This window comes from Balaenoptera acutorostrata, chromosome 10, assembly GCF_949987535.1.
Source record: "Balaenoptera acutorostrata chromosome 10, mBalAcu1.1, whole genome shotgun sequence".
Lineage (NCBI taxonomy): Eukaryota > Metazoa > Chordata > Mammalia > Artiodactyla > Balaenopteridae > Balaenoptera > Balaenoptera acutorostrata.
In genome coordinates this window covers 69,477,025-69,619,214 of record NC_080073.1, presented here as the reverse complement: position 1 = coordinate 69,619,214, position 142,190 = coordinate 69,477,025, and the positions used below count along the sequence as shown (strand labels likewise).

At 48.9% G+C, this 142,190-nt stretch overlaps 3 protein-coding genes across 7 annotated transcripts; 1 reads left to right on the top strand and 2 right to left on the bottom strand.

Moving 5' to 3' along the window:
• Positions 1-51,734: 51,734 nt before the first annotated feature.
• Positions 51,735-102,981, bottom strand: FGD2 (FYVE, RhoGEF and PH domain containing 2). 2 transcript variants are annotated; one of them, XM_057554833.1, is made up of 17 exons: positions 102,914-102,981; positions 98,869-99,113; positions 84,706-84,937; positions 83,056-83,136; positions 82,213-82,361; positions 80,806-80,962; positions 80,479-80,617; positions 79,914-79,972; positions 79,524-79,670; positions 78,707-78,799; positions 72,818-72,897; positions 72,702-72,732; positions 72,163-72,255; positions 56,963-57,094; positions 53,975-54,121; positions 52,637-52,783; positions 51,735-52,289 (listed from the first exon to the last, which is right to left on the bottom strand). In XM_057554833.1, the coding sequence occupies exons 2-17, from the start codon at positions 98,991-98,993 to the stop codon at positions 52,074-52,076; spliced, it is 2,028 nt and encodes a 675-aa protein (XP_057410816.1). In that variant the 5' UTR covers positions 98,994-99,113; positions 102,914-102,981; the 3' UTR covers positions 51,735-52,073. The 2 variants fall into 2 exon arrangements, with proteins under 2 accessions (XP_057410816.1, XP_007198003.1); XM_007197941.3 differs by lacking the exons at positions 98,869-99,113; positions 102,914-102,981 and adding an exon at positions 87,926-88,152.
• A 40-nt stretch (positions 102,982-103,021) lies between these two features.
• Positions 103,022-121,121, top strand: MTCH1 (mitochondrial carrier 1). Of its 2 annotated transcripts, none has more exons than XM_007197939.2 (12): positions 103,022-103,368; positions 107,504-107,588; positions 110,743-110,849; positions 111,258-111,335; positions 111,703-111,760; positions 112,087-112,138; positions 113,651-113,710; positions 116,238-116,331; positions 118,244-118,291; positions 118,462-118,529; positions 118,808-118,883; positions 120,297-121,121. In XM_007197939.2, exons 1-12 carry the CDS (start codon positions 103,048-103,050, stop codon positions 120,366-120,368), a joined length of 1,119 nt encoding a protein of 372 aa, XP_007198001.1. In that variant the 5' UTR covers positions 103,022-103,047; the 3' UTR covers positions 120,369-121,121. The 2 variants fall into 2 exon arrangements, with proteins under 2 accessions (XP_007198001.1, XP_007198000.1); XM_007197938.2 differs by having other exon boundaries at positions 116,238-116,382.
• A 3,751-nt stretch (positions 121,122-124,872) lies between these two features.
• Positions 124,873-135,416, bottom strand: PI16 (peptidase inhibitor 16). Of its 3 annotated transcripts, none has more exons than XM_007197943.3 (7): positions 135,233-135,416; positions 131,046-131,267; positions 129,123-129,232; positions 128,750-128,838; positions 127,441-128,118; positions 127,086-127,225; positions 124,873-124,960 (listed from the first exon to the last, which is right to left on the bottom strand). In XM_007197943.3, exons 1-6 carry the CDS (start codon positions 135,401-135,403, stop codon positions 127,104-127,106), a joined length of 1,392 nt encoding a protein of 463 aa, XP_007198005.2. In that variant the 5' UTR covers positions 135,404-135,416; the 3' UTR covers positions 124,873-124,960; positions 127,086-127,103. The 3 variants fall into 3 exon arrangements, with proteins under 3 accessions (XP_007198005.2, XP_007198007.2, XP_007198006.2); XM_007197945.2 differs by having other exon boundaries at positions 127,570-128,118; XM_007197944.2 differs by lacking the exon at positions 124,873-124,960 and adding an exon at positions 124,969-126,664.
• Positions 135,417-142,190: the final 6,774 nt, after the last annotated feature.

Below are 142,190 nucleotides of genomic sequence, written 5' to 3'. Positions count from 1 at the left end.
ATGGATAATATGCTGGCTAATGTAGAAGCTGTCAGAGGAGTATGGCATGAGAGTAAAAGTAGAGCAGTAGCTGTGGAAAATAGAATGGCAGCTCCTCAAAAATTAGATGTAGAATTATCATAAGGTCTAATAATCCCACTTTTGCACATATACCTAAAAGAATTCAAAGCAGGGAATCAAATAGATATGTGTACATCCAAGTTCGTAGCAATATTATTCACAGTAGCCAAAAGGTGGGAGCAATCCAAGTGTCTATTGACAGATGAATGGATAAGGAAAATATTATATATATACACACACACACACACACACATATATATATATACACATATATATATACTGGAATATTATTCAGTCATGAAAAGAATGAAGTTCTGACACATGCTGCAACATGGATGAACCTTGAAGACATGCTAAGCCAGACACAAAAGGACAGATATTGTATGATTCTACTTATATGGAATATGTAGAGCAGTCAAATTCACAGAGATAGAAAGTAAAATGGTTGGTTTTTAGGGGCTGAGGAGAGAGAAATAAGGAGTTAATTGTTTAATGGGTACAGTTTCAGTTGAGAAGATGAGAGAGTTCTGGAGATGGACGGTGGTAATAGTTGCACAACAATGTGAATGTACTGAATGCCGCAGAACTGTACACCTGGAAGTGGTTAAAATGGTAAATTTTATATTATGTATATTTTACCACAATTTTTAAAAAGTGGAGCATCAGACTGTTCAGCAGTGGGGAAGGCCTGGCCCGTGGGCTGGTTGGACAGCGGAGTCATGATGAGCTGGAGTGCAGGTTGGCCTTGTCAGAACCAGGATGAGACTGGAGAGGAGGTCAGCATGCCCTAGCCAGCCCTGAAGTCCAGCTGAGAAACTGGGACTTGAGATCCTCACTGAGTCACTCCTTGGAGTCAAGCCTGTGTCTCCTGGTTAAAATGAGCAATTTCCTGGGGGTGGGATAACCTAGGGACTCTACAGCTAGCATATTAAGTTAATGCAGATGGGTTTGCTAGTCAGCCACTAGTGGTGGGTTTATGGTCAGCGTAGGGACAGATGGTGCAGCCCTCTGGATGTGTAAGTCTTGAGCAGAAAGACCCCCTCATCGTCTAGGACTCTCACAAGTCTGGGCTGCTATTGCAATTCCTCCATTCAGGGTCAGTGTGCCCTTAACTGTTCTGTGCCTCACTTTCCACATCTGTAAACTCTGTAAACTGAGGACAATGTAACCTTGTATATCAGGGATAAAAGAAAAAATGTCCATGGAATTCCCTGGCAGTCCAGTGGTTAGGACTCTGTGCTTCCACTGCAGGGGGCACGGGTTTGATCCCTGGTCAGGGAACTAAGATCCTGCATGCCACACATACACACACACAAAAAGTCCATGCAAAGTGTTTGCCACTTTTGTCTTCTCCTGCCAAGGAAGAAGGCTGGCCTGTTGGGATGCTGTTTCAGAGGAGTGAGACAGGGCAAAGCCCAGAGTGGGTCAAATTTCTTTAAATAAGTAAGAATGAAGGTGGAGGGAGGAAGAAGAGACCCGCAGAACCATTCCTTGTTTGGGGTTGTGGAGGAGACAGGCAGAGCTGCTGGGCTAAGGAGTGGGACTTGGGGAGATAAGAAGTCCCTGTGTTTTGTTGACATACATTCCCCCTGGTGCTTCCTCAGGAGGTTTTCAGAAAAGACCTATTGTGTTACTTTTCAAGCTGTCTTAGAATTCTCAGCTTCTTTTGAATGTTGTCCTAGGACTTGAGGTGACCCAGTATATCTGGTTTACATTTCTGAAACGTCCAGCACAGGGTAGGGGTTCAACAAATGCTCCCAGTGATTCTGGAAGAAGACAGATCTGGGAGCTGGGGAGACAAGGGCTGGGTATCTTCAAAGAGCAGGCAGAGATTCCAGGCCAGATTCCAGGCCACTGGGCGAGGTTAAAGGAATGTTAGGCCCCCAACCCTCCCTCTCTCTAGAGATGCACTGACCAATATGGTAGCTACCAGCCACATAGAGTATTTAAATTTAAATTTTAAAAAAGTTAAAAACTTAGTTCCTAAGTCAAACTTACCACTCATGAGGCATTCAATAGCCACATGCAGCTAGTGGCTACCACACTGGACAACACAGCAGAGAATACTTCCGTCAGCATGGACTCTTCTATTGGACAGTGTGCTCTAGAAAGATGAGGAAAAAGCCCAAGTAGGTCGGTTTGTTTGTTTATACCCTGACTGGTTCCTAAAAGGATCTGAAGCAGCTGAGGACAGCCCGAGGCCATGAGTTCAGTGCCCTCTGGCTGAAGATGGGAAGGCTGGCATGTGGGCTGAACTGGGTCACAGAGTGGAGTAGCAGAGAAGAAGCAGCCCCAGTGGGCTGAGCTCCGGAGCCCAGATAGGAAGTGGGAGGGAAGGCGGAGGTGGGGATGCTGTGGGAGTGAGTGTCAAAGGACAAGGCCGTGAGCAGTCACATGCTGAGCAGTGAGAGAGCTATGGGAAAGAAGATCTCTGTTCCCCTTAGCAATATATGGTTATCTGACTTGCTTAATCAAGTAGTCCCCTATGCCCTTCTGTTCACAGATACAAGTTCCAAATTCCAGCTAATCAGATGCAATTAAAGGATACTGTTGGCTGTGTGCAAGTTCTGACTTGCAGCCCCATGGGCAGGGACGCCTGGATCTGCGCTCACCGCCCAGGCTGGTGTGTTTTGAGCAGCAGTCCCAGGGGCAGCATCCTTCTCAGAGGTTGATGTGAGTGGAAGGCTTTTGCTGAAGGGAGCCAGGCCCCGACTGCTTTCCTGCAGTACTTTCAAAGCAAAGATACCCTTTAAGGGGATGGATTTTTTTTTTTTAATTTATTTTTGGCTGCATGGGGTCTTCGTTGCTGCGAGCGGGCTTTCTCTAGTTGCGGCGAGCAGTGCATGGGCTTCTCATTGTGCAGGCTTCTCTTGTTGTGGAGCACAGGCTCTAGGCATGTGAGCTTCAGTTGTTGTAGCATGCAGGCTCAGTAGTTGTGGCTCGCGGGCTCTAGAGCGCAGGCTCAGTAGTTGTGGCACACGGGCTTAGTTGCTCCGCGGCATGTGGGATCTTCCCGGACCAGGGCTCGAACCCACGTCCCCTGCATTGGCAGGCGGATTCTTAACCACTGCATCACCAGGGAAGCCTGGGGATGGATTTTTTTTGAGGGCAAATCAGAGTTTTAAAAAAATGTTCACTCAATTTGACTTTTGTGTTAAACTCATTTCTTGGGATTAAGACAAGCCAAACATATATTAAGATGATTTTAATTTAAGCTTTGTTGGAAAGTTCAAAGACATCACAGGGTGGGATGGGGTGCCAAGGCAAGCAGCTTCTTATGGCTTAATTTGAGAGAATATATTCTGTACATTTTATTTTTACTTTTATTTTGAGGTTTAACAGGCTTACAGCAAACTGCACTAATCTTCAATGTATAGCTTGGTGAATTTCTTTCTTTCTTTTTTTTTTTTTTGGCCACGCCGTGCAGCAGGATCTTAGTTCCCCGACCAGGGATCGAACCCACGCTCCCTGCAGTGGAAATGCGGAGTCTTAACCACTGGACCACCAGGGAAGTCCCAGCTTGGTGAATTTCTATGTATGTATATACCCGTGTAACCTCCACCCAGATCAGGATTCAGAACATTTCCAGTGCCCTAGAAGGTTCCCTCATGCTCCCTCCTGGTCAATTCCCCTCCCCAGAGGTAACTGCTATTCTGATTTCTACAGCTGTCAGTTAGTTTAGCCTGTTCTTGAACTTCATATAAATGGGATCACACAGTACATGTGCTCCGTGTCTGGCTCCTTTCACTCATAAGTCCATGAACTTCTTTAGGAAAATTTTATAAATACAGGTCCACAATCCTTTGCCTAAGACCACTGGGGCCAGAGAGGTTTCAGAATCCAGGATTTTTCCTAGTTTAGAAAGGTGACATGATGAGTTCACTTACACTGTATATACTATAAAATACCCCCAGCAGGGTCTGGGACAGCACCTGGTAAACATATAAACATATAAACATTTCTGAGCAAAGTCTATGAATATTCACACACTAAGTGGTGTAAATAAAGGCTGTAAATAGCCCCACTTAGTTGAGGTTGGTTTTGCAGCCAAATAGTTCACATCAGGTCAGGCTTTGCAGTCAAATGCCTAATGACAAAAAGTTTTCAGAAGTTTGGGGTTTTTGAAACAGAAAAAGGGATAGTGGACCTGTTAGTTGCCGACAAGCCATCGGCTCTGCGGGAGGCAAGCATACTGGGTAGCATCTGGTCCCAGGGCTGATAGAAGGTTACAGAAAGCAGCCCCCCCACCCACCCCACGGAAGTGTGCACCAAGCTGGGTTCACCAGGAACAGGCTTTCTTGGCTAGGGCTGTCCGAGGGTCCATGCATGAGCTCCTGACACTGAAGGTGTATGTGCATTGGGCATTTTTCTGGGATCCCTGTCTTTGCTTAGATTTTCAAAAGAAGTCTAAACAAATAAGGCTAAGAGCTCAGTTAGAAGGTGCCCTTGAGGATCAAAGCAGTGCTTAGTTAGAGCTCCTCAGCTGTGGACCTGGGTGTCTAAGGGACTGAGTCTCTGATGACAAACTCAGTGACTATCAGGGGAGGGGGCGAGAGGGGGCAAACACACAGAGAGATTAAGGCGCGGAGAAGGAGGGGGAAGGAGAAGTTAAGGCTGGAATTAGGGTAAGTGTGAGGGGAACCAAGAAGACAATACACACAGGACCCCCTGACCCCCATGTGTACTGTGTGGGGCTGAGCCCCGGAGAGTTTCTCCCCAGGGCTGGGGTTGTCTTGAGTTTAGGAGCCTGTGTGGAACACTCACTTTGTTTCCAGCACTGAGGATGCAAAGATGAGTAAGACCTTCTCCCTCCTTGTGGGGCTTGTGGGAGCCATACTGCACCTCTCTGACCGGTTCCCTCCTCCCTCCCCACCATCAAAGGAAACACACATGCACACACACACACTGGCCCCCAGGAGTGGCCTCGTAGTGCAGTCCTTAGGCTCTAGAAATTTTGGGCTTTTTCCCCCACCCTCCCATTAGAACGCCCAGGTCCTAGGCCCCATGCTGATAAAGCCCAGTGTAAAGGAAAGAAGGCTTCCTTTGCTGACAGTGGCATGCAACTACTAAGGTGATGCGTTGCTCAGAGGCGTGGAGTGGTATCGCTGGGGTTTAGTTCCTCTCCACCACTTAGTTGTGCAACCTTGGGCCAGTGCCCTGCCCCAAGTCTCAGTTTCCTCATTTGTAGAATGACTTAGTAAGTCCACTACTCCCTATCTCACAGGGTGTTGTGAGGATCAAAGGAAATAATATGGAGGAAGACGTCAGTGGCAAGGTTTACACAGGTCTGGACTATGCTTACGACGTGCCTATTGTGTTCCCAATCTCACAGGCAGCCATCACTCGGCACCTTAAGTAGCAGCATGTTAGGGGTTATACAGTGTCATTCTACCTGGTAGGCACCCAGGGGTGCTACGGGGCTGTGACCCTTCATAGTAAAGGGTTCTCTGCACCCCAGGTGTGGTTTTACTCTCTGGTTGCAACAGTTCTTTGGAAAATAGTTGTCAACAAATGTTTGTTACAGTGCTGCTGATAATAGCTCAAGAAAAGTTATTTTTCACTACAGTCCCCAAGGCTCAATGCCTATGAGTGCTCGAGAAATGCTTAAGCTGAAGACTTGCAGACCCCACCCGCATCCTCAGGTGCCCGCTGTTGTGGGAGTGGGGTAAACCCCTTCCCCGCCGTATAAGGGTTGGATGAGGAGTTGGGGCAAGAGTCACCAGGGCCCCGAACCTGAGAGTTAAAAGTGGTCTTTCACATGGACAATAGTCCTACTTCTTGGAACGTTTCTGTACAACAAAGGGGGAAGTACAAGGATGGTCATCGTAGAGTTATTTGTAATAGCAATAAGTTGACAGCAACCATAACGTCCACTCAGTGATGGATACTGGGATAAATGATGGTGTCCACATGCAGTTAGTTTCTATGCAGCCATGACGAAGAATGTCACAGAACAGCATTTCCTACCTGATGCTCCACAGACCCAAGCCCCAAGAGGATCCCTCAAGGGATTTCATAGGGAAATATGTTTAGGAAATGCCAGTCTCTTCCTGATGATTCAGAACACACACTAGTAAATTAAAGACTCTGAGACGTTCTCCAGGACAGAAACCCATTTAAGCTGGCGTGAGCCAGTACTCACAGTGCTCAGTCCCAAACAGCTGGGGAAAGACACCCCTATGAACAGCAAGCAAAATGGCCCTGGTGCTCTGTGGGATCAGTTTGGGAAACACTGGTTATAGCAGTCTCATGTGGGAAGAGGTGAGTGAAAAATGCAGGTTCTGGACTTCCCTGGTGGCACAGTGGTTAAGAATCCGCCTGCCAATGCAGGGGACATGGGTTCAAGCCCTGGTCTGGGAAGATCCCACATGCCACGGAGCAACTAAGCCCGTGCGCCACAACTACTGAGCCTGCACTCTAGAGCCTGCGAGCCACAACTACTGATCCCACGAGCCACAACTACTGAGCCCGCGTGCCTAGAGCCCATGCTCCACAACAAGAGAAGCCACCTCAATGAGAAGCCCGCGCACCGCAATGAAGAGTAGCCCCTGCTTGTCGCAACTAGAGAAAGCCCGCGTGTAGCAACGAAGACCCAACGCAGACAAAAAAATAAATTAATTTTTTTAAAAATGCAGGTTCTGAGAGTCTCTGTGGGAAGATTCAAACTCACAAACCAACCTATGCGTATATTTGTATCTGGAAAAAGTCTAGCAAGACGCATCCCAGAATTTTAGCGGTGGCTGGGTGGTGAAATTATAGGTGATTTTTATTTTCATTTCTTTGTTTTCGTCTGTTAGCTTATTTGGGTTTTCTAAACTGCCTTTCATTGCTGTGTATAGTTTTTATAATTATAAAAAAGAAAAAATTGTAAAAAAGAAAAAAATTATTAAGACGACGGAGGGTCGGTTGAAGGCACAGGCAGGCGCTGCCGCACCTGGAGGAGCTGGGTCTCCGGCTCAGCTAGCAGAGAGGCCAGGCCCTTATTTAGGCAGAGTCACCCCAGCTCGCATTCCAGCGGGAATCCTTCCTAGCGCATTCCTCCTCCAGCACCGGGCGTCCAGCTGCAGCCCGACTCCTCCCTCCCAGGGCCTCCCTCTCCTTTGGTAGCTGCCGCCACCGGCCCAGGCCAGGCTGCACATCTGGACCTCATTAGGGCCCGACAGCACCAAAGCCGGCACATCTGGCCGCCGCGCGGCAGAGTGCGCGGCAGGGCAGCGGAGGGGAAGGGGCACGTCAGGACAGGGGCGCCCGGCGCGCAGCTGGACGTGGGAAGGTGGCGGGCGGCTGGCCGCAGACAGTGCACTGCCGGCTGGGCTGGCCCTGTCCGCCCCGGAGTGCAGCAGAGTAGAACCCTCGCTGGTAGGAGAGCCAGGGCCCCCTGTGGCCTCCCAGACTGAGGGGGGCAGGCCCGAAGGAGAAGCAGGAGCTCTGGACTCTAGGCATGGTGCTCTTTCCCTCGAGAGGCCTGAGGCTGGGTCTGGGGGGCCTGCCAGGACGTGGAGCAGAGGGCAGCTTCAGACCCCCTTGCAAAGCAGAAAGGAACAGGAAAGGGGATTGCCTAGGCTCGCAGTGGCTGAGCCTTGGGCCTGCAGGTCAGGAGGCAGGGTCTTCTACATCAGAACAAGCATACTTAAACAGTCTGAGATGAGAAAGGAGGGAGGTGCAAAGAGACAAGATGGAAACAGCATCCCCACTGCATTTTCCTTACACCAGGACACGCCCAGGTACCCGGCTCTACCCCTGTGTGCCATTATTTGTCCCCTTTGGGGCCTGTTCATCCAAGTCATTAGCAGCCTTGCCAGTTCTTTCCTTGAGACAGCAGCAGATGCTCCTGACATCCTTTCCAAAGCAAGGCAGAGATCAAAGAAAATAGCCAGTCAATAAAACGTAAAGCCTATCAGCTCAGCCGTCACTCCTCCCCTTTGTCCTAGGGTTTCAAGACCTTGCCTGGCTCTTACCTGGACAGTCCTCTCATCCTAGGAACCCCCAGGTTCCCCTGCTTCTGCTCTCCATCTCCCCACCTCCTCCCACCCACCAGCCCCTGCCCACCACAGCGAGTGGCTTACCCATGGGTCCACATGCCTACACTAGTACCCTCAGAGGAATTCTCACAAAGCTCTAGTGGGTGCCAGTTGTTGGAGGAGAAGCCAAGGAGTACAGCAGAAAGTTCAAGGGCTTCGAACCCAACAGACAGCGTCCCAAATCCTGCTGACTAACCTCTCTGAGCACTGGTTTTTTTCACCCATGAGATGACGATTATACCTCTTAGAGAACTGTTTTAAGCTCTGTGCTAGAAATTTAATTCTATTATATGTTTCTCCAATAGAAATATAGTGTAATCACACATGTAACAGGAGGGGGTATTTTTACACTTTTCATTTTGGAAACATTTTAGATTTTTTTTAAAAAGAAATTTATTTATATTTATTTTTGGCTCCATTGGGTCTTCATTGCTGTACACGGGCTTTCTCTAGTTGTGGCTCGCGGGGGCTACTCTTCCTTGTGGTGCGCAGGCTTCTCATTGCAGTGGCTTCTCTTGCTGCGGAGCACAGGCTCTAGGCGCGCAGGCTTCAGTAGTTGCAGCACGCAGGCTCAACAGTTGTGGCTCGGGGGCTCTAGAGCGCAGGCTCAGTAGTTGTGGCGCACAGGCTTAGCTGCTCCGCGGCATGTGGGATCTTCCCAGACCAGGGCTCAAACCCGTGTCCCCTGCATTGGCAGGCAGATTCTTAACCACTGCACCACCAGCGAAGTCCGGAAACATTTTAGCTTTATAGGAGAGTTGCAAAGATTGTACAGAGAGTTCCAGTAAACTCCTCACCCAACTTCTCCTAAGGTTAACATCTTGCATAACTATGGTATATTTGCCCCCAAAATAAGAAACTAACAATGGCACAACACTATCAACTTTATTCAGATTTCAGCAGTTTTCCCAAAACAAATGTAACTTTAAATTTCCTACTAGCTACATTAAAAAAGAACAGGTAAGGGACTTCCCTGGCGGTCCAGTGGTTAGGGCTCGGCACCTCCACTGCAGGGGCAGGGCACATTTGGCCTACCCTTACTTCTCAAAATTCACCCAATGCTAATTTGTAAATACGTAAATAGATAAGAGAGAGAAAGAGGACTTATTTTTTGATTCACAGTGGGGGCGGAGGACCGGCCATGTAGTTCGTAATATTTGTGTCCACAAGTTGGGACACCCTCTCCCAGTCTTAAGGTGCTTAGGAAACCTAATTAATTATGGAATTATGGAGCACCACTTGTGCTAATATAGAATCAGGGCCGAGGGAGTTAAGTGTCTCGGGATATTTATAACAAGCCGTGGTAGTCTGGTGAGTCACTGCTCTCCTCTACAAGAGGACACACCTGCCTCCCAGGAGGAGAAGCTGCTGCTTACCGGTCAGCCCTCCTTCTCTGCCCAGATTAGAGACACACACACACTGTTGGGGAGCCCTCCTCCCTTCCCTGGGCTCCCCTGGGACACTGATCAATGCTACCCATCTCCCTCCCCCATTTTAGCAGAATTTCCCAACAGCCTCCCACTTCCCAGACTAAGGCTGTGCTGTCCACTGATGATGCTGCAGACTGGCTGCACCCTGGGAACATCTTATTCCAAAGGGATTCCTCCTGGGAAGGTTTTCTACGGTAAAGCCCAGCTGTGCAACCAGGCTCTTGAGCAGCCTTCATCTGGGGCCAATTCTTCCAGGATGCAGAGAGGCAAAGGCCAGAGAGGAGAGAGGAACATTGAGCCCTTTCTCTGTGCCAAGCCCTGGGCAGGGCACTTGGCACCCCTCAGCTCACTAAAGTAACACAATAAGCTGGGTGATGAGTTCCATCAACCTGTCTTCTACAAACTGAGACTTAGAGGAAAGCAGCTGGAAAGGAGCACACAGCTAAAAAGTTCTAAAGCCAGGGTTCCAACCCAGGCCTGTCAAACTCCAAAGCTCTTTTTTTTTTTTTTTTAAAGATTGATTGATTGATTGATTGATTGATTGATTGCTATGTTGGGTCTTCGTTTCTGTGCTAGGGCTTTCTCTAGCTGCGGCAAGTGGAGGCCACTCTTCATCGCGGTGCACGGGCCTCTCACTATCGCGGCCTCTCTTGTTGCGGAGCACAGGCTCCAGACGCGCAGGCTCAGCAGTTGTGGTTCACGGGCCCAGTTGCTCCACGGCATGTGGGATCCTCCCAGACCAGGGCTCGAACCCGTGTCCCCTGCATTAGCAGGCAGATTCTCAACCACTGCGCCACCAGGGAAGCCCCCCAAAGCTCTTGTTTTTACAAGATCATCTCAAGCTATTGGACTAGTGGTACAAAACATACATATATCACATAACCCTTGAAATATTGAGAGCAGGGCCAAACAGAGAAAGAGGAATAACCTCCAAATTAATAGAGGGAAGCATTCAATGGCAAAAAAAAAAAAAAAAAATTAAATCCAAAAGAGGGGAAAAAAGAGGAAAGAAAAAAGAATACAGGACAGATGGAACCAATAGAAAGCAGAGAGTAGATTTAATCCTAAATATATTCAAAATTACATTAAATATAAATGGATGAAATGTTCCTGTTAAAAGATAAAGGTTGTCAGAGTGGATAGAGGACAAATCCCGACTCTCTGGGGTTTATAAGAGATACATCCAAGACATAAATAACGATTCAGAAAGGTGGAGGGCAGAACCCAAGTCTGAATCAAAAGTCTCTGAGGCTGCAGGTCTTGCTCTCTCTCCCAGATCTCAGCCCCCCAGCTTGTCCCTTTCTTGCCTTGGCCTCAGTCATCCCCTGAGCATGTGGTTTATTGGAAGGCACTCAGGCACTGGCATTAGACGAACCAGTGTGACCCTGGACTTTCTTAGGCTACCTGGGCCTCAGTGTCCTCCTCTGTAAAAGGAACAATAATTAATACCTTAGACCGGTGCTGTAAGAGCTGGAGACAACAGGTTCATGGCAAGCGGCACACGGTGGAACTCATATTATGTTTATTTTTTGTTCATATTGTGATCATTTTACTTGTGCCTATGTAATCGATAAGACCCCGTGGGCTGCCCTGACAGTGTGACAGAATATGAAAACCTCTCCTCTGCGTGTTTTTGGGTAGTTGGGGGAGCGGGGTCGGTGGGGAGTAGGGGTGAGCCCACTCTTGATTCTGTGCTGGGAAATTCGAGTGGGGCCAGGATGCCCTGTTCCTGTTTGTTTGCAAGCCTGACCAACCTGTCGTTCTGTCTTTGATTAGGTCACACTCCTGCTCAGGCCCTAACCGTGGCAACTTCCTACCATCCATGTGTCAGGGTCCCTCCTGTCTTCAAGGCCTCTGAGTCTTGCTTTCTGCCCTCTCCTTCTGCCTGTGGGCTCACCCCTGCAGGCAAGCAATCAGCCCTTCCCCTGCACACCCCTCCAAGCCTGGTCGGCTCTCCCCCCAGCGCTGCCCCTTCTCCTCTGTCATTCAGGCTCACACTCCCTTGTCTACAATTCTGAAAGCCAAAAGCTCTAAAAATCAGACTTTTAAAAAAAATAGGTTTGATATAAACTGATTCGGCCACAAATCTGGTCTGCCGTGATGTGAGACTATTTAAAGTCTTTAATGTGTCTCTTACTGCTCATACATTTCACCACAAAAGCTTTGCTGTGTTTAATTAAGGGTGCTGCCCAGACCCTGCTGGGTGTTCTGTAGTGTCAGCACCCGCATCATGTGACCTTTCTGAAATCTGAAAGCTCTGAAAACCCACAGGCATCTGACCCCAGGGCTTCGGGTGAGGGGTTGTGAGCCTGCAGTAATGACAGCCTGAGGGCCCGCCCCCTGCAGGCACTTTATGTATTTATCTCTCATCCTGGTTACAGCCCTGTAAGGTGGGCATTCCTCCATCTCACACATGAGGGTACTGAGGCCCAAGGTCATACAGCTGGGAAAGTGGCTGAACCAAGTCCCTCTGAGCTCCCAGCTGCCCACACTTTCTCCTTTGCACCCACTTCCTTAGTTTCCTCAGGAGCTAGCCCCCCTGCTCCCTGTTTCTGTCTTTCTGATGCTCCTGGGACTTCCATATACAATAATGCCTAATTTCATTCATCTGACAGTATTCATTGAGGGCTCCTACACTCTGATGTGCACACAAAATCTTAAGATGCTGAATCTGATTTAATAGGTCTAGATGTGTTATTCTGCATTCTTAACCAGCTCTCAGTTGCTGGTGGATCCCACTTTGAGGAGTAAGGGGCTAAGGGAGAGGTGGGGACAGAGCTGAATAAGATTCAATCCCTGCTGTCATCACTCTCATGTATAAGAGCTCTCTATGTACCTGATCTGGAGGTGGGTGCTATTATTATACTCACTTGACAGATGAGGAAACAAGCACAGAGAGATTAGGTAACTTGCCTAAGGTCACACAGCTCAGAAGTGGCAGAGCCAGGATTTGAACCCGGTGAGCCTGTCTCCAGAGTTCAAGCAGTTAGCTACTACACAACACACAAGTTAGAGAGCTGGACCCTGTCATTTCAGTGTGATGAGACAATCATTGCAGGCAGGACTGGCAATACCAGAGAGGAGGCCTGGGCTCCTTTTTAGCACATGGTCAGTTTTCAGGGTAACTGAAACCCTGCCCTTTAAACACCTAAACCAATTTTCTTTAGAAGATCTTTCTAAAATGGATTGTACATCTTCCTGCTGTATTTGACCTTTTCTTGATAACTCAAGACCACTGTTACAATTACCAATGTTTGTAACAGCTTTCAGTTTCTCATAGCTATTTCTACGCATGCTTCCAATAAACCGCGGGCGAGAAACCAAGTGACCAACCTCATTAGAATAATGTGTAAAGTAAGGGTATGGAGGTGCAGAGTGAGGTTAGAGCAGTTTGTTTTTGTTTTTTTAAAAAATTTATTATTTATTTATTTATTTTTGGCTGCGTTGGGTCTTTGTTGCTGTGCGTGCGCTTTCTCTAGTTGCGGTGAGCTGGGGGCTACTCTTTTTTTTTTTTTGGGGCTACTCTTTGTTGTGGTGCGCGGGCTTCTCGTCGCAGTGGTTTCACTTGTTGCAGAGCATGGGCTCTAGGCGCACGGGCTTCAGTAGTTGTGGCACGCGGGCTCATTAGTTGTGGCTCGCGGGCTCTAGAGCGCAGGCTCAGTAGTTGTGGCGCACGGGCTTAGCTGCTCCGCCGCATGTGGGATCTTCCCGGACCAGGGCTCGAACCTGTGTCCCCTGCATTGGCAGGCGGATTCTTAACCACTGCGCCACCAGGGAAGTCGGAGCAGTTTGTTTTAAGACAAGCATGTTTCATCTTTTGTGCATAACATTTATGAGATTCAGTTTGGTTGCTCATTTACATATTTTTGCTTATTTCCTGGGTCATGGCTGTTTGTTTTGAGAGTTGAGGGGGCTGATTAAGCATCCTCTATATCTGATTTTCAACCTGGAATGTGATCAGATTCCTAGGGGAATTTTCAGAACTGCCTAGAGTCCTGTTTTGTACTCCGAGGTGGGATGTGGGCCTCTGCATTTTGAAAAACTGCATTTGGAACCATCAGAACTTATTGAACACCTACTGCATCCTCACAAGTACTGAGCACTATGAACAAGAAAACCTGCAAACCCAGTCCTCAGGCATTACTACAAGTTGAGTAGACAAGTTGAAACACACAAAATCAACTAAGGCTAGTTCATCTTCAGAGAGGGCTAGTGACAGCGGTACTGCAGCACAGTGATGACATCTGTGGGGACGGGACAGGAGGCCACTTGGTGTGGTGAGACCAGCTTGGATGTGGGGTCAGCAAACCTGGCTCTGAGTTTCTGCTCCCTGACCTGCCAGCAGACTCAGATCCTCTCTGAACATCAGTTTCCTCACCTGTAAAATGGGGATAAACTACTCTCCCTCCCACAGTTGTTGTGATGAGAGAAGTCCTAGGAATGCATCACATAAGCTGTAGAGTACTGTCCACATGTGTGGGGTAAGACTCCTACAGGCCACAGGGGACACAGATCAACTCTGGTTACTTCCAAGGCTGAGACTTTATTGTAAGGTTGTTTAGGAAGCCCAGGAGGGGTCTCACCAGACAAAGAGCAGCCCTCTGGAACAACTGGGTCCTCATTCTGGAGTCACTGGATGCTTGCAACAAACCCAATTATGGACTCTCTTCACCTAATGTCTTCTGCTGCCTCCCGGTTTCTACGTCCTGACTCCTGCCGACTACCTCCTCCCCATATAAACCTTTCTTTTTTTTTTTTTTAATAAATTACTTCAGTGACGGTAAAGAGAACAATTAGAAAGTGGTTGTAGTGGCACCTGTGGTTGTATCGATATATATTTTTTAAATTAATTAATTAATTAATTTGGTTGCACTGGGTCTTAGTTGCGGCAGGCAGGCTCCTTAGTTGTGGCATGCAAACTCTTAGTTGCGGCATGCATATGGGATCTAGTTCCCTGACCAGGGATCGAACCCGGGCCCCCTGCATTGGGAACTCAGAGTCTTGTCCACTGTGTCACCAGGGAAGTCCCCAACCCTCACTTTCTGACCACTTAATGGTCCTCTGGTTTTCAAGCATCCTGGTGAGAGACAGCTGGCTTGGTGAGCCACCGTCCAATAGAGAAGGTCCCCACTGGGTAGAGTTTTAATGCTGGGCTGCGCCTCCTGCACAACCAGCCTATAAATGGCTGCCTTTGTGTCAGGCTGAACCTTGGCCCGGGCAGTTGTGGCCAGGGTGTGGGCTCCTATGCCCCAGCAGTGCCAGGTTGTGCCTGTGGGGGCTGTGGGTGCGGCTTGCCCTAAGAGAGAGTAGCGCGGACTGTCCATTGTAGAATGTGAGCTATTTTTATAGAGGGAGGACAGCACTAAGGCTGCTAATCTGGCCAGCAAGCAGCACCTTCCTGCCATGTCTCACGGGCCACTTAGGGTGGGCTAGCCGCAGGCCACGCCATGAGTCCGTGAAGGCTGTGGTGCCCTCAGTCTCCACGTTCCACAGGTTTTCGGTAGACAACACTCTTCTCAATGGCCTCCTGCCCCCAGACACTGGCATGTAAGTGTGTGTTCCCTAATGCCGTGATGAAAACTTGCTCGCAGCATTTCTACACAAGAATGTTCACTGCTGCATTGGATATCGTAGAGAAAAATTAGCACCAGCTTATTGTCCAGCAGTGGGGGGACTAGTTCCCTATTTGGGTATATTTATATGACAGTGTACGTGTATGCGTTAAGAGTTATGATATCAAAGAATATTTAGTGACATGGTATAATAATAAAAGAAAGTGCCAATTTGGCATTATTTATATGTGTGTATGCGAATGTGTTTGTGTACGTTTATCTACACATATATAATTCACATAGAAAAAAGACCAGAAGGGAATTCCCTGGCGGTCCAGTGGTCGGGGCTCCACGCTTCCACTGCGGAGGGAACAGGCTCAATCCTTGGTTGGGGAACTAAGATCCCACAAGCCGTGTGGTGCGGCCAAAAATAAAATAAAATTTAAAAGACCAGAAGATTTTTACATAAAAATGTTAGTTTTGTTATCTCTGGGTAATATTCTGTGAGCAAATTTTGTTTTATTTTCTCATTTATGCTTTTCTCTTTTTCTACATTTTTCACAACAAATGTGTTACTTTTATAATGAGGGGGAAAAAAAGAAACATTAATATCTTTAAAAATAGAAAAACCAAACCTTGTCCTCAGGAAAGAAATTTAAAACTCATTTTGTAGTCCATACTCTTAAAGCATTCACAGTTCCCCTGAGGGAGTTGTATTTTCGGGGAAAATGAAGTTTTCTGTTAAAGGTATGACATCTTAACAGTGGAATTTCAGGCATCAGTGACCTAATAGAGAAGTGTTTGGACTTCCCTGGTGGCACAGTGGTTAAGAATCCGCCTGCCAATGCAGGGACACGATCCCTGGTCCAGGAAGATCCCACACGCCGCAGAGCAACTAAGCCCGTGTGCCACAACTACCGAAGCCCGTGCACTCTAGGGCCTGCGTGCCGCAACTACTGAGACCGCATGCTGCGACTACTGCAGCCTGTGGGCCTAGAGCCCGTGCTCCACAACAAGAGAAGCCACTGCAATGAGAAGCCTGCGTGTTGCAATGAAGAGTAGCCTCCACTCGCCACAACTAGAGAAAGCCTGTGCACAGCAACAAAGACCCAACGCAGCCAAAAATAAATAAATAAATAAAGTGTGTCTTAAAAAAAAGAGAAGTGTTTGGAGGCAGAAAGCCTCCTAATTGCCTTGAAATCAACCCCCAGAGGCCTCCTTCCCTGGTCTTCCTCACAGGGAGGTGATAAGGGCAGCCAGAGGTGGGGGAGGTACAAGTGTCCAAAGTAGATGGAGCCGGGACACTTCTCAGACAGAGCACTTTGTCACCAACGTATTTAAAAGGAATTAGAATCAAATGTTTATATTGTCAGTCAAAACAGTGACTGCGTTTTTGTTTCACTTCTTGAGAAATCACTGCCCCCTTCCCTCCAGCAGGAAGAGAAGAAGAGAGGAGCCTGTAACAAACATTATCAAACTGCCATCAGTGATGAGCCCTGGGTGTGTGGGGGAGGGGAGAGTGAGGAGGGGGGAGATGAGGGTGTTTACTTTTTACCTTTGTCCTTCATACAGTTAAAAAAGAGAGAGCATTATGGGTGCTTTTTATTTTGTGCTTTTGTGGGTTTTTTTGGTAGCCCTCAATTTTTTTTTATTGTGAACACAAGATACTTTTGTAATCAGAGGAAAAAATGTCATAATGAAAGGACCAAACAGATGTGGTTGGCCACTGGGTGGCCATCCTGCTGCCCCCACCTGCAGGCCACGACCACCCTCACTCTAGGGCCAGCATCCTCGGGCTTGCAGCTGTCCGCACTTGGCAGGGGGTGGTGGGATGGGGGGGCGGGAGATAGGGCATAGAGCAAGAAACCCTGGTTCTCTCCTCTGCCCCCTCTGGCCCCTCTGGGCAAAGCTCCAACCCCTGGGCAGCAGACCAGGTTGGCTCATATCGACACCACGGCCTTAGCTATGTCCCCAAGCTTGACCCCATCTGTGCCTCCCTGCCCTGTGCCAGCTGCCAGGCCTCCCTGCTTAGCTGGACTCCAGCCCGACCCCTTTTGACCAACCCTTTCCTGGGCCTGGGAATGCCCCAGCATTTCACCCACTGGCACATGGTAGTTGGCTGGGTATTCAATGCTAAAACTGCAATCTCAAGAAAAGTGTCTCCAGCCTTCATGCGGACTGTCCGGAACTTATTTGGCCTTGGAGATCAAGGCTCACCCTCTTGGTCAGCAAGTGAGCATAGCACAAGATCAACAGAGAAGGCTGAGTGAGAGACAGAGCCTGGCCATAATTTATGAGGCCACCTGTGAAAGCATCACAGACTTCGGGGGCCTGAGACACCTGTCCAGTCATGCCTCCAGTGATTGTAATCCCAGCTGGGGGACCTTGAACACATCCCTCTGAGCTGTGCTTCCCTCATCTGTAAAATGCAGATGATGATGATGATCTCTTTTATCCAGGGATACCATCAGGAGCAAATAGGTTAATGTATGTGAAAATGCTTTGTGAGCCGAAAGTACTTAAATGGTACTTTCCATGAAGATGTTACCTCACCACACTCCCTGCTTCAAGGACCACTGTGAGGTTGGCTGTTGACGGAGTGGGACTTCTAACCACCCTGCTGATGGTCGAGAACTATGGGTCTTGCACTAACGGTCCAATGCTAACAGCTGCACACCCACCCTGCCCCTATTACAATTCCCCCCTTTCCTTTGATATTCTTCAATCTTGAGGAGAACACATGAGTATAATGTTTTGGATAGAGAGGTTAATCATTAACTCAGCAGAGGAACTCAGTTTTAGGGGGACTCAGTTTCAACCTCCAATCCTGTCATCCTTCCCCAAGTCTTTCAAGGAATGGGGCAATGACCACTCTGGTTACTTCCTGCTAAAATGGGCTGTAGTCCTACCTTGATTTGGGGAATGGATACTGAGTTGGAAATAGTCTTGAGTTCCAAGTCCTGGATCCGAGTCTTGTATAATAGTTTTATCTAAGTAGGTTTTAACCTCTAATGTGGTATTAACACATACATAGCAGGAGTTACTGGTCACCACATGTCTCCTTTTTCTGCTGATAGTTACCAGAGGAGACCTTGAGGTTATAAGGTTGAAGCTGCCATCTGCCAGCAGACACCGCTTTGAGAATGGCTGGGGGAATCCCAAGTATGACACAGCTCAGAAAATTCAAGTCCTCAACAATACAGGAATGTGTCTGAAATCACATCCACAATGGCCACCTAGTTTTACCTTGAATGTCCGAAGCACAGCTATTCCATTTTTGACTTTCAAATGTATCCCCCTCCTGAATGGCCAAGACAGATGTACAATGCATGTTCAAAAGGTCACAAAACAGACTGCTCTGGTCAGTAAAGTTTAAGTTAAATCATGTATCAGCCAGAATGACTTCCCCATACCTCAAAATATGTGCATCATCTCCTTTTTTATTTATTTATTTTTTCTTTCTTTGGAGGCACCACACGGCTTGTGGGATCTTAGTTTCCGACCAGGGACTGAACCTGGGTCCCGGCAGTGAAAGCACCAAGTCCTAACCACTGGACCACCAGGGAATTCCCTGTCATCTCCCTTTTCAATTGCAAATCCTTCAACGGACCAAAACACGTCCCTTGATGCTGGAGTTATTTAGCTGCTTGCCCTGTGTCTCGATCATGCCTCTCCGTGCTAGGCCTTCTTTATATTTGCCTAGATATTCGTATTGGGGAAAACTGATCAGATATTGTGAACAGGCTCTGAAGTATGTTAATGGGGAAACACTTTATAGGCCATACATTTTGTCACTTATACCCAGTTGTCACACAAGCATTGTACATGTGCTTTTAGCAATAGACTTAAAGCAAGCAGTGTTTTTCACAAACGTGCCAAATCAAGACTAATTTGTTTGTAAAATAAATCTGGTCAATTGACTACTAGGCTCCTCCAAACTGGCTTTGGTGGAACTCCTCAGGAGTCCCAGACTGAATTCCCAAAAGGCCTCTCAAGGCCAGGAAATGCTAAAAGCCTGCCTTCAGATTCTGCCTTAGTGGAATTCTCGGTCCCCAAAATATCAAGATTCCTGTACATGCTAGGACATAGTCTTTCCCTTTCACCTGATAAGGCTGCCCAGAACCCAAGAATCTCCAGTTTCTGGAGGGAAAAGCCAGAGAGAAAAGAAAAATATTTCAATTTTACTCAAAGAGGTAAAATTTACCAAATTGCTGTTAAGTCAGGAGTAACTTGAGGGGAAGGGCTTCCCTATATCTGGAGAACACAGATCAAAATCAGTAATACTCCAGACAAAACCCATAAACATTGTAACCATATTCACCAGTTTACATGGTACCCAATCCTTTTGTTAACTTTTTATGAAGCCATCACGTTTTCCATTAGGATTTTAAATTTCTTACCCAGTTCAGCAGTATAATCTGAGATTTATTAGAGACCTGTACTTGTCAGAAAGTCCTTCCTATGAATCTTCTTGAAGATGAAGCACTTTTGCAAAGCATCAGATTAACTGTCTATTAAAGACTTAAAAAGGCAAGCCCAGGGTTAAAGATCTGATCACAATGTGTTGACAAAAAAGCTTAATCAAGCTGCTTTGATATAACCAGAATTATGGCTGATAGATTATACCAGGACATATCTATATTTCAGAAACTTTATATAATTTCTAGAATATCTATAGTAGTAACATTTATCCATACCATATAATCTGAGAAGATTTATCACTCATTTGACAATGCTTCCCATGTAATTCAATATACCAAATAATACTAGTTAAATATTCCTCTCTGAGATGCCTCAGGGGCCCTCTAAAGCATCCCAAAGTTAGCTGGAGGTCAAAAGAACTTTAATTAAAATTTGATATTTGGGAACTTTGTCAAAAAGTTTCACAACATATCATTAAATAAGATCATAGGTCACTATAAGACATTACTTATTTCTTATCCAAAGTGAGAAGAGATCTCAAAAGCAAATACAGATCACTTAAAAGCAAGGAAGTTCATATAATCTGTTATCAAAATCAGCATTCTAAGTAAACTTGTTCTCTTAGCAGAGAGGAACCAAATCTAGTCTTGCACTACCCTACTTTTAATAACAAATTCTATTTACCTAACTAAATTTAATCTAATCTCAGCCTGACCATGCATAAAACTCCTTTTTTGCTCAAAACATATAATAACTGTTTGTCATACCAGCATTTTTTTTTTAACATCTTTATTGGAGTATAATTGCTTTACAATGGTGTGTTAGTTTCTGCTTTATAACAAAGTGAATCAGCTATCCATATACATATATCCCCATATCTCCTCCCTCTTGCATCTCCCTCCCACCCTCCCTATCCCACACCTCTAGGTGGACACAAAGCACAGAGCTGATCTCCCTGTGCTATGCGGCTGCTTCCCACTAGCTATCTATTTCACATTTGGTAGTATATATAAGTCCATGCCACTCTCTCACTTTGTCCCAGCTTACCCTTCCCCCTCTCTGTGTCCTCAAGTCCATTCTCTACGTCTGTGTCTTTATTCCTGTCCTGCCCCTAGGTTCCTCATAACCTGTTTTTTTTTTTTTAGCTTCCATATATATGTGTTAGCATACGGTATTTGTTTTTCTCTTTCTGACTTACTTCACTCTGTATGACAGATTCTAGGTCCATCCACCTCACTACAAATAACTCGATTTCGTTTCTTTTTATGGCTGAGCAATATTCCATTGTATATATGCACCACATCTTCCGTATCCATTCATCTGTCAATGGACACCCAGGTTGCTTCCATGTCCTGGCTATTGCAAATAGAGCTGCAATGAGCACTGTGGTACATGCCTCTTTTTGAATTATGGTTTTCTCAGCGTATATGCCCAGTAGTGGGATTGCTGGGTCATATGGTAGTTCTATTTTTAGTTTTTTAAGGAACTTCCATACTGTTCTCCACAGTGGCTGTATCAGTTTACATTTCCACCAACAGTGCAAGAGGATTCCCCTTTCTCCACACCCTCTCCAGCATTCATTGTTTGTAGATTTTTTGATGATGGCCATTCTGACTGGTGTGAGGTGATACCTCATTGTAGTTTTGATCTGCATTTCTCTAATGATTAGTGATGTTGAGCATTCTTTCATGTGTTTGTTGGCAATCTCATACTAGCATTTTCTGATTGGAAACTTACGTTTTAGTTTTCCTCTCCTCAGAATGCAAAGATAGGTAAACTTAGATTTGCCCAGCAACCAATGTTCCAATATTTTATCCTATTTGATTTTTGTTTTTTGGGTTATTTTTTTTGGCCGCACCGCGCACCATGCGGGATCTTAGTTCCCCGACCAAGGATTGACCCCGTGCTCCCTGCAGTGGAAGTTTGGAGTCCTAACCACTGGACTGCCAGGGAATTCCCTTATCCTACTTGAAATGACCCAGACAGTCAATAAATTCTTGCCATTTAACTTAGTTCAGTTTCAAGTTACCAAAATCTGGAAAGGCTATTTTAGATAGACTTAAAGTTTCATCATATCAAGTTATTTTCCTTGCTGACAAATTTGCAACAGATATAAGGTCTTATTTGATCTCTAGTATACCTAGGTACGACAGAAGTATTACACTTAACAAACCAGTAAGCTTAAGCTCGCTTCAGTACCAGATATCAATTCAGTACTGCATATTTCCAAAATCATGAGGACCTGAAATTCATTTTGGCCAATTTTTTCTTTCTTTCTTTCTTTCTTTTTAAATTAATTTTTAATGGAGTATAGTTGCTTTACAATGTTGTGTTAGTTTCTGCTGTATAGCAAAGTAAATCAGCTATATGTATACATATATCCCCTCTTTTTTGGATTTCCTTCCCATTTAGGTCACCACAGAGCATTGAGTAGAGTTCCCTGTGCTATACAGTACGTTCTCATTAGTTACCTATTTTATACATAGATATAATCTGTCAATCCCAATCTCCCAATTCACCCCACCCTCGGACAATTTTCTAAATATTAGGAAGTATTTAATTTGTAAGTGCTTACTTTTAAGTCTATGAAATATAGCTCATTTACAAGTTAATTCAGCAATATTATAACTGAAAGCGGTCCAATTCTGGAGAATGCACCTCAAGGGGCTGCATTTGGGAAACAAATTTGAGTTTCCCATAGCTGGCACATTTACACAAAAGACAAATGCAAACATACACACAAAGAACAAAATCTAATTCCTGCAGGACAGAAACAAAATGGTGAAGTCCAACAATTTACTCAACTTTTTCAAACATGGATCCCTCTTTTTAACAACAAACAACACGCAAATGGAAAGACAGGGAATCATGATTGTGTGTGTCACGGCAATTCACCTGGATAATGCAAAACCAAAAATAACAGTTGAAATAAGTTAAATTTACTTAGTTAACTTCAAGATTTCTCCTAGAAATATTTTTATTTTCTCAGGGTCAGGATTCTGAAAAAAGTATTCCATCAAGCCAGCTTTCTCTAAATGCATATGCAAAAAGAACCAATTTTGGAATTTCAAAGGAGTTTCATCATAACCAATTTTCCTCTTAAGTCTAAAGAATATAGTGGCCACGCAGTGTTCAAACAAACAAACAAACTACTTTCTCTCTCTTTCTAGGAGCATACTAAAAATCTCCCAGTTTTGCAAAATACACTCTAGGGGGCCTATAAGATGGAAAGAGCTCTGATTATCACAGCAGGCATTATCAAATATCAACCAAACAAATGCAATGCAAAACGGTCTTGCAGGATCACAGTTCCCTAGCACCGAAAAGGGAGCTTCCCAATCATTGCAAAGGGAAAATCCCAAACAACGCTTCACCACAGGCGAATCCCAACACAATAGAGAAGGATACCTGGTGTCATCACACTCAGCTCCATTATTCACCAAAGACATCTCAACAAGCCAGTGCAAGTACTGATTCACACACATACAACATACAAATAACAAACATGGTCCCACAAACAAAAGTCCCACCAAAAAAAAAGCAAACCAGAGTGGCTCACCCCAAAATGATACACACAAAAACACAACAGATAAATTACCGTCACACAGAAAATCAGAGGAGTTGTAGTCTAAATTCCACTTCCATAAGTCAGAAAGAGAAAGACAAATACTGTATGATATCACTTATATGTGGGATTTAAAATATGGCACAAATGAATCTATCTACAAAACAGAAACTGACTCATAGACATGGAGAACAGACTTGTGGTTGCCAAGGGGGAGGAGGGAGGGAGAGGGATGGACTGGGAGTTTGGGGTTGGTAGATGCAAACTATTACATTTAGAACGGATAGGGACTTCCCTGGTGGCGCAGTGGCTAAGAATCTGCCTGCCAATGCAGGGGACACGCATTCGATCCTTGGTCCAACTAGAGAAAGCCCATGCACAGCAATGAAGACCCAACGCAGCCAAAAATAAATAAATAGAATAAATAAATAAATAAATAAATAATTATTTTAAAAAAAGAACGGATAAACAACAAGGTCCTAATGTATAGCACAGGGAACTATACTCAATACCTTGTGACAAACCATAATGGATGGAACAGAATATTGAAAAAGAATGTCTATATGTGTGTAACTGAGTCACTTTTCTGTACAACAGAGATTGGCACAACATTGTAAATCAACTCTACTTCAATTAAAAAAAAAAAAAATTCTACTTCCACTCCCAGACAGAGGCATCTAAACAGAGTTGACCAAGGGACTTCCCTCGTGGTCCAGTGGTTAAGAGTCCGCCTTCCAATGCAGGGGATGCGGGTTCAACCCCTGGTCCGGGAACTAAGATCCCACATGCCGCAGGGCAATTAAGCCCACACGCCCTGGAGCCTGCGCACCACAACTAGAGAGAAGCCTATGCAACAAAGAGCCCGCGGGCCGCAGCTAAGACCCGACGCAACCAAATAAATACCTAAATATTAAAAACAAAACAAAAAAACAAACAGAGTGGCCCAGCTCTCAAAAGCGAATGGGCCCAAAGTGGCTCACTTCCCACAAGGGAAGCAGCGCAAATGGGGTGGAGAGAATTCCCAGCCCCTGCAAGCTGGAGCGACTTACCCCCAAGTGACACGGCATGTGGACCACAGCTCTCTGGACTGCTCCAAACAGCCTCGAGCGGGGAATGGGGGAAAGGTTCACTGCTGCCTCAAGGCCTGGGCCCCGGCCAGTGGGCGGCTGTGGAGAGGGCCCTGGAGCTATGGAGGACACATCCCCCAGCCTGTCCCCGGCCCCCCAGCTCACCCGCCAGCCAGAGGGCCTAGAAGGCCCCGGGGAGAAGGCCGCCATCCGCCTCTCACCGCGCTCTCCGCCTCGAGGACCACCTTGAGGCTGACAGTCGGCGAAGCCGGACCTCTATCTGCCGCGGTTACGGTCATGTGATAAGGGTCTTGCGCTAATGGGTCGCATGCGCGCGCGCCCCAAGGGCTGCGCATGCACCCTGCCCCTGGTACAAAAACCCTTCCTGGAGTTTTTGAGAACTTTAACAATATCAACTTGGAGAAATTTAACAATGTCAACTACTTCTCAAGTGTTTTTTACCCAGTAACTACGTGTGCCCAGTACGCGGCTTAATTCCCCTGGCAAGTCGAGGAATAGAAGATGCATTGGGCTCCTCACCAAGGACCTTGGGCTCCATTTGGGGAAATGGAGCACTCATGTTAAAAGTTTGTTTTCTTTCCGTCAGTGATTGGGAGCTTGAATCAGGAGACACTCAGCCAGCAGGGGGACGAGGGCAGGGACAAGACTCCTAATTTGGAGGAAGACAAATCTTGAGTACAAATTGGGGCTCTTCCCCTCACTGAGTTCCATGAGACTGTGGGTGAGTCAGTTTCTCTCACTGGGGCTCAATTTCCCAGGCTGTAAACAAGGAATAGCAACGCCTACCACAGTAAGTCATGGTGGGAATGAAAGAAGATAACATGTATAAAGTGCCTAGCTTGGTCAGTATTATAAATCCCTCCAAAGTGAGGAAATCAACAGGTTCCCCCTCCCTTTTATTCATTTATTTATTTGACTGCACCACGCAGCTTGCAGGATCTCAGTTTCCCAACCAGGGAATGAATCCAGCCCCAAAGCGCTAAGTCCTAACCCCTGGACTGCCAGGGAATCCCTCCCTCCCTTTTAAAATGTTATTTTAATTCTGGTAAAAAAAACATAAAATTTACCACCTTAATCATTTTTAATCATATAGTTCAGTAGCGATAAGTATATCCACATGTTGTGCAATCTCTAGAACATTTTAATCTTGCAAAACTGAAACTATACCCATTAAACAGAAATTCCCCATTTTCTCCTCCCCCTTGTGCCTGGTAACCACCATTCTACTTTCTGTTTCTATGAACTTGACCACTTTAAATACCTCCCGTAAGTGGAATTATGCACTTTTTGTCCTTTTGTGTCTGGCTTATTTTACTTTGCGAAATGTCCTCAAGGGTCATCCATGTTGTAGCATGTGACAGGAGTTCCTTCTTTTTTAAAGTTGAGTAATACTCCATGGTATGAATATACCACATTTTGTTTGTCTATTTATCCTCAACGGACATTGGATTGCTTCCACCTCTTGGTGGAATTGTGGATAACACTGCAATAAACAAAGGTGCACAAATATCTCTTTGAGACCCTGCATTCAATTCTTTTGGATGTGTATACATCCAGAAGTAGGACTGCTGGATCACATGGCTAGTTCTATTGTATTTTCTGAGGAAGCTCCATACTGTTTTCCATAGCAGATGCATCATTTCAAAATCCCACCGATGGTGCACAATACTTCCAATTTCTCCACATCCTTGTCAACACCTGTTATCTTCTTTTTTTTTTTTTTTAAGTAGCCATCTTAATGTGTGAAGTAAACAGGATCTCTTTTGGCAGAACTATTATCATTTCTTCTCACCACTCCAGAAATGCTGCAAATGAGTCCGATTGCAGGATTGACCCAGCATTTGGTCAAAGGAGTGTGTTTCGTCTGTGATGCTTGGAGAATCAAGCCAAGTTGGACAGGGATGCCAGGGCTTTCAACCTGCCGAGAGCTGTCCACTGTGGCCTGCAACTGGGGAGGCGCACACACGAGCTGCTAAGGCTGGCCAAGTCTGCTACTATATTTGCTTTGGCTCCAAAGATCCCACAAAGGAAACAAGGGACCCGCTGCGGGGGGGGGGGGGGATGGCAGATTCCACCCCCCCCACCCACCGTGCAGCCCTTCTCATCCTTCTCAGTGACCTCTCCCCACTGTTATCTTGCTCGTGACATGTCTCCCGAGATTACCTTTGGTGAAGAAATTCTTGCAGAGAAGTTCAAAGCCAGGGCTTTGGGGCTCTGTTGAAGGACTCTGGGGGCGGGGCCTCAAGGCACTACGGAGACCAAGTAAAGAGGTGGCTTGCATGGGGTGCTGCATAGCTGGAAGAGGTCCCTGCAGTTGGGAAGCTCAAAAGCTCAGGTGCTGCCCAGGAGAGAGAGATGAGCAAGAGAAAATTCCAGATATGGGGCCCTGCAGAGAGAGAATCTCAATCTATGAGGGGTGCAGCTGAGCAGGGCCAGTGGTGCTTCCCCAAAGAGACAGTGAGTGCAGTGGTTAGACCATGGCTTGTGAAGTCAGAAGAGACTGGGGTTCAAATCTGACCCGGCTCCACCACTTACTAACTGTGTGGTCTTGGGCAAGTTATAAAGCCTCTCTGAGCCTCAGCTGCATCTTTAAAATGCGAACAAAAATGCAACCTCTGTGAGTTATTATGAGATCAGTATCAGTACTGCTTATCACAGTAACTACTGTTTTTTGTTTGTTTGTTTTCTGTTTTTCTGGCTGCACCATGAGGCATGCGGGATCTTAGTTCCCCGATCAGGGATCGAACCCGTGCCCCCTGCATTGGGAGCACACAGTCTTAACCACTGGACCTTCAGGGAAGTCCTAGCTACTGTTTATTAAGCACTCCTACCCCCACCGCCCGGTGTGCCAGGGACTTTGTCAAGCACCTGCTAAGCACACAGTGTGATAACAGAGGTCAAGTGTGAAGGCTCTTGGTGACTGACAGACCTTGGTAAAAAGCCCAAACCTGCTACTTGTTATCTGTAGGACCCCAGACAAGGCTGTTAACCTCCCAGCGCCTCAGCCTGCTCGTCTTTAAAATGGGGATGATAAATGGGAATGATAATACCTGTCTCCCCAGGTATCACGCAGTGCTTTCCTTCAAGGGTTCATAACATGCCTTTGTCACTTCCATCTTCCCCGTGCAAATGGGAGGGGTGGGATGGGGTGTCCCGAGGCTTTGAAACCGTCCTGGTGTTTACCGCAGCCCAGAGAAGAGACTCAGTGGAACTCGTGATTGGAAAGATCTGCAGGAGATTGCACGTTCTGGAATGAAGATGCCATCAGACTGGGGCACTGGAAGAATGCTGGCCTGACATCTGGGGGCCAGGAGAGAGGACAGTTGTCCTGTTCAAAGGGTGGGTCTCCCAAGAGACCCAGTGCTAACTGCTCAGTCCCTCATTCTCCCCGGGAGAGTGTCCGGGGCACACTTGTCCTGCCTCCGTCCTTGCTAAGAGCCGGCCCCGGCTGCCGGCTACAGAGCTACCTCCATCCCCCCCCCCGCCATCCAACATGTGCATGCTGCCTGTGCGTGGTCGGATTCCTGAGTTTTCAGCCTCACTGCCCTCCAATCCCAGGCGCAAACCTGTCCCTGTCACCAGAGACTTTTCTGTGAGGCTGACACAGTGAAGGGAGCCGAGATGGTCTCTCGTCAACACAGACAGAGCAGGAGAGAATAAGAGCTGGGGTGGGTGGGGGCCCTGGCTGAGCCCGAAGGGACTCAGGACCAGCCCCTGGGAGCGTCGCTGACCTGAGCAGCTGGGCCTAAGAGCGCCTGCCTGGGCCAACTCTTCTCCCCCTCATCCAGGGTAAGGCTCCGAGAACCAGCCAACTAGTTCCTCCTCCTCCTCCAGGCCTGTCACCATTTCCACACACAGCAGGGTCTGGGGGTGGAGGCTTTTTCCAGACATGTATTTAAGTGAGGAGAGAAAACAAGGCGAGTCGCCCAGGATTTGCCAAGTCAGTAGGCAGGAACACAACCCGAGAGGCCAAAAATAAGACAGAGACGAGGGTCACCCTGCTCTCCTGAGCTGGAGACAGTTTACAACCCGTGCTGAACACTCCATAATCACACTTTTGTTTGAGGATGCCCCTTGATCCCAGGGCATCGGTCTCCTGGTTAGAAGGTAGCTGAGCCCTGATTGTGGGCAGTGAGTAATGGTGACTCAGGGAAATTCGAAAGGACACAGGGAACACCAGCGAAGTCATCTGGGGACATGCCCTGGTTCCCCCTGCCGGTCAGGGAGCCAGGAGTTCTGGTCTCCATTGTAAAGGAGGAATTTCTGAAGTTTTCTCTGGAACTTTGGCAGAATTCTGTGGGCTCTTTCACAGGAAGCATTACGCTTTGGGTGTTTTTTTCGGGGGGGGGGGAAATTACTAAGATTTCTTTCACCTTTATAGCTATTTATGAATTAGCTCCTTTTCTCTTTTAGCTCCAGATTATATTCGTCTCTTTATTCTGATGGGGCAGCTGTTACCTTGTATGACGAACAGCACTCCAGAAAGCAAATAACGACAGTAATAATGGCTAACATTTATTCAGCCCTTATGGCATGCCAGGTACTGGTCTCTACATATATTTTTGTGTATTGTCAAATCTGAGGCTCCATCAATCTTCAGATATTCCACATATGATGTATCACTAAAGAATGATGCCAATTAATCCATGACATGCCATTGATTTTAAGACTCACCCAGATTTCAGAAATGTTAAAACAGGAATCCTAGAATCAGTGAAATCCAGTAACTGATTCTCAATTGTCATCCTTGCCTTACAGATGGGTAAACTGAAGAACAGAGAGGTTGAGTAAAGCTGCCTGATGTCACATAGCGAATATGTGGTGGAAATGGAACTCAAACCTAGAGTCAGGTTTCAAAGCCTGGGCTTGTAACCACTGTGCTGTATTGTGTCTGAGAAGTGGTTTCTGTCTATCCATGGGCAGGACAGAGGGAAGGACGCAAAACACAAGAGGGAAAGTTGGACCCCACCCTCTGCTCCCTGTTCCTCATCGTCCCCGGGGCCAGTGTGGATGTCCCTTCTAAAAACTGCTCCCAGATCTTGCTTCTCCTCTCACTCGCAGCAGCTGGCGCCCTGGTTCTGTCCTTCCTTGACACTCTCTTGCCCCTGCTTGGATTATTGCAGTAGCCTCTTAGCTGTCACCCTCCTCCAATGCCCCCCCCCACCTCCATGCACACTGACCCAGAGTCATCTTCTTAAAATGTGAATCTGAAAAAAAAAAAAAAAAAAAATGTGAATCTGGTCTTGTTACTGTTCTGAAACCTCTGAGGGATCCAAATCCTAGCAAGCGATTCCTCATTCATTCAGCTGTTTCAGCACCTACTCTGTGTCAGGCTCAGAGGATGGAAAGGTGAGCAAACCCCTACGTGGTCCACAGCCACCATCTCATGGAGAAGCGAGACCCCTCATGGGGCAGCTATGACCCAGTGTGAAAATGCTTCAAAGGTGGGGTGGGGTACAGTGCTGAGCTGGTGGGAGAAGCACCTGCTCTGGGGACTCAGGGACCCCTTTGTGGAGGTTGAGTGGAGTTCACCAGGCAAAGAACAGCGAGGATTCCCAGGCAGAGGGAACAGTATATGCAAAGGCCCAGAGTTGAGAGGTTGGAGCAGAGTGTGGGTGTGTCCCAGATGAGTCTAGAAGGACAGGCTTGGGGTGGCTGGGCTCTTTCCTTTTCAGCCTCTGCTCCCTTCTCTTCCTCTCCCCACAACATCCCTCTGCAGTAGGTACTTGTTTCTCAAACTGGCATCTTCCTCTTCACCCATCCTCCACAGGTAGCAACCCCTCTGCTCATCAAACTCATCCTTCCAGACCCTCCTCTGTGAAACCACCCCTGACCCTTGACTTCTCTCTCTGGCTTCTGAGCCAGGCAGAAGCCTGGGAAACTTGTCTTGGGTTCAGTGTGGGGGATTTTGGAGAATTTTGACAGAATTCAGCTGCGTAAAAGCCAAAGTTCTTACAAAGGCTTATAAGACCCTGCACAGTCTAGACGACCCGCCCCCAGCCTTGGACCCTGTTTTCCACTGCTCTTCTCTTTGCCTGCTCTGCTTCAGCTACACTGGTCTCCTTGACGGTCCTTAAATATGGCCCCCACCCTGCATTCCTACCCCAGGTCCTTTGCACCTGTTGTTTCTAGTACACCTTTTCCCTCCCTTATTTTACACCTTCATCTTCATCAGATTTTCCTCAAATATCACCTCTCAGAGAGGTACACCCTAATACTCTACTTAAAACTGCAACCCCTATCTCACGCTCTTCCCTGCTTTTTCCCCACAGCACTCACCACCTTCAAGGCCTCGTATGATTCACATACTTATTTGTTTACTGTCTGTCTTTCCCCATGAAAAGTGAGTTCCAGGAGGGCAGGGATTTGGGTCTGCCTGGTTCACTCTGTATCCTTAGCACCTACCAGCAGTGCCTGGCATACAGTAGGTGTGCAATAAATGTTTGTCGGTTGAATGAATGAATTCTGAGTTCTGACTGTGTGCCAGGAAGGCTCTGCCCTGGATGCCACGGAAGCTGGAGAGCAGGAGGAACAGGGTCTCTGCCTCTCCAAGGGTGCCAGCCAAGCTGGTTCTGGCGGGCAGTGGGACAGGTCCCTGACAGCCAGGTGAGTCCTGGGTGAATCACCGCTAATGAGATGGTGAGGGCCACGCCAAGCTGCTTCCCACACGGGCGGCCGACAGGTAACTGCCTGTCGCCAGGAAACTCCTCAGTAAGGATTGAACAGGACCCTGGGCTGGGGCGGGAGGAAGTGCCCGCCTCCCCTCGAGACCCCACCCATTCCTGAGGACTGAGTCGACTCACCTGGGCTCCCCCACCCCCAGGCCTTGGCAAGACGCTGGTTTCTCAACCTTGGCTTTGAGATGATTTCCTTCCTAAAAGGAGTTTCGCTCGCTGCATCCCACAACCTTCCTGGGCAGGGCCTGTTTGTCAGCTAGCCCTGCCTGGGTCACTGAGTCTGCAAAGGGAAGGCAGCTGGGCCTGGAAAACCCCAGGACGCTGCTGGGAAGCCCTAGGGAGAGTCAGTCGACCAGTTGACCAGAGTTTATTAAGTGGGAGCATAGGATCAATGGGGTTTTTAAAGCCCGACTGGACAGTGTGAAGGGGTCTCCCTGACCACATTCCACCTGCCCATTGGAGCCTTGGGCCCACCAGGGTGCCTGCCCAAGCCCAGGCAAGATGACCACCCAAGTCGGGGCATTGATTTCTGTGAGCCTCCATTTCCTCATCTGCAGAGTGGGGCAAAGCCTCCTGCCCCATGGGCGGCCGCAGGGCCAGCATGAGATCATGGGTACACAGAGCGAGGAATGCAGGTGGGTAGCCAGGCCTCCACCCCACAGCCCAGAAGATGTGGCCAATGTGGCAGATGTCTGGGGAGGAAGCTGGCCGGGCCCTGTCCCAGAGTCAACGAGACCCGTCCATCGGTACCTCTCTCCTTTCCTCTCAGTCGGGGCACTTGGAGTCCCAGCAGGCCCTCCTACCCAGAACCCAAAAAGCCCCCAGCTGGGTTGCCTCACCGCAGCCCTCTGTCTGGGTCTGAAATCCCCATCCTTATTTATTTGTATCACAGTAACACGTCTATTGCTTTCAATGAATGTATTTGTTGGCCAGTTATCAGATGTCCAAGGGGCACTGCCCAACTGCCAGGCACGGTGCCCGGTGATGGATGCAGAGATGGTGAGGCCTGGCCCCGTCTCAAGGGTGCATAGTCTTGTAAATACACCACATGTGAAAACACCAGCAGGGCTCCTTGGGCACTCAGAGCAGGGAGTGGTCAGTGGGGTGAGGGGGGTGTCAGGCAGAGCCTCATAGAAGAGCTGCAGCTTGGACAGGGCTGTCCTTGTGTTTTGCTGACCTACATTTGCCATTTAATCCTCACCACAGCCTTGTGATGCTGCCAGCACAGGTATCATCATACCCATTTTATGGATGACAAAACCAAGGTTCAAAGAGGTGAGGGGACTTGCCCAAGGCTTCCGTGATAGTGAGTGGCAGGGGCTCATCTGGGATCCCAGTTTCCCAATCTCCGTGCAGCAGTCTCCCATGCCCTGCCTCAAGTTCCTTCTTCCCCTCACGTGTTCGTTTTTATGGCAAACACTACACGGGTGCTTGGCATGTGCTGGGCGCTGTCCATAAGCTGGCGACTTAGAGGTGGCAAGGTAGGGTCTAGAGGAGAAACCACACACATACCCAGATGCTGAAATCTTTCATTCAGTTCTCCATTCAACAGGTTCACTGAACACCTACTGTGCATCAGGTGCTGGGGATACAGCAGTGAACAAAATAGGCAAAGAGGACTGCCCTCGTGGAGGTTTTCTTCCAGTAGGAAAGCAGACAATCAAGTAAGTGGGCAGTGCCCTGAAGGAGCATCATACAGGGTAAAGGAATGAACACAGTGGTCAGGGAGGGCTTTTCCAGAATAAGTCATATTAGCTTGTGGTTGTTTCTGAGATGACATTTGAGTGGAGGAGGCCTGTGGATAGCCGACGAAGTGTGCTAGGCAGAGGGAACAGCAGTGCAAAGGCCCTGAGGCAGGAGTGTGCTTGGGTGTTTTGAGGAGCATCAGGGAGCTGAGTAGGTAAGGGGGGGAGTGGTAGGAAGTGAGGTCAGGGAGGTAATGGGAGTGGGGGAGGCAAAGATCCTAAAGGCTTATAGGTCATACTGAGGTCTTTGCTTTTAACCCTGAGTGAGGTGGGAGCCATTGGAGGGTTTTGAGCTGAAGGGTGACCTGGTTAGACTTAGGTTTTAAAAGGATCTTTCTGGCTGCTATGGAGACAGGCTGTAACGGGGCAAGGGATGGAAGAGGACAGGGAGACAATGGGGGGGCTGCTGAGACCATCCAGGCAGAGATGGGCTAGGTTGGTGGTGGTGGAGTGGGAAGAAGTGGTCACCTTCGGGATGTTCTGAAACTAGTCCCAACAGCATTTGCAGACTGGACAGGAGGTATGCAAGAAAGTGACAAGGTCAAGAGCGACCCTGGCTCCAGGAGCAGGAGGGCAGCTCTGCCCAGGTCAGGTCCAACCAAAGATGGCACACCCTTCGCCTGGAGCATGGCATGGGGTGTGGCACTGCCCGGTGGGACGTTGAGGCTGGACAGTGCTGGGCCCTTCTTCCCTCCCACCTTGCGGCTGCATGGCCTCCTCATTTCATTTCAAACGTTGTGAATTGGGCCCAGCAGCTGCCACTCCCCTCCTACCCTGGATGGGACCACCAACCTGCACAATGTTTCTGGAAAGCATTTTGTCCATATGTATCAAGAGTCTTAAAACTTGTCATGCCCTTGGACCCAGTGAGTCCCTTTCTAGGAGGTTTCCCTGGAGAAGTCACCTGAAACGCTGGCAGCAGTTAATGCATCAAGAGCTTCACTTAGGCTCTCGTGCTGCCCTTAAATTCATGTTTCCTAAGGGTTTTAATGTCAAAGGACAACATTTATGCTACAATGTCAAGTGGATACAATATTGTGCATGAGACACATATACAAGGAAGGAAATAGACAGCGATTACCTCTGAGTGACTGGAACTTCGATCCCTATTTTCATTTCCTTCTTTACACTTTTCTGCTTTGTACTGATGTTCTAAAATGGACATGCTTTGCCTTCATGATAATTTGATTAAAAAGCACTATTGAAAAAAGAAAGGGAAAGGAAATGTGAGTTCCCAGAAGCTGAGGAAGCACAGCAGAGGCCAAGCCGGGAGAGAAAACCAACTGACCCATCCCTTTCAGGGAAAGGCAGCAGCCACGTGGAGCAAGGCAGGCCTGGTGCCCCGCCAGCCGGACAGCCGGCCCCTGGGCTCACTTCCTCCAGCATAACTGCCCAGAGGCTGAGCTGAGAATAGTGGCGGGAGAGAGCAGAGCCAGGTCCAGAGGCCACTCTTCCTCCCCTTCCTACTGCTCAGGCCACAGGGGTATGTCCCTTTTCCTTGGGCCCCTATAGCCCTTGAAGTTTGCCCCTCCATCTCCTCTGCTTCCATTATATCTCACCAGAAACCTGCTGCTTTTGTGTTGTGTTTATAACCTTGTGTCTCGACTGACTATGAGTATCCTGTATCCAGGGGCTCTCAAAATGTGGTCCTCAGACTAGCAGCGTCAGCACCACCCAGGAACTCGTTAGACGTGCAAATTCACAGGTCCCACCCCAGACCCACTGAATCTGAAACTCTGGTGGTAGAGCCCAGCAATCTGTGTTTTAACAAGCCCTTCAGGGCTACAGTTTGAGAGCCACTGCCTTATGATACAGCCCCACTGTGGTCCTTGTTTTACATCGATTATTTCATTTTACACATTGCCATGATTTCCACTTAACAAAAAAAAACAAGCTCAGAGAGGTTAAGGGACTTGGCCAAGGTCACACAGCCAGTCAGAGGCAGAGCTGGGACTCTGAGCCCATACTTTTATTTTAACCTTTGTGCTCTGCAGCTTCCTGGACTTCAGGCTCCCTTGTGGGGCTTGGCTCTGGGCATACAGAGTGCCACGGACATGGGTTGAAAGGGAGTTTGCACACTGCGGCATCAGAGCCCTGGCTGCTCAGTCGGAAGACCAGAGTGATTCCGCATGAGACCCAGTCAGCCCGGCCCCCTGTGGTCTGAGGGAGGCAGGCTCTGTGTGCCTGCTGAGGCCCCTCCAGTGAGGACAGCCAGTGGCAGTCAGGATGGACAGACACCTCAGTAGAGGAGCGCAGTGCCACCTGCTGGCCCGTAGCACATCATCAGCGATGCTGGCTGATAAACGCAGGGACCCACACACACTCAGGGACACTGTGACAAGCAAACACGTGTCTCCTCCCACTGCACTTGGATGGACACATCCACACATGATGTCTGGACCTGTGGGCACGTGGGGCTCTCAGCCACATGGCCTGGCAGATAGCATTAAATTCACTCATTTATTCATTTCTTCCCTCACCAAATGTTCGTTGAGATAGGCCAAGCCCACAGCTCTGGCTGGTTGATGATCAAGAGACTAGGCAATCACTAGGCGATGTGGATAAAGGTCCTGGGAGGGATGTGCCCGATGAGGTCACAGAGGCAGCCCCTAACCCATCTAGACTGGAGTTAGGGGCAGGGACAACTTCCCCAGGAAATCCACGCCCTGCTAGGTCTGAGCATGTGAGCAGGAGATGGCTGGGTGGGTGAAGAAAACAGAGGCTCAACAGAGCAAAGCCCAGGGGAGGAGCTGGAGAGGAGAGTTGGGAGCCCCGGCAAACGGCCTTACACACGGGCCACAGAGTCTGGACTCTGTCCCCGCAGGCAGTGGGGAGCCATGGAAAGTTTTCAGCAGGGGAACGGCATGGCCAGATTCTGGTGCCAAACCTACTGACACATTTGTACTAACACTTAGGCCCTGAGGGTCTCTTAACCCCTTTTGTGGCTGGGCCTTGCATGTGATTTGTCCCTGTGTACTGTTTCCTCCTGCTGCAGCAGCTGCCCTTGGATGAGTCTGGGAAGGGGAGAGGCGCCCCCCAGCCCCCAGAGGGAAGCTTGTGTCCAGTCTAGAAATGAATGAAGCAAACAACAGCCACCGTTAAGGCAGGCATCCCTGTGTGCCCAGTATATGCCCTTTTTTCAACTCACCAGGCCATCCGAGACAGCTCAGAGGGTGTGACCTATTCCAAAACTAGCTCCCTGTGCCCACTAGGTCCCCCAGTTCCTCCTACTAGAGGGTCGGTGCCTGTCTGCGGGATGGATGAGTCATGATGGGTGGTGAATACAGTAGGGGAGGCTGGACCACTGACACAAGCACAGTCCGGGTTAGAGCCCTGCAGGACGGCGGGGAGGGGACCCTGGGTGGCTGAGAGAGAGGGGAGCAGCATGAGGACTCCCCAAAGAGGAGGTGGCAGGTGGAGCTGAAGAGAAAACCTTGGCAGCTTCCCAGTTCAATTTGGCCGTGACTTTGTCAATGGCCAGCTCTCCACCAGCCTGGCCCCTGGCCTGGCCCGCGGCCTGCGGTTTTCCTCCGTAGAGCAGCGGTGGCAGCTTCTGAGAAGCCCCACCAAGACTTTCCTGTCAGGGCAACTCCAAGTTCCTCTTAAGGAAGGGGAAGTGGTGGAGTTTCTCCTAAGGGCTTTCAGTTTCTTTCTAAGAAGCCGGAGTGTCCCAACCCCAGGGCCCTGTGCAGAGCCAGGTGTTAAAAGGAGAGAGGTTCCACGTTGGGGGCTTTCCCACCTCAGTTCCAAGAGAAGCTCATTTGTTGGGGCCCCGGGGTGGACATTGCAGAAGAGGAAACAAGACCTGTGTTTTGCAGGTCCTTTCCCACGCCCCCTCCTTTCTTCCTCCTCCAGGGACACACCCCCTGCACTCCCTCCCTGCCCCCACCAACAGGGCGTGTGCACAAAATGCGCCTGCCCTCCCTCAGGGACATCCCAGGTGGAAACTTATTTCCTCAACCCTCAAAGCCAACCTCTTCTGAGTCCTGCTTCCTCCAGGTTCTGCTGGGCCACTGAACATCTAACCTAAACCAAGAGCCAACAGGTGACATCAGCTTCTCGCTGACTCTGGGCCAGGAAATGTGCCCATTTTGGATACCCAAAGCTTCTTAAGGACACATTGTGGGAACCCCAAGAACCGAGAGCCCACCTTTTTAAGAAGACCTGGCTTGGCGGTAAAGCAAAAGTCCTGATGTGATTATAACAATAGCCGTCATTGAGGTTAAGCACTTACCGTGTGCCAGCGTTTTACATTAATTTCCTCCTATAACCCAATCCCCCCGGCGATCCCATGACAAGGACACAATCATTATCCCTGAAGTCAAGCAACCTGCCCAACTCACACAGCCCACAAACCCATTCTTCCCAGTAGACGTCTTCTCAGAAAGGCGGGGAAGAAAGGCTATCAGGCCTTCAAAGTAGCTGGCTGGGAAGGTGTGATCTCCAATATCACCAAGATTCTCAAAGTAAGCTCTGAGAGGTGAAGAGCAAGCCATCTAGTTAAAGCCTGCTTGCAGCACTGCCATGGCTGGGGTTCTCCCCAGTGCCTTACACACTCCTGTTGACTCTTCTATTTTCCTCCCATTAGCACTGTTTTAGGGTTTCTGCATTATGTCCACATGCGTTATGGGACAATGGGGGGATTCCCCCAAACCGTGATGCTGTTCCGTTCAAAAACATTTGCCTAGAGGTCCACAGCTGTGTGACTCATGCTGCTGAGGTGGCAAGAAAACTCACAGCTGCAGGGTGTAGGGTGGGCAGTTTAGTTAATAAAAATACAGGACACCCAGTTAAATCTGAATTTCAGATCAACAGCAACATTTGGGATGCACTGATACTAAAAAAAAAAAAAACAACAACAGTGTTGTTTATCTGAAATTCAAATGTAACTGGGCATCCTGTTTTGTACTTGGCAACCCAAGACACTCAGCACCTGGGGCAAAGCTCCAGCCTTCCCCAAGGTTCGGCAGGGAGCTGTCAAGAGTAACAGGCAAGCAAAACTGGGAGAAAACCACTCACCTGGGATGAAAACAAACTTAGGAGTTTGGTCAGAGAAAGATGGAAACACTGCTTCAAGGGTTCCTCCTGAGCAATCTCAAAATCTCACTCTCAACCCAGGGCAGAGTTCTGAGTGCAAATTCTGAAAAAATGCATGGTGTTCCTGAAGAAGACCTTCCTGCTCCTGGGTCTCAGTTTTCTCATCTCTGTCATGCGTAGGAGGTTTGGACTCTATGATGGCTAAGGACCTCCTAGCCCTTTGCTTTTCTGGCCTCATTGACAATCTGCTAGAAGCAAGAGAAGGCGGGAGGTAGCCAAGGAGCAGAGAAGGAAGAGACAGCTCTGCTTGAAAAAGTGCCATCCCTCCTACCCTACAGCACCCAAAGGGGATTGGGGCACTGCGACTGGACCCTGGTTACTTGGAGGACTCCTCTGGGGTCAAGCCATCCAGCTTTTCAAACATCCATGGAAACACCTGAGCCACAGCTGGGATCATTGCTAGCTCCAAAATTAGAAAAGTATATTGTAAGGACGAAATGGCTAAAATGGCTACAAAATGTTAACTAGACGATTGTAACTCAGCTCCTGTAGTTTATGTAACTTATATGTGCTGTGGCACATGGGTCCATCTGAATACATTTGAGGGATGTGGCCTCTGAGAGTAAGATGCCCAGGGCTTTGAAGCCCCACAAAGAGCGGTCCCATAGATGTGCAGACAGTGAATTCCTCCAGACCACCCACCGTATTCCACGGTCTGATCGTGGTGTGGAGGTGAATCTCTGGAGATAGAGATGAGGGAAGGGCGGGTCTGGGAGTCAGGGAAGGCCCCTCTGAGAGGGTCCCAAGTGGTCCCTGGAAGGGGACTGGTGAAACCCAGCAGGGGCCTCAGGGCCAGGCTCCACGTAGGGCTGCAGTCTTGACAGGGAACTAGAGCCCACATCACAAGGCAAGCAAGCCCCGGGTGCTTCTCAGGCTGGATGGGTGCTGGGATTACTTCCCAACCTTCACCTGCTACAAAGGCCAGGGATGTTCACATGTAGGCTGCAGTGGTGGCACCTAAAGCACTGGGGGTGCCCAGGGCCCCCATGGTCACCATCAGCTCCATACCTCAGAGTCACCACCAGAAGGTAACAGTCTTTGCTGTGGACAGTGCACATTTTCTCAATCTTGCGTAAAAGTGCATCTTTAGGAAACTTGGTGAATTAGTTTGCTCAGGGGTGTTGGCAGAGTTGATTTCTTCTGAGGCCCCTCTTCTCCTCTTTGTCTTCATGTGGCCTTCCCCTGTGCCTAGGTCCTAATCTCCTCTTTTTATAAGGACACCAGTCATATCAGATTAGGGCTCACCTGTTGACCTCATTTTACCTTAATTACCTCTTTAAAGACCTTATCTCCAAATACAGTCATATTCTGAGGTACTGGGGGATTAGAACTTCAACATATAAAATTAGGGGAGGACACAATTCAGCCAATAACACTTGGTGATTTTTAACCTAAAATTGGAGATGAAAACAGCATGCTGGCTTTGGAAATGCAGGTTGAAGACTGGTCTCAAGACCACTCCTCAGAGATGACCACCTTTCTCTAGACATTCTAGAGCCTCCCCTGCCTACCAGTTTTGATCAGGGGTAGTTTGGGGATGCAGCCTCTGTACGTGGTCCCCACTGGCCAGTGGGCTGGGAGGGGGTCAATATTGTGACCAAAATGCTGGGACGTAGAATAGGGTGGGCAGCTCTCTCTACCCAGTGATAAAGGTCTGGTAATCTTTGTGCTTGAAAAAATGTGGTCTTTAAAAACAAAGTGTCAAATTATCTACTGGGAGCTGCTATTTATAGGATCATTTATGAGTCTCTAAAAAAAGAGAGACAAACTTTCAGCATTTGTGTTTTTACAAAAGTAGTACATGTTTATCGTTGAAAACACAGATGAAAAAGAAGAAAAAATTAACGATAATCAGTAATTAGACCTCCCAGAGATAATCACCATTAACATTTGGGTTTCTATATCTATTTGTATCTATCGATGTGTCTTAATCTCTATCTTCATCTACATTTATATAGTTGAATTTACTTTAAAGATAAGATTAATCTTACCATTTCATAACTTCATATCCATTACTATATCATGATCACTTCACTGGGCATTGAATTGTTTTCTATGATGCCACTTTCAATGGTGGCAGATACGCACCATAAGCTACTCAACAAATTTCCTACTGTTGAATAATTGGGTTGTTTTACCATTTTTATGATACTAAATGGAGCTGTGACAGCATCTTCATAGTTAAATCTTTGCCATGATTATTTACTAAGGGTAAATTACTAGAGCTGAAATTTCTGAGCTAAAGAGAAAGAACTATTTAAAAATTTTAAACTTTATTTTTGAATAGATAGTATATTCACAAGGTTCAAAATTTAAAAGGCATCTCCCCACCTCTGTTCTGAAGTCAGCTAGTTCCCCTCCCCAGAGGCAATTGCTGTTACCAATGTCTTATTTTCTTCACAGAGATATTTTATGTACGTATATAATATATAAATGTACATAGTATGTGTGTATGTATATATACACACATATAAAATATATGCATATGTACATATATCTCTCTCTATATATGTATATACATAATTTTTTTCACAAATGATAGTATCCTCTATATACTATTTTCTTTTTTTTAATAAATTTATGTATTTATTTGTTTATTTTTGGCTGTGTTGGGTCTTCGTTGCTGTGTGCGGGCTTTCTCTAGTTGCAATGAGCGGGGGCTACTCTTCGTTGCGGTGCGTGGGCTTCTCATTGTCGTGGCTTCTCTTGTTGCGGAGCACGGGCTCTAGGCACACAGGCTTCAGTAGTTGTGGCATGTGGGCTCAGTAGTTGTGGCTTGTGGGCTCTAGAGCTCAGGCTCAGTAGTTGTGGTGCACGGGCTTAGTTGCTCCATGGCATGTGGGAACTTCCTGGGCCAGGGCTCGAACCCGTGTCCCTTGCATTGGCAGGCAGATTCTTAACCACTGCGCCACCAGGGAAGCCCAAATTTTTTTATTTTTAATTTATTTTTAGACCGCATCACGCAGCTTGCGGGATCTTAGTTCCCTGACCAGGGATCGAACCTGTACCCCCTGCAGTGGAAGCGCAGAGTCCTATCCACTGCACCGCCAGGGAATTCCCCTCTATATACTATTTTTGCACTTTGCATTTTTCACTTAAATCATCTTGGAGGGCTGTCCATGTCAGTACATAAAGAACTTCCTCATTTTTCTTTAAGCAGCTGCATGGTATTTCATTATATGTATGTACTGTAATATACTTGAATAGTTCTCTGTTGATGGACATAGAGGTTGTTTACTAATTATATATGACTATATAACAAATTACCCCAAAATATAGTGACAAAAACCACAATAATTTATTTTCTCTTATGATTTCTCTTGGTCAGAAATTTGAGAAGGGGACTTCCCTGTTGGTGCAGTGATGAAGAATCTGCCTGCCCATGCAGGGGACATGGGTTCGAGCCCTAGTCCTGGAAGATCCCACATGCCGCGGAGCAACTAAGCCCGTGCACCACGACTGAGCCTGTGCTCTAGAGCCCGCGAGCCACAACTACTGAGCCCTTGCACCTAGAGCCTGTGCTCCGCAACAAGAGAAGCCACCGCAATGAGAAGCCCACGTATCGCAGTGAAGAGTAGCCCCTGCTGGCCACAACTAGAGAAAGCCTGTGCACAGCAACAAAGACCCAACACAACCAAAAAATAAAAATAAAAAAAAAAAGAAATTTGAGAAGGACCCAGCTGGGCAGTTCTCACTTGGGTCTGTCCTGAGGCTACAGTCAGATGTTGGCTGAGGCCGCAGTCATCTGAAGGCTCAACTGGGGCTGGAGGATCATTTCTAAGGTTACTCACTCACATAGCTGGCGAGTTGGTGCTGTCTGTAGGCTGAGTGCCCCAGTCCTTTCCACATGGAGCTCTCCACAGAGCTGCCAGAACATCACCTCTGCCATATCTTATGGGTCGAAGCAAGTCACCAGGTCAACCCAGATTCAAGAGGAGGTGAAATTGGGAATTCCCTGGTGGGCCAGTGGTTAAGACTCAAGCTTCCACTGCAGGGGGCATGGGTTCAATCCCTGGTTGGGGAACTAAGATCCTGCAAGCCAAAAAAAAAAAAAAAAAAAGGAGGTGAAATAATTCCACCTTGTGGTAGTAGAAGCAGCAAAATCACGTTGCAAAGAGGCATGAACACAGGGGTGGGGGTAATTCTCTCCAGGGCCATTATTGTAACAATACTCCATAGGGATGGTGCACAAAGTTCCTACACTGGGTCAGCATGTACCCAGAGACCGATGAACTTTAGCCTCACTCTTGTCAACAACCTGGCGCCTCCCAGCTTGTTCCGAACTCCCTTCTCAGCCAGTCCAGCTCAGAAGATCTGCCCATTGGCTGTGCCTCCGGTTTGGGGCCCTGTTTATGCCCTTTGGCCTTGCTGATGCGTGTGAGGACTTCGATTCAGATTACCTGCCGGTCTTCCCGCTCTTGGGTGGCCCCTGCTCTGCTTCCTGGAACTCACAGCCCCACCCCCTCAGCTGCCCTCTGGCAGGGCCTGGTCTGCCCTCCCCCTGTGAGAGTTCATACAACACCAGTGGATTCTTCTTGACCAATTTCTCAGGAAAACTTCCTAATACGTCTGAAAGTACAATATATGTCTTTCCCCTTTTATTCACCCCAACCTAATAAGCTCCAGTAATTCAGACCTTTGAGAAATTCTACAATTTATGCTCCAAATTTTAGTCCTCCCCCTTTTTTCTTGGTCTGTCATACATGTCCTTTAGAACTCATGAGTTGCTGAGAATATAAACCAATGACATTGTTATTTGATAAGAGCTATAAAAGGAAAAGATAATACCAATAAGATAGAATCTCATACAATGGTTTATTGGGTGGGCCAAAAAGTTAATATGAATCACATTTTCCTAACTGAATCGTATTTTTTTTTTAAAGGATTTTTATTTTTTTAAAAAATTTTATTTATTTATTTTTAGCTGTGTTGGGTCTTCATTTCTGTGCGAGGGCTTTCTCTAATTGTGGCAAGCGGGGGCCACTCTTCATCGCGGTGCGCGGGCCTTTCACTGTTGCGACCTCTCTTGTTGCGGAGCACAGGCTCCAGACGCACAGGCTCAGTAGTTGTAGCTCACGGGCCCAGTTGCTCCGCGGCATGTGGGATCTTCCCAGACCAGGGCTCGAACCCGTGTCCCCTGCACTGGCAGGCAGACTCCCAACCACTGCGCCACCAGGGAAGCCCTGAATCGTATTTTTTGATGTAGTAGCTTGCTGCCTAAGGACCCTCAGAAGGCCATAAGGCAGAGCACAGAATTATTTAGTAATAAAATTTTAGATTTTTTTATAAACCAAATTTTTTGTAAGGGGAAGCCTTTTGGTAAAGATATTAATTTGCTAATTATTAAAATAATTCTAGTGTTTTAAGATGTATTGTTAAGTAAAAAACAACAACAGAAAAAAACCAAGGTGTACAACAATTGCACAGTCAAGTACCTTTAGGGCGAAAATGGGAGAATCTATACAACATAACAAAACATAAAACATAACACAATATAATATGTGTGTGTGTCTATGTATCTCCTTTCTTTGGAAATATCTATAAGAAACCAGTAATATTGAGACTTCCCTGGCAGTCCAGTGGTTAAGGCTCCACGCTTCCACTGCAGCGGGTACGAGTTTGATCCCTGGTCGGGGAACTAAGATCCCACATGCCGCTAGGCCAAAAAGGAAAAAAAAAAAGAAACCAGTAATATTGACTCCTAGGAGAAAAAAATCAGTGTCTGACAACAGGGTGGGAGGAAGATTTGTCAGTTTATCCTTTGTTCCTTTTGAATTTTGTACCAAAATAAATCAGAATTGTGGGAACAGGTATCACCTGGGAGGGGCATGAGGGAGTTCTCCAGGGTGCTGGAAATGTTCTGGGCCTTGGTCTGAGTGATGGTTAAGTGGGTGAATACATGTGAAAAGTTATCATTCCACACACTTAAAATCTATGCACTTTATTATAAGTTATACTTCCAAGAAAGTGGTGACTTTCAATGAAAAAATTAAATATATTAAAAATAATTTTTTATTTTGTTGGTTTTTGTTGTTTTTAGGGGGGCGGGGGGGCGCCGTATGGCATGTGGGATCTTAGTTCCCTGACCAGGGATCAAACCTGTGCCCCCTACAGTGGAAACATGGAGTCTTAACCACTGGACCGCCAGGGAAGTCCCAAAAATAATTTTTTAAGAAGAAAAATAACGTCAGAGTAGGCAGGCTGCCAAAAAATAAAGTCAGACCTTGCCTTGCTCCACAAAAGTAGATGTGTTTCTGAAAAGTTTACTTAAACCCATTTCTATAAAGCGAAGCATAATTTCCAGTTGGCTTCCATGATAATGTCTAAGAAGTGGTTGTGGACTTCATCCAGTGCTGGTCTTGATCTGAGCATTGGAACCCTGCTGGGGTGAACCCTCCCACCCTCTGAGTCTGGGCTTGATGATAGTGAGAGAGGGGAAAGGTGATGAGTCTCCCTGAAAGGCCTGAGAAGTAGGAGCCCAGCAGAGAACAGAGGAAAATAAGTTATTTACTGAGTGCCTCTGTGTCTGGGCCCTGCACACACTGGCACAACCAAGGCAGACAAAGAACCCTTCTGAGAGGCAAGAGAGAAAATAAAAATTGGAAAACAGAACCATATACGATTAATCCACTCATATGCTCAACATTTTAACATTTTCAAAGCCCTTTTACACCCATTAGTTCATTTGACCCCAAAACAATCCCATGAATGGACAGGGCACGTGTTGTTCATCCCATTTCATGAATGAGGAAGGAAGCTGAGGCACAGAGAGCGAAGTCACACGGAGGTAACAGAGTCAGAATTCAAACCCGTGTTTTAAAATTCTAAGTCCGATGTGATTATTGCCGCTTCCCAGAAAGGTCACAGAGCATCCGGAGTCAGTTCTGGCTTCCCCATTTACCAGCAGTCTGATTTGTGGTGAGTTGCTGAATCTCCCTCTGCCTCCCTATTCCCATCTGTACAATGGAGCAGGTTTGTAGATTAAATGCACCGATACACTGAAAGCACACAGTAAGTATTCATTAAAAGTTAGCTCTTGGGACTTCCCTGGTGGTCCAGTGGTTAAGACTCTGCACTTCCAATGCAGGGGCCACAGGTTTGATCCCCGGTCGGGGAACTAAGATCCCACATGCTGTGGTGCGCAGCCAAAAAAAAAAAAAAGTTATCTCTTGTTTTTATTCTCATAGGTAAAGAGAGACACAGTCAGAATGCCAAAGATGAGAAATGAGAGAATCATGGAGAGAAGAGGGTAAGGAGAATAAATCAGAGGCAGAAATGGCTCCAGCATGTCAGTGGCTCAGGGAGTTTGAACAAGAAGGATGTGACCAGGTAGAGGCCAGGGTCAGGTCAGGAGCACCAGTAGGAAGGTGCCCTCACCTCCACCTTGGCCTTTGACTTGCAGAAGCTCACTGTGTATAGGCCGAAGGCCAGCTAGCCAGCTAACAACTGGCCCAGGACAGAGCCTGAGGCCAGGCAGAGGAGAGAAGAGATGGAAAAGGCACCTGGGTCACCTTGAGGGTTGCAAGCTCAAGACGTGGACAGGTGAGCAAGGTGGCTTTACTCAGTTACCTCAGGATGCCAGACTTCGTGGACGGTGTCGTGCTGGCAAAAAGTAACAACCAGACCTCTGTTGGGGGATGAGGGATAAGAGGGGGGCTGATTTGCCAATTTCCATGGTAGGAACACTCCCACCATGGCCAATTTCAAGAAGAAGCAGGGCCCTGGGGTCCAGTCATGGGGCAGAGACAGGCAGCCAGAAGGAAAAGGCAAAGGTATGAGGCCACAGTCATTGTCAGGAGACCCTTGTCCTGGTCCCTGAGAGAGTCCACAGAAGTGCCATATGACCCTGCACACATCATTCGCATCTCTCTGACCTCCAGTCACCTCAATGGAAGAGAAATAATGCCTGCCATGTTGGTGGCCTGACAGCGCTAGTGTGAATCCAGGCCAGAAGGTGTTTTTCGAGCACTTACTATGTGCTAAGTTCTGGGATACAGAGATGAATAAACGAGCTCTGAGAGGCAGCCAGGGGCCAGATCACAGAAAGCCTGGTGGACTGTAGGAGGAAGGCATCAGATGGACTTCTTACCGCGATGCCACAGGAGGGTTGGGACCAGGACCCTGGATGGGAGTTTCAGATGGAAAAGAACTCCTGTGTCTGCTGTTTGGAGTACGACCACCAGGGGGCGAGTGTATGAGTGCAGGAGTTGGGGAGCAGCTCTTGCAATCAATCACCTGAGAGAGGGCATGGGGGCCTGGACCAGAGAGGTGGCTGTGTGAGAGGTGTGGGGTGTGAGGAGGCTCCACTTGGAATATATCCTGAAGGCAGAAGCAACTAGACTTGCGGCTGGAACAAATTATCCCAGGAATGTTGCTACATAAAGAGCGTAGCTAATAACAACTCCCAGCTGTTGAGCCCCTCCTGTGGGCCAGGAGCTTTCCTTGCATTATTTCCTTTGGTTTTCACACCAAGCATGCAAGGGGGCATTGCTCAATCTATTTACAATAAATAAATGGAGGCTCAGAGACACTGAGTGATGTGCCCAATGTCCCACAGCAAGCCCACCACAGAGCTGGGATTTGAGCCTTTTAGACTGTCATGGGTGCCCTTCCCGTCATACAGGCTGCCCCTAGGATTTTGGAAGGATTAGGATACTGTCTGGCACATAATAGGGCCTTAAATGATTATGTTTGCAAAATATTTACTATTACAGGCCCTTATTTCATTACATTCATAAACTTGCGCCAGCTTTTTTGAGGTATAATTGACAATTAGAAATTGTATAGATGAAAGATGTACAACATGGTGTTTTTGATACATTCATAAACTTAAAAAGTTGTAAGCACTACACACCCACCAGAATGGCTAAAATTTAAAGCAAACAGGGACTTCCCTGTTGGTCCAGTGGCTAAGACTCCATGCTCCCAATGCAGGGGGCCCGGGTTCGATCCTTGGACAGGGAACTAGATCCTACACGCCGCAACTAAGAGTGCACATGCCTCAACTAAAGATCCCGTGTGCCGCAGCTAAGACCTGGGGCAGCCAATTAAATAAATAAATATTTTAACAAACAAACAAAAACCCTGCCTGTGCCAAATGCTGGCAAAGATGCGAGCAATGGGAAACTCTCATTGCTGATGATGGGAATGCAAAATGGTACAGTCACCCTGGAAGACAGCTTGGCAGTTTCTGAGAGAGGTAATCATACACTTACCATATGACCCAGTGATCCAATTTTAGGTATTTACCTTAGAGAAATGAAAATGTATGACCATAAAAAAAACCTGAACATGAATGTTTATAGTTCATAGCAGCACTATTCATAATAGCCCCAAACCACAAATAACCCAAAGGTCCTTCAGCTGGTAAAGGGTAAACAAACCACGGTATACCCACCTAGGGGATACTACTCAGCAATGGATAGGAACGAAGTACTGGTCCATGAACAACGTGGACGAGTCTCAAATACATGAGGCTGAGTAAAAGAAGCCAGACCCAAAAGTCTCCGTACTGTATGATCCCAAATATATGACATTCTGGAAGAGACAAAACTATAGGTCAGAGAACAGAGCAGTGGTTGCCAAGGACCAGAGGGTGAGGGGAGAGGGTGACTACAAAGTGGCAGCACAGGGAAACTTCTTGGGGTGATAGAGCTGTTCTATGTCTTGATTGTGGTAGTGGTTGCGTGACTGTACCTTTTGCCAAAACTCATAGAACTATTTTATAAAGGGTGGATTTTACTGTATGTAAATTATACATCAATAAATCCTAACTCATTTAGTGCCATAGTAAGGCCACTTCCCCCATTCCCCACTCAGACTAACCATTGGTTGGGAACCCTTGGGGACCAGAGCCAGGGCTCCCAAGCTCAAGAACTGGTCCTGCCCTTTCTGAAGGGACTGTTCATCAGAACCACTGGTGAGCTTTAAAATGCTGATGTCACAGCCCAGCCAAATGAGGGGTTCTGATTTAATGGCCTTGGGGTGCAGCCTGAGCATTGGGAGTCTTTCAAAAGCTTCCCAGGTGATTTAAATGACCTAGACACTGAGCTCCCTAAGAGCAGGGACTATAATTTACTCCACTTTGTATCCCAGATACTCCATAAATATGTGCATTGCAGTGCATAGAGGCAGACAGGACAGAGTGAAACGGTGAACGCCTGTAAGAATCACGTGTGGCCACCACTGCTCTGAGTGCTGGAACCCCCTCCCCCGCAGTCCCCAGGGAGGTAGGACCATGGTTAACCCCCTTTACCAGGTGAGGAAACCCCAGCCCAAAGTAATGAAGTCTCACCCAAGACAATATAGCCAGTAAGTGGCAGAGCTGTGTGGAGGTCTGGACCCACTGGACCCACTAACCACTGGGGATACTGCCCCCCAGTGCTGGCTACGGGCAGACTTTGGAATAAGACGAGCCAGGGTTTGAGTCTGGGTTCATTACTTACAGCCTGGTTGACCATGGACGAGTTATTTAGCCTTGACTGGTTTTACCTTCCTCATCTGTATGTAAAACGTGGGCAGTCGCACTGATGCCAAAAGGCTGTTACTGAATGAATGAGATGACGTGTGCCGAGTGCTGACTGCATAGTCAATACTCAATAATTCTAGCAATAATGAATGCGGGAAGAAATGAGTGAATGAATGAGTGAATGCCATTCCCAGAGCCCCAGGACCAGGAGGGAAGGCAGGGAGAGGCAAGGTCTTAGGCTGACTCGGGGTCCACGAGGCCCTCCAGAGATGCCCCCACCCTGGCAAATGCCAGCCTTCCCTCCCCCCACCCCAAGCTCCCCTTCCAGGGTCAGGGCACGTGGGCACCAGAGCCACCAGACTGCTAGGGGGAGCCTCCAGCCTTTTTGAAGTAAGGAGCTTCAGGAGTGAACATTGGAACCCCTTAGCCTCTTCCCTTCCTGATGTAGACCACGAGCCTGGGACAAATAGGGTCATTGTGTGAGCGAAGCCAGGGTGAGATGCAGCCAGGGAAGGTCAGGGGCTCCCCCAGGTCACACAGGCCTCTTTGAGCTCCCAGGAGAGGAGCCTTGAGGATGGCACCCTCTTGTGTCCGTGGCTTTCTGGTGGGACCCTGAGTTCTGCCAGGTCCAGGCTCTGCTCTACCCTCTGGCCACTGCACGTTTCCACATCTTCACACTCATTCGTGGAATAAGCACTCCATTCCGGCCGGCGCTTCCAGGTTGCGTTTCCCAGCGGCCGCTGGGGTACCTAGCCTCTTGGCTCTGGCGCTGATGCCTGAGGATCCCACGTGGTGGCAGGTCAGGTCCCCGGGAAGGAGGGCAGGGCGGGTGAGTTTTCCTTTGGTCCTTCTTTTATTGTTCCCTTAACACAGGAAAGGCACTTTTGTTCTTGTGATTATAGAATAATACCTCATATTGAAAGGAAATTCAAATACCACAAGCACATAAAGAAGAAAGCAAAACAACCACTTGTAAAATGCGTTGTGTACCCCTTTAGTTGGTGCAGATGTAAAATATCTTCATCCACAGCCCAGTGGTTTGGAATGCTACCTCTTCTACCCCATGTTATGTGACCACAAGCAAGTTTTACTCAACCATCGTTGCTTCGGTTTCCTCATCTGTAAAATGAGGATTTGGTATAGTGTCTACTTCTAATGTTATTATGAATTAAGTGCAATAATCTCCACCAAGGCCTTAATTCAGTGCTTGACACACAGTGAGTGTTTTAAAAGGTTAGCTCCTTCTGTACTTATCGCCCACTTAACACCTCACAGGCGTCTTCCTAGGTGAGTTCATTAAGATTGAAGCCCTCTCATTGAACAGCGGCAGGGTTCTCCACTGTGTGTACGCAGCAGTTTGCCACAAGTTCCCTCTCCATGAGCGTAAGTTTATTTGCTGAGTCTCCTTTGGATGGATATTTACGTAGTTTCCAGTTTGGGGGACTATTGTAAATAATGTGCGTGAGTCTTGTCACACTGATTTGTCTCCTTGGGGTAAATTCTCAGAATTGTAACTGCAGGTCAAAGGGTTAGAATGTTGGAGTCTGTGCAGTTAGAATGTCAGGGTGCTAACGCCTAGAATTTGGGCATGTGCACAGTTCAAATGTTGGGGTGCACGGGGCTCGGTCCTTGGACCCCTTCCTTCTGTTTCACACACACGCTTTAAACCCCGTCTCTGGATGACAGCTCTCACGTTTACAGCCCCAGCCTAGACCTGGTGCCTGAGCTCAGATACCTGACTACTGGCCAAGGCCGTGAGTGGGCACCTCAGCTATAACTTGTCCACGTGAGAGCTCCTGGTGTGTCGCTATCCCCCAAGCTGCCCCTTCCACGGCCTCCTCATCTCAGTTAGTGGCAGCTGCACCCCACCACCTTGTTCTCAGGCCAGAGGCCTTAGAGTCACCTTTGGCTCCCTCCTTCTCTCCCACCATATTCACTGTAGAGGGGAGTCTCCTCCACTCTATCTTCAAAATACACCCAGAATCCTAGCCCTTCTCACCACCTTTACTGCTCCAACCCTGATATAAGCCTCCTCCTCTCTCACTTGATGGTAGTGGCAGCCTCTCAACTGCTTCTACCTTCATTCCTTTCAGTCCATTTCAACAAGCGGCAGGAGGGAGTCTGTTAAAACAAATCAGATCCCCCCCAAGACTCCCCATCTCATTCAGCCCTGCCTCCACTGACCCCCACCCTTAGTTTAGTGATGATCTGATGTCTTCTCCTCTGATCTCCGTCCTGCCCACTCCATTTCAGCTACACTGACCTCCTCACTGTTCTTTGCATGTACCAGGCAGGCTCCCACCTCAGGACCTTTGCACATGCTGTTCCCTCCACCTGGAATGCTCTTCCCCCAGATATCTGTGTGTTTCCCTCCCTTTCTTCTTTCCTTGAGGTTGTTTTTCAAACATGTGTGTTTTTCACACACACATCCTATTCTCACTCTGCTCCCTTTCTTGCTTTTTTTTCTTCCACTAGAGTGATGAACCATCCTGGTTTGCCTGGAACTGAGGGGTTTCTTGAGACTTAAGACTTTTACTTTTAAAACTAGGAAAGTCTGGATGGTTTGTCACTCTATTTGAGCACTCATCACATCTGATATGTTCTATCTTTTATGCATTTATTTTGTTGGATAAGAATATAAACTCCATGAAGGCAGAAATGTTGTCTGTCTCCTTCACTGCTGTACCCCCAGTATAGGTACTGCATTTGGCTCAAAGAAGATGCTCAACAAATATTTGTTGAATGAAGGAATGAACTTATGGCCAGGCCAGCCTGGTCCCCAGAGAGATCGTGCCAATTAGGTTTTCTTGGGCTTTAAAAAATACCCTACAGAAGGGAGGTGGCCTCAGGTTAGGGGGTGGGGGTAGGCAAACTGCTGGGCCTAGAAGGGGACAAAGATCTATGACTGGTCTGTCTCACCTTCTTCAGGGGCAGAGCCCAGCGGCAGCTGGGCCTGATGCAAGTGGCTTCGGGTGTCAGGGCCCCAGCTGGGGTCCCTGGATGTGGCCTGCTGGTCATTGCCACCCCCTGGTGGTCTCTTATGAAAAAGCAGCCTCACCCACCAGCCACGGGGCCAGAGATGCTCCTGCCCTCTCCTCCCGCTCCTACCTTCCCCCTCCTGCCTTTCCCCATTTTCTTCCCTCTTTCCTCTCCTTTTCTGCTCAGCCAATTGCTCTGCTACCTGATGGACAGAGCCTTCACCTTAGTGCACTAGGTTAAAACCTGGCTCTGGCATCCACCAGCTGTGTGACCTTGAGCCAATGACTAAACCTCTCTAAGACTCAGTGTCCTCATCTGGAAAATGGGGATTATAAGTCCTGAAGGTAAAATGAGATAATCCATGTAAAACACTTAGAACAGTGCCTGCCTCAGTAGATGTTTGATATTTGTTATTATTATTAATCTCATGCCTAGCAAGCACTTGGTAGTTTGCTTGCTTTGTTCTTCATCCGGATAACCTAGGCTGCACATCAGACTCATGTGGGTACTCCTAAAACATACCCATGCCTCCCCATCCCAGACAAGTCAAATCAGAAATCTTTGGTGATGGATCCAGGCATTGTATTTTTTGAATTTTTAGTTTATTTTTTAATTTATTTGTTGGTATCTTTTAAAGCTTCCCAGGTGATACATATGTGCAGCCAGGCTGTGAACCACATTGGTGACCAACAGTCCTGGGTTACCAGGGACTTTCCTCGTTTTAGCACTGAAAGTCCCATGTTCCAGGAACCCCCTCGGCCCTGGGCAAACTGGAATGCTTCGTCATCCCCTCCCCAAAGGAATGAACCCATGTTTTCTGAATCTCAAATCAGGACACACGGTCTGAACACAGACGACTGGAAATCGATTCTTTGAAAGCTCAGCTTGGGGTGGTGGGTCAGCTGAAGTGTCAGCCCGTGCGTGCGTGGCAGGAGCAGGGCTCTGAGGGGGAAGGGGGCCGGCTGTGGCTCAGTCAGACAGGTCCCTGTCGTTGGGCTCCCCGGGGCTCCAGCCGCTGGCCGCCCGCTCCATGGCCTTCACCCAGCGGTCCTTCAGCTCCTCGGTTTCGGCCTTGAAGGTGTAGAGCTGGCCTGACTGTTGCAGCTGGAAGACCCGGGGGTCCGCCTGGGGCCCAGTGGTCACCTGGTATCCCAGCAGGGGGATGGAGGTGTGGGCCCGCATGTCCTGGGAGGGGAGGGGAGAGCTGTGGGCCGCTGTCCTCCCATTCGGCGCCACTGCCTCAGACGGCTGTTTGGAAGGTACCAGGCATACACCTGCCTCTTGCCCCGCAAAAACTCATGAAGTGGGGTGGGGTGGCAGGAGGGCATTGAGGAAGAGGACTGGTCGCCCCCTGATGGCAAAGCAGTCATGACCTGGAGTCTGGGCCCAGCTCTGAAAGCCACTAACCCTGTGACTTGAGGGAACCAGGTCCTCATTGAGCCTCATCTGACTTATGGGGCCAACAGTACTCACCCCCACCGCCACCCCTGACACGCACACATACTGTGAGGAGGGGCGGGGCGTGGCATTACCTGAGGGGCAGCGTAGACATAGAGCACGAGGGGGTCATCCCGGGGGATCACGCACCAGCCCCGGGACCCGCTCTTGCCCCACTTGTCCCCGAGGAGCTGTAGGAAGCTGCACATTAGGCTCTGCTCGGACCCCGCTGCAGCTCCTTTCTGAAACCAGAGAGAGGAACTGTCAGGGAACAGAGCACCCACTACCTGACAGATGTCGGTCATTAGAAATCACCCTTTCCAAACCTTACGGCAACCCTGCAAGGAGGTGTTATTTGCCCCTGAGGCTCAGAGAGGTCCCATCAGGGACTTGCAGTCACAGAGCTGGCCAGTGGCAGAGCTGCAGTCAAACCTCAGCCAGCCTGACCTCTGCACAGGTGCTGGGAGGGCTTATCCCCTGAGAGTTGCCCCAGGGGAAAGAATTGGAGCCTGAAAAGGGGCAGACCATTCCCTCTCTCCAGGAGCAAAAGCTGTGTGGTGTGGCCTAGTGATTGGGGAGGGCGTGGGCAGGGCCGGGGCCTAAAAGAATGAGGGAGGATTGGAAAGTGGGCAGATGTCAGTGGAAAGGAATCAACTTGAACCTGGGAGCTGAGTTCAGCTGGAATAGGCTGGGGTCTTCTCCCACCTCCCAAGGACAGTGGGATGTCAACCTGGCTTTAATGAGGGAGTGGCAGAGGGATGCGGTAACCAGTGTCTGGGCTGGGTGCTAGTGCCCCAGAGGTGCTGACCAGCAGTGGGAGCAGCCTGGGAGCGCCTGGGGGGGTGGGGAGTGGCTCAGCCCTAAGGACAGCAGAGAATATCTGCGGTAGAGATCAGAGAGCTGGTTCCTAACTCGCTGTGTGACCTTGGATGAGTCACTTCTCTGGGCCTGGGTCTCCAACCAGCTGGTCCCTGAAGTCCCTTCCAATTACAATGGAGCCTCGAGGCTGCCTCGTCCCTGCAGTGGGACCCTGACCTGCAGCCTCAGTATCCCCATCTGTAAAATGGAATCAGCTGCACCAGCTCTCTTTACCTCCTGGGACTGCTGGGGCAGGGCATGGGGATGTGAACAGGAGTGGTCCAGAGTGGCCGTGTGATTATCAGATGAGGATGCAGAAGAAAGGTGGAGAGCCTGGGCCACAGCCTGGAGCCAAAAGTTGCTTCCATTTGGTGACAGGCCCAGCTCTGTTTTATTTGGCCAGGGCCGGGCCAGGGGTGGGGGTGTTCCGTGGGGGGCCGGGGGCGCTGTCTGTGGGCAGAGAGAGAAGGACGGGGAGTGTGACCACGGCAGGCTTGTTCCTCAGCACCGAGGACAGTGCCAGCACTTGGTGAGGCCGTGCACACATTTGCCTAGTAGAGGAAACCGGCCCTCACCTCCAGGATGCCGCGCCTCTTGTCCTCCTTGTCCTCGGGAAGCACGTTTCCGGTGAGGAACGTGTAGCAGTCTAAGCAGACTCGGTTGGGCCTGTTGTCATCGTATTTGAGCTCAGCCCGGTAGTCGGAGCACCTGGCACACACCACCTGGGGGAGGACAGGCAGGAGGGGCTTGGGGGCTGAGGTGAGGCATGGAGATCCCCGTTCGTGCCTTGGCCCAGGAGGTGGGGACGTGAGAGCCGGAGACCGGAGGAAGAAAAAGAAAGCTTCAGGAGAGGGATGGAGGCAGAGCCGGGCATCCCCTGCGCTGGCAGAGGCCCAGCCGCCTGGAGACTGCAGTGCAGGGGGAGAGTGCCCTCAGCTGGGGGCTTGAGGCCTGGCCCCCACTGCAGGAGCTCAACCTCTCTCCCTTCACGTTCCCCGTTGTGAGGGCAGCTACCGATCCCGGGGGCTTGACCTGCGCACACCCCTTGCATCTGATCACTTCTCTGAGTGCTCTCTCTCCCCTCTGCCATCTCACCTGACTGCCAGCAACCCCACCAGGTGACCAGCCCTGGGACTTTTACTCTCACCTGCAACGAGGGGACAGTGACTTGACGAAGGCCACAGAGCTCTCTGGCAGCAACCGGCCCTCCTCAAACAGAAGGTGTCTTTACAGTTCTACAGTTTAGCATTAAGAGTCATGCAGATTTTGCAGTCCACCCAGTCCTAGAGTCAAACGTGCTCTGATACAAAAATGACGGGCTGGCTGTTTTTGCCAGGAAGACCCGCCACGTGGAGGCTGTGGAGTGGCGCCTGTCCCCCAGCCCACCACGAAGACGTCCCCAAGAAGGCCGTCACAGATCAGGCTGGGGAGATCGGGTGAAAGAGGCATGAGAAAACCTGGGGAGAAACACAGGCACTGCAGGATGTGACTTCCAGGAAGACTGGGGTGTCACAGTGAGTCCAGGATGTGGGATTGGAAATGGGGGCAAGAGGTAGAGACTTGGACGAAGGGTTATCCATCAGGGAGCCGGTCTGTGTGCCCAGCACAGCACGTGGCCTGGGAGGGAGCCACAGGGGAAGGCCTGGGCTTGTCCCACCGTCACCAGGATTCCCGTCTGGCAGGCGGGGAGGCAGAAACTGGGCACCCAACCACAGAAAGGATGACTCACAGAGTACAAAGGTTCACACGGGCAGGAGAAACCCCAGAATCGGGTGCCTCACACAGCCCCACACACAGGGCTTCAGCTACCTTGGGAATATTTTATTTTGTTTTTTATTGAGATTTAAATTTTTTAAATACAATTAGCACGTATTTATTTTCTCCTCTCTCCTCTACCAACTTTTTATTTTGAAAAATTTCAAACCTGAAGATAAGTTGAAAGAATAGTACAGTGATACCCCCACCACCAAATTCACGAATTGTGAACATTTTTGCCACTTCAGATTTCTCCCTCTTTCTTTCTCTCTCTCTCTCTCTATATATATATACACACACACACATACATATATATATTTTTTCTGAACCATTTGAGTTTAAATTACAGTCATCATGTCACACCACCCTTAAATATGTAGCTGGTGTCTCCTAAGAGCAAGGGCATTCTCCTCCCTATCCACGATGTCATGATCACACACAGGAAATTTAACATCGATACAATATTGATACCTATACATGCTTCATAATCAAATTTCCCCCAATGGTCCCAGTAATGACTTCTGTTTCTGGTTCTATTTTTCCCATCCAGGATTCGATCAAGGATCATACATTTCATTTAGTTCTCAGAATATTTTATTTCTTTTTTGTACCTGGAAGGCAGGTACACGGGTGTTGTTATGTTGTTCTTTGTGCCTCTTTGTGTTTCTTAACTATTTAAAATAATTTTTTAGAAACTACTTACAAAGTTACAAGTGTGAGTAGACTCAACTCTTATTTACTGATGTGACTCACCGAAAATGGGAGCTAATCCCCAGATCCTTTCTATTTGGCTCTGGTATGAAACTCACTTACGCCTGAACATAGGTGTGTCCCAGTCCTAGAAATTTACTTTGTGTCCTGATTGCAGTTTAACACATTTGGGGACGCCTCGCTGACTGGCCCCAACCTGCCCAGCTGGTCTCCTCCTGTCCCCTGAGGTCATTAAAGACGGAGGTCATTAAAGGGCTTCTCTGTTTGCAGAGTAAATGGAGAGGGTTGTAATGTCAACAGAGAACAGCTCAAGTACAGCAAGTGCTTAAAAAGCAAAGCAAGATCTGCCTCTGATAACTGGGCCGGAGCTGACAAGAGGGAGGAGTGGCTCCTTCCTCAATCAGCTGGTGGCTGTTGCTCTGAGGGAGGCTGCCCAAGTGATTGAGGAGGGGGAAGGAAAGGGGGACAAGGAGAGGGAAGGGGGTGGACCTTCTTTTGTTGAGTCCTCACTACCACCCTGGAAGCAGGTGTTACTAATCCCCATTGTACAGGTGAGGAAGCTGAGGCTTGAACCTGGCGGGCAGAGTTAGTTAGCAGCAGAACCGAGCAGGTGCTGGAGTGCTGAGGATTTGCCAAGAAGAGGAGGGGACAGTTAGCTGAGGTCGGTCAAGAAAAGAGGACGGTGAGGGGTGGGTGAGTAACAGGCGTGGGGCTGATGAGGTGGTGGATGAAAGGTCCGACAGGGGCTGAAGGATTCGGGTGCCCCCACCCTGGAACTGGAGACCATTTCCTGGTGCTGGGCCCTGGGGGTCTTGGGAAATGGTGGTAAGGAAGCAGATGAATGAATAGGGTCAGCTTTCGGGAGTGTCTTGAGCAGGTCGCTTAACCTGTCTGAGCCTCGCGTCCTACCTGCAGAACGGGGCGAACAGCAGACCTGCTTCACGCGTGGGCACCATGATGTCCAAACCAGGTAACTCACACACCTGGCACAGCTAGCGCCCAGCACTTCTGGCTGTACCGGTTGAAGCGGGCAGGGTTGGCAGGGATGGGAGGGCAGGGCCTGAGCTGGGAAGGCAGAGGCCGAGGTGGGTACTCACATAGCCGCAGGCCCGGCAGTGGTGGCGGCGGCGCATCAGGGCGTTGAAGGGCTCCTGGCAGCGCATACACATGGTCACCATCTTGTCACGGACCCACTGTGGTGCCCGGAGGCCCAGCTCCTCGGACTGCAGCTGTGGGGCGGCAGGGTGGGCACTTCAGGACCCCCTGTACCCACCTGCTTGTGGCAGAGATTATGTGTGCTATGCTTCCCAGTGGCTTCCACATGAAGCGGACTGGACGGATGAAGACCACGTATAGGGGAGGTCAGTTAGTATGAGTCTTATTTTACAGTGAGGAAACTGAGGCCCAGAGAGGTCAAGGGACTCAGCAAAGACACCCAGCAGGCCAGAGTTCAGAGCTCAGATCTGAAATCAAGTCACAGACACTCTCCATAACTACCACCTCACCTGCCTTCCACCTTCCCTTGGTCTCACATTTTTCAGGGACTTTCAAAACCCAAACCTGGACGTGCGCTCACTCCCTCTTGGGAGAACACTGGAATCACGACTAACTGCTGAACAATCATCGACAGGAAGACAATGGAACTCACCAAAAAAGATACCCCACATCCAAAGACAAAGGAGAAGCACAATGAGATGGTAGGAGGGGTGCAATCACAATAAAATCAAATCCCGTAACTGCTGGGTGGTGACTCACAAACTGGAGAACACTTATACCACAGAAGCCCACCCACTGGAGTGAAGGTTCTGAGCCCCATGTGAGGCTTCCCAACCTGGGGGTCCGGCAACAGGAGGAGGAATTCCTAGAGAATCAGACTTTGAAGGCTAGCGGGATTTGATTGCAGGACTTCAACAGGACTGGGGGAAACAGAGACTCCACTCTTGGAGGGCACACACAAAGTAGTGTACTCATCAGGACCCAGGAGAAGGAGCAGTGACCCCATAGGAGACCGAACCAGACCTAACTGGTAGTGTTGGAGGGTCTCCTGCAGAGGCGGGGGGGTGGCTGTAGCTCACTGTGAGGACAAGGACACTGGCAGCAGAAGTTCTGGGAAGCACTCCTTGGCATGAGCCCTCCCAGGGTCCGCCATTAGCCCCACCAAAGAGCCGGGTAGGCTCCAGTGTTGGGTCGCCTCAGGCCAAACATCCAACAGGGAGGGAACACAGTCCCACCCATCAGTAGACAAGTGAATTAAAGTTTTACTGAGCTCTGCCCACCAGAGCAATACCTAGTTCTACCCACCACCAGTCCTTCCCATCAGGAAGCTTGCACAAGCCTCTTAGAAAGCTTCATCCACCAGAGGGCAGACAGCAAAAGCAAGAAGAACTACAATTCTGCAGCCTGTGGAAGGAAAACCACATTCACAGAAAGACAGACAAAATGAAAAGGCAGAGGACTTTGTACCAGATGAAGAAACAAGATAAAACCCCAGATAAACAACTAAATGAAGTGCAGATAGGCAACCTTCCAGAAAAAGAATTCAGAATAATGATAGTGAAGATGATCCAGGACCTCGGAAAAAGAATGGAGGCAAAGATCGAGAAGATGCAAGAAATGTTTAACAAAGACCTAGAAGAATTAAAGAACAAACACCTAGAAGAATTAAAGAACAAACAAACAGAGATGAACAATACAATAACTGAAATGAAAAGTACACTAGAAGGAATCAATAGAAGAATAACTGAGGCAGAAGAACAGATAAGTGACCTGGAAGACAGAATGGTGGAATTCACTGCCATGCAACAGAATAAAGAAAAAAGAATGAAAAGAAATGAAGACAGCCTAAGAGACCTCTGGGACAACATTAAATGCAACAACATTTGCATTATAGAGGTCCCAGAAGGAGAAGAGAGAGAGAAAGGTCCTGAGAAAATAATTGAAGAGATTATAGTCGAAAACTTCCCTAACATGGGAAAGGAAATAGCCACCCAAGTCCAGGAAGCACAGAGAGTCCCAGGCAGGAAAAACCCAAGCAGAAACACACCAAGACACCTAGTAATCAAACTGACAAAAATTAAAGACAAAGAAAAATTATTGAAAGCAACAAGGGAAAAATGACAAATAACATACAAAGGAACTCCCATAATGTTAATAGCTGATTTCTCAGCAGAAACTCTACAAGCCAGAAGGGAGTGGCACGATATATTTAAAGTGATGAAAGGGAAGAACCTACAACCAAGAGTACTCTACCGGGCAAGGATCTCATTCAGATTCAGCAGAGAAATCAAAAGCTTTACAGACAAGCAAAAGCTAAGAGAATTCAGCACCACCAAACCAGCTCTACAACAAATGCTAAAGGAACTTCTCTAAGTGGGAAACACAAGAGAAGAAAAGGGCCTACAAAAACAAACCCAAAACAATTAAGAAAATGGTAATAGGAACATACATATCAATAATTACCTTAAACGTGAATGGATTAAATGCTCCAACAAAAAGACACAGGCTCGCTGAATGGATACAAAAACAAGACCCATATATATCTTGTCTACAAGAGACCCACTTCAGACCTAGGGACACATACAGACTGAAAGTGAGGGGATGGGAAAAGATATTCCATGCAAATGGAAATCAAAAGAAAGCTGGAGTAGCTATACTCATATCAGATAAAATAGACTTTAAAATAAAGAATGGGGAGATTAACCAAGATGGCGGAGTAGAAGGACGTGCTCTCACTCCCTCTTGCGAGAGCACCAGAATCACAACTGGCTGCTGGACAATCATTGACAGGAAGACCCTGGACTTCACCAAGGAGGACACCCCACATCCAAGGACAGAGGAGAAGCCACAGTGAGACGGTAGGAGGGGCGCAATCAGAGTAAAATCAAATCCCATAACTGCTGGGTGGGTGACTCACAGACTGGCGAACACTTATACCACAGAAGTCCACCCACTGGAGTGAAGGTTCTGAGCCCCACCTCAGGCTTCCCAACCTGGGGGTCCGGCAAAGGGAGGAGGAATTCCTAGAGAATCAGACTTTGAAGTCTAGTGGGAATTGATTGCAGGACTGTGACAGGACTGGGGGAAACAGAGACCCCACTCTTGGAGGGCACACACAAAGTAATGTGTGCATCGGGACCCAGGGGAAGGAGCAGTGACCCTGGGGGAGACTGAACCAGACGTACCTGCTGGTGTTGGGGGGTCTCCTGCAGAGGCGAGTGGTGGCTCTGTTTCACCGTGGGGATAAGGACACTGGCAGCAGAGGTCCTGGGAAGTTCTCCTTGGCGTGAGCCCTCCCAGAGTCTGCCATTAACCCCACCAAAGAGCACGGGTAGGCTCCAGTGTTGGGTTGCCTCAGGCAAAACAACCAACAGGGAGGGAACCCAGCCCCACCCATCAACAGTCAAGTGGATTAAGGTTTTACTGGGCTCTGATCGCCACAGCAACAGGGAGGGAACCCAGCCCCACCCATCAACAGTCAAGTGGATTAAGGTTTTACTGAGCTCTGACCGCCACAGCAACAGTCAGCTCTACCCACCACCAGAGCCTCCCATCAAGCCTCTTAGATAGCCTCAACCACCAGAGGGCAGACAACAGAAGCAAGAAAAACTACAATCCTGCAGCCTGTGGACCAAAAACCACAGTTACAGAAAGACAGAGAAGATGAAAAGGCAGAGGGCTATGTACCAGATGAAGGAACAAGAAAAAACCCCAGAAAAACAACTAAATGAAGTGGAGATAGGCAACCTTCCAGAAAAAGAATTCAGAATAATGATAGTGAAGATGATCCAGGACCTCGGAATAAGAATGGAGGCAAAGATTGAGAAGATGCAAGAAATGATTACCAAAGACCTAGAAGAATTAAAGAACAAACAAACAGAGATGACCAATACAATAACTGAAATGAAAACTACACTAGAAGGAATCAATAGCAGAATAACTGAGGCAGAAGAACGGATAAGTGACCTGGAAGACAGAATGGTGGAATTCACTGCTGCGGAACAGACTAAAGAAAAAAGAATAAAAAGAAATGAAGACAGCCTAAGAGACCTCTGGGACAACATTAAACGCAACAACATTCGCATTATAGGGGTCCCAGAAGGAGAAGAGAGAGAGAAAGGACCAGAGAAAATATTTGAAGAGATTATAATCGAAAACTTCCCTAACATGGGAAAGGAAATAGCCACCCAAGTCCAGGAAGCGCAGAGAGTCCCATACAGAATAAACCCAAGGAGAAACACGCCGAGACACATAGTAATCAAAGTGGCAAAAATTAAAGACAAAGAAAAACTATTGAAAGCAGCAAGGGAAAAACGACAAATAACATACAAGGGAACCCCCATAAGGTTAACAGCTGATTTCTCAGCAGAAACTCTGCAAGCCAGAAGGGAGTGGCATGAAATACTTAAAGTGATGAAAGGGAAGAACCTACAACCAAGATTACTCTACCCAGCAAGGATCTCATTTAGATTTGATGGAGAAATCAAAAGCTTTACAGACAAGCAAAAGCTAAGAGAATTCAGCACCACCAAACCAGCTCTACAACAAATGCTAAAGGAACTTCTCTAAGTGGGAAACACAAGAGAAGAAAAGGACCTACAAAAACAAACCCAAAACAATTAAGAAAATGGTCATAGGAACATACATATCGATAATTACCTTAAACGTGAATGGATTAAATGCCCCAACCAAAAGACATAGACTGGCTGAATGGATACAAAAACAAGACCCATATATATGCTGTCTACAAGAGACCCACTTCAGACCTAGGGACACATACAGACTGAAAGTGAGGGGATGGAAAAAGATATTCCATGCAAATGGAAATCAAAAGAAAGCTGGAGTAGCTATACTCATATCAGATAAAATAGACTTTAAAATAAAGAATGTTACAAGAGACAAGGAAGGACACTACATAATGATCCAGGGATCAATCCAAGAAGAAGATATAACAATTATAAATATATATGCACCCAACATAGGAGCACCTCAATACATAAGGCAACTGCTAACAGCTATAAAAGAGGAAATGGACAGTAACACAATAATAGTGGGGGACTTTAACACCTCACTTACACCAATGGACAGATCATCCAAAATGAAAATAAATAAGGAAACAGAAGCTTTAAATGACACAATAGACCAGATAGATTTAATTGATATATATAGGACATTCCATCCAAAAACGGCAGATTACACGTTCTTCTCAAGTGCACACGGAACATTCTCCAGGATAGATCACATCTTGGGTCACAAATCAAGCCTCAGTAAATTTAAGAAAATTGAAATCATATCAAGCATCTTTTCTGACCACAACGCTATGAGATTAGAAATGAATTACAGGGAAAAAAACGTAAAAAAGACAAACACATGGAGGCTAAACAATACGTTACTAAATAACCAAGAGATCACTGAAGAAATCAAACAGGAAATAAAAAAATACCTAGAGACAAATGACAATGAAAACACGACGACCCAAAACCTATGGGATGCAGCAAAAGCGGTTCTAAGAGGGAAGTTTATAGCTATACAAGCCTACCTAAAGAAACAAGAAAAATCTCAAGTAAACAATCTAACTTTACACCTAAAGAAACTAGAGAAAGAAGAACAAACAAAACCCAAAGTTAGCAGAAGGAAAGAAATCATAAAGATCAGAGCAGAAATAAATGAAATAGAAACAAAGAAAACAATAGCAAAGATCAATAAAACTAAAAGTTGGTTCTTTGAGAAGATAAACAAAATTGATAAGCCATTAGCCAGACTCATCAAGAAAAAGAGGGAGAGGACTCAAATCAATAAAATCAGAAATGAAAAAGGAGAAGTTACAACAGACACCGCAGAAATACAAAACATCCTAAGAGACTACTACAAGCAACTTTATGCCAATAAAATGGACAACCTGGAAGAAATGGACAAATTCTTAGAAAGGTATAACCTTCCAAGACTGAACCAGGAAGAAACAGAAAATATCAACAGACCAATCACAAGTAATGAAATTGAAACTGTGATTAAAAATCTTCCAACAAACAAAAGTCCAGGACCAGATGGCTTCACAGGTGAATTCTATCAAACATTTAGAGAAGAGCTAACACCCATCCTTCTCAAACTCTTCCAAAAAATTGCAGAGGAAGGAACTCTCCCAAACTCATTCTATGAGGCCACCATCACCCTGATACCAAAACCAGACAAAGACACTACAAAAAAAGAAAATTACAGACCAATATCACTGATGAATATAGATGCAAAAATCCTCAACAAAATACTAGCAAACAGAATCCAACAACACATTAAAAGGATCATACACCACGATCAAGTGGGATTTATCCCAGGGATGCAAGGATTCTTCAATATACGCAAATCAATCAATGTGATACACCATATTAACAAATTGAAGAATAAAAACCATATGATCATCTCAATAGATGCAGAAAAAGCTTTTGACAAAATTCAACACCCATTTATGATAAAAACTCTTCAGAAAGTGGGCATAGAGGGAACCTACCTCAACATAATAAAGGCCATATATGACAAACCCAGAGCAAACATCATTCTCAATGGTGAAAAACTGAAAGCATTTCCTCTAAGATCAGGAACGAGACAAGGATGTCCACTCTCACCACTATTATTCAACATAGTTCTGGAAGTCCTAGCCACGGCAATCAGAGAAGAAAAAGAAATAAAAGGAATACAAATTGGAAAAGAAGAAGTAAAACTGTCACTGTTTGCGGATGACATGATACTATACATAGAGAATCCTAAAACTGCCACCAGAAAACTGCTAGAGCTAATTAATGAATATGGTAAAGTTGCAGGTTACAAAATTAATGCACAGAAATCTCTTGCATTCCTATACACTAATGATGAAAAATCTGAAAGAGAAATTATGGAAACACTCCCATTTACCATTGCAACAAAAAGAATAAAATACCTAGGAATAAACCTACCTAGGGAGACAAAAGACCTGTATGCAGAAAACTATAAGACACTGATGAAAGAAATTAAAGATGATACAAATAGATGGAGAGATATACCATGTTCTTGGATTGGAAGAATCAACATTGTGAAAATGAGTATACTACCCAAAGCAATCTACAGATTCAATGCAATCCCTATCAAATTACCAATGGCATTTTTTACGGAGCTAGAACAAATCATCTTAAAATTTGTATGGAGACACAAAAGACCCCGAATAGCCAAAGCAGTCTTGAGGCAAAAAAATGGAGCTGGAGGAATCAGACTCCCTGACTTCAGACTATACTACAAAGCTACAGTAATCAAGACAATATGGTACTGGCACAAAAACAGAAACATAGATCAATGGAACAAGATAGAAAGCCCAGAGATTAACCCACGCACCTATGGTCAACTAATCTATGACAAAGGAGGCAAAGATATACAATGGAGAAAAGACAGTCTCTTCAATAAGTGGTGCTGGGAAAACTGGACAGCCACATGTAAAAGAATGAAATTAGAATACTCCCTAACACCATACACAAAAATAAACTCAAAATGGATTAGAGACCTAAATATAAGACTGGACACTATAAAACTCTTAGAGGAAAACATAGGAAGAACACTCTTTGACATAAATCACAGCAAGATCTTTTTCGATCCACCTCCTAGAGTAATGGAAATAAAAACAAAAATAAACAAGTGGGACCTAATGAAACTTCAAAGCTTTTGCACAGCAAAGGAAACCATAAACAAGACGAAAAGACAACCCTCAGAATGGGAGAAAATATTTGCAAATGAATCAACGGACAAAGGATTAATCTCCAAAATATATAAACAGCTCATTCAGCTCAATATCAAAGAAACAAACACCCCAATCCAAAAATGGGCAGAAGACCTAAATAGACATTTCTCCAAAGAAGACATACAGACGGCCACGAAGCACATGAAAAGATGCTCAACATCACTAATTATTAGAGAAATGCAAATCAAAACTACAATGAGGTATCACCTCACTCCTGTTAGAATGGGCATCATCAGAAAATCTACAAACAACAAATGCTGGAGAGGGTGTGGAGAAAAGGGAACCCTCTTGCACTGTTGGTGGGAATGTAAATTGATACAGCCACTATGGAGAACAATATGGAGGTTCCTTAAAAAACTAAAAATAGAATTACCATATGACCCAGCAATCCCACTACTGGGCATATACCCAGAGAAAACCGTAATTCAAAAAGACACGTGCACCCGAATGTTCATTGCAGCACTATTTACAATAGCCAGGTCATGGAAGCAACCTAAATGCCCATCAACAGACGAATGGATAAAGAAGTTGTGGTACATATATACGATGGAATATTATTCAGCCATAAAAAGGAACGAAATTGAGTCATTTGTTGAGAAGTGGATGGATCTAGAGACTGTCATACAGAGTGAAGTAAGTCAGAAAGAGAAAAACAAATATCGTATGTTAATGCATGTATGTGGAACGTAGAAAAATGGTACAGATGAGCCAGTTTGCAGGGCAGAAGTTGAGACACAGATGTAGAGAATGGACATATGGACACCAAGGGGGGAAAACTGCGATGAGGTGGGGATGGTGATGTGCTGAATTGGGCGATTGCGATTGACATGTATACACTGATGTGTATAAAACTGATGCCTAATAAGAACCTGCAGTATAAAAAAACAAACAAAACAACTAATACTAAACTTTCATTGGGTTATTTGTATGGAAATATGTTAATATAAATGTTTCAGACATTACATGAAATTTCTAAAAATCTTATATTTGTATTTGTATGGAAATATGTATGGAAATATGTTAATATAAATGTTTCAGACAGTACATGAAATTTCTAAAAATCTTATATTTGTATTTGTATGGAAATATGTATGGAAATATGTTAATATAAATGTTTCAGACATTACATGAAATTTCTAAAAATCTTATATTTGTATTTGTATGGAAATATGTATGGAAATATGTTAATATAAATGTTTCAGACATTACATGAAATTTCTAAAAATCTTATATTTGTATTTGTATGGAAATATGTATGGAAATATGTTAATATAAATGTTTCAGACATTACATGAAATTTCTAAAAATCTTATATTTGTATTTGTATGGAAATATGTATGGAAATATGTTAATATAAATGTTTCAGACATTACAGGAAACGTCTAAAAATCTTATATGTTCTGGTATAATGTTATAAGTAATAATCCTAGTTATTACTTTAAAATGTATATCTCAGAAATAACTAATTTTCTTGTCAACTGCATTATTATGAACTTTCATCAAATCTTTAACCATGGTCATTTTTAAGTCTTTTGTCATTTACAGACAGTTCTGGGTGTACTCTGATGATTTTGCAAATATGTTCCTATAAAAGAGTTTCATCTTCAAGAAATTCATTGAAAAGACTCTGACAAGTACAGGTTTCTGGTAACTGACTGTACTGCTGAACTGAATGAATAAGCATTTTCAGAACTCTAATGAAAAACTGATGAACTCATAAAAGTGCTAACAAAAGATCAAGATGAAAAAAAAGAAATTAATTACATGGGACTGAGTGAACTGATGAGGATGAGTATAATTTTTGTGACTTTCTGTCTGAATTAAAAAAAAAAAAATCCCACAAGGACTCAGAGGAAAAGAATATACAAATCAATTTTCACTGCAAAGTAAAGGAGCTGTTACAGTGGAGGATTACTGGACTGAATGTCAATGTTATGACATAGTATAAGTGTGTTTCATGTTTGGTAATTGCAATCATTGTTGCTTTTGTTGTGGTCATCCATGTACAATGCTTGGTGTCAGTCTATCTATCTCTTGTAAAAATAAAATACAGTGTGTGTGTGTGGAAAAAAAAAAAAAAAAGAACACTGGAGCATTTTAGCAAATACTCCTTATCAGGTTAAGAATGTTCTCTTCTATTCCTAGCTCGTTTGATCTTGAATGCATGTTTCATTTTATTCACTGCTTTTTCTGCATTAATTCAGATGGTTATGTAATTTTCCTTTTTAGTCTATTACTATGGTAAATTATCTTAATTAATTATAAAATTAGCATCCTAGTATTGCTAGAATAAACTCTGTTTGGTCATAATAAAAAAAAAAAAAAAAAAAAAACAATGTATAAAGGCTGCAGAGGGTGTGGAGAAAAGGGAACCCTCCTGAACTGTTGGTGGGAATGTAAACTGATACAGCCACTATGGAGAACAGTATGGAGATTCCTTAAAAGCTAAAACATAGAACTACCATATGACCCAGCAATCCCACTACTGGGCATATTCCCGGAGAAAACCATAATTCAAAAAGATACATGTACCACAATGTTCACTGTAGCACTATTTACAATAGCCAGGACATAGAAGCAACCTAAATGTCCATCGACAGATGAATAGATAAAGGAGATGTGGCACATCTATACAATGGAGTATTACTCAGCCATAAAAAGGAACAAAATTGAGTTATTTGCAGTGAGGTGGTTGGACCTAGAGTCTGTCATACAGAGCGAAGTAAGTCAGAAAGAGAAAAACAAATACCGTACGCTAACACATATATATGGAATCTAGAAAAATGGTACTGACGAACCTAGTGACAGGGCAGGAATAAAGACACAGATGTAGAGAACGGACTTAAGGACACAGGGGGCAAGGGGAGACAGGGACGTAGTGAGAGAGTAGCACTGACATATATACACTAACAAATGTAAAATAGCTAGTGGTAAGCTGCCGCATAGCACAGGGAGATCAGCTCGGTGCTTTATGTCCCCCAGAGGGGTGGGATAGGGAGTGTGGGAGGGAGGCTCAAGAGGGGGGGGGATACGGGGAATATATGTATACATATAGCTGATTCACTTTGTTGTAAAGCAGAAACTAATACAGTGTTATAAAGTAAGTATACTCTAATAAACATGTATTTAAAAAAAATAAAAATAAAAAAAAAATAAAATAAAGAATGGTACAAGAGACATGGAAGGATACTACATAATGATCAAGGGACAAATCCAAGAAGAAGCTATAGCAATTATAAATATATATGCACCCAACATAGGAGCACCTCAATACATAAAGCAACTGCTAACAGCTATAAAAGAGGAAATCAACAGTAACAAAATAATAGTGGGGGACTTTAACACCTCACTTATACCAGTGGACAGATCATCCAGACAGAAAATTAATAAGGAAACACAAGCTTTAAATGACACAATAGACCAGATAGATTTAATTGATATTTATAGGACATTCCATCCAAAAACAGCAGATTACACTTTCTTCTCAAGTGCGCATGGAACATTCTTCAGGATAGATCACATCTTGGGTCACAAATCAAGCCTCGGTAAATTTAAGAAAACTGAAATCATATCAAGCATCTTTTCTGACCACAACGCTATGAGACTAGAAAGCAATTACAGGGAAAAAACCATAAAAAACACAAACACATGGAGGCTAAACAATACGTTACTAAATAACCAAGAGATCACTGAAGAAATCAAAGAGGAAATCAAAAAATACCTAGAGACATATTACAACGAAAACACGACATTCCAAAACCTATGGGATGTAGCAAAAGCAGTTCTAAGAGGGAAGTTTATAGCAATACAAGTCTACTTCAAGAAACAAGGAAAATCTCAAATAAACAATCTAACCTTACACCTAAAGGAACTAGAGAAAGAAGAACAAACAGAACCCAAAGTTAGTAGAAGGAAAGAAATCATAAAGATCAGAGCAGAAATAAATGAAATAGAAACAAAGAAAACAACAGCAAAGATCAATAAAACTAAAAGCTGGTTCTTTGAGAAGATGAACAAAATCGATAAACCTTTAGCCAGACTCATCAAGAAAAAGAGGGAGAGGACTCAAATCAATAAAATTAGAAATGAAAAAGGAGAAGTTACAACAGACACCACAGAAATACAAAAGCATCATAAGAGACCACTACAAGCAACTCTATGCCAATAAAATGGGCAACCTGGAAGAAATGGACAAATTCTTAGAAAGGTATAACCTTCCAAGACCGAACCAGGAAGAAATAGAAAATATGAACAGACCAATCACAAGTAATGAAATTGAAACTGTGATTAAAAATCTTCCAACACACAAAAGTCCAGGACCAGATGGCTTCACAGGTGAATTCTATCAAACATTTAGAGAAGAGCTAACACACATCCTTCTCAAACTCTTCCAAAATATTGCAGAGGAAGGAACACTCCCAAACTCATTCTATGAGGCCACCATCACACTGATACCAAAACCAGACAAAGATACTACAAAAAAAGAAAATTACAGACCAATATCACTCATGAATATAGATGCAAAAATCCTCAACAAAATACTAGCAAACAGAATCCAACAACACATTAAAAGGATCATACACCATGATAAAGTGGGATTTATCCCAGGGATGCAAGGATTCTTCAGTATATGCAAATCAAACAATGTGATACACCATATTAACAAACTGAAGAAGAAAAACCATATGATCATCTCAATAGATGCAGAAAAAGCTTTTGACAAAATTCAACACCCATTTATGATAAAAACTCTCCAAAAAGTGGGCATAGAGGGAAACTACCTCAACATAATAAAGGCCATATATGACAAACCCAGAGCAAACATCATTCTCAATGGTGAAAAACTGAAAGCATTTCCTCTAAGATCAGGAACAAGACAAGGATGTCTACTCTCGCCACTATTATTCAACATAGTTTTGGAAGTCCTAGCCACGGCAATCAGAGAAGAAAAAGAAAGAAAAGGAATATAAATTGGAAAAGAAGAAGTAAATCTGTCACTGTTTGCAGATGACATGATACTATACATAGAGAATCCTAAAGATGCCAACAGAAAACTACTAGAGCTAATCAATGAATCTAGTAAAATTGCAGGATACAAAATTAATGCACAGAAATCTCTTGCATTCCTATATACTAACAACGAAATATCAGAAAGAGAAATTAAGGAAACAATCCCATTCACCATTGCAACAAAAGTAATAAAATACCTAGGAATAAACCTACTTAAGGAGGTAAAAGACCTGTACTCAGAAAACTATAAGTCACTGATGAAAGAAATCAAAGATGACACAAACAGATGGAGAGATATACCATGTTCTTGGATTGGAAGAATCAATATTGTGAAAGTGACTATACTACCCAAAGCAATCTACAGATTCAATGCAATTCCTATCAAATTACCAGTGGCATTTTTTACAGAACTAGAACAAAAATTAAAATTTGTATGGAGACATAGAAGACCCTGAATAGCCAAAGCAGTTTTGAGGGAAAAAAACGGAGCGGGAGGAATCAGACTCCCTGACTTCAGACTATACTACAAAGCTACAGTAATCAAGACAATATGGCACTGGCACAAAAACAGAAATTCAGATCAATGGAACAGGATAGAAAGCCCAGAGATAGACCCACACACCTATGGTCAACTAATCTATGACAAAGGAGGCAAGGATATACAATGGAGAAAAGACAGTCTCTTCAATAAGTGGTGCTGGGAAAACTGGACAGCTACATGTAAAAGAATGAAATTAGAACACTCCCTAACACCATACACAAAAACAAACTCAAAATGGATTAGAGACCTAAATGTAAGACCAGACACTATAAAACTCTTAGAGGAAAACATAGGAAGAACACTCTTTGACATAAATCACAGCAAGATCTTTTTGATCCACCTCCTAGAGTAATGGAAATAAAAACAAAAATAAACAAATGGGACCTAATGAAACTTAAAAGCTTTTGCAAAGCAAAGGAAACTACAAACAAGACGAAAAGACAACCCTCAGAATGGGAGAAAATATTTGCAAACGAATCAATGGACAAAGGATTAATCTCCAAAATATATAAACAGCTCATGCCGTTCAATATTAAAAAAACAAACAACCCAATCAAAAAATGGGCAGAAGACCTAAATAGACATTTCTCCAAAGAAGACATACAGATGGCCAAGAAGCACATGAAAAGCTGCTCAACCTCACTAATTATTAAAAAAATGCAAATCAAAACTACAATGAGGTATCACCTCACATCAGTTAGAATGGGTATCATCAGAAAATCTGCAAACAGCAAATGCTGGAGAGGGTATGGAGAAAAGGGAACCCTCTTGCACTGTTGGTGGGAATGTAAATTGATACAGCCACTATGGAGAACAGTATGAAGGCTCCTTAAAAAACTAAAAATAGAACTATCATATGACCCAGCAATCCCACTACTGGGCATATACCCAGAGAAAACCATAATTCAAAAAGACACATGCACCCCAATGTTCATTGCAGCATTATTTACAATAGCCAGGTCATGGAAGCAACCTAAATGCCCACTGATGGACGAATGGATAAAGAAGATGTGGTACATATATACAATGGAATAGTACTCAGCTGTAAAAAGGAACGAAACTGGGTCATTTGTAGAGACGTGGATGGATCTAGAGACTGTCATACAGAGTGAAGTAAGTCAGAAAGAGAAAAACAAGTATTGTATATTAATGCATATATGTGGAACCTAGAAAAATGGTACAGATGAACTGGTTTGCAGGGCAGAAATAGAGACACAGATGTAGAGAACAAACGTATGGATACCAAGGGGGGAAAGTGGCGGGGGTGGTGGGGTGGTGGTGGGATGAACTGGGAGATTGGGATTGAAGTGTATACACTAATATGTATAAAATAGATTAATAAGAACCTGCTGTATAAAAAATAAATATAATTAAATTTTAAAATTCAAAAATAAAATGATAAATGTTGGGAGACAGTTCTCCTAGGGTCTCTTGTGTTTCCTTTTTTCTGGACTGTCTTTTCAAGAATCTTCCTATAGCAATCAGCCTTGAAAATAGATGTTGTCTCTCTAGAGCATAGGGCAGACATGCTCACTGCACATTATAAAAGATTCAGAGACTGATTTGCTTTTATTTGCTGACATAGTCAATTCTGATTCTTTCAAACCGAGGACCAGTCCCTGCCCTTGGAGCATGAATTAATAGAGATAAATAAAGAACTCTTGGAAGATAGCAAAAAAAAAAAAAAGAAAAACCCAAACCAGCACACACACACCACCCCCACAGCCCGAGTTATACATATAGATGTAAAATCCTTCCTAGGGGTAGTTGCATATAAAGCCTCCCAAAGGAATTTTTTGCTAATGGGGGAATCTTTGGCATTGAGTTTCTGAGTAGGGTGATGTTGGTGTGTGTGAGCTTCCCCTGATCCCTTCAAATCATTCATGGTGGGTGACACTCTCCAGCCCTCCAAACTGGCCTAGGTAGAACAAAGAGAGGGAATCATTCCTGTGTAAGGCTGGCGGCTCCAGGAGGGATACAGAGCCTTCATTTACCTCCTGCTCCTGAGTGTCTCCCTCAGGGCTCTGGACCGCAGCTTTGAAGGTTTCATTCCGCTTCTCGATTTGGTCAATGGCGGCTTGGCATGCCTGGGGCAGGGGGAGGGGCACAGGGAGGTGGTTAGGGGGGCAGCAGGAAGGGCTTGCTCATCTGTGAATCCATCTACACATTCCACAAACATTGCTAAAAGCCTACTGGGTGCTAGGCGCTATATTCTAAGTGTACATTGCCTGATTTAAGGGAGGAGAAAATATTAGCCCCAGATTACAGATGTGAAAACTGAGGCTCAGAGACATTAAGTGACTTGCCCCAGGCCACCCAGCTAGGCAGTGAGAGGCAGCAAGATTTGAACCCAGGTCTGACTCCAACTACTACAGAGCAACTTTGAGGAAGAACAGGGAGCAAGCAGGTGGGTGTGCACTCACACACACACACACACACACACACACACACACACACACACACAGCATCCCTCCCTCCCCCACAGCCTGGGTAGGGAGGTCAGAATCCTAGGGGCCCTGGAGCATTCTGATACCTGCAACCAGGAGATCATTTCCTCCTGGGACCTGCTTGGAAAGTGAACACAGGTGTTGAGGAGAGCAGCCCCTCCCAGTTTTCCCATCTTGCCCGGCCCTCAGCCTGCCTGCCTACCGGGCCCGCAGCTCCAGGGTGCGCTGCTTCCCGGACACCAGGAAGGAGTGGGGGAACTCGGCGTCAGTCAGCTCCCGCACCTGCTCGGAATGGGAGGGAGAGACTGTTCAGACTTGCCCACCCGCCCCCCAGGCGCTGTGGCAGGGAGGTAGGTGAACTGTGCCCCAAGGACAATTCAAATTAGAGACAAGAATAGGGAGCTTGTTCAATTGCTCCCTAACCCCATCAAGCCAAGCAAATACGCCTGCAACCTGGCCTCGCTCTGTACAGCAAATGGGACTTAGGGCTCCTGGAACTTTAGCAGATAAGTTGGCCCAGTGTGAGGTAGGGATGACAGTTCCTGACAAAGGAGTCACCCAAAATGGAAACTGGGTCACAAATTGGGTTTGGGGACACAGCTTTTTCAAGACCAGACGTACGGCCTAGAACAAGACCCTTTTACCCTATAGAGTGAATGAAGGAATTGACCACCCAATTCACAGATCCAACAGACTCCCCCACTTCCTGTCTTTTACCATCCTCGTCCCAGAACTCCACAGGTCCTGAGTCCGTTATGAAAGCCACCCGTCACAGAGCACCTACTACGTGACAGCTACTGAGCACCCCACACATGTTCTCATTTAATCAGCACAACTGCTGAACCCACTAATCAATTCTAATGCTTAATGGCCATCATGTGCCCCTGAGGGCAATGCCTGTCAACAGCTACAGTCCCCTGGCACAGCTGAGTCTATGGTTACCTAGCAGTTTACAAGAAATATGGGGGACCGAGGGACATGCTGAATGATGCCACAGGGGTGCGGTCAGCAAAATCCAGACTGTGAGAAACTCTACCAGAGCAATGATCTGATTTCTTCAACTAATAAATGAGAGAAAAACTAGGAGAGGGAGGTATAATGGATAAAAAGGGATGTAAGAAGCATATTACAAATGATTCAAACAGATCAGCTGTGAGAAGACAATTATGAGACAGTCAAGGAAAACCAAGGGATCTTAATGTTATTAAATAATTACCATTAATTTGTTAGATGTAATAATGGTACTGTTGGCAACTTTTAGGGCAAAAAAAAGAGTTCTTATTTCTTAAAGAGACATACTGAAGTATTTATAGGTGAAATGATTATGTGTCTGAGATTTGCTCTTATATAATCCATTGGAAAAGGGGATTAAGAGGGGGACTGCTGAGGAAACCAGTTTTAGCCAGGTGATGAGTATATGGGGGTTCATTGTACCATTTTCTCAGCTTAAAAGTGTCCAGAATAAAAAGTTAAAGAAAATCTTCACAGCAGTCTGGACAGGTAGATATTATCACCCTCATTTGGGAGATGAGAAAATGAAGATCAGAGAGGGCAAGAGACCTGCTTGAGGTCACACAGCACCTAAAGAGCACAATGAAGATTCAAATTCAGGTTTTTGGTCCCCAAGGGTAAAGCAGACCCCACTCCCAGAGCCTAGTAAGCACAGACCTCTCCCAGGCAATGTGGAGACAGTCACAAAGAGAAGCTAAGATACAGACCTAGAGCCCAAGGGCCTAGCATGGAGGAACTTTGTTGTCACTGAATCCACCTGACATTTGGGCCCCTCTGCTGGCTCCCTGCCACGAGGTGACCAGGCCTTGGCACACTTTCAGGCGGTCCACCACACCCCAGAGAGCATGACTCTGGGCACATCCTTCCTCGTGTTAGGCCTAGTCTACCTCTCGGGCCCACAGAACCAGTCCGTTCCCTCTAGAAGGGGCCTGATGTGATTTGCACTTGATACCCTTGACAATGGGGAGGCTCTAAGGGTTTATAAATGGAGAAGCTCATGTGGAGAGAGGTGTTTGGGAAAGCCACTCCAGCAGCTATGTATAAGGGTCGAAGGGCTGGGGAAAATGGGACAAACCAGCAGCCCAGAGGCCAGTTAGGGAGGGATACCCTGAATGGTCCATGCCTGCCTGGAGAGAGAAAAGGTTTCTACCTGGGGAACAGTATCAGGAATCTGGCAAGACTCCATGCCTGATTGGGTGAAGGAGAGGGGAGAGAGGAAAGAAGGGAGAAATCTAAGGTCTGGAGGCCACGGCCAGGAAGAAACATGATGCTTTTAATAGAAAAAGGGGACCTGGGAAGAGCCCCTGACCTGAGGGACCACCTCTGAAGAGGGGCAGGATGAAGGTTTCTAGAGGACAATTCCCCGAGCTCCGCCGTACCCAGGCTCAACCACCAGACTTGGCCGGTTCAGGCCCCTGCCAGCCCACACAGTGCCTTTGTGCTAATTAGAGAAAGACACCCCTTCCTTAAAACACTGTACTGACATCTGTTGGCAAACTGGCGTAATATTCAGTCAAGTGTCTGGTTTGTTGAACCAGACACTTGACTGCCATCTGCCGGACAGTGAGAACTGTAAATATGCAATCTATGCTGTCGTCTGTGGATGAGGTGTGCTCATCTTAATTGACGTGTGCTCGCACAGTGCACAACCTGCACAGGTGTCCATGGAGACGCTGAGTACATATGTACCCTCACCCTCTCCTTCTTCCCAGGCTGCCCCTGTACAGGATGGTACAACGATAGGACCAAGTCAGACCCTGGGGGGCGAATCAGCTGCTGAGAACTAGGCCTCCTTGACACTCAGGAAGGAGGAGGCCAGGGGGTCGTGGCCAGTGGGAGCCATCATGTTGGTCAAAGGTCAGACCCGCCTCCAAACCTTAGACTCAGGAAATGATTGCTGCACAAATGCGGGTAGGTGGACAGCTCTGCTCCTGCCAGGCTCGTGCCATCCAGGAGTGGGCGCTGTGCGGCCACCAGAGCACCAGACACACCCTGTAGGGAATATGTTCACTGGGACTGGAGACGCCGGGAACTCAGCACACACTGGGCCCGGGAGCCCTCGGCACATACCCTGAGCATCTGACACTGTCAGGCCCATTTCTATGTATTTTCTCTTTACAATAGTCTGTTGTGGTCTCCATATTTCTTGGCTTTTCTATCTGTCAATCTCTGCCTCTCTTTTTCTATGCCTGGGTCTCTGCCAGTCCTAAGACAGGGCTGCCTGTCTCCATTTCTCTGTCTGTAACTCTCCATAACCTGCCTTTCCCAGTCTCACTCACCAAGGCTCCCAGACATACAAGCTTGCACACACCCTGGTCTCTGGGACATTCTGGCCACTTCAGTTAGGAAAGCTGGACGACGCAGGGTGGGGGGGCTGCATTCCTAGAGGACCTCAGTCAGCTGAGGTATGGGGGATGGGCTGTGAAGCCCCAGAAGGTGCCCAAGTCCCTCCATCAGCCCTCATCACCTGCAGGCTACACCCCACCCCCAAGCCCTTGATTCAGCCCCAAATGCCAGGCAAGCCCAGTCAGCAGCAGGGGCAAGGCGCTCCTGCTGGGGGCTCTCAGAGGCTCAGGGGTTCTCCAGAGGCGGAAGTGTCCTGGTTCCAGTTCTGCCTGCAGCAGATCCTGGGAGATGGGTGGGGGGAGGGGGAGTCAATAGGGATAGGGAAGGGGGAGATGGAAGGGTACCAAGATAGGCCAGATCTGACCTCTGCTTCTTCCAGCCCCAGCCACCAGGACTCAGGAGTGATCAGAGAGGGGCTGTCAAGAAGTTTCCCCTCCCATTTCCTCCACTATGCCTGCAATTCCGCCCTATGCTTTATCTTTCCAGGTTGAAGCCTTAGTAGGAGATTGTATAGTATGCTGGTTAGGTACAGAGGCTCTGGACTCTGTTATACCTGAGTTTGATCATGCAAACCAGGATTTGCTGTGTGACCCCCAAGCAAGTTACTTAACCTTTCTGGGCCTTGGTTTTTTTTTTATTTTTAAAAAAGACTTTTTTTTTTTTTTAATTTTTTTTACTAGCAGCCTTTTTTATTATTTATTTATTTATTTTAAATTTTATTTATTTATTTATTTATTTATTTATTTTTGGCTGTGCTGGGTCTTCGGTTCGTGCGAGGGCTTTCTCTAGTTGCGGCAAGTGGGGGCCACTCTTCATCGCGGTGCGGGGACCGCTCTTCATCGCTGTGCGCGGGCCTTTCACTATCGCGGCCCCTCCCGTTGCGGGGCACAGGCTCCAGACGCGCAGGCTCAGCAGCTGTGGCTCACGGGCCCAGCCGCTCCGCGGCATGTGGGATCTTCCCAGACCAGGGCTCGAACCCGTGTCTCCTGCATTAGCAGGCAGATTCTCAACCACTGCGCCACCAGGGAAGCCCAAGACTTTTTTTTTAACATCAGTTTTAGGTTCACAGCATAATTGAGAGGAAGGTACAGAGATTTCCCATATACTCCCTGAGCCCACATATGCACAGCCTCCTCCATTGATAACATTCCCCCACCAGAATGGTACATTTGTTAGAATCAATGAATCTACACTGACACATCATTATTACCCAAGGTTCATAGTTTACATCAGGGTTCACTCTTGGTGTTGTACATTCTGTGGGTTTGGATAAATGTGTAATGACTGTTATCTACCATTATAGTACCATACAAAATAGTTTTACTGCCCTTAAAATCCTCCATGTTCATCCCTCCCTTCCCCCAACCACTGGTAACCACTGATCCTCTTGCTGTCTCCATAGTTTTGTCTTTTCCAGAATGTCGTATCATTGGAATCACATAGTATTGTACATAGTATGTATGTATATATGTAGCCTTTTCAGATAGGCGTCTTTCACTTAGTGATATGCATTTAAGTTTCCTCCATGTTTCTTCATGGCTTAATAGCTCATTTCTTTTTATCACTGAATAATATTCCATTGTCTGGATGTACCGCTTTATTTCCTTATTTTCAAAAGTGGGATTAACTACAGATATACTTAGACACAGGCATACTGTACACAGTTATTCACTGCAGTCTCATTTGCAGACACTGACAACTGAGAACAATCTAAATGTCTGTCAGTAGAGGATTGGCTGAACAAATTACGGTACATCCACATGCCAGGATGCTGTGCAGCTATGCAAAAGGATGAGGAAGCTCCTAACGAACTGACTTCCAAGCATCTCCAGAATTAGTAGTTAGTTAAAAAAGTCAAGCGCAGAATAGTGAATGTGAAAAACAGTCTCACTGTTTATGTGAAACAAAAGTAAGGAAGCCATAATGAATATGTTATTAGTTTGTGTATGCAAAGACTACCTCTGGAAGGCCTCACAAGAAGCAAAGGCTGCCTCCAGGAAGGGGAACTAGGGGATGGGGTGCATATATATGCAACATATATTGCATATATTTTTGATATAGTTTGATTTTGGAATGTGTATTATCTATATTTTTAGGTAATAAAGTTATTATTTTTAAAAGATTTTTAAAAACCAAAAAAATGCAGAGGATAATAACAGCCCCTATATCACAGGGCTGTGAAGAGGATCCAGTGGGATGATTTAGGGCCCAACCCAACCCGCAGTGACCGCCCAGTCGATGGGCACTACTATGGACTGCTGTGCTGTCTCCGCTCATTTGTGGCCATCTCTGGATGGGGACACACTCAAGTCAGCAGCTGAGCTGAAAGTGGAGACCCTTCCTACTCAAAGTGTGGCCTGGGGAGCTGCAGTACTGGCATCACCCGGGAGCTGGTTAGAAATGCAGAATCTCCAGCCCCTCTCCGGACCTCCTGAATCAGAACCACATTTTAACAAGACTCCCAGGGGATTCACGCACGTATTAAAGTTTTCAAAATACTGATGTAGATGGTAGGGAAAGCAGAGCAAAGCTGGGAGCTGGGAAGGGCCCTGGACAGGAAGGCTGGGAGGCCAGGTGGGACAGATCTAACCCCAAAACTTTTCCACCTTCATGTTGCCCCGGACCTGACACACCTGGGTTCCTGGACTGAGACCCAGGTTGGTCCCTCCTGCTACTCCCCATACTCGGTCCCACCCTTGGGGTAAAGCCCGAAGGTGGTTGGGGTGCCTCTTACCTTCATGCTGGCCACGTCGATACGGGTCCTGACCTGGAATTGGGCGCCCACCTGGATGACCCTGGGCATACAGTACAGCAGCATGTTGTTGAACTGCAGGAGACACAAGCATGAGTGTGTGCACAGTGGCAAGGGCAGGAAGGACAATCAGGCAGGCTTCCCTGGGCGTGGGCTGAGCCCCACTGGGTCTCCCTCCCCTCTCGCCACCCGCTGGGCCAGCTCACAGGACCTCACAGGTGTGATGAGGAAGTGGTTGTCTAGCCCCAATCCAACAGGTAGGTCACTGAAGGGCTGCCCTATCTGTGGGCATCAAGGGACCACATCAGACCTCAGAAACCTACGAGGCCTTTCTCACAGGGGCCAAGGGTGGCAGGGGCTTATGAGAGATTGTAGCTCCCTCCCCAAAACCTTCAGGTGGGACCAGTTTCCAGATCTCCAGGAGATACCCTGGCTTCTTCAGTGCAAACCAGGGCAATTCTTCCTAGAAGCCAACCTAATTCCCTCCTGCTGTACACTCTCTAGAGCACAGATTGATACCACACGCTTTGGAGCCAAACAGACTGGGTTCAAATTCTGACTCTGTTGCTTCCCAGGCATGTCTGGGAACCCCTTCAGTTAGAAATTCCTGAGGCCTGGAGGTAGCACGTGACTTGTCCCAAGTCACCTGGGTGCCAAAGCAGAGAAGGATAGAGAAGCAGGCTCGTCCCTGTTCGTCCTGCAGTGCCAGCTGGGTAGATGCCAGGCAGGCAGAACCTGGGGCAGAGGGCCCATGGACTTCCCTCCCCAGTGTGGGGCAGGCCCCCCAGCATCCCCCTACCAAGAAAAGGTAGCGCTCCATGGGGCCGATGCGGCGGAAGGAGATCTTGAGGACAGGGCCCTCGCGCAGGAGGGTGTTGGAGGGGTCTACTATGTCGTCCTCCAGGCCCAGGCGCTGGTACACTTCCCACAGTTCCTGCAGCCGCTCCTGGGGACAGGAGGTGCACCTTCAGCCGAGGCCAGGCAGGGCCTGCCTGCTTCTGGAAGGTTTGCCTTGTGTGGACAGGGACAGGGTGTGAGGGGGAGGTGGGCCAGGTGTCGTGAGGAAGGATCAGGGGATGAGGAGATACAGAGACCTGGGTGGGTTGGGGGAGGCTGAGAGCTGCAGGGAGGAGGTGACAGGGCCCCTGGGGATGCCCACTGCTCCTACTCCGAGGGCTGGGATGCTCACCATCTCAGTGATGGCTGCGTTGGAGTGCTGAGCGGCTGAGAAGATCATGTCAAGGGCTTCTGAAATGGGGGCAGGGCCAGAGTTACCCCTTGAAAATACGGGGCTTGTGGCTGAGGCAGGAGGTCCTTGAGGCTTAACCAAGTGGCCTCAGGGCCTGCCATGAGCACCCCCAGGAGCAGCCCTCCCCTGTAGCCTGGCACATGAGGTATTTGGATGATGGGGGCCATTTCCCACCCAGAGTGGAGAGACTAGAAGCCACCAAAAGACAGGGCTTAGGCCGTTGGCTTCTGTGACTTTCAATGCCCCCAAGATCCAGAGGGTGAAGGCATGGTTTCAAATCCCAGCTCTGTTCCTTTTTGGCTGTGTGACCTTGAGCAAGTCACTTAACCTCTCTGAGCCTTAATGTCTATAAAAAAGTGGCTGATGCTATAGACAATGTCTACGAAGTACCAGCCGTCAATGTTGATGGCTGATGGTCATAATAACCATTTTAGTAGGTGCTCCATAAATTATGGAAGCGGCTCGAACCTCCCCAACCCCCTGGATTCCCTGGGGGTGTCCTCACTCTGGGCATCAGCCAGGTCTGGGGCCTGGGCTGGCAGCTTCTGGACATACTCCTTGAGCAGCAGCTCATAGCGTGGGATTCTCTGCACAGGTTCCAGCATGTGGTGCTGCAGGGTCAGGCTGCCCGAGGCCTCGCTGCTCTTGGGGAGGGAGGGGGGAGGGAGAGCGTGGGGGTGAGAGGGGGAAGGGGTGGGTCAGGCTGCCCCTGAGGGTTGGGGGAGTGCGCAGCAACTGAGCCAGGGAGGTACCCAAAATCACTGGGGAACCTGAGCCACTGCACACTGGGGGTGGCAGTGCAGGCTCTGCCCCGCCCCCGCCCCAACCTCACCTGAATGCGGGTGATAACCTCCTGGAAGGGTGGAGATTTGTCAGTCCAGGTGGCCAGCAGCTCGGCGGCTCGCTCAAAGTTCTTGACATACTCACTGTACATCTTCAGGAAGGGGGCCAGCTTCTGGATCACGTCGCCAATGCGGGGGGTGGTCGTCCTGCAGGAGGGGCACCAGGTATTGCCCTCAGTCTGGGGACCTCTTCTCTTGACTCCAGACAGGGTCAGGTTAGGTGAGGTTCCCCTCACCCCCGCAACACAGCCTTTCTGCGGCACTTCTGGGTGCAGGTATAGGGGGGCGTGTCATCCTCACACATGTGTGTGGTTCACTCCCCCTTAGACTGTGAGACCCCCTGAGGGCAGATGCTGTTCTCTCCCACGGATTGGATTCCTCCAAAGGCCCAGTACAGTGTCAGGCCCACAACAGGCATTCAATAACCACCGTTTGCTTGTTCATGTAACAATAACAAGGGCCACATGCCAAGCACTGCCCAAGATTCGGTGCATGTCTCATCTCATTTAATTCTCACAACCCTGCGTGGGGGAGGAGGGACAGTCAGTGGCCCATCTTAGAGAGGAGGAAATCCAGGCTCAGAGAGGTAAGAAAAGGTCATTCGACCCAGGAACTGTTACAGCAGAGCGGTAAGGACTGACCATCTGGACCTGGCCTGCCTGAGTTTGATTTCCAACTGCACCACTTACTCTAGCTGTGTGTTCTTGGGCCAGTCACCTAGCCTCTCTATTCCTTAATTTTCCCATCTGAAAAAACTGGGCATGATGGTAGGCAACCTCACAGGGTTGTCTTTTTTAAAAAAAAATTATTGCAAAAAATTTTAAGCAATCATAAAATAAAAAGAATAACGAACCCCTATATATGCGTCCCTGGACTTTACAATTACTAAGATTCTTTTTTAACAAAGAATTTTAAAGGACATCCCAGACATCATGGCATTTCTTTGGCAAGATACTAATTTCAGCACTAAATACTTTAGTGGTCATCTCTGAAAACAGAGAGGGGTTCCTGCATAACCACAGTGCCATCATCACACAGCAGGCTGATGTGAAGATTAAGCGAGTTAATAGGTGTAAAGCCCAAGGCAGGGCAAGTAGGAAACCCTCAGTTAGTGCCGGTTATTTCCACTGCCTCCTAAGTCATTCAGCCTAGTGAGGACCTGATCCATCCCCTTCTCCAGGACACACACACACACACACACACACACACACACACACACACACACACGCCTCGTCCAAGCCCCTCACTGTGCAGACAGAGCAAGCCCAGAGGAGGAGAGTCATGGCCACACAGCAAGGGCAGGGGCATAATAGGCCAAACCCAGTTCCCTGGGGGCTGCAACCGGACCTGACCAGGGCTGTGGTCAGGGGGCCTCAGGGGCTCCTGCTGGACCTCACCAGTCGTCCAGCCGCCGCTGCAGCTCTGGGAGGAAGAATTGAGCGTGGAACTGGTAGATGGAGGAGGTGTTAGAGAAGATGAGCCTGACCACATCTTCGGGGAAGGCCTTGCTGCTGCGGGCCTCCTTCAGCAGCTCCTGGAAGAACACCTACAGCCGCCGCTGGGTCACTGGGCCTGTGGCAGAGAAGGACCTCCACCCCCAACACCAGCCCAGGGGGAGACAAGCACAGTCCCAGGGGGCTTTGGGGTCCCTCCCCAGCTTGCTGAATGCTTCCACCTCCTTAATCTCCCATCAACCTCACAAAAACCCTGGGAAGAGAGAGAAGCAGGGAAGATTGTATTCTGGCCACTTCACAGATGGGCAAACCAAGGCCTAGAGACACAGGGACTTGGCCAAAGGCTGGCAGCTGATGAATGTCAGAAATGGGCCTATCTCGTGTCTGTCAAGTCTTGGACTTTGCCAGGCTCAAGATCCCACTGCTGATGTTCAGTGATTTAACCCTCTCGCCTTAGGGCTCCTTAATAAAGTGTGAAGGGCTAACAATGGTGAGGATGTTGGGAGTTGGAATGACAGATGAGGATGCTGTGTGGGGCCTGGAAGTGTTCTCTGCTCCTGTGAGACCAGCCCAGGCACCAACAGTGGAACCAGGAGTGGCACTAATGAGCTAAATCCCGATTTCTGCCTGAACTCCGGCCAATGGAGTTAAAAGACTAAGGCTTCCCAGAATCAAACCCCGAGGTCCTAACTCTCAGCTCTTGTGAGGTGGGTCAGAAGGGAGAGCAGGGGTGGGGTGAGGACACCCAGGTGCTGGGGCTCAGGAGGGGGCGTCCTGGCCACTGGCCTGGTCTAGCAGGTGGAGGCGTGCCACATAGGCCTGCTCTGTCTCCAGCAGCTCCTGGACGATCCTCTTCTCCTCAGGCTCCTGCAGGGGAGTTGGGAGGAGAAGGAGAAGCAGAGCTTTGGTCTCCTCTGATGGGAGCAGTATCCAAAGATGCCCCAGTGAAACATACCTCCCGGGATTCATGCCCTCCTGCAACTCATCTGGGCTGGCGCTGGGATCGATTTAACTGAGAGAATGGGGCAGAGTGAGGCTGAGCCAGTTCTGGGCTTAAGCCTTAAGAGGCCTGGAAGCTTCCATTTGTGCCCCCTTGGGAGCCACGAACTACCACATCTGGAGGTCTAGCTGCCCTGTTGGAGAGGCCACATGGAGAGGAGAGGCCCTGGGACTACAGTGAGAGGGAGCCAGGGGTCCAGCCGTGCCAGCATCCCAGCTGAGCACAGCTTTCCAGCTGTCCCTGCCCAGGCACCAGGCTTGGGAGATGAGCTATCTTGGGCATTCCCACCCCAGCCAACATCTGACTGCAGCCACGTGAGAGACCCTGTTATGGACTGAATTGTGTCCCCAAATCAATACATTGAAGCCCTAACCTCCAATGTGACTATATTTTGGAAATAGGGCCTTTAGTAATTAAGTTAATTGAGATAGAAGGGTAGAGCCTAATCCATTAAGACTGGTGTCCTTATAAGAGGGAGGGACACCAGGAGAGCATGTGAACAGAGAAAAGGTCGTGTGAGGACATAGTGAGAAGATGGCCATCTACAAGCCAGGAAGGGAGCCTCACCAGAAACCAACCCTGCCAGCACCTTGATCTTGGATGTCCAGTCTGCAGAGCTGTGAGAAAATGCATTTCTGCTGTTTAAGTCACCTAGTCTGTGGTATTTTGCTGTGTCATCCCGAGCTAAGACAAACTCCAAGTGAGACCAACAGAAAAACCATCCAATAGCATTCCAATCAACCCACAAAACTGTCAGAAATAATAAACTATTTGGCCTCTACATTTTGGCGTAGTTTGTTATGCATCAACTGATAACCAGTATACATAGTATGTACTACTATGATCACCATCCCCATCTTATAAATGAGGAAACAAGCACAAAGGGGTTAAAGAGACTTGCCCAAGGTCACATAGTAAGCAGAAGAGCTGGGACGTGTACCCTGGTAGTCCAGCTCCAGGGTGCACAGCCTCGTGCAGCCGAGCCCTTAAATTCCACAGACAAGAAAACTGAAACCCAGAGAAGGGAGGTGACCTGCCCAGGATGAGTCTAAGGGCAGGAATTAGCGCTGACCTCTATGTCTAGTTGGCACTGTTGCCCCCTTCAGTGGGTAAACGGAGGCCGCCCCTGGGAAAGGTACTAGGTTCCAAGCTGTGTGGCCTTGGACAAGTTCCTTAAGCTGTCTGAGTTTCAATTTCCATGACTAAAAGACTCCTATAGTGAGGGGTATGAGAAATAATGCCAGCAGTGGGGTGCATATTAGACACTTAATCAAAGGCTGTTAAGGGTGGGGTGAGTGTGAATCTAGCTTTCAGCTGATCTCTGGTCACACAAGACCCCACCTGGGGAAGTGCTGGCTCTGGCTGGGAAAGAATGTGTGGGAAGGAGGTCAGTGGAGGGACCCCCACCCAGCTCCCCACTTCTACCCCTCGGGCACCTGTGTCCCTGGGCCGGGGCAGGTCCTAGCCTGGCAAGATTTCCTCCAGTCCCTGCTGGACAGCTTGTTCTTCAGGGAGCTCAGATACCTCCTGCTGACCGTCCTGGGCCCAGAGTCCACGGCCTCCTCCACGGTGGGCTTATCCCATGGCCCTGTGGGCGAAGGAGGCCTGCACCCAGGGTGGTGATGCCCGGCCTCCAGGCCGTGGACTCTGGATGCTGCTCCCGGGGTCCTGAGGAGAAGACAGCAGACCTGAGGGTTTCCAGCCTGTAGAGTAGGGAGAAGAATAGCACCTCTCTGGTGGGGATTTTGGGGCAATTAATGCAAATCACAGATGTTCACTGGCCTCTGAGTACCTGGTGCACAGGAGAACTGACTGAGACTTCTACTTCCCTCCCCAACACCTTTCTTGGAGGGAACTCCAGTCTTCAAAATGAGTCAGCGTAGACTGTGTCTTGCTTTCTGGGGAACAACACACTTCCCTGTTTAAAATGCAGCTAGGGACCCTTCTTTTTGCACATAGAGGGTTTTAAGTGCCCTCCCAGATCACCTCGCCTGTGGACCTCACCCCTGGTTTTAAGTCTCTGTAAGCAGGAAATCCCCTAAAACCCCAGTAACTGATATATCGAGGGAAGGTGGGAGCCATGGAACACTCTAAAGGGAGGGCAGAGCTGATAAAGCTGGGGCTTTTCAGTGTGAGCTACGCCCTCCACACCTCTAGTGGTGGGAAAAGCCAGCCTGGGATCAGTTTCCCTCTCCCTCCAGGGATGAGCTTTCATAGTGTGGCTTTGTTATCCTACCTATTGGATTTGTAGGCCAGTTAAATTCTTTAGATAACAGAGGCCACCCTCAAGGAATATATCCAACGACTTGGGTTGGGACCCATTCCCTTTGGTGTGGAAAGGCCTGTGGTGACAGCACAGGGTGGGCACCCTTATGAGAAAGGCAGGCTGGGAAATGGAGGACCAGACAGGTACAAAATCTTCAAAACTCTGTGAGAAATTTTCTCATTACCCCTATTCTGCAGCTAGGAAAAGAGAGGATCTTGCAGCAAGAGGGGGGCAGAGGTGGGATTCAAATCAGGCAGGCTGGCTCCCGAGCCTGAGCCTTAAACTGCCCCTCCGCACGTGAGTCAAGGAGAAACAGGTGCAGAGAGTCAAAGTGACCTGCCCCACGTCACACCCTGGTTGGTGGCAGAGACAGGATTGGGACCCAGTCCCCCATGGCTCCTCACTGGCTCTTCCACCCCTCTCTGGCACTCCAGTGCACCACAGTTCCTCAGCCCACTGGTCTGCAGCTCGTGGCATTAGCTGAGTCTCAGGCTTTCCGTTCTACATTTGGTTTCAGCTTCTGCATTTCTGTCCAAGTGCCCAGACCAGCTTCTGTTTCCTCTTCACCCCTCAGTTTCAGATCAGTTAAGGCACTGAAAGGAAGTGCCTCACAAGAAAGCCCAGGCCAAGGCAGCTGGCATGGGGCCCCTCACACAGTAAGGGGTGACTCTCACCCTCCCGACAAGACCTCCTCTGACTCCATCTGGTCTGAGGGCTGCCTCCTCCTGCTAGGAGTGCTGCCTAGGCAGAGCACACATGCTGAGGGTCTCCACTGGGCATGCCTGGCGTGTTGAGTGGGGTGGTGGTCCAGGAAGGTGCTGCCTAGAGCTGTCCTCGGTGCTGAACAGAACGTGCCCGGCAAAGCCCTCTGGGAGAGGCAGGGTCAGGTCACCCGCTCAGGAAGCTGAACTGCCCTTCTAGGTCCACGTCTATGCTGCCTCCACCATGAAGCCCACAGGAGGCTTTGCCTGCTCTGAGTACACTTAGCAGAGCGTTAAGGCCTCTCCCAGGATATCTACTGTCCATGACCCGGCATCATGGTCATTCCATGAGCTTAGCACCAAAGACAGAAGTCCTCCGGGCAGGGATCATTCTTTAGGCTCCTGCATCCGATACAGTTCCTGTGCGATGCTGTGCTGTGCCACCCACACCCCCTCAGCACTGAGGCACTCTTCCCCCAGCTGCTGGTGGTATGGTGGCTGACAGGTTATTGACTGAGTCCCTCCCCGGGAATTGCCCTCTCTGGAAGAGAGCTACCTCATCTAAGGTCAAGTCCACATCCAATGACTAGTCCATGTGGGGGTACAAAGACCTAGCCCTTTGCCTCATCCGGAACAGCCTGAGAGGCCTCCAGCTCCAGGGCTCTCTGGGACAGGCTGCAGCCTCTGTGGCAAGTGCTCGGCAGTTCAACCTCTCCCTGTGCCCAAAGCTGCCTCCCTCACCCGCACAGGTATTGTTCCCAAAAGCCTCCCCGGTAAATTTCCTGAAGCAAATCTCTACCCCGGAGTCTATTTCCAGAGAACCCTACCTACAACAGTCACAATCCCTAACACAGTCCTGGGCTTAAGAAATGCCTGCAGAATGGATTAATGTCACATACAGACACACAATGACCTCCACACATCCGGTCCAGCCTTCTCCCTTCAGATGGAAGCCCCTGCATTGCTCCTTGCCCATGAACTTAAAGCACTTAAAGCCTCCCCACCTCTCCGTGCCTCCCCTTTCTCATCTGTAAGATGGGTATAGAGGTGGAACCTACCCCCAATAGGCTGTTAGATGATTAAATGAAATAAGTAGCAAACGCACTTAGAACAGTGCCCTATAGGTAGGCTGACCACACATCCTGGTTTGCCTGTGACAGTCTCAACCTTTCCTATTGTCCCCTCCCTCCCACCAAAAAAATTTAATGGTATTCACTTTCAGTTTCCATTGTGTCCTGGTCTAAATGATAAATTGTATGGTTATCCTACTCATAGGGAGTAAGCACTTGATAAGTATTAGCTATTATTTCTGCTGGAGTTCTGCAGCCCAAACACGGCATCTGGTTCACCCACGCTCACTCATAATTACACACACGTCTGGACTCTCCCCAACACATCAACACACACGCTCTCACCCCTGCCCAGGCCTGGTGCCCCAACAACACTCTCCCATGCTCCAAGGAACCCATGGCCGAGAGACGTGGACACTGCCCAGACAGGAGGAGGTGTGCAGGACAGGGCCCAGAGAGAGAAATGCTCACTGTGAGGGTCCAAGGTGGCCCCAGCCCTGCTCCTTAGCCTAGAGACTGGGAGGCTCTGGGCTGCCCAAGGGCCCAGGGGTGGGCAGAGGAGCTCGAGGGAGACTGCCAGTTGGCCATGGTGACCCTTCCCACCTCCACTACCCCGTACCTGCTATTCTCAAACACAGTCACCAGATTGGACACAGATGACAGCTTCTCCTTACTCGCCCCCTCCATCCTGCAGGCCTCCAGGGTGGCCCTCAGCTACCCCTGAAGCAGGGAGAGAGGTCTCCAACCAGCACACTCAGCCACCCCCACCTGGGGTCATAGGTGTGCTAAGGCATCCTGGAGTCCCGTTTTTCCTGAGGCCTCAGCAGGCCTGCTCCCTGCTTCAGAGTGAGGAAGGAGGAAGTGGTCCCAGAGCCACAGCCTTGAAGGGGGAAGGCCGGTGCTCCCCACAGCGGGAGGAGCCTGCTTGGGCCCCACCCCCCCACCACGGGGCCTGACCTTTCACTCCTGTAGACCCCCTGTTCCAGAAGCCACCCCAAGAGGGCAACGGGGGCCTAGAGGGAGTTTCTGGAACTGGGCTCTTGGCCTGAGACACTCACCACTCTGGCCAACCACACTTTCTCACAAGGTCCAGTGGATTTTATTTAATCTTTTCTCTACAACTTCTTTTCTGCATCTGACCCTGCTCACCACTGTAAGAAAACAGCTTTTTTAATTAAAAATAAATCACCAACCTATTAGGGGCTGGCAGAGAAGAGTAATATGATGTTCCCACCTCCCCACTGAGGTTCTCTCATTTTAATAACTGATGTCTCCACCTTCTTGCCCCAAGAGAAGGCAACTTCCTCCCTGAAACTCCGATGATAATAATAACTAACACAAACTCTTTTCAGTGGTTTACAAATATTTTCTCATTTAATAGAACAGCAACCTTATGGGGTGGGCCCTATTATGATCCCCATTTTACAGAAGAAAAAACTGAGGATCAGAGAGTTTAAGTAACTTGCCCAAAGTCACCCAGTAAGAACACAAAAAGAAGTCAGACTTCTAAAGCGAAGGTCAGTTTCCTACAATTCCAGCAAAGATTTGGTTGGGAGCCTGGATAATCACATTCTTGCTGCTCCATCCTCAGGCTTCCCTATTCCTAGCACACTGGGTGGTCTCTGCCTGATGCCTCCTTTTACCACTTGGTCTCCCAGCACTTCCAGAATAATGACAACTGCTTCTGTTCCCCTTATTCAAGCTTCACAGGCCCTTCAGGGCTCTCCTACTGGGTTCTGGTCTCGCTTGCCCTGAGCCAGGGCCCTCCATTGAGACTGGTCTTTGTCCTGGAGGGTAGGGACTGAGCCTCAGTCATCTTGGTACCCGAAGCGCCTGGCACAGCTTCACGCTCCAGCGCCTGTGAAACACTGGGGCCTCACACACCCAAAAGCCTCACTCCCTCAGAGCTTTGCCTGAGCAATATCTTCTAGCAGATGCCTGGCTTCTCCCCCCAACCCTAAATCTCAATAATCCTCCTCACTTTTTGTTTTTACTTTTTGTTATGGAGAATTTAGAACATATGCAAAAGTAGACAGAATAATATGATGCACCCCCATGAACTCATAACCCAGACCCAACAAACAACCATCAACTCATGGTCAGCCTGGCTTCATCTATAGCCACACTCACTTCCTCTTCCCAGACCATTTTGAAGCAAATCAGATGATTTCACCCACAAATATTTTGGTACATATCTAAAAAGTAAGGAGGCTTCCCTCGTGGCACAGTGGTTAAGAATCCGCCTGCCAATGCAGGGGACACAGGTTGGAGCCCTGGTCCAGGAAGATCCCACATGCCGCGGAGCAACTAAGTCCGTGCGCCACAACTACTGAGCCTGTGCTCTAGAGCCCACGAGCCACAACTACTGAAGCCCGCATGCCTAGAGCCCATGCTCTGCAACAAGAGAAGTCACCGCAATGAGAAGCCCGCACACCGCAACGAAGAGTAGCTCCCGCTCACCGCGACTAAAGAAAGCCCACGCACAGCAACAAAGACCCAACACAGCCAAAAATAAAATTAATTAATTAAAAAAAAATTTTAAATGCACATGCACTTTGATCCAGCATTCTCATTTCTTCCTGTTGCCTATACAAATATATTTATTCCTGTGTGCAGAAATGTTAGGTCTACAAAGTATTCAGTGTAGCCTTGGTTATGATAGCACATAAATTGGCAGCAACTTAAATGTTACATGAATTTACGGTACGTTTATACAGTAGAGCCATTACACAGTATGAAATTTTATGTACTAATCTGACATGATTTTAAAGATAAAGTAGAAAAAAGAGAAACAAGATGCAAAACAACATTATACGCTACCATTTATATTTTACAGAAAAAAAAGGAAGGTAGTTTTGCACGTACATTTGTGTGTCGTGTGTAGAATATCTCCAAAAGGATGTGATAGGAGCTAGGAAAAAGGATTGCCCTCTTGAGTGTAAACTGGAGGCTGGGATGGAAAGGAGACCCAATGCAGCCATAAATAAATAAATAAATAAATAAATAAATAAATAAATAAATAAATAAATAAATAAATAATAAGGAAATATATATACTCCTGTGTGCAAAAATGTACACATAATGTATGTATAATGTACTGTGTACATATCACAGTACATATAATGCCAATATTATTCTATACATGCATACATATATATATTTTATACATGTTATATACATGTATGTGTATATATATATGAAACACTGTTACCATTATCATACCCCAAGAGATATTTAGCAGTAATTCCTCAATATAATCAAATACCCAGTCAGCAAAGTGCCAATGCTTCATAAATGTCACCTGCTATGAACTGAATTGTGTCCCCCCAAATTCACATATTGAAGCCCTAATCTCCATTCTGGCTGAATTTGAAAAGAGGGTCTTTAGGAGGTAATTAAGGCTAAATGTGGTCATAAGAGTGAGGCCCTAATCTGATAGGGTTGGTGGCCTTATAAGACGGGGAAGAGAGCTCTCTCTCCACACCACCCCCCCACCCCACACCTTTGCACACTCCGAGGAAAGGCCACCTGAGACTAAGTGGCCATCTACAAGCTAGGAAGAGAGTCCTTACCAGAAACAGAACCCTGCCAGACCTTGATCAGGGACTTCAAGCCTCCAGAACTGTGAGAAATAAATTTCTGTTGTTTTGAAGCTTCCCAGTCTATGGTATTTTGTTATGGCAGCCTGAGCAGACTAACCGATCACCACTTTTTAAAAAAAATCAGGATCCAAATAAGGTCCACATGTTACAATGGGCTGTTCTGTCTATTCACTCTCTTTTCATCCACAGGTTCACCTTGTTCTTTCTGTTTTCCCACACAATATGGCTATGAGGACATTGGGTTCCTGGCCCTACAGGTCCCACAGTCTGCTGACTGCAGAACTGGTCCCTGGATTTCTTGTCGATGTGATTAGACTAGGGGCTTGATCGGATTCGTCTTTAAATGCCACTTCTTCCTGGATTCCTCCCAAGTCTGGGGAGGCCTCCCTCCTTCGTGCTCCTCTCTCCTCCACTGCAGGGCCCAGTTTCCTCCTCTGCCTCCCACCAGACTGTACGCTAGCTCCCTGCTTGCAGGGCCCAGGTGCCCATGCTTCCTGGCTGGTCCCCAGCCAAGCCCAGTGTCCTGCACACAGTGGGGCCTCAGAAGGCATGCAGGATGGACAAACATCACACCCTGAGCCCAGAGGCTTATCTCACCCCTCAGCTGCCAGCGCCTTGGGCTTCCAGAGCAGCATCTGGACCTGCCCCTCACAGAGGTGGGGGAGAGTAGGTAGGGGCACCAGCAGGAGGCCACACTAAATGCCCAACTCCAAACATGGCACAGGCACCATCAGAGCTGCATCTGCCCAAGAAGGAGGGCCAAGATGCCTACACCCAAAAAATGTCTTCCAGGGCTCTGCTTCCCTGGTCCTCCCACCTCCCTGACCTCGGCCCTCACAGTTCTGCCAGCCTTTCTGCCTGACTTGCTTCTCGCCTGTAGGCACCACCCAAGGCTCAGCTTCTGGTTCCCTCATTTACACACAGCCTCTTCCACCCAATTCAGAATCTATCCCAGGGTTCCACAGGCATCTCTTCCTGTCTCCCACCCCAACCTGAATATGCCCAACACCTTCAGGACATCACCAGGGGCACGTCCCACCTTCGCTTCCAACTCAACACACAGTCTCGAAAATCAGCACTGTTATCCCACAGAAGGAATCCCAAATTCCTTGGAGTGCTGCCAAGACCCCCTGGTTTGGTTCCGATCAGCTTCCCAGCCATTTCTTCCTTATACACATTCAGGTCTGGGTTGGGACCTTGAGTAGTAGCTCTGGGCTGTGTCAGCTGAGCTAAGCTGAACCACAGTTCCAGAATTCCCTTTCCTGCAAGCCGACCACGGTGGCAGGAGGGGACACAGCAGCCGTGCTTGCTCCTGTGGTTGGTGCAGGGCTCCTGCGGTGTTGCAGTTCACGCGTGTTGATGCAGATCTGTGGGTTCTCTACCGACCTCCTTCAGCTTGTCTAGTCCTAGGCTGGGTGTGTGTTTAGCTCCAGGACAGAGGGTGCCAACTTCTTCTGCAGGTCACCTGTGTCACCGAAGTTGTCTCGGTGTGGCTGCCTGTTCATCCTCCAGAGTCCCAGCCCTTCCTCACTGGTTCAGTTCCTTCTTGTTCTCCCCAATTTCATATCCATCTTCCCTTCCTCACTGCCTGCCATGAGGATTTTAGACTCAGAAGCATCAATTCTTTAAGTAGCTGCCCCATTGTATAAGGTCAAATCCCATATTCTGTACCACTTCTGGTTGTTCTGTTTCTCTCATCAAATCTGACCTAAACTCCTTGGGCCAGTAACTGAACTTCACTTTCTTCATCAGTGAAATGGGGATAATTACAGTGCCAATCTCCTATGGTTGTTCTGAAGATTAAATAATACCATGTGTAAGGGTTTACTGTAAGGCCTGGTACAGAGAAGGTGCTCAGTGAATGTTATTCCTGACAGAAGACCTTTTCTATGGCTCCCCTGCACCCCCCACCCCCGACCAATCAGTTCCTTTTGCCTGGAATGTCTCCACCCTGTCAACAGCTTATTTACTTCCTCCAGGAAGCCTTCCTTGATATCTACTGCTGGCATTCCTTTCCCTCCTCAGAGACCTGGTGTTCGTCTCTGTTTACTTGGATCTCTTCTGCCCCATTCATTAAGTCATGCATTCAGTTGGCAAGTATTTCTTGAGCATCTCCTATGTGTCAGCCCTATGGTAGAGGTTATGGATTAAACACTGTCCCCTGCCCCTTAGCTCATAGTCTAAGGAGGAAGGTGGGCCTGTTAACCACTGAAATACAATGTGGGAAATGCTTTGAACAGGGAAGCTGTGAACACCCAAAGAAGGGGCACTGAAGTCTGCAGAGAGCAGAGGGTGCTATCAAGGAAGGCTTCCTAGCAGAGGCAGCCTGAGGATGAAGGATGAGTAAACTCTCCAGGTTGAGAAGGCGGGAAAAGGCATTCAAAGCAGAAGGAAGTGGTGTGGGCTTGAGAGACCAGGGAGAGACTAGGAATAAGGGCAGGGAGTCCAGCACATTGGAGTGTCTAGGGACTGGGGAATGGCAGGACATGGGCTGAGGGGGCCCCAGGAGCCTGGCCCTGGCAGGCTTTGTCTGCTGAGCTGAGGTGCTTTCACAGGAACTGAATTTTATTTATGCAGAGTAAGCCGATTCAATGGTCGTGAACACATCTCTCTCTGAGTGGGGGCGTCCATTTCAGGGCTCTTGGGGTTCTTGACATAGATAAGCCTCATGCTTTCTCTTCTCTTAGTTCTGCTTTCAAGCCTTAAGGAGGATGGAAGAGCTCAGTTTCTGCAGCCCAGACAGAGGGAAAGAGGGAGGGATGTCCAAGTAGGAACTGTAGGGCTGGGCAGTCACACGGCAGACAAGCTGGCTGGCTGGCAAGAAAGCTCTGCCCTGGGATGCAAATGGGGCTTTGTGTGCATACTAGGGGCACCCAAAGGGCCTCTCACTGGCAGCGCTGGGGCAGCAGAGGGCATTTGGGGGCTGCCAGGGAGGAAATGTCAACATTTGGGACCTGGATGTGGTGTGTGTGTGTGTGTGTGTGTGTGTGTGTGTGTGTGTGTGAGAGAGAGAGAGAGAGAGAGAAAGGAAGAGAGGGAGAGAGAGAGAGAGAGAGAGAGAGAGAGACACATGTGTGATCTCCAGGGGTTTGTGAGGGTGTGGCTTTTTCAGGGGAGAGTGAGGACTCCCCAGAGGAGCACGTATCCCCAGTGAGCCAAGGCCCAGAGAGGACAGGCTGGCATGTTCCCTGGGACCCCCTTGTCCCCAACCTGGCCTGCAGCCTCAGCCAAACAGCACCTGCCAAGAACTTAATGGCCTGTGACAGACAGGCCTGTGAGTGAGGGATGATGCGGATCCAGGGGAGATGCCGGCAGCTGGCTGAAACCTGCGCCAGTGTCTGGTGCAGCCCTTGCCGCTCCTCCCCTCGCAGCCTCTCCCTCCCCCTCAGTCTTCTAGCCCCTAAGAGGCTCCGGGAGGCCCTGACGGGGTTGGGGGTGTGGGCTGTCTGGGTAGTCATGTGATGAGCAGAGGCCACACCACCAGTGCCAGTGGAGGGGTGGGCTTTCCTCAGCAGTCCCTGGCTTTGAGGAGGAGGGATGAAAAAAGCTCGCCTCCCTCATAGACCAGTCTCCTCTGTCCCCTCCTCCAAACAGCCAGAATTTTCCCGTTCAGTCCCTCTGGCATTTATCTTCCTATCTTCTGGGAAAGCTTGGTGCTGCCGGCTGCCCATCAGCAGGCCTGGGTGCCAGGCTCAGGCAGCCCTGCTTCCTGCTGTTCACCTTCCCAGGAAGCTTCCCATATTTCCCCTTCTGTGTGCCCCCTGCCCCTTTGTGCTCTGGGTGTTCCTAATTTGTACTGTCAGTCCGTGGGGTGTGATTATTCAGAGCCCATTAGCACCTTGAGGAACACAGGGCGGCAAAATCAACCTCCCTCCACGTGAGCCAGGGGAGGGTCTGTTCTAGGGGTGCAGAGGCCTGAAAGACAAGACAGCAAATGTGTCAGTCCTGACGTGGGTGGCCAGGAGGATGTCAGTGAAGAACATAAACGCTCTTTCTTCTTCTTCGGCGTGTGAATGATCTAGTTTCAGACTTGGTACTCTCAGGGATTGGGCCAGCCTTGTGCCAGGCCCCGGCCCCGCCCTGCTATTCAAGAAGGCCTCAAGGTCACCAGAGACTGGCCTCAGGTGGGACCTAGGGTGGCGTCCTGGGAAAGCCGGAATGAGGAGGCAGGGCCAGCCGGGTGGGTGAAGCAGCAGCAGGGCTGGCCTAATAGGGAACATGCAGGAGGCCGAGCTACGCCCACACCCCCAGAACAGGGTCCGGGCAGGGAGGTGCCAGATGGGAGCCAGCAAGGCAAGGCCCAAGCCCAGGAATGGTGCTAGGCAGCGGCTTCTCAGGCGCCCAGAGGGCGAGCGCACGGCCAGCAGGTGGGGCCTCACACCCTAGATCAGGCTCTTTTTATCTTCAAACAGCTGTGGGCCTTTCTTGAGGCCTGCTGGAGAAACATGAGCAGCTTGGAGAGAATCGACAGGTTTCGAGTGGAGAAAGAACAGATTGTTTCCACGCAGCCAGCTGCCCTGCCCACCGGTGACCTTCTTCCCCACCTGAGCTACTGCTGCCCATCTCCCCACACGCCAGCAGGACGACTTATCCACCCGCCCGAGATCCACCATCAGCGCATCTTCTCTGTCACAAAGCTCCTCTTTTGCATACTTCTGGGAGAACTGTTACATAACGAACCACTAAAATCCATTTCTCCCATCAAAGAGCTGCATGATTCCTTCTTTCTTCCCACCAGGATTCTCTCTTCCTTCTTTCCTTTCGGCAAATAGCCCCAGTGCTAGGAATGTGGGGCAATGTGACAAATGACACTCTTAAAACCTTGCCAGAGGCTGTAGTCTTTACAAGACCCTGAGGGGACAAGACCTTGGCTTATGTGTCTCTGTGTCCCCAGAAGTTAGCACAGTGTCTGCCACATAGCAGGCCCTCCACAAATCTTTCCTGAATAGGGAGTAGGACACTCTGAGCATGTAGGAAGGAGTCATGGAAGAATGCAGGGTTCTCTTTCCTCCATCGTCTGCCCTCCACCTTGACCAGGTTCCAACAAGCCCCAGCCCTGTCCCGCCTCCTCCCCCAGGCCCCAGCCCCTCAGGGTGACACATACATACACCCTGCAGTTTTCCACCCATCTCAGGGTTCAGTGACCCCCCCATCACAGTCCCAGGCCCCTATAGGGCAAATCAGAAAGAAAGCTGACTGAATGTCCGTGACTCTAGCCTCAGTTTCCCCACACTTTTCAAGGGCCACCTTTGTCTGGTCTACATTAGGGATCTCTCCAATTTATGTGTCATTGGGTGTCAGAGCCAAGTCCACCGACAATGGCCTACAAGGCTGAACTCCCTGACCTCATTTCTACCACTATCCCTCCCTCACTCTGCTCTAGGGACTTGACCTCCTCTCTGCCCTCCAACCTGCCAGACAAACTCCCACCTCAGGGTCTTTGCATGTGCCATTCCTTCGATCTAGAACTCTCTTCTGCCATATACTCGCCTGGCTCACCCTCTCGCCTCCTTTAAATGTTTGCTTAAGTGTTACCTTCTCACCAAGGGCTTTCCTCACCCCCACATACTCCCCAAATTGTTATACCACTACATATTCCCAGTCCCCCTCCTCTGCTTTATTTTTCTCACTTATCTCTTTCTGATATACTGATTTCTTTATTATGTTTATTGTCTCCCCCATTAGAATGCCAGCTCCATGAAGCAGGCATTTTTGTCTATTTTGCTTACTGCTATATCCCCAGTAACTGCAACAGTGCTTGGCACATAGTAGGTGCTCAATAAATATTGGTTGAAGGACTCAAGGGGCATTTTTACTTTCTGTCCCTTCTGAACTCTCACAGGGCACCCAGCTTCACTGCGAGCCAAAGTTCATTCTGCCTCTAGTGCCTGCTGGAACCCCGGCCCTAGTCTTCTGAACAAGATGCAACTTCTACCTGGTCCCCAGCAGCGGTTGGGGGGAGCAAGCCACATCTCTCTCACTGTCCTGCCCCTTTCTTAGAGGAAGGACTGGGAACTACAACCTGAGGAGGAAAGAGAACTTAAGCTGGATGCTACACATGACTCTTCCTTTGGTCCAAGGAAAAAGCACCTTTAACTGGTGCCTTCATTAAAAAAAAACAAAAAAAAACCCAAAAAAACATATTGGGATCATCTGTAGAGCTTCCCTAAAACATTTTAATTTCCAGACTCTATCCCCAGAGATTCTTAGTCAACTGTTTAGGCTGAGGCCTGAGGTTTTTTGTTTTTTTTTTTAAACTCCTTTAATGATTCTAATGTTCAGCGAGAACTGGGAATCAGGGGTCCAGGCAATGCCCTGGCCAGGTTCTGTTGTCCGTTGGTGTCTCAAGGGCACCCAGAGTGAACGTGAGTACCCTAAGATGCCAAGTCTGGTTCCTCCAACTGGTAGGATTGTAGCTGTGCATGGATATTCTTCAGCTCACCCAAGCAGTTAACAGTCTACACACACACACACACACACACACACACACACACACACACACACACACACATCGTTCTACCAGAAACCAAACTAATTCTTAGAGACTGCACAATCTAAACCAGGATTAGAAACTCAGATTCCAACTAGAGCCATGTAGGCAAACCCCCGGTTGCAGCAGGTGTGTTGTTGAGATGCAGAGATGGTTGGAGAATCCATGCCCTTCTCACGGGGGCAGCTTTTATCCTGTTATGACCTGTTCTTGTCAGGAGGGAGTGCAGGCCCTCTGGTGCTGGATTTTGCTCTTTGTTCTCCCCAAGAGAATTCAGGAATTTTAAGTGAAATAACCCATATTTTCACTTGAAAATCCAAAAGCTGCCAGCAGATTGCTAACCCCAGTTATACAGCTGCCGAACTGCCATATCTTGCAAGGCTGACCCCTCTTACAACGGGGCTGTATTTACACGACCACTTGAGAGCAGTGTCCCTTCCTTCCTGCCATCCTTCACGTTCAAGCTAACAGGAAATGGCTGCTCAGCCCAGAGCCTCACACCGCTTAACGGCTGCTCCCTCAGCTCCGCCAAGACTCCCCGGAAGCTTTGCAATAAAGGCTTGCCGCAGGGGTGTGCTGGAGCTGGCTCCTACTGGCTTGCGAAAGTCAACTGTACCCATTTCTTCCCAAGTCTGTGCTCAGTGACATCTCACTAGCAGCATGAAATCAGCCATGGTGAGAATATTTACACTACGTGAATCAGCAAGTGCTACGAATCAGGGCTTTTCTTTTCCTAGAGGGCCAGTTATTGAACACTTACCAGCACACCACTGCACATAAGGATTCAGACTCTGCCACAGGCTGATAGGGAAGCAGTGGAGAAGGGAATAGTTTTGTTTTTCTAGTTATGTAAGAATTCACATGCATGTGTGCAATAGACATTTTGACCCTTTAAAGCCCTTAGATACTCACTAAAAGGAAACAACAAGAATCTTAGTCCTGAAATATTTCTTCCTTAATTAAGGAATAATGGTCTTACAAGAAAATACCCAGATTTTAAGAGTACAGTTTGGTGAGCTTTTACTAGTGTACCTACTCACATAACTACCACCCCAGTCAAGATGAAGAATGCTTTTATTCCCCCCAGAAAGTTCCTCATGCCTCTTTCCAGTCATTCTTCCATAGGTAACCACTGTTCTGAGTTTTATCCCCACAGATTAATTTTGCCTGTTTTACAACTTCATATAAATGGAATCATACAACATGTGCTCTTTTGTGTCTGGATTATTTCACTTGGAATAATGTTTTTGAGACTCACCCATGTCATTGCCCATATCAATAGTTCACGCCTTTTCAGTGCTAAATATTCTTCCACTGAATGAAAAGTCTTGATATCGTCTAAATCCCCAAACTCACCCAGACTCGGGGCAATGGCCCATTAATGTTTGATTTTTACTGCAGGAGAAGAAAACTTCTTCCCACCTCTCAGGATAAACAGACATTGGGCACAAGAGATTTAAATGGACTCACCTTTCTCCACCAAGAGGAGGATGATAGAGCAGAATACCAACCAGGCACTTGATCCTTTCTGACCCTGGGCTGAGTACTGTGCTCACCGTGACACACCATGTCTCCCCAGGGTGTAGAGGCCCCATTTCCCCATCTTCACTCTTGTAGGCTTCATCCCAAGGCCTTGGGACCTATTAGTCCCTTAGTTGTCTTCCATGTTTCTCCCAGAAGGCTTAGTGATCTCGCATGCCAATACATCTGGTGACCTGCATGATATGCCAGAATTCCTGAGATGATGACAGTTATAATGTACCTTCTTTTAGCCTAATTAGGACAAGAGGTGATTCCTGAGCTAAGGTGAGTATGGGACCCCAGGAATTCAGTACAGACGGAAGGCCAGTGCTCCCCACCCCTACCCCAGGCAAGCAGGTGAACAGAGGCAGCAGCCAGAATGTTCTTGCTCAGAACTAGTAAACAGGGAGCCTGCATCCAGCCAAACCCATCTTCTTTACACCAGGATAAATTCTGACACCTGCGCTTCCCCAGGTGAGGCCTGAACTCTCATGCTGGGCTTGGCATCACCTCAAGTTCCTTCCTGACCTGGTTAGTGTGATGTCAACTTAGTTGCAATAATGTGTACTTACTATTTTGTATTCTCTCTTTTCATTGTAACAGTAGTTCCCCCACAGGATCCCGGGGACTGGTGATCTATATACCTGGCAATTCTCAACAGTATTCTTTTTTTCTTTTTTTTTTTTTTTCTTTTTTCCTGGCTGCACCGCGAGGCTTGCAGGATCTTAGTTCCCCGACCAGGGACTGAACCTGGGCCACCACAGTGAAAGGGCCAAGTCCTAACCACTGGACCGCCAGGGAATTCCCAAGAGTAATATTTCTTGTTAATTCTCTGCTGTTTGTTTGATCCTACTTTGGGGCATATGGGTCTTCCTAAAGTTTCCATTTTTTTTTCTTTTTTTCTTTATTTACTTTATTTTTTTGGCTGCGTTGGGTCTTTGTTGCTGTGCGCAGGGTTTCTCTAGTTGTGGCGAGTGGGGGCTACTCTTCGCTGCGGTGCACGGGCTTCTCATTGTGGTGGCTTCTCTTGTTGCAGAGCACGGGCTCTAGGTGCACAGGCTTCAGTAACTGCAGCACATGGGCTCAGTAGTTGTGGCTCGCGGGCTCTAGAGCAGAGGCTCAGTAGCTGTGGCGCACGGGCTTAGTTGCTCCGCGGCATGTGGGATCTTCCCGGACCAAGGATTGAACCCATGTCCCCTGCATTGGCAGGCGGATTCTTAACCACTGCGCCACCAGGGAAGCCCCCTAAAGTTTTCATTCTTTTTTTTTTTAATTTATTTTTGGCTGCATTGGATCTTCGTTGCTGCGTGCCAGCTTTCTCTAGTTGCGGTGACCGGGGACTACTCTTCGTCGCGGTGCGTGGTTTTCTCATTGCAGTGGCTTCTCCTGTTGCGGAGCACGGGCTCTAGGTGCGTGGGCTTCAGTAGTTGCAGCAAGTGGGCTCAGTAGTTGTGGCTCGCAGGCTCTAGAGCGCAGGCTCAGTAGTTGTGGTGCACGGGCCCAGTTGCTCTGCAGCATGTGGGTTCTTCCCGGACCAGGGATCAAACCCATGTCCCCTGCATTGGCAGGCAGATTCTTAACCACTGTGCCACCAGGGAAGTCCAAGTTTTCATTCTTTAAGTGGTGCTACCAGAAATAACTTTGTACAACTGTTAAAAGTATATTTGCTCATTCATTTTCTAGCAAATATTTAGTGGGTTCCTACCACGTGCCAGGCACTGTGCCAACCATGAACAGCATAGTCCCTGGACTCCAGGAACTTACAGTCTAATGAGGAGACTGACAGGAAAGCAGGCAGCCACAGTGTTGCACGGTAAGCCCTGTGAGGAGGCAGTCACAGAGGGTAATGGGAGGCGTACACAGGGAGGCGCTAACCAGTCCAGAGCTAAATGCTTCATAGCTCTGAGTACATACTGCCACGTTGCTCAGTAGAGGGAACGCTGAGCAAGATTTTCTTTCACTCAATCATTTCAGTGAGTATACTTTTCATTTCTAGATGAGCTATTTGGTTCCTTTTCAAATATACCTCTTCTTTTTTCACAATGTCCTTTTCTTTTTTTTTTTTTCCAGCACTTTCTATTCTTTATCTTTGCCTTCATTTGAAAACTACCGTTTTCCCCTTAAAGTTTCTTTCAGATTGCTTATTACGTCAAGTTCCCACGAGTATTAATCCTCCTGTTTTGCGCATTTACTCTTGGAATGTGTTTTTGAGTGGTTTGTAATATTTTTATCGTGAGGATTTTTTTTTTTCTTCCTCTTTTTGTCCCTGTGAGCCCTGAGTTGTGGAAACATAGCTACAGGGCAGTTTTGCATTTGCTTCCACTTCCTCCCCTAGGGATCTAACAGCTTTAACTGACCTATTTTTACTTTAATTTCTTGGGCTAAACTGTTCAATTACTTAAAAACAATTCACTGAACATTTACTCTATGTATATCACCATAGTTGGTGCAAAGATACAAAACAATGCAACACAACGTAGCTGCTTTACAGGGAACCACAGGTTGAAAGGACCAAATACACACAAAAAGTAAGGTGACTACGTAAGGCAGAGTAAAAGGCCTAATGGTGGACACACTATGGGGTTCAGAAGGAAAAACAGAGAGCTGCAGAAACATGGGGAGGAAAAGCCCAGAGGAGGAGAAGGTTTGCGTGAGGAAGTTTTAGAAGGAAGGTAACCCCACTCTTCTGGGTGGAGTTAGTAAGGTGCTGTAACGTTAGATGAGGCTGTGGATGAAGCTGACTTTAGGGTCCCTGTTAAGAAAGCTAAATCAGAATCCAGGCAAAAGGAAGTCAATTAAAGTGCTCCTGGGGGTGGGAGGTAGGTTTGATGAAAGCTGTGTTTGAAGAGCCAAACACTGTAACCTGAAAGGGCTAGGAGGCTTTCCAGTGACTCAGACCAGAACAAACCTGGGTTAGAGAGGCCAGCGTCGGGGAGAGAGCAAGTGAGGGAGGCGGACTGACAGGATTTAGATGTGGAAAGTGTACAGAGTATTTGTTGTCAGGAGTAGCCAGCCGGGAGGTGGCTTTTCAGGGGGCGAGGCAGGAAGGGAGGCAGGAAGGGCAGACTTCAAATCCGGACTAAGGGGTCAGAAGGTAGATGTCTATTCTAAAGAACTTTCTCACAATGAACACAGGATAAATACAGACAAAGGGATCAGGTCACCCATTGCTGTGTCCCTGCCGACTCTTGGATACTCGCTTTCTTTCCGTTGAAACAGAAACTTTTATTGAGCACCTCCACAACTAGCAGGCTTTAGGTGTTCTTGCAGGGGATGGGCACGCTGACAAACATGAACAGGGCACGTGCTGGAATAAACACCTTGCTCACAGGGCTGCTGAGAGGATCATACTTGAGTTATCTTGCTGCAAAGCACTTCAAAAGGTGGCACAAATAAGTGCGATTTAAGAGCCAGTTATTACTCATTTTTATTACCTAACGACTATCGGCGCCTAGCAGAACGCTTGCGTGTGCTCACACTGAAGGACTAAATAAAACCTTCAGACCCAGTGAAGTAAATAGGGCAAAACACATTTTCTAACCATGAGCTCTAAGGCACGTTGGCGAAGGGTCAACTGCAAAGGAGGAAGACCACAACCGCCGAGGTGCAACTGGATTTGGTCTGGTGGGGAGGGCAAAGGGGTGAGACAAGGCTGGCGAGCGCGAAGGGACTCGGCCTGCAGCGGGAGGCCTCGCAGGCAGCGGGGCCCGGGAACAGGGCCGCAAAAAGGCGGGCCCAGAACTGCGGAGAAAACTCCCGAAGCCTGGGAGGGGGATTGGAAGCGCCTCAGACCATATTGGGGGCATCTGGCTTCCAGAACGTCCGAGCCCCGCCCCTGCCGCTCTCCGGAGCTCCCGGGGGAGCGCCCGGGCCTGCGGCCGCCTTCACAGTCTCCGAACCCACAGCCCGGTGACCCGCGACCACTGACCCGCGGCTCACAGCCCAGCGCTGAGCCAGGACCCGACCCCGCCCGGGTACCGCATCCGTCGCTTACCGCCCGCCTCGCTTACACTCCTGCACTCCCCCGCGGCCGCGAGTGGTGCGGCCCGGCCCCGCCCCCTGACGCCAGCGAGGGGCAGGGCGCCCGTCCCGTCACGTGACGGGGGAGTGACCTCGCCGCCCCTTGCCATGGGGGCTTCCGACCCGGAAGTGGCGCCCTGGGCTCGCGGCGGTGCCGCGGGGATGGCGGGAGCCGGAGCAGGAGCTGGAGCTCGCGGCGGAGCGGCGGCGGGGGTCGAGGCCCGGGCTCGCGATCCGCCGCCTGCACACCGCGCACATCCGCGCCACCCTCGGCCTGCGGCGCAACCCTCGGCCCGCAGGATGGACGGCGCATCAGGGGGCCTGGGCTCCGGGGACAACGCCCCGACCACCGAGGCTCTTTTCGTGGCGCTGGGCGCCGGAGTGACGGCGCTCAGTCACCCCCTGCTCTACGTGAAGCTGCTCATCCAGGTGTGGGGCCAGGGGCGCCATAGGGAGGTGGGGGCTGATAAGAAGGTGACAGGCCAGGATCTGGAGGAGGATGGGGGTGGGGGAGTCGATGGCGACGGATTTGAGGAGAGGGGCGGGGACGGCGGGTTGGTGCGCAGAAGGAGCGGGAGAGGAGGAAAACGGTGAGGGATTTGGGGATGCAGGAGAAGGGGGCAAAGGGGTCAGCGACAGATTTGGGAGAGGGTGGAAGGAACGAGGGATTTGGGGGTGCAGGGGAGGGGGCGATGGAACGGAGAGATAGGTTTGGGAGAAGAAAGAATGGAGGCGATGGACTTGGACTAGGAGGGAAGTGGCAGCATTTTGGGGTGAAAGAAGAAACAACAGAATTGGGGGAGGGGTGGGAAGTTTTGGCGATTGGGTGGGGAGGAGGTTTGGGGGCCAAGGCAGAATATTCAGAAGATGAGCACATATTTAGGGTGAAGGGGAGCAAGAGCTCTGGATTTGATAGAGTTGGATTTAAAGCGGTTTGGGGTGGGGGGGGGAACAAAGGACTGGGGGTCATGGCCAAAAATTTAGGAAAGAAAAAGGGGCATCAGACTCCGGAGAGGAGGGGACGGGGGCACTGGATTTAACGGTGATGGAATTTGGTGGGAGAGGCGGAGGCGAATCGGGTTACAGGAGATGGGGGCTCTGGATTTGATGGCGACGACAGATTTGATGGGAGGAGGGGACAGGATGACGTGCTTTGGGGGAGGGGAACAGATAGGGCGACGCAGTGGGGGAGGGGTAGTGGCGATTTGTCTGGAAAGGGGAGCCAGGAGGCTTTTAGGGGGAAAGGGATGACGCATTTGGAGGAGAACATTGAATTCTCGGTTGGGGCTGGGAGCTGTATGGGGGGATGGGCTGAGGGGGATGGGCGTAGTGGAATTGGGCAGAAGGGCCAGTTGGAACACAGGGTGGCAGGATGTGTAGGGGCTGGCAGAAAATGAGGCCAAGGTAGGATGTCTCTGGAATCGAGGCATGCAGGGGCACTTGGCATATTTGGTGGGACCAGCAGTGCCTTACAGATGAATTGGACTGCTTGAGAAAGGGAGAGATGGAGCTGGAAGGGGGCGCCCGAGCTGAGGTGGAGGGAGTGCATTTGGCAGAATTAGGTGGGCATGACTGAGATGAACACAATGTAGATGTGGATAGTTTGGGCTTTGACTAATATCTGAAGATTTAGCCTAGAATTTTCAGTTAAGGGGGGGGAGGGTTTGAGATGGAGACCTAACCAAAACTTGAGATTTGATTTGAGTTGAGACAAATGGGTATCAGATTTACTGTCCTGATAATGGACTGAGAATGGGAGATACAGTTGGAATGAGAGGGACTTGAGAATAGGAGTAATTGAAATCTGGGATCTGAGGAATGGAGGCAGTGGATTTTGGAGTGTGACAAGGACTGTGACAAAGAATGAGGAGATTCCTTCAGGGACATCACGGTGCCTGACTAGAATCTAATCGTGACTGAGATTTGGAAATGGCTGACGGGGGAAGGTCGAGACTGGCGTTTGGTTGTGATTTGGGAGTGAGGGCTGCATTACTTACAAAAATTCAGGTTGTATTTGCAGCAATAGAGATTCCAGCTTTGGGAGAGAAACTGAGGCTTTGGAACTGGTGGTACCTGAGATGAGAAGCAAGGATGATGGAGTGAGATTGGGTGAGGGCTGGGACTTCAGGGTGGCTGATGGGAGTGTCTGTGGAATGGAGGATGTTGGAGTACAAGGAGTGGGGGGAGTGCTCCGTGTGAAGGAGCCTGGAAGTGGCTCCCTCCTTTGGACCTTGGTAGGTTTGGTTTACAGGAGAAGGAAATTGAAATAAGGGTCACTTGGAAAGGCAGTTGAGGAATGAGAGAGAATGGGGAATGAGGGAGGATAGGGAATTGGGGAATGAGGAAGTCCAGAGGGTGAGAAGAACTGTATGGGGGGTGGATAAGGATGGGTGAGCCCAGTTGGGGTGACTGAGGTGGTCTACCTGATGTGAACGCAGCTTGTGCTGAGTGTAACATATTTGAGGGTGAAGTCTTTTTTTAAAAAATTAATTTATTTATTTTTGGCTGTGTTGGGTCTTCATCGCTGCACGCGGGCTTTCTCTAGTTGCGGTGAGCAGGGGCTACTCTTCGTTGCGGTGCGCGGGCTCAGTAGTTGTGGCACGCAGGCTGTAGAGCGCACGCTCAGTAGTTGTGGCACATGGGCTTGGTTGCTCCACAGCATGTGGGATCTTCCTGGACCAGGGATTGAACCCATGTCCCCTGCATTGGCAGGCAGATTCTTAACCACTGTGCCACCAGGAAGTCCTTGAGGGTGAAATCTTAATGGGTATAGCTTGGGAATCAGAGATAACATCTTGCAAAAAGGAAGATCCCAGTTTGGGGTTGGATGGCAGGACTGGATTGGCAGATCTGGGGGTTGTCCCGATTAAGTGAGTAAGAATGCAGATCAGGGCTCATGGGTGTTAGAGATCTGAGGGACTGGCTCTGCCGGTATATGGTATAGAACCACAGCTTTGGCTGTGGTTAGGACTGGGTTAAGAGATTTGGGGATGAAATTGGGTGAGTAGACTTGGGAACAAATAATTAGAACTTGAGAGTGAAGGGAATAGGAGTGAGATAGGGTCAGCGTGCCTTTGATAACACAGGTGGAAGTTAAGAAAATAGACTCAACAGATTTGGGAGCCATGGGGATACAGGATGAAGGGAACAAGCAGGTTTAAGGGTGAAATTGGAATCGATGGGCCTCCCCAGTTGTTGTGACTGGAGTGGATAAGGCAGCAAAAGAACATTGGCTCAGACTTGGAGTTGAGGGTGTAAATGGAATGCTGCGTGTATGAGAGAACAAAATCAAAGCAAAACTAACCTCAGAACCTTCGAGCTTTTAACCCAGAAGGGGAAAGCTCTGGAAGGGGAGGGCTAACAGCTTGGTCACCTGGCCATCCCTTTCCTTCGACTCCCCTGGGCTAGATGTTTTTCTTTTAAGAAGTTCTCCATCGTGGAGGGAGTTTCTTAATTTATGATCAGTAATCTGTCATGTAGCTCAGAATCCCATCCATAACGGACAGCCTGAACTTCAAAACACTTGACTAAGGTGAGGAAGAAAGGAAATTGAGCCCCGAAAACGCTGGAAGCATACCTAGTTCTATTTAAGGCAGAGCTTCCCAACCCTGCTGTTTCTACCCTCTTCCACATCCAAGAGGAGCTCCTCTGGTCCATGGATTTGTCTGGCCTGCTCTGAGGGACAGGGCTACGGCTCTGGTCCCCTGCCAGGGAAGGGCCTTCTCACACCCCACTAAGGCGCTGGTCTCCTAAACACCTTGCCCCTTGTGTGGCAGCAGAGAATCTTCTCATTAATCAGCAGCATAACAAATGGCCTCACCCCTCAGGAGAAGCCTCTCCTCCTCACAGAGGTTTGGGTGGCTTGGTTCTTCACCCACCCATGAGTTTAACACATACCTTAATTATAACCAGCATCTATACAGCAAGAATTATGATAACCCTGCAGAAATGACAGGGTCATTCTGTCACAGGGATATGGGGTGATCAAGATTAGATCACAGCTGAGGAATTGTTTGAGGAGCAGCTGGGATTTGAGGTGGCTGGGAGTGAGAGGGACAGATTTGTCGACATCTGCAGTGGGTACAGTAAGAAATTTGAGTGTGGGGTGAATGAGCTATCTGAAGTTTGGGGCTGAGATTTGGGTGTGATGTGTTTTGGTGTTGCCACATTTGGGATTGAGACTGGACTGATGTTTTAACCTGGCGATGAGAATTAACTGAGATTTTTTTCTGAGATGAGCATGGGGTTTGAAGTACATAAACATGGGGGGTTTCTGCACTGGAAATATCTGGAATTGGAAGGTAAGAATGTTGAGGGATGGGGTGACTTGGATTGTGGTAAGGGTGGTATCTGGGACTGGACATTTCTGTGCGTTGGGAGATTACACGATGTTGACAGTTATAGACACTGATGAAATTTTGAGTATGTTTTGATGGGGAAAACATCAACAGAAATAGCATTAGACTTTGTGGGAGAAGAGATAGAGGCCTGGGAAAGGTGAGAAGTAGTGAGACTGAATCAACAGTAGAGTCTGACTTTCCCTTTGTATTTGTTGATTCTGAAGGTAGGTCATGAGCCGATGCCCCCCACCATTGGGACCAATGTGCTGGGGAGGAAGGTCCTCTACCTGCCGAGCTTCTTCACCTACGGTGAGTGTGCTTCCCAGGCAGGAAAGCCCACACCGAGAGAGACAAAAAAGAAGCGTCAAACACGGAACAGGCCCAGGTGGCCCTGGGGAGCACGCCAGGCAGCATGGGGCACCCAGAGTCAGAGCTGGCATGGAAGAGGGGTCAGAGGCAGCAGGGTGTCAGGATGGGAGCAGGTGACCAACACAGCTTTCGTCCGGCTCCTCTGTGTGAGCTGCCAGCTGTCAGCCCAGGCAGCAGGATAGGCAGACAGGTGCCTGAGAGAGGGCAGTCCAGGACAATGGTCCCTGTCATCCCGGCCACCCCAGGCTGTGCCTGGAAGTGGGGGTAGGGGGTGGTTTTCCTTTTTTTTTTTTTGGCCTTCTGAGCAGTCTGGCTGCCCTTTTAGCAGTTCTTTTGCTTTCCTGCTCCTCCAGCAGGAGGCCCACTGGGGCCTCCTGGGTTCTTTTCTTTTGTCCTGTTCCCCTGCATTCCTCAGGCAGTGGTGCCTACTCACTCAGGCATCTCCATCCCCTGGGTGTAGAACAGTACATGGTGGGTCTCGGCTTCACCCCTGGTGTGCCCTCGTCAGCTGCTTGAGCTCAGGAAGGCTGCTAACTGCTCTGGCCCCATACTCCTTATCAGCTTCTTCATGCCCAGGCCCTCCATACAAGCACCCGCCCCCTCCGCCCCCTGCAACCTTGCCTGCCAGAGGGTCTCTCCATCAGGAAGCCCACCACGGTGGAGCTTCCCTGATGCCAGCAAAGCCTACCGGCTGCCTGTGCTGCTCATCCCCTGACCCCCAGCTGGCCAAGGCCGATTCAAACCCACCATCCCTGTCCCTCTCCCAGTCCCCACACTTCCCAGACTTCTTTTTTTTTTTAATTTTTTTATTTTTTTGGTCACACCACACAGCTTGCAGAATCTCAGTTCCCTGACCAGGGATTGAACCCGGGTCACGCCAGTGAAAGCCTGGAATCCTAACCACTGGCCACGAGGGAACTCCCCAGACTTCTTTAAATGTGCCTTTGCTCTCTGTGTTCACAGCCAGGCCGACCCTCTCATGCTTCCTCCACCTCTGCTCATCTTATCTGTTCAGTCAGTCTAGAATGTTCTCTGAAAATCTTTCTTTCTGCCAAATAACTTGGGGCCTCGCCTCCTGTCACCTTTTTTTCACTTCACACCCTGCTGGCAGAATCTGATGTCATGTTTCTCTTCCAGTTTCGCCACCTCATTGTTGAGTACAGTATAGAGGCAGGTGGAACATGTCATTTTGCAGGGAAATCTGTTCATACTTGTTTCACTTAAAAGTTGTCAGTGGGGGAGGAGGACGTCACAGAATCAGGGAGGCACCCCCCACTGTAGTGCAATGAAGCCGGTATACAGAGCGACGCTGGATTTGCGGGAGGCCGGGGTGGCGGGCTGCCAGCCCCTACATGTGATTCCTCCATACACCACTATGCAGGCTCTAGCCATAGAGAGGTTGGAACCCAGATCATCTCTGTTCATGTCACACAGTCATTCCCGAAAGGACTCAGGGCAGAGGGGTCTTGACAATCATCTTACTGCCTCTTGCAAAGATGAGCAGAGTTCTGAGGTGCTCCCCCCGCCCCCCGCCATTTATATAAATGTTGTTTCAGTGCAGATGGTGTAAGCAGATTCCTGGTGTTGGGGAGGGGGCTCAGCTGTCTGACTATCTAACGACTGTCTGGACGGGGTCTACTGCTCCCCGTCAGCTATGAAAAGCGCCACAGCTGCCATGACATTCTTTGGTGTTCTCCCGGAAAGAACTTCCTGGAGAGTTTTCAGGGACTGCAGAGAAACCATGGAATGATGGAGCCCCTTGCCAGCCAGGGGGCCCTTTGGGCCCACAAAGGCCTCTGTAGACGTTTCTGCATACCTTTGTCTGCTCTCACTTGTTCGTAATTCAGCTCTGAGATGGGGAGAAGTAGGGGTCCTTACTCCCTTTTTTTCTGGCTAGGAAATTGGATGGAAAGAGGTTAAGTGTCCTGCTGGAGACCACACTCAGGCTTTATCCCGCCAGCTCTGCCTTCTGCTGACTGGCTCTCCCCTCCCCCAAAATAAACCTTCCTTCCGCCTGTTCACTCCGTGAAGCAGGGCATCCTGGCCACGTCGCCCAGTGTCCTCTCTCCGCCTACTCCTCTCTTTCCAGCACCACCCCAGTCTCAGGAAGCCAAACATGCAGGTACCAGGTGTTCTCGGGACCAGGGGAAGCCCATACAGCTGCCACATGGAATTGCTGTTGGCAGACATGTGGCAGAGGAGAGAACGGCACCCTCCCTTGCTGGTTCCCGCCACTGTGCGGTGCTGGAGAGCTAAAGTCTTGGCTCGAGGGGAGCACATTGTCTGAGGGAATGTTCTGCCAGCTTCCAGGTATGCAGGTTTATAAAAATACGTCTCCTTTTTGAACATCATTTAAAAGTTGATATTGAATAAAACAGCAAAACATTTAAGAAAGTATCCTTTTAGAGACCCAAACAAAAAAACACTGACTCAAACAGGGTCAGGGTCCAGCTTCCCTGACCACTTAAGTTTTTTTCTATAGAATAGTTCATTGGTGCCTCTGTTTTAGTTACTTCTCCACTGGCTTTCCCCCCTGTAATTAATAAATGCCAGTAGGTGCCCGGTGGGATCCTGGATGCAGCACAGTGACGAGGTGGGAATGGCTCTCTCCGTGGCATGCTCAAAGGACACTCTTGAGCCTTTCCCCTGGGAGCCCTTCCTTTTCCTTTTTCCCTGCCTTAGGTTGCAAACTTCATCACCGCTTGCGGTTGCCGTTTTCCATTTTTTCTTTTCCCAGAAAAAAACATTTTTTATAAGCAACAGAATTGGTTCCTAGGTTGCAGCACTTAAGTTGCTGAGTTGAAAAACTGTAGCTAAGTTTGCCAAGTAGATTTTCCAAACTACAAAAAGAAAAACATATGAACTTGTTCACCAGAAAAATATGTTTTGAAGGTTTTACAAAAAGAAATGGGCTAGAGAAGATGTTTGGGGGTTGGGCCCGATTGCTTCCGGGGTCCTGGACGGTGCTCCCTTCTGTGACTGAAGTCAGCAGGTACTGAAGAAGGAGAAGCTGCGTCTGGTCTGGGTGTGAATGTGACCCAGGAGTGTGTGCGTCTGGGCTGGACGTGACGCTGCCACCTCTGCTTTCTTGTAGCCAAGTACATTGTGCAAGTGGATGGGAAGATAGGGCTGTTCCGAGGCCTGAGCCCCCGGCTGATGTCCAATGCCCTCTCCACCGTGACCCGGGGCAGCATGAAGAAGGTGAGCCCGGGGCGAAGCCAGGACCGGTTGCCCGAGGTTCCCCTGAGCCCCCTGCCACCCGTGGAGGCAGCCATGTGCACTGGTCCTGCTTCTCGGTTCCCAGACTGGTCAGGGCTCCACCCCAGCACCAAAGGCAGACTCCAAGCCCTGGTGGTCCAACGCCAAGTCTCCTCAATTGGAAAGGTCCCTGCCTCACCATCTGTCTGCTTTCTTACAAATGTGACACTAGGCGGGGACTTTCTCCCCCCTAGCTCCAGCCCCAGGGGGTTACCCGAGGCGGGCCCAGCTAATGGACATGACCAAGAAAATAGTAGGAGCTGTTTCCTGCCCTCTCCATCCCTTCAAAGTTACATCGAAGAGGCGCACCTGTATTTTGCTTTTGATCCACCTTTGTTCTTTGCATCTCAGGTTTTCCCTCCAGATGAGATTGAGCAGGTTGCCAACAAAGATGACATGAAGACTTCTCTGAAGAAAGTGGTGAAGGAGGTGGGTACCTGGAATTAGAGAGGGGAGCCTGATTATCTCTCACTGCCCAGTTGGGCAGGTCATTGAAGAGTCACAGTTGGGGCCTGCTGTGTGCACAGTGGGGTGGCATGTGGAAGGAGCCCCAGCAGGGCCACTGCAGGGAATCACAGAAAGCCTCTCAGCCGCCACGGGACCTGGCCTGGGAACTGGCAGCAGTCCTGGGTAGAGGGAATTTTGCATGGGTGACAAGGGGGGCCATCTGAGGTAGACCGACCCCACATGGGTGCTGCAGGATCCCAGTTTTTCCCCTGTAAATGCTTATAGCTCCCCGTGAGCACCAGTTCCAGAGACAGGCCAGACCAAGTCCCCGCCCTCTGCTCTCTTGCAGACCTCCTATGAGATGATGATGCAGTGCGTGTCCCGCATGCTGGCCCACCCCCTGCATGGTGAGCCGCCCCATTGGAGACTGCATCTCAGCCGTGGGGTGACCCCTCATGGGCTGTAGACGGGCAGCAGTAGAATTACTGGGAAGTAGTATCACTGGAATTGGCCGGGAGTTCAGTCCAGAGGGAGCTGGGGCTCTTCCCAGGCAGAAGAAATGGGATGCCATGGTCATGGGGTGTGATGGGGAATCCCAGGGGCCCTCCTCCCCTCCCGCGCTCTGACACGGGCCGTGTTGTGCAATGGCCACTGTGCTGGGCACCCCACCCACAGCTGAGGAGTCTTGGGCTTTGGCCACCATGTCACCTGTGTGTGTTTTCTCTTTCCTCAGTCATCTCAATGCGCTGCATGGTCCAGTTTGTGGGACGGGAGGCCAAGTACAGGTGGGTAATTCTTCTCAGGGTTGGCAGGAGTGGCCCTGTCACTATTCAGAGTCTGCCAGGACAGGCCGTACTGGGGTCAGCTGCTGCCCCGTTTCTGCCCTATTTCTTATGTGCCAGCTTCAGAGGAATGGGGTAGTGGCTTCCATAGTCTGGGTCCAGGGGTATTTTCTCCCTCTCTTGTCTGGGGCACCCCTGGATGAGCCTAGATGCCCTACAGAGGGGTGAGTGGGATTGGAGTCCAGTTGGATTAGGAGTCCTGGCGGGGTTCCCTCCTAGACCCCCTAGGTTATGCCCTAGCCCTTTTTCCAGCTGTCACAGAAGCCAGCTTAGAGTTCGTTTCATCCTCTCCTAAGCGGCCGTCCACCCCATGGCCTTGGGGCTTGGCCCTTCCATTGTTTACCAAATATTTACCCAGCACCTGCCATGCCTGGCACTGAGCTGGGTCTGTAGGGGCATAGGTGTGTTGACACAGTCCTTCCCTGTGGCACCTGTGCCCTCCCTGCCCCTCTGAGGCTCAGTGCAGGACAAGAGGTGGGTCCTGGAGGCTTGTGGCAGGAGTACGTGCATCTGTTATCCTTCCTCGCTCAGATTCTCATTTCCTGGGTTCAGTTGTTTGCTGCTGCTGTCCTTGGGGCCACCGCCCCAGGAAGCTTGGCTGCCATGGTGCCTCATTTTGAGTTCACTAATGGGAAATTGGCCCATTCCCCCAGTGGGCTTAGAACCCAGTGGGCTGAGCCACTGTCCTGAGAAGAAGGGTAGTGGGGCCTGGCAGGTCTCTGGCTCCCACCGTCTTTCTCCTAGGCCACCCTGGCCCTCTCGGCTTTGCAGAGCCTCTATGCAGAACAGGTCACTTGGCATTGTCACAGGTCACAGAGGTTGCACTTGAGCCTCCTTTGCATTTCACACCTAAGGCATCCCAGCCTGTCTCGTGATCTCTAACAGGCTGCAGTGGGCAGGGTGCGCATCCCCGAGTTCCCTGCTGCGGAGGGCCAGATGCCTTTTCCTAAGCTGCGTCTGTGCTGTCTGATTGCAGGGCCTTCTGCTGCAGGGCCCTGTATTCCTTCTCTGCCCTCTGGGAAGGTGCTTCTCTCCACTCGGCACCTCTCCTCCTCTCTCTGTGGGACATGCAGGCTTCTTTGCCAGAAGGTTGTTCAGCCAGAAGTAAGCACTAGGGCCAGGCAGGAGAAGGTCCCGTCGCCTCTGCAGCAGCCCAGGCTAGAAGGTTCATTCCTACATTCCAGATCCATAGAAAAAAGCAGTAGAGAACTGGAGTTCTGCCCTTGTGGGTGGTTGGGTTTCCCCAGTCTCCATAAACTGCGTAGACGCCCTCTCACTCCCAAACAAGAGCTGTAATCATCTCCACTTGGGTTCTGCCTGGTGACAGAGAATGCCCCCTCCCCATCCCAGCCAGGACTGGATGGCTCTGAGCAAGGGTGGCAGGCTCTGCTCCACACCAGGGCACGGGCTTCTCCAAGGTGCCCGGGTGACGTTGTATCCCTGTGTTCTCCACAGCGGCGTGTTGAGCTCCATTGGGAAGATTTTCAAAGAAGAGGGGCTGCTGGGATTCTTTGTGTACGTGAGTTTATACACCCCATAACTGGCCACGGAGCATGGCTCTACTAACAGGCGCATTCTCAACCCTCAGGCCACAGCTATTGGCCTCAGACTAACCACAGGGCTCTGTCCCTGCCTGAGCAGCTGCACCTTGGCCCGTAGAGCTCCATGGCCTATGCGAGCTACGGATCATCGGGAACAAAGCTGCCCAGCCCCGTCCACATCGCGGCTTACACAGAAATGGTACTGTTTGTCCAGCACGCTGGGGGTGAGGGTGGCCAAAACCACACCCCCGACCCCACTGTCCCCGTCCATGTGCTCCAGGGCTGGGGGTGCGCACGAAGCTGGTCTTCAGGTCTTCCATCGTCCTTGGTTACACTGCTGAAAAGTCACTGAAAATCTGTGACTTGGGCTGAAGGTCAAGCCCTGGCAGCTCACAGGCTGACTCCAGCTGATGGATCCTGTTTGACATAGCACTTCTGAGAAATTAGTTCTTCATATTCAACATTTAGGATGTTTCACATAACAATCCCTATTTCTGGCTTCTCTTAAAAAGTCAAGACCTGGCCGTGCTGGGCCTGTGTTTCTGCAGAGCAGATGTCTTCAGGGCACACAATCTCCTGAGGGCCCCGGACCCCCTGCCCTCCTTGGTGTCTCACACCCATCTTACTCCACCTGTAAAGAAAGCTCACACCGAAAAGACTGTAAACTACAAACAGAACCCAAAATCCAGGCCTGACAAATATTTTTTGTTTTGCTTTTTTAAGGTCTAGGCAGAGACATACATGCTGTTAAGTGCACAGTACACTAGACATGGGGCTCTCTGTTAACTCATCTCGTGGTTTCATCATCAGCCAGGTGTTCTATGTGTAGGCGTGTGTGTGTGTGTACATGTATGTGGTTCTCACTAGGAGGTGATTTTGCCCCAGGGGACATCTGTAATGTCTGGAGACATCATTTGATGGTCACAGCTGGGATCTAGTGGGTGGAGACCAGGGATGCTGCTAACATCCTTCAGTGCAGAGGTCAGCCCCCACGACAAAGAATCATCCAGCCCTAAAGGTCAACAGTGTCAAGGTTGATAAACCTTGATTTATATACGCACATATTCATATGTATATTCATATCTCTGTATATGTACACGTATGTATGGGTGTGCATATATATGTGTGTGAATAAATATTTGCTTGTGTGACTGGTGCTTCAGACCCTAAAACACTACATATCACCACCTCTGGTGTTTTTCACACTCACTGTATACATTCTTTTCTGGTGTGTGAGTAGGATTCCCACACAACAGATATCTTACCCATTGGGTTCTTTTTTTTCTTCATGTGTTTGTAGAACAAGTGATGTACGTACTCAGAAAGCACTGAGTGCACCTGTGAAAAGTCAGTCTGAGCACAGGTGGAAGCCACAGGATGGGAAATTGCATTCATGAAGGTTCACTTTATTCACATCTCTCATATCATAGATGTATTACAGGTATTTTGAAGTTTCAAATATTTTGAAATAAGATTTTTGAAAATTCAAAAATCATAATTCTGTGTCCTCTCTCCAAGAGACAGCCGTTCTCCTGGAGATCTTTCCATGTCCTGTATCTAAACAAGCAAATAAACACATTAAAAAAAAAAACGCACAAGGGCTTCCCTGGTGGCGCAGTGGTTAAGAATCCGCCTGCCAATGCAGGGGACACAGGTTCGAGCCCTGCTCCGGGAAGATCCCACATGCCGCAGAGCAACTAAGCCTGTGCACCACAACTACTGAAGCCCACGTGCCTAGAGCCTGCACTCCGCAACAAGAGAAGCCACCGCAACGAGAAGCCCACGCACTGCAACGAAGAGTAGCCCCCGCTTGCCGCAACTAGAGAAAAGCTCGCACAAAGCAACAAAGACCCAACGCAGCCAAAAAGAAAAAAAAACCCCCAAAACCCACAAGTATCACACAGGACCCACTGGTCTCGATCTGGCTTTTCCCCTCAGCACTGTATCTTAGGGAAACTTCACATTAGTGTGTAGAGATGCGCATTCTAAAGGACATCACTTTAAAAGTCAGCCCTCCTTGTAAAAGCTCGTATGGAATGTTTGTAGTGGAACATTCCAGGGGTGAATACAGGTGCAGTGAGCGAAGTGTTTTGTGAGAGTGGATTGGGTAAAAAGGCCAGGAGAAGACTGCTAACGTGTAGGTACTCTTTCATAATCTGCATTGGAAAATCCCGGATTTTGCAACATTCATGTCTTAAGGCCCAACTTCTGTGGTTTGAACACCGCTTGTGAGTGTTCAAAGCTTAAGCTTAACTTGTGCTGTCAGATGTAGCATGTAACACACATAACACCCCCCACTCCCCGTGGAGAAAGGAACACTGCTTTCCTGCTGTGGATAGCTGCTGGCCCATGTGGCCCCTGCGGGCTTCCTTCCCGAGGTGGTGCTGGCGGACGTGCTGAAGTTGTGAGCTTGGAACATCATTGCCTGCTTCCTGGGTGTGGAGCTCCCAGGAATTGTTCTCTTCCCTCCCCTGCTCACCTTTGCTCACCTTGTTTTTTAGCGGCTTAATCCCTCACCTCCTGGGAGATGTGGTTTTCTTGTGGGGCTGTAACCTGCTGGCCCACTTCATCAATGCCTACCTGGTGGATGACAGCGTGAGTGACACCCCAGGGGGGCTGGGGAACGACCAGAATCCAGGTTCCCAGGTTGGTTGGAACAAGGACTTGTCCATCTTTCCATGTACGGCTGATGCCCAGGGTCTGGGGCAGACTTGAGGACTCTGGGATTCTGAGTACTGGCCCCTAGGGCTGGAGAGGGCCTCCGGGGAGGGGTCTGAGGAGAAGACTCTGGTTGTCCCTGGGTCAGCTTTGCCTCCGAGGAGAACGGCCTCGAGAGAGGAGGTCACTAACAAGATGTAGAGGGGTTTATGGAATGCCCGTCCCTGGGCAGCTTTAGGTCACACAGACCCTAGCTTATCCACGGCTAGTTTGAGGCAGTGACCCAAACCAAACTAGGGATCCCTGGTAAATCAGGAGGTAGACCAGCTAATAATAACCCTTGAACTTCCGCTTGGTGTTTTAGGCTTTTTTGAGCCCTTTAGTGAACATTATGACATTTGATCCTGGCAGGACCTCAGTTGTGAAAGGAGCAGAGCAGGTATAACATCCTGTTTTACAGACAGATGAGACCCAGAGATTGAAGGGCTCTCCTGGGGCCCTTGCCTGCGAATTGACAGGGCTGGGACTAGGTCTTTCCCTGGGCCAGGCTGAGGGTGCTTCAGTCAGCTAGGAAGTGTACCATGCGGGTGCACCCGACTCTTGTTAGCAGTGCTCTACACAGCCTGGTATGCACAGACCTCGGCAGATTGGGTCAGGCACGGGGAGGCCTTGGTCCTTCTGAAAGGCACTTGTTGAGGAAAGGTTTCTGGGGATCTGATAGGTCAGCTGGTTCTGCCTGACCCAAGATAAGAGTTGGGGAGCAGTGATAGGCAGGGGTTCCTGGGAGCCAGACATTCTAACAGTGGGAATCAGCCACCCTCGGAGGCTGGGTGAGGGACTGGGGACCTGTCTGCCAGAATCACCTTGTTGGGGTGGGCGGGGTTCATAGTCTCCGTGTGTCTGTGTCTGGGCCCCAGAATGGCAGTTCCGGGGTGGGGGTGGTCTGGGACACAGTCTGGTGAGGGGTGCCTCTGAGAGCTCGCAGCTGGGGCAGAGGGAAACTGGCCATTTGAATTGGGTAGGTGAGTCTTATTGGCCTTTTAATGTGAGCAGATTCCAGTTGCTCCATAGAGAGCAGCTCCCACCTGCAATTACAGCAGCACAACAATGCCCCTTTCTCAGGGGCGTTATGGGTTGGTCAACTGCTGCCATCACATACAGAACAAGCCTGGGACAGCTGGGGTGCCTTGAGGGGGAGGGGTGTCCCACAGCTGATTGGTTCCTCCAGTCCAAGTGGGCAGGTGTTTGACCAGGGGCTGCTGCACTTACCTCACTGAGAACAGCAGTCGACACTTCACTGAAAGTATTTTTCACGTGCTTTTCTGTGTGTGGCTTAAAGGCTCTAAGGTGAGGCTGCCACTCAGGCAGAGTGCTGAGCAAATCTCCGCCCAGGGTTGCAGGGCATCCATCCGGTGGGATGGCCATGTCACAGGAAGCTGAGGGATAGGTAGTCACCCTTTGTAGTTCAGGGCTGTTTCATGGGCAAAGTTGAATTCAGGAGTTGGGGCCTGAAGGGGGCAAGAGTTTGGTGAGGTAGGGTGGCAGTAAGCCCGGGGTTGCCCTTCACCTTTTGCTACAGGACCCAGGATTCTGTGTGCAGTTCAGATGGGTGCCTGACTTTCCATTCAGTAAGCACTTACTGTGCGCTGAGCCCTGGGCAGGCACTGATCAAGTCTGCGGGTGCAGTGGGCGTGTGAGGAGCCGAGTGCAGAGGGGGTGTGAGGCCAGTGCGGAGGGCGAAGTGAAGGGGGTGCAGACCAGGCAGCGCCGACGGGGCCGGGGCCTGCATGTTTGAAGTCTGCATCTCGAGGTACCTGGGGCAAACCAGTCTCCCTTTTTGTCTTTTCAGTTCAGCCAGGCCCTGGCCATCCGGAGCTACACTAAATTTGTGATGGGGGTAAGTCTGGCCAGCTGCTCTTCCCACTGAGCTGGGGGCCTGGGCGGGGCTTCGGAGGCCAGCTCTGGAGATGGCTGGAAGCAGGCCTCGGTCTAGGGTGTGCCTGCTCCTGGAGCCTGGGCCAGGGGCTGGTGTTAGGTGGGCTCACTGACCCTCAGGTCTCCCTGCAGATTGCAGTGAGCATGCTGACCTACCCCTTCCTGCTGGTCGGTGATCTCATGGCCGTGAACAACTGCGGGTAGGTGTGTGCCCCTCCGCAGGCACCCTGCCAAGGCTGTTGGGGGGACCTGGCTGAGCCCGTCCAGTGCCCTGCCCCCTCCCACCTGCTCTATGTGTGGGCTCGGCCCACCAGGCCCCCTGGCTTCCTCTGGGATTCATCGCACCCCTTTGGGAGGAATCTGTAGTTTGGTATGGGGGTGGTGGCAGCCCCAGGCCATTCCTTCATGAGGGCTCCTTTTCCTTAGCTGATCTGTCTCCCGCTGTTCTCTGGATCTAACATGCTCTCCTTCCCCGCAGGCTGCAGGCCGGGCTACCCCCTTATTCCCCAGTGTTCAAATCCTGGATCCACTGTTGGAAGTACCTGAGTGTGCAGGTAAGCCTGCTCTCCAGGGAGGTTTTTCTCACTTATCCACCACATCAGTCGGATGGAAAGGTTTTGTGGACTCTTCATTACATGGAAAGTTAAGGGGTTGTCATGGAATCCGATGTTGTAAGGAGGATAAAGAGAATGTAGACTTTTGGTTTGAGGCATTTAAATTAAATGTTCACTTTATTTTATTGGATTGGCCAAAAAGTTCATTCGGTTTTTTTCTGTAACCTGTAGAAGGGGTTTGAGGTGGTCAGGTCTGAATTTGCTTAAGAATTAGACATCAGACAAGGTCTTCTTTTCTTCAACTCTCAAATACTCTTAGAACAAGTATGAGGAAGCCCACAGGGTAGGTGGTGAAGCCCAAGAACTTCTTATACCTCAAGTAACCTGGGATGGAAACACACCTGGCATGTTGGAGGCCGGCCCCTCCCTCCACCCGTGCAGGATGCCCCAGGTGCCCAGGAGAGCCTGAGGGGGAAGCTGGGCCATGTGGTGAGCTTGGCGAGGGTGCCAGTCTTGAAGTCTTTGTGTTCTATGCCCAAGCACCCTCCTGCTGGCTGGAGCTCTGGGTCAAGGAACCAGGTGGCTGGCCCAGGACAGATCCCTGCCTTTTCCTGGCCTTGGTTGGCTTCAGAGTAAAATGGGGCAGTGGCTTGGGCAGGAGGAGCTAGCACACTGACTGGCCTCAAGGTTGAGAAAAGGACTGATAGGAGGAAAGCAGGGAGGCCAGAGACAGATGCAGGCCTTCCAGCGAATCCAGTTGGTCCTACATCCATCACGACCTCTAGTATTGGAGGAGCCCCAGTCCACTTGGGCTCTGAAGCCAGAGGGCAGTGGGTCTCCATTGGGGGTTTCCTACTCAGTAGCCCGGTCAATACTGGACACCCGGGACTTCCCTGGTGGCGCAGTGGTTGAGAATCCGCCTGCCAATGCAGGGGACACGGGTTCGAGCCCTGGTCCAGGAAGATCCCACATGCCGCGGAGCAACTAAGCCCGCGAGCCACAGCTACTGAGCCCGTGCGCCACAACTACTGAAGCCTGCGTGCCTAGAACCCGTGCTCCGCAACAAGAGAAGCCACCGCAATGACAAGCCCGCGCACCGCAACGAAGAGTAGCCCCCGCTCTCCGCAACTAGAGAAAGCCTGCGCGGCAACGAAGACCCAACACAGCCCAAAATAAATAAATTAAAAAAAAAAAATACTGGACACCCTGTGGCATGAAATAAACTGCTCCCTTGTGCTTCAGCACAGAGCAGATTCTGACCTTGCCCTCAGGAATGCAAACCTAGGCCTTCTATCTCCGACTCTGGGGTCTCTGAGCTACTGGACCCTTCTTTGTCTTTCGCTGGCCTGGCTCTGGGGTGGGATGAGAAGCATGGCCTCCCTTTCACTGACCCTACTGCTCCTTCCAATCCAGGGCCAGCTCTTTCGAGGCTCCAGCCTGCTTTTCCGCCGAGTGTCATCAGGATCGTGCTTTGCCCTGGAGTAACCTGAATCACCTAAAAAAAAACACGCTGTCTCAGCCTGGCCACCATGGGTGAGGCCTGATCATCTCGGGGCACCTGTAAGACAACCAACCCAGCAACACCTAGATGTGCTCCAGCACAGCTGGGCTTCGGTTTCCATATATGCCATGTGTCTGTCCAGAAGTAGGGGTTGGGTGGGGGTGAGGCTGCGTCCAGTGGATTGGTCACTGTTAGACCTGGGGAAGGTGGGGTGGGGCTGGGGAATTGGGGCAGAATCCCCTTACTTTGCAGATTTCCTGAGTCTGCCTTGTGCAGGGGGCCAAAGAATGGCTTGTGGAGGCCCACGTTGGATGGGCAAAGGCTCATGAAGTCAGGTCCCAACCCCCATTCACACCCCTCGAGTCAGCCCCAGCTCTCATCCTGCAGCTCAGCTGGGAGTTTCACTCTCTTTCTTTGTAAATAAGGTGTGATCCCCTTTCACGAGGCCACCATCATGTCCAGGCCTTTGCTAGGAGGCTGTCTTCGTTTTTCTTAACACTACTTTTCTGATAAGGCAGCACCTTCTGAAAGGGAAATCATGTGACTGCTCAGAACGTGTCATTCTCGTCAAATGTTCATTGGTTTAATGGTGATGCCTTACGTGCAGGATATGGTTACCTGTGCACTTGTGAACACCCAGATGTTAGGCAGATCAGTGTCTATTCCTATCCAGTTTAAAGTTCCTAATAAGATTTGACCCTTTCTCCCTCAAATAAATGCATTGGTGGTGATTTGGAGCTTTGTGGGGAGTCTCTTATTTTTATGAGCTTAACTGTCTGCAGGGTCTTTCTCATTCCTTTGTGGTTGTGTGAGAAGGGTTGTGTGTAAAGTGACAGGACTGGGGGCAGCCTGGCCTGGGCATGAGAGGTGCCCGGGCTTGGTGTAGATCAGCTGGGCGGCAGGCCGGGGGGTGTTGAGGGAGGCAGGGCGAAGGCTCGGGTCATTGGGTGGTTTTCTGAATTAGACAAGCCGAGACTCCAGTTCACAGAGCAACAGCTAGTGCCTAGGCCTCTTCCCAGGGAGACAGGAGCTCTAAAGGTCCTCCCAGCTTCAGAAAATGTTCCACCCAAACCCCCAGCTGTCCTCTCAGACTGTTTGCAGATGACTTTGTTGGGTTTTACCAAGTCGGTTGGTGTAGCAGTCCCATGGTTACAGCAGAAGGAGTGGACACAGGCCCAGCTGAAGCACTGAGCTTGACCTTCTCTGGAAAAGGCAAAGCTCCCTTCATTTGCTTCTGCCCAACATATGCTTTTGCCTGTGAACAAGCAGAACTTACAAATGGAACATGCTGGCCCCTAGAGACCGTGGGCTTCCCAGCTGATGAGGTTTTAATACCAGTTGAGGGCCAGCTTGGTTCCCCAAACGTTTCTCTGCCCTTGCTCTAGGGGAGATGGCTTTGGAGAGCTGGGGTTTGGGACTTTGGTCATACTTCCTCACAGGTATGGGCTGGGTCATGCCCAGGGAAGGCCCTGGGATGCTTTAGCAGAACTGGTTTTCCCCATTGGCCTAGTAACAGTTGCCCCAGTTTTCCTTACGTATCCTTGTTCCCCAGGAACACAGGAGCATGCCTGTGCAGGTATCCTGTAAATGTACATTGGTGGGGGTTACTAAGATCTCACCCTCACTTCAGACAGCTGAAGTGGCAGGGAGGGAAAGCACATGGCAAGGTGAGCAGGCCAGGCCTCGCTGGCACCAATTCTGTAGAGGAGGAAGGCCCTTTAGAGGCATGTCTGCCACATGGCACATGACCTTTCTCTAGCCCAGTGTGGTTTCCCATGGCACTGACCACTGCCCTGGGGTAACTTTCTTCCCATTGCTCCACCCTCAAGTCCTGTTTTTGCAGCAGTTCCTTCCTGTGGTCCCCCAGATTCAGGAGTCTGAGCTGAGCCGATCCTGAAGAGCCCCTCTCTCTGACAGCCACCTCCTCCTAGGTGTCTGGAGAAGCTACCAAGGTAAAGAGCCAGCCTGGGTGGGCCTGTCGAGTCACTTTGAGGAGAGGCAGTGCCATTCCCAGGTAATACCCTGGGATTTCTGAATTTCAGGGTCTTGACTACATTTCCCAGGTTATCTTCCACCCAGAAACAGCAAGAAAATCACCTTTGATGCTCTGTCTCGGTTTTTAGTTGAGCAAAGTACAGGTTTTTATTCCTAACCATTTTCAGTTCAGTATTAAGGTGCGTGTGTTGTGTATGGTAAATGCTCCCTTTGTCTCCTGGACCTTCCATTCTTTGAGGGCTGAAGCCTCACCTGCTCCCCTCCCCCAACCCCCCCTAGGACCTGGCATGTTTCCTCTCAGTCCTGGAAACTACAGAGTGACAGGGTCCTTATCTGAGAAAGGAGATTGGGTTGAATTGGCAGGGGAGGGGTGTGTGTGGGGGTGGAGGGTTTGGGGGGTGGGTGGGGGGAGCTGAGCTGTCAGCAAAAGGAGGGGTGACAGGAGTGGGAATGTCCTTGTGGGGAGCCAGTTACCTGCCTCCCCTCCTGGAAAACCTAATTCCAATGGACAAAGCTGGAATGTCCTCTGACAGGCCTTTTGGGACCCCCTGTGATGAAGCCCAAGGTGGCAGTGGTGGTCTTTGCAGGGCCCTACTGTAGCCCTTGTTGCTGCGCCAGTGCCCAGATGCCTGGGAGTCATGCAGCAGAGTGCAGGAGCAGACCTGCCCTACTCTGGTCCTCGAGGCCTCAGAGTGCCAGCCCCCCGCCCTCCTTTTGAACATGCCCTCCCATTCTCATCCCCTCCCTGACTACTATGGGATACCATGTCTTGGCTTATGTTATTTCCCAAAAAAAATGTCCAAAGAGATCCCTGCTGCTGGTCTTAGTAGGTTTTCTTATATGACAGGTTGGGCTGGAACCTGAGGGCTGGAAACAGGTGTTCTTGCTTTGCAGGCGGCTGGCACATCCCACCCCAAAACTGAGAAAGATGGGTTTGGGCCTCCACAGTCTGGCTCTGCCCAGAGGCTACCTCACCTGACCACGTCATAGGACTTGGGACTAGCTTGCAAAGACAGGCCCACAAAGGGAGGGACGCCCTTCCCCCCTCAGGAAGGCAAGCAGGGTCAGCATCTGAAAATCAATTAATGTAATACATTCTGTCCATAGAAGGAACAAAACCACACAATCATCTCAATAGACACAGGAGAAGTGTTTAACAAAATTCAACATCCCTTCATGATGAAAACATTCAAAAACCTAAAAAGAGAAGAGAGCTTCCTCAACCTAGTAAATGGCATCTATGAAAAACCCATAATATTATAGCAAATGGTGAAACACCTAATGTTTTCCTCCTGAGATCAGGAACAAGACAAGGCTCTGCTCTTGCCGTTACTCAACATTGTACTGGAGGGTCTAGCCTGGGCAACTGGGAAAGAAAATGAAATATTATCTGTGTTAGAAAGGCAGAAGCAAAACTGTATCTGCAGATGACATGATCTTGTATTGAAAATCCTAAGGAATCCACTAAAAATACTGTTATAACTAATAAATGAATTCAACAAGGTTGCAGGATATAAAATTGATGTACAAAAAATCAATTGTATTTCTATACACTTGCAAAGTGAAAATGAAATTAGTGAAACAATTTCATTTACGATAGCATAAAAATTAATAAAATACAAATTTAACAAAAGAATTACAAAACTTATATTTTGAAAATTATAACACATTGTTGAAAGAAAGTAAAGAAGACGTAAATAAGTGGAAAGACATCCCATGTTCATGGATTGGAAGCCTTAACATTGCTAAAATGGTGGATTACATAATCCCTATCAAAATCTCAGCTGACTTCTTTGCAGAAATTTGACAAGCTGATCCTAAAATTTATATGGCAATTCAAGAGATGATAGCCTAAACAATCTTGAAAAAAAACAAAGTTGGAGGACTTGCACTTCCCAATTTCAAAACTTAACTACAGTGCTATAGTAATCAAGATGGTGTGGCATTAGCATAAAGATAGATACATAAATCAATGGAAATATGATTGGGAGTCCAGAAATAAACATTCACATTTTAATTCACACAATTAACTGTAAAATTTTTAAAACATAGGCATAAATCTTCATGACCTTGGATTAGGCAATGGTTTCTTAGATACAACACCAAAAGCACAAGCAACAAAAGAAAAAAATAAGTCGGAAGTCCTCAAAATTAACAGCTTTTGTGTTTGAAGGATATCAAGAAGAATTGAAAAGACAACCCACAGAATGAGAAAAAATGTTTGCAAATCATATATCTGATAAGGGACTTGTATCTAGAATATGTAAAGAATTCCTACAACTCAATAATAAAAAGACAAATACCCCAATTAATTAAAAAATGGGCAAAAGACTTGAGTAGATATTTCTCCAAAGAAGATATACAGATGGCCACTAAGCACATGGAGAGATGCTCAACATCATTAGCCATCAGGGAAATGAAAATCAAAACCACAGCAAGATACTGCTTCACACTCACTAGAATGACTATAATCAAAAAAGACAGTAACAAGTGTTGGTAGTGTGGAGAAATTGAAACCCTTGTACATTGCTGGTGGGAATGTAAAATAGTGCAGCCACTTTGGAAAGTAGTCTGGCAGTTCCTGAAAAAGTTAAACATAGAGTTACTATATGATCAGAGTAGCCATATGATACCACTCCTAGTATGTACCCAAGAGAAATGAAGACATATTGCCACACAAAAACTTTTACATGAATGTTTGTAGCAGCATTATTTATAATAGCCAAAATGTGGAAACAAGCCAAGTGTCCAACAATTGATGAATGGATAAATAAAATATATTCAATACAAAGGAATATTACTTGGTAATAAAAAGGAATAAAGTACTATCTCATGTTACAACATGGATGAACCTGAAAATATGCTAAGTGAAAGAAGCCAGACACAAAAGGCCACATATTGTATGATTCTATTTATACAAAATGTCAGAATAGACAGACCCATAGAGACAATAGATTAGTGATTGCTTAGGGCAGGGGCTGGGGCACGTGGAGGGAAAATGGGAAGTGACTGCTGAGGGGTGTGGGGTTTCTGTTTGGGGTGATACAGATGTTCCCAAATTGTGGTGATGGTTGCACAGCCCTGTGAATATACTAAAAACCATTGAGTGGTACACTTTAAATGAGTGAATTTTATGTTATATGAGTTATACCTTAATGGAGATACATTCTGTCATCTCATACACACACACACAGCGTTCAGCCCTGGACTGATTTGGATGCTTCCTGTTTAGCTGCCCCTCCGCACCAGCCCCAGCTGGGTCCCAGGCTGCCCTCATCACGTACCATTGCTAGCCCTACTCACACACTTGTGCTTTCCTGCCCCACAGCACTTCAGGACAATCCTATGCTTCCCTGGGGGGTGTCTGGGACCCCAGAGCCCTTTCTCAGGGCTCCTCCAAGCACCGAGGGTTGGCAAAGCCATGCTGAGGTACATTTCAGACCTGGTGTCCTGGGTGGGCGTGGGCAGCAGGACCCCTGTGAAGAGGTCGTATGCCACTCCTTGATCCTGGGTCACGAACCCAGCTAGGCTCCACTAGTGACTCCCAGAGCTGGGAGAGTCAGCCCAGCACCCTTCGCCAACCCTTGGCCCTAGCCCCTTTCCGCCGGCTACCTGAAGATTTGGGGGCGGGGGTTAGGAAGGAAAGGAAAAGTGCCTCAAAGAACTAAATGGAGTGTTTGGGGGAGAGGGCGTGTGAAGGAGAAGGAACAGTTGCCTTGAGTCAGTAGGGGAAGAGGTGAGCCTCTCAGGGCCCCCCGCCCAAGAGCCCTCCCTTGCCCCCTCTGTTGCTCGCAAGCACGGCGACTGGTCCTCTTACACAGGCTTTTATTCAGGAGTCAGGGGCTGCCTCCCTTCCCTGGTCCCTGCCTGCCCCACCCATAGAACCCCTCTCAGATGGGGCTTGTCCTTCATCTGCCCCTCACGACACCCGCTGCCAGCTAAACAGGAAAGTTAGGGGACCGGACACTCAGGGAGAACCCTTACCTTGCCTACGCAGACAACCCAAGGCCAGGCAGGCAGGGACCTCCCCAGAGTCCTCACTCACCACCCCCCCCCCACCCCCAAGACTGCGATGGGAGGAGCAGAAGGGGTCCAGACACGTGCAGTCAGCGGGCAGCAACCTGAGCTCTCAGTGGCCAGGCCCCATGCCCCCAAAGATGTCTGTGGATGAGGCACATGCCCTGCAGCCTTTCCCTTCCAGAGGGACTTCAGCCAAGAAACGTCTTGTTTGGGGGGCTGGGGACAGGGTGGGGGAGATGGCAGGAGGACAGCTGACCTCTTCACCCTGGAAAGGCAGGAAGCACTCCTGGGAACAGCCCTAGACTCCAATGGCTCAAGGAAGAGGCCAGGGGACTGGAAGGGGCCGAGGGGTTCCTGGGAAGCCCTGAGATCTTCTGTCCCTGGAAGAGCAGGACTGTGGCCACAGGACAGCTGGAGAGTGGGCACAGGCCACAGGAACACTGCTCAGAACAATCTGCAGCTGGCTGAGGGCTGGACCTCCCCAAAGGCAGACGCATCCTGGGGCAGTGCCAAGGGTTGTCCCTGTCGAGGCCTCCTGAGGGCACAAGCCTCTGGCCTGGAGTCTGGCTGGGGTGAAGGGGGGCTGCTGGGCCACAGAGAGGACCTTCCAGGAAGCTGTGGTCTCTTATTGGAGAAAGACAATCCAGAGTGGGCATGAGGCTAGGGTCCCCCCCATGAGGCCTTGCCTTTGAGTGGTGACCCCTTCAGAGGATTCCAGCCAGCACCAGGGGAGGCAGTAGCAGCAGTCCCAGGAGGAGGCCCCAGACGTGCCCAGGGCTCGAGTTCAACCCTGACTTGATGCCATGCTTTTCAGGGCCCTCTGCACCTGCAGGAAGGGAGAGGCTTTGCCTCAGCCTGGAGACAGCTCTACCTGACCTCCCACCCACCCTACCAAGGCATGCACGTGGGGCCCAGCAGCCAGGGAGGAAGCTCCTACTCGGAGGGTGCATGCCCCGCCGTGCCTATATCGTCTATACTACAGGCAGGGTGCTGACATTCTGGAGCCAGGAGGGAAGGTAGGATGGGCGCTACAGGCCTTACCTGGCAAGGAAGACTGCAGGGCCAGGGTACGCCCACCCATGGCATTAGCGGTGGCAGAGGCACTGGGGGAGTTGGACAGGGACTTGGAGGAGGTGTGCCCCTTGTGCTCCAGTGTGGCCTGCGGCTCACCTGGCTTGTCCTGCGCTGGAAAAACTGAGGCCAAGATCTCACTGGAATGAGGCGACTCGGCCTCAGCCTCGCCCTCCTCCTGGGAGTTGGGTAGCGGCTCCCATGTCCCCGTCAAGGACATCTTGGGCTGCAGAGAACTCTCTGGGCTCCTGGAGGGCATTCTTGTACTGCTGGCCTCTTTGTCTGCTGATTTGGGGGTAGGATCATGGGTTGATTTGGGGAGGGTAGCCGGTCTCTCATCCAAGTTGAGTAGGCTGTGAGTTGCCAAAAAGGAAGGGACCTCAGTTGCTAAGGAAAGTGGAGCCTCTGTTGCCATGGATGGGGAGTCTTCCGTTACTAAGGAAGATGGGGCCTTGGTTTCTACAGCAGGTAGAGCATTTGTTGCCAGGGAGCCTGAGACCTCTGTTACCAAGAAGGATGGAGTTTCCGTTGCTAAGGAAGAAGTGATACCCTCTTTCCTAGAGCCTGAGGCTTCTGTTGCCAGGGAAGATGGGGCCTCAGTTACTAGGTAAGGCAAATCCTGAGCCTCTTCCGGGCCTCTGATGGGTTCTGATAAGAGAGACAAGGCCTGGCATTAGTGCTGCAAGCAGTACTCCGCATCCCTCACCCCACCGCAATCAAGGTGAGGTGATCAAATGTCCTACGAAGGAAGACACACACACACACACACACGCACACACCCTCTCCAGCGAATATGTCCCTCATTGATAATACATGTTATTTCTTGTGGCTGACAGTTGCCCCTCCATCCACCTCCTTGTCCAAGTCTTCCCCTCTCTACACACGCACTTCCACTTTCTCAGGGGATTTCTCCCACTAGATTCCTGTTCCTAAAACACCCATCGCATTGCAGGCCTGGCCTTTGGAGTCCCTCTGACCAACCATCTGGCCACGCCCCCCACCTCCACCCCCCCACCCCCTGCTCTCAGGAGCCCCCAACTCTCCTCTACCCTCTGCTTGGAGGGTAGAAAGCTGGTCACTTGGAATGCCAGGGCGCCAAAGTTGTGCACAAGGAGGGCAAAGCAGGTAAAGCAGGCTTGGGAACCCAGATGAGGTGGGGCCGCTGAGGGTTCCTCCCCTGGCCCATGCACCACTCTGGAGCCTTGGAAGGCACCAGACCATCCAGTAGGCGTCCCCTGCCTCACCTTCCTCCCCCCGCCCCACCCCACCCCGGACTCACCACACAGGGAGTTTTCGCAGTGGTAGCCCAAGGGACATTGGGAGCATGGAGTTCCCTCCTGGTAGGGCCTCTGCCCCTTCACGTTCCCCCTGCAGGAGGCGAGGAGGATGCTGGGGGGAGGGGGCCCCTGCCAACCCCTGTCCCTATCCCTCATACACACACCTAGTCTGGAAGCGCTCCCTGGGTCTTACTTGCCCTGAACTAACTTGCTGGGCCAATAAGAGCAGACTCCCATGGGTGCCCTCGCAGCTCCTCCAAGGGTATAGGGTATGGTCCCCAGATTGGCCCCCTTCCTCCTCCTTAGACTGTGTCCAGCTCAGCCCTCCCCTTGGCTCTGCCCACCCCCTTCCCCCAGGGCTCCCTCCCCACTCACGGGGGCTCATAGTTGCAAACCAGCAAGTGGATATTGGTCTCCTCAACGCCCTGGAGCTTCTCACAGAAGTGGGCACCACAGCCAATCCTCTCTGTTTTGGCCCAGACCACCTGAAGGAGGGCAAACCCAACAGTTTAGCCTGGGCAAGATGGCTCCTAGCTAGTGTCTCTCTACATCAGCCTTCTATGAGTGAGGAGAGGAGGAACCTTATATGTAAGATCCAAGTCCCTGAGGACACACAGCTTCAGGACAAAACTCTGAACAGGGGGCTTGGGGGGAAATTTGTCCCAAGCAGCCTACTCTCCTCTACCAACCACACACACTATTTCACTAGGACTCTCTCCCTCTGAAAACCTTCCCCTTTGATTGACCCTCATGAATTCTTCCTGTGGGCTCCTCCTAGAGGCCCTTGCATTTTAAACAAGGGATATAACAAAGGAATGAATCGCAAATGGGAGAATCTTAAACATCAGCAACAAGCAAAGGCCAAGGAAGGGAACGGGAGGAGCCATTTTGGAAGTAAAACTTCCCCCCAAATCACAAGTAAGCAGGGACCTGCCCTGCCATTTCTAAGTGTGGGTCTCCCAACTGGTAGAAGGTGTTCTGTCTTAAGTATAAATTTTAAAAAGTCAAAACAACCTTTGTGCCCTGCTATTGGCTGAGACAAGCCAATATAGCCTCCCTTTGCTATTTCTAGGCCCAGTCTGCCCAGGAGTCACTCAAACTGAGGCCCGTTTTTTTGTTGTGAGATCTGGCTCTCGCTGTTAATTCTGCACAACTCCCCAGGATTGGGGTCTTGCTGCTTGAATCAGCTGAGGGTTCCCGAGGGACCACTGTCGAGCATCTCCCAGGCCGAAATGACCCCAGAGTGCACATGCACTCAGCCTTAGAGAATACAGGGGTGGAGATGGGGCAGCCTGACTCCTGCTGGGTACTGACAGCAATTCCTGCAGGAGGATGTATGTACGGGGAGTGTGAGAGGTGGCAGGGAACAGAGGGAAGGGGGCAGGGAGGGCTGGGGCCTCACAACTTCCTGATCTGGGTGGGTGATGTTGGGATTTCCTTCTCTAAAGATCAGCACTAAAAATACCACCCAAAAGAAACACTGGAAAATGGAATTGGTGGATATGGGTGGGAAGATGGTTCATTTCGTTTTTCTTTTTTTAAAATTTGTCATGTTATTGTTTGAACAACAAATAAGCATTGGGAGGACAAAAAAAAGAATTCAATAACACTAATGTTAATTCCCCTACACACACCCCTATGCCCCTTGTCTGCAAACTCAAACTTTCAAAATGCAGTAAAACTCTGACATAGCAGAGTGACTGCAAGAGGCAGGAAATGCTCTCAGAAGACTCTCCGAAACGTTCACTTGGTGACAGCTTGCTTTCTTATTTTGCATGTAGTTTTTCAAGGCAAAAGAAAAATTGTGTATTTGCTTTATCAGTCCCTGGCAGATTAGAAGCAGCAACTTAAGACACGCTGAGAAATGACAAGAGGGACAGTGAGAGAGAGAAGACGGAAGGCGGGGGGGAAGCACTTCACTGCTGGGGCAAACAGCCGTGTGTAACCCAGAGGACAAGACTGCTTAGAGCTCGATCAGGATCGCCTGGCACAGTAACTACCCTCCAGGAAAAAGGCTCTGGGACACCTAATTCGGGTCTCTTCAGGACCAGGAGGCCGATAGGGGCCGCCTAGGTTTTCAAAAGATTGTAGCTTTTAAAGAGACAACTGAAAATGGTTTAGGCAGTCTGAGAAGCAGACTTCGTTGGGGGCCTGGACAACAGATGAATTGCTGTGGAGAGACGACGTTTATGAAGGATGCAAGCGGGGCTTACGGACTCCCGGGCTCTGAAGGGAGAGGTGGCCCAGCCCGGTCCCGCCCATTGCCCTGTGGCCCCGCCCGCCCGTCCAGCTTCGCACCTGCGTGTAGTGGCCGCACATCTGGCCTGTGGCGCAGGTGGCGGCGCTGAGGTTGTAGTGCTCGCGCTCGTGGTGCCACTCCTCCATGGCCAGCGGCACGTCCAGGCCCTCGTCCGTGATGGCGAACAGGTTCTCGCCGCGCCGCCCGCGCTCCTTGTTGTGGCCCCACACGCACTGCTGCGCGTAGGCCTTGGCGAAGGCGGCCAGCTCCTCGTCCCACCTCTGCGGGTCAGGTTGCGAGGGGGAGGTGAGGACGCCTCGGGCTCAGTGGAGGCAGGAAAGGAGGGTGGGAGAGGGAGGTGAGGATGTCCACAATTGGGTGAGGGTCAGAAAAGAAGGTGGAGGGTGTTCTGGGGGCCCTCTGGAGGCCGAAGACCCTCCCCTCCTTGCGGGGTGACTCGTGGCCATGATCTGGAACACAGCTCTGCTGATGGGGAGCTTCTGTGGGGAGGTGGGAGGATGCCATCCCAGGCCATGGAGTTAGGCAAACTTGGGACCGATCACCAGCTGTGTGGTTTTAGACGTATTGCCTAACTTTCTGAACTCTCATAGGACTTTGGGAAGAAAAAATGAGATGATGTTTTTGATAATGGGATTATTAATTAATACTAATATCATTCTATTTGCAAGGTGGGTGGTGATGCCCCTGCCAGGGCTGCCTGAGCTGTTCTGAAGCACGCACGATGTCCAGTGAGATGTTCTGGGGCTGGGTTGTTTATTCAGCCATTCCACTCCCTCTACCCACCCACCAGAAGTCTGACTTGAGGGGCCAGCACCCCCTTTAACCTCCCACTCTCCCCTTGGGATAGCCCAGCCTCTATGGCTTTACCAGCTCTGGGCTTCCCTCCCAATTGCTCTCTTGTCAACTGGACAACCCCTTTCCCCAAGAAAATTAAGTGTGTCTGTGTGACCCTCGCTGAGAGGCCTATTTTCAGAGCCTTGGTGGCCCAAAGAGCTGTCAGGTCCCAAAGGCAGTGTTCTCCAGGGAGGACCTCAGGTGAGATGGTGGGAGGGGGCATTTCAGGTTAGAGGGCCTCTGAGGTTCTGTGTCCCAGGCTGGAAGGATGGGCCCAGTGTGGGTGGGAAGACAGATTAACAAGGCATCTGACCAAAGGATTGAGGAGGGAGGCCTGGATCCCATTAAACTGTCCTTGGCCTCTCCTAGAAATGGATGGCCTGGCAGCAACTCTTGCTCCACCCTCTGGGGGCCCGCCAGCTGCGGGAGCCAGACAGCCCATAAAGTGCCAGGAGCTTGGGTGACCCTGAGGGGAGGGGGCTGTGTGGCCACACCCACCCTCCATCCCAGGGTTCTCAGGAGCAGCTGCCTGGAGTGCGGATGGGAGCAGTGGGCTGGGATAGTAAAATGCTGTAAACTCAGGTGAATCCCTTTCCCTCTGTGGGTATTTTTGTCCCAAGTCACTGGTCCCTGAGGCTCTCTCAAACTGGTAGTAGTGGAGGATAGGGAGTGGGAAAGGGGCAGGGTGCTGGAGACCAGGCTCAGGGTGTCTGGGACGACCTTCGGGGCTCCAGACTAGACTGTAAGCTCCTTCAGCGTGTCTGGCACAGTGCTGGCCCAGAGCAGGTGCTCAACAGACATTTCTCAGCTGTTGATGACTGAGACACAGCCCTGCCTAAAGCAGTCTCTCCTACAGAGCTCGGCTGTAATTTCCATCCTGACTGGATGCCTGGAGTCCCACCATTAGAGAGTCATTCCTGTGAGTCTTAAGGCTTCTCAGTTGTCCAGAGACCCCTGTGGAGGTTCAAGAGTCATGGTACCCACCCTCACTGGCCACTTGGTCACCATTTGAAAGCAAGTCCATTCATTCATCCACTCACTCACTCATTCATTCAACAGTCCTGAGCACTATGCCAGCCCTGGGGTGACAGCAAGGACTAAGAAGCCCAAGCTCCCAGTGTCATAAACCATTAATTGGGCCACCATGTGGTAACTGACAGATATGCAATGGGTAGTATAGGGGCACCAAAAGAGGGCCATTTAGTGCAACCTGAAGATGGAGAAGGAGACATTAAGCTAAGTGTTAAAAGATGAGGCATTGGCCAGGTGGAGAGGGGAAAGGCATCCTGAGCAGAGGGCAAACATGAATAAAGGCATGGAGGTGGGAAACGTTTTGGTGGGGGAAAGATAAGCTGCTCGGGTTACTCAAGGAGAAAGTGTGAAGGAGAGGAGGCTGGAGAGCTAGACAGGGCCAGACACACAGAGTGGGGCTTCTCAGGAGCTGGAGTTTTATCTGGAGGCAGCAGGGAGCCAATGGGAGCCATGGAAGGGTTTTGAAAAGGGTCAGGCCAGTGTGTTGGATCATTCATTCTGGTAGTTAGAAGCCAGAGGCTGAGAAAGCAGGTAGAGGCTGTTCTAGAATTCCATGGGAAAAGAAATGAAAGACTGAACCAGGGTTGTGTCAAAGAGATGGTGGAGTGGTGGGGGGAGATGGGATTCAAGAAAAATTGAACCTTCTGGGAGGTAAAAGTGGTGATGATTAGACTTGGAGGCTGAGGGAGAGAGAAGAATCTGTGATAACCCCCACCTGCCTCACCCTGGATCCATTCCCTCTTCTGTTATCAAACACTTATTGCACACTTACTGTGTGCCAGGCCCTGTTCTAAATGCTTTACACATAGTCACTCATTTCATCCTTTCAACCACTCTACAAGAGAGTTATTATAGTGTTATCATCCCCGATTTACAGTTGGGGCACAGAGAGGTTAAGTAACTTGGCTGAGGTCACACAGCTAATAAATGGCAAAGTCAAGATTTGAACCCAGGCCATCTGACTCCAGAGTCTCTGTATTTACCACTGCTGAAGCTGAGCCTAAGCCTTGTCCCAAATTTATCCTAGTGTCCCAGTCCAGCCTTATCTCCCCCTCCTCAGATCACTTCCTACCAGGCAGCAGCATATCCCATCAGTATCTGAACTGCTTCCTAGAACGTTGCCCCACTCCTGAGGTCCACCTCTAGCTGTCTACAAAGCAGCTTGCAGCCTGTGTAGCCCCCAGCCTCAGCCAGCAAGACTCTAGGGTATCAGGGACATACAGATGGGGAAACTGAGGCCCAACAATGAGTTCCAGGCCTCAACTGGGGAACTGTTGGCAGAGCTGGTAACAGAATCGTGAGCTCCTAGTTTGTTGTCTGCAATTCCTGGTTGCCAAGGCCGACAGGGCTGTGAAGGGCGGTGCTGGGTGCATCTGTGGAGCCCTTCCTAGATCTTTTTCATAGGTCATCCTGTCTGACCCTCAGGGCAGGGACTGCCCGCACCATGCGATCAGGAAACAGACACCTTTGAAGGTAAAGGGTCCACCCAGAGTCACTTCAGCCGATTGGACAGAGCTGTTAGAACTCTGGTCTTGGACCCCTGGTGCAACCTTGCTCTCAGGCACCAGCTAGGGGGTCCCTGGACACTGCCCCTCACCTAAGGGTGACTGGAGAAGAAGGGCCAGTGTAGCCCTCAGGGAGGGCAGGAAGGGGGTGAATTTCTCACTTTATCTCTTTCATGTAAATATACCCTACTATACTAAAAATATATGTATGTATATATTTTTTTAGATTTCATTTTCCCCCTATTCAATATTATATCTGTGAGATTCTGTCCATGTTGATAGTTATGTAGCTCTAATTATGACATCATTTTACAGATGGGAAACTGAGGGTCCTTACTAGGTTAAGGGACTCACCCCAAATCACAGGCCTTGTGAGTGGTCGAGACAGATTTTGATCTGTGTGATTCAGAGCCCTGTCTACTTCTGGTTCCTGTTCTCACCCCACCTCCTTAGTACATCCCTCCTACTCTGGGTGCTGGGACTCATCCTGCTGCCCTGTTTTTTCTTCTCATCTCCTTGGAAGGTATCTGAAAGATCGTTTCACCAAGGTGTCAGGAACTTCCTGTGTTCCCCCTCCCAGGGGCACATGCATTTTAGGAAGTGCTGGGAAGGGGTCACTGGATCAGGGAGCAGGGCTTCCAGGCCTGGCTCTACCAGCTATGGGACATGCAAGCCCCTGAGGGACCAGCAAGTCCCTCTGAGCCTCAGTTTCCTCATCTGTATAATGAGGCTGCTTATGGGGGCCTGTGAATTCTACAGTGTCAGGGACTCTGTTCCTGCCAGAGAGATGAATCCCTGAGATAGCTTACACTCACGGCGTGAAAGGGGTTGGTGGGGGCCCTGGTCACACTTACCATTTGCAGCATGTTGGCGGCCGGCGGGGACACCTGGGCTCGGTAGAGATTGTGCAGCTTCACCATCACGTGCTTTTCATCATCACTGAGGGCTCCGGCGGGGCCCATGGCAGCCCCCAGCAGTAGCAGCGGCAGCAGCAGAAGGGCCAGGAGGCTGCGGAAGTTGTGCATGTTGGCCAGTCCTCTCTGCCTCTCCCGTTCAGGGGTCTGGCAGCTGGAGTTAAAGTCCTTCCCACACAAGCACCACCCTGGCTGGGGCGGGTGGGAGGGCTGTGTCTGGAGGCCTGGCCCAGTTCAAACAATGTCTCGGGGAGGCTGGGTGCTTGGGTCCCGACCAGAGTTGAGTCCACTCCCAGCATTTATCTCCCCTCAGAGTCCTTGGCCAAAGCCTCCTTTCGCTTGGTAACAGGGGCTCAGGCCAAGAGCTGTGTGAGTTCTGCAGTCCCTCCTGAGTTGTGGACAGGTCATCCAAGGGCAAAGTCACAGTAACCTCTGCAACGACTGCTTGCATCCCAGGTCACACCCACTGGGTGCTGAGGACAGGTAACAAGAAGGGAGTCACATGGATCCTACCCCCAGAGGACTGGGCAAGGTGAGGAAGCAACAGGCGGCGTGTGGCAGGATGGAGGAAGACACGATGTATTTGGCAGAGGTTGGGCCAACCTAAGTCTGAATCCTGGTTCTGTTCCTTTTCTAGCTGTGTCTTTGGCAGTTTTCTCAACTGAACCAGTGACCACGTAATAGTACCCACCTAACGGAACTGGAAGGAGGATTAAATGAGATCAAATATATAAAAAGCACCCAATACAGTAACTGGCACATAGTAGGCTCTCAGTAACAGTAGACGACAACCACCCAGCCTTGGAATAGGCTTTTCACTATGGATACAATTGTGGCTTCCGTGTGCCCTCTGTGAATGCATGTGCTTGAGGTGCTCATTTGGAAGTGGGATGCTGGGACCCTTCCTGCTCTGAATATGTAGAAAATAGAATGTGTCTGTTTTTGACATCAAGAGAGAGCAGAAAAGCAGAGTGGTGACTGAGTTGATATAGCAGGAGCTCTGAGGGGGGTGTATTGGAAGGGAAGTAGGCCCAGTGGCCAAGCACTTGCATTGTAATGACCATGCAAGGGCAGGGACCAAGGTCTTGGCCTTGGTCCCTGCCCTTGCATGAGGTAGGAAGTGGGAACCAGTACTCTTTTGAGTTTAGCTGGGATCCTTGAAGCCTGCACTTTCAGTGAACTACACACATAAAACTGGTTAAGATAGCACAATGAGCAGCATTTATTTACCCATTAATTCACTTGTTCATTCAACAAAGATTTACAGAGCTTCTCCACTGTGCCAGGCACTGAGCTGGGTGAATAAGACAGATCTGGTCTCCACCATCACGAAGCAGGAAAACTGCCAGGAAACATGTATAGCATTGTGGATAAGTGCATGGGGCTTATCATCTGGGTGGCCTTGGGCAAGCTATTTCCCTGCTTGCTGGCCTCAGTTTCTGTAAATTGGGCTTAGAACAGAACCTACCTCATAGGATGGTCATGAGCATTAAATGAGTTAGTATACCGATAGGGCTTGGGATAGTGCCTGGCACATACTAAATGCTCATTGAGTTAGCCAGTATGAATGTATTCATTATTATTATTATTATTATTACAGGTGGGAGAAATTACAGGGTCTCAAGTTGTAGTAGAGAAAAAAATACAGCAGCCTGGCCTGGCCTTTCCTCTGGGGAGGAACCCCCTTGGCCTGGGGGAGCTCACAGCTGGACGGGGAGGACATGCACCCTTGGAGGGCAGAGGATGCAGACTGAGGAGGTGGAGAAGGAGGAGCCTGGTTTGCCTGAGAGGGGAGGGTGAGATGGAACAAGACTGGGAGGCTGACCAGAGCTGGCCCGAGTGTTTGCGGAGCGCTGCACGCAGCCAGAGGGCCCTACTCTGTACATGCACATTCCCACACAGTGCTCAGAGTCCTTGCTGTGTGGGTGACCTCATTTACTCCTCATAGGACAGCTCTGAGGTGGGTCTCATAATCACCACACACGAGGAAACTGATGCTCAGAGAGCATGAAGTGATTTCCTCAATGTTGGCGGCTGGGGAGGGGTGCACCAGAGCCTGGGACCTGCCACTGGGGAGAGAGGGAGGTTGAGGACAAGCAGACTGGGCAGAGAAACGAATGGAGGACAGGAGGCGAAGTTAGGCGAGGAGGAGAGGGAGGGGTGGTGACAGATTTAAGCACATGCAGGATTGGCTGTGGTTTACATCAACTGTGTTTTTCTCTTTAACCAGAACTCGGGGGAAATTTATTTTCTGTGTTACTATCTATACATATTTTAAATTGTTTCTTTTTTTTTTTTTTTGGCTGCACCGCGCGGCTTGCAGGATCTTAGTTCCGCGGCCAGGGATTGAACCTGGGCCCCCACAGCGAAAGTGCCGAGTCCTAACCACTGGACTGCCAGGGAATTCCTTAAATTGTTTCATTTTGAATAGCAATATAATTCCACAGCAAAAAATTAAGCCAAAGAGGGGGGAAAAAATTCCACCTCTAGTATTTGCTTCTCGTCTTTGAGCAGGTGCTACTCAAAGTGTGGTCAACGGCCCGGTGCCATTCTGCCAGATGTTCGCTACTGCTTCTCAGCACAACAGGTGCAGAAAACAAGAGTGGGCATTGAGGAACTCTTACGGCAATCTGACATAGTTGTTTTATGTCTGTTGAACATCTTATTCAAAAATTGAGGCTTGCATCTTGTATATCTAGTTTTCATTTTGTTTTTCTAATAATTAATTTTTAAAATGTTTTATGTTGTCGTTTTAAGCTGCCCAGTTTGGGGTAATTTGTTATGCAGCCCTAGGAAACTGATGTGGTCATTCTAATCGGTGTGCAGTGAGATCTCATTGTGGTTTTACTCTGCATATCCTAGTGGATAATGATAGTGAACATCTTTTCATGTGCTTATTTGCCATCCTCTTTGGTGAAGTGTCTGTTCATGTCTTTTGTTCATTTCGAATTGGATTGTTTTGTGTGTTTTTTTACTGTTTAGTTTTGCAAGTTTTTTAAAAAGTATCATTTTAGATGCTAGTCCTTTGACGCATATATGTTTGTCATTTATTTTATTTTATTTTATTTTTTTAAACATCTTTATTGAAGTATAATTGCCTTACAATGGTGTGTTAGCTTCTGCTTTATAACAAAGTGAATCAGTTATACATATACAATATGTTCCCATTTCTCTTCCCTCTTGCATCTCCCTCCCTCCCACCCTCCCCATGTCATTTATTTTTATGGTATTTTACAAAACCGTTGGTTTGTAATGGACTGGAAATTTTACAGACACAAACTCGTCCTTTACCACTGACAATTTGAGAAGCACAGTCCTAGTATGTTTCCTTTTTCTTTCCTTAATGAAGGAATAGCGCATGTACAATATTGGGTTGTGACTTTTTTTTTCTAGGTAGTTATATCATAAATAATTTCTCTAACTTGCTCATATCTTTCTGCCACTTTGCAATGTTTGCAAAATATTCCACAGAGTAGCTGTGGTGTAACTTATCCCGTTCTCAAAGTTAGACATCAGGTGAATCATCTGCCTTTGGGCGCAAGGCTTTTTATATTATGGATATTATTTTCTTAGTTCCTATTCTCACCATTGTAGCTCAGCTTGCTCTTTTATTAGAATTTACACGTCAGGCTCAGGTCAGATTGCTGGATGCCACATTCCGTGTTCTCATGGAAACGAAAGGTCACCAGCACTGAATCCAAACCCTGGAAGCCTGGCTTTTGCAGTCCCAGCCACTTGATGGTACACAATTCACTGTATAGTGAATTATCTTTGTGTTTCTGGGTCAGGGAAGGAGAGGAAGTAGGGGAGATGGGAAATGGGGCAAAGAGAAAGGAGCAGAGGAGGGAGTCACACAGAAGTTCAGAGAAAGGCTGGGGAGGAAGAGACAGACTGAAGGGCACGGAGGCAGGGTGAGTGCCAGAGAAAGGGAGAGGAAAAGGGGGTCAAGAGAGTTCAGAGGTGAAAGCAGGTCAGACACATCCACACTCTAAGCATGACTGTCATACATTAGCTGGGCAAATCATTTACCCCCTCAAACCTCACTTTGTTCATATGTAAAATGGGATAATACCACCTTCCTCAGAGACTTGCGGGGATGATTCAATAAAATTAATGTCAAATACGTAGCACTTGATAAAATGGTAGCTGTTTTGAATCAGTGGAAAGAGGCAAGAGGTCCCTAGGTGCCTCAACAGGGGCAGAATGGGATCTGCTAATCAATTTCCTGGTCTAGGGTTTCTTGGCTCTGGGAATAGGGACTAGGGGCTCTGAGGAGAGGGCATCCCCACCACAGTGGGGGCCACAACAAATGGCTCCAAAGAGGAGAGCCTAGCTGACCCAGCCAGCCCTGAATCATGACCAGGTCCCGGCGCCCAGCCCACTGGGGTCGGAGTCTCCCTCTCTCCCCTGAAATACCAAGCTCAGCTAAGGCCCAAAGCCTGCATCCAGGAGACTCTTGGCCTCAGCAGGGCTGGGCGCCTGGCCCAGACCTCCCCTGGGCCACTGGCTTCCTGGTGCAAATTCCTGACAGAGCACAGCTGTCCCAGGCCTTGCTGGGACACTAATGGGACATGAATGGCCCTCTGTAGGAGTGTGGGCCAGCTTGGTTTTGGAGCTGGGGTGAAGGAGCCTGTGGTCAGAATTGTGGGGGCTAAGTCTGGGCCAGAAGGGCCACCTGGAGGTGTGTGTGTGACCAGCAGGGGGCCAGGCTCTACAGGTGTTTGTGCCTGCCCCCGTCACAGCTGTCTGGAGGCCAGGTAACCAGGGCAACGAGGACCAGAGAAGAGTGTCTATGAGGATGGAGGATGGTGATGGCAACAAGGGAGTGGTTGAATGGTACACGTGGGACGGTGTGGATACCAGGACGAGGAAGGTCAGATATCCCCGCAGGCAGCACCACCCCCTTCCTCCTACCATTTCCCAGGCAAAAAATTCAAGCCATTTTGGTCTCCTGCCTGGCCTGTACGCAGTGTCCCTTCTCTGATCCTGAATACTCGCCTTCCCAGGCATACCGCTGTCTGAATTTGTTGTTTGACATTTGCATGATCTCCATTATACTTTTACTATACATTCCTTATCCAGGCACAATATGTAATATTGTTTTGTATGTTTTAAAAGGTCAGCGCTGTCCAAAGGAACTCTCTGTGATGGTGGAAATGTTCTTTATCTGCACCATCCAGTATGGTAGCCACTAATTGCATGTGGTTATCAAGCACTTGAAATGTGGCTAGTGGGGCTAAGGAATTGCATTTTTATTTTGATTAATTTAAGCTTAAATAGCCACATGTAGCTTGTGGCTACTGCATTGGACAGCATGGGTTAGATCCTTCTAAAACTTGTTTTTCCCTTCTTTCCCTCCTCCCTCCTTCCTTCCTAAGATTTCTTGACGTCGAGGCATGTAGAGCTACCTGATCATTTTCCCTGCTGTACAGTATTCTACTGTATGAATACACAGCCATCTACCTGTTCTCCTACTGATGGACATTTGGGTTGTTTCCTTTTTGTTGTTTTGTTTTTCAATAATACAAACGATGCTGCAGCAATCCTTTTTGTACGTATCCCTGCCTGTCTTTCCCAACTTTATTTCTAGTGCCTGCTGTGGCAAACAGTCTCATGACCCTGATCTGGGTTATTCCACAGCCTCCTAGCTAACTGCCTGGCCCCGGTCTCTGCCCCCCACATTCCCATTCCTCTCCTGGCACCTGTCAGCCGCCCAGCCAGACTGATGATTCTCAAACACCACTTTCATCCTGTGTCGTTCCTTCTGAGGAACCCAATGGCTCCCACTGCATTGCCTCTGATCTCACAACCTGGCCCTACCCTAGGACTCGCTGTGTTTGCCAGCCTCCTTCTGGTCCTCTGCACACATCGTGCTCTTCCTACCTCTGTGCCTTCATTTTCCATGCAAAGCACCCATTCTGGAATATCTGTTTTCCTGCCCCTGGTCCACATACCTAAGTCCTTGAGGGTCCAGCTCAGGCCTCACGTTCTCTGGGGTAGTTTTCATCCTGCAGCATTCATTCAGGAAACGCTCGTGAAGAGCAGTGTCCAAATGGAGCTCACAGCCTGGCTTTCACCAGCGACTCCGGTCCACCCCTGACCCCCCACCCCCTGCTCCCAGCTTTCTGCACTCCCCTGGCAGCTTAGCATGGATGAAGCTTTGGAATGCAGGGAGGTGTGGGTAAGGCCAGTTATGCCAACCACCTGGGGGGCACTGTCTCCCCAGTCAGATGGGCACCACCAGCCTCTGCCTTCAAGGCTCTCCCTTTTCTGGGCTTCCACCGGTGGCCACTCCCTCCATCTTCTGATGGGCACAATCTTTACATTAATGTTTCTCTGTGTTATATCTCCATTCTGATTTCAGTCAAGTCTGGAAACCATTCCTTCAGGTGGCTTTGCATCTAATTCATCTTGTATTGATATGGTTTAATTCTCAGAGAGCATCTTACTTCCCAGTATTTAGTTCTTAAAGTGCACTTTACATTTGATCCCCATGTCTCCACAACAAGATTATTAAACCTCAAGGGGCTGGGACCATGTTCTTTTCTGTAACCCCAAGGATATCTAGACTAAAACCTAACACGTACAGCCAGCCCTTGGTGCTCTGCACAGGCTCGACTCAAGATGCCTGGAGACTGGCAGAGGACAGACCTGCCAGGCACTGCGGGTCAGGCAGGAGTTGGGGAGCCTGAGGGCCAAGAAGTATCTTCTGGGCCAAGACAGTTCTCTCCGAGGCCTCCTGAGTATGCTGTTGGCTGCACATCTGTGTAGAGCTTTGTCCTCAGCCAGGAAGGGATCTGTGTGGGTGGAAGGAGAATGTGGCTGCCTCTGTCCACGTGAACCGCCTTAGGGGACCAGAGGGCAGAGAGAAGCACGGGGCCTCTGACAGAACATTAAA

Excerpts from the sequence above, each read along its gene's own strand:
- FGD2 (XM_057554833.1), bottom strand. The coding sequence starts at position 98,993 with ATGGGGCCTCTACACCCTGGGGAGACATGGTGTGTCACGGTGAGCACA. Across the intron at positions 72,256-72,701 it reads AAATGATCTCCTGGTTGCAG|GCATGCCAAGCCGCCATTGA; the intron begins GTATCAGAATGC and ends CCCCTGCCCCAG. Across the intron at positions 52,290-52,636 it reads ATGTCTACGCTGCCCCTCAG|GACATGCGGGCCCACACCTC; the intron begins GTAATGCCACGC and ends CTCCCCTCCCAG.
- PI16 (XM_007197943.3), bottom strand. The coding sequence starts at position 135,403 with ATGCACAACTTCCGCAGCCTCCTGGCCCTTCTGCTGCTGCCGCTGCTA. Across the intron at positions 128,839-129,122 it reads GTTTGCAACTATGAGCCCCC|GGGGAACGTGAAGGGGCAGA; the intron begins GTGAGTGGGGAG and ends CGCCTCCTGCAG. Across the intron at positions 127,226-127,440 it reads CCTGCAGTCTTCCTTGCCAG|GTGCAGAGGGCCCTGAAAAG; the intron begins GTAAGGCCTGTA and ends CCCTTCCTGCAG.
- MTCH1 (XM_007197938.2), top strand. The coding sequence starts at position 103,048 with ATGGGGGCTTCCGACCCGGAAGTGGCGCCCTGGGCTCGCGGCGGTGCC. Across the intron at positions 107,589-110,742 it reads GCCGAGCTTCTTCACCTACG|CCAAGTACATTGTGCAAGTG; the intron begins GTGAGTGTGCTT and ends GCTTTCTTGTAG. Across the intron at positions 116,383-118,243 it reads ACCAGAATCCAGGTTCCCAG|TTCAGCCAGGCCCTGGCCAT; the intron begins GTTGGTTGGAAC and ends TTGTCTTTTCAG.